The sequence below is a fragment of the Acomys minous genome (assembly GCF_964271855.1).
Source record: "Acomys minous genome assembly, chromosome: 15".
Lineage (NCBI taxonomy): Eukaryota > Metazoa > Chordata > Mammalia > Rodentia > Muridae > Acomys > Acomys minous.
The window spans coordinates 15,933,130-16,061,646 of NC_140497.1; the positions used below are offsets into that span (position 1 = coordinate 15,933,130).

The 128,517-nt window shown below is 46.7% G+C and overlaps 4 protein-coding genes across 9 annotated transcripts in view; 1 reads left to right on the forward strand and 3 right to left on the reverse strand.

Moving 5' to 3' along the window:
* The window catches only part of ADAM9 (ADAM metallopeptidase domain 9), a 71,389-nt gene extending 45,961 nt beyond the window's left edge, over positions 1-25,428 (reverse strand). Inside the window, exons 1-11 of the mRNA XM_084760646.1 lie at positions 25,078-25,428; positions 15,649-15,746; positions 13,866-13,924; positions 12,442-12,520; positions 8,324-8,400; positions 7,213-7,408; positions 5,942-6,007; positions 3,797-3,868; positions 2,620-2,789; positions 1,826-1,907; positions 839-972 (exon numbers count right to left, since the gene is read on the reverse strand). Of these exons, the coding sequence (XP_084616772.1) occupies positions 839-972; positions 1,826-1,907; positions 2,620-2,789; positions 3,797-3,868; positions 5,942-6,007; positions 7,213-7,408; positions 8,324-8,400; positions 12,442-12,520; positions 13,866-13,924; positions 15,649-15,746; positions 25,078-25,174 (1,130 nt within the window). The 5' untranslated portion in view covers positions 25,175-25,428. The remainder of the gene's footprint in view (positions 1-838; positions 973-1,825; positions 1,908-2,619; positions 2,790-3,796; positions 3,869-5,941; positions 6,008-7,212; positions 7,409-8,323; positions 8,401-12,441; positions 12,521-13,865; positions 13,925-15,648; positions 15,747-25,077) is intronic.
* A 230-nt stretch (positions 25,429-25,658) lies between these two features.
* Positions 25,659-31,686, forward strand: TM2D2 (TM2 domain containing 2). The gene is made up of 4 exons (XM_084760341.1): positions 25,659-25,988; positions 26,425-26,512; positions 28,357-28,472; positions 30,996-31,686. Exons 1-4 carry the CDS (start codon positions 25,765-25,767, stop codon positions 31,207-31,209), a joined length of 642 nt encoding a protein of 213 aa, XP_084616467.1. The 5' UTR covers positions 25,659-25,764; the 3' UTR covers positions 31,210-31,686.
* A 1,754-nt stretch (positions 31,687-33,440) lies between these two features.
* HTRA4 (HtrA serine peptidase 4) lies at positions 33,441-47,808 on the reverse strand. Its single transcript, XM_084760320.1, has 9 exons — positions 47,153-47,808; positions 46,766-46,865; positions 45,696-45,900; positions 42,449-42,643; positions 41,887-41,919; positions 39,588-39,702; positions 39,173-39,230; positions 38,702-38,797; positions 33,441-34,258 (listed from the first exon to the last, which is right to left on the reverse strand). Exons 1-9 carry the CDS (start codon positions 47,634-47,636, stop codon positions 34,093-34,095), a joined length of 1,452 nt encoding a protein of 483 aa, XP_084616446.1. The 5' UTR covers positions 47,637-47,808; the 3' UTR covers positions 33,441-34,092.
* A 135-nt stretch (positions 47,809-47,943) lies between these two features.
* PLEKHA2 (pleckstrin homology domain containing A2) lies at positions 47,944-106,367 on the reverse strand. 6 transcript variants are annotated; one of them, XM_084760333.1, is made up of 13 exons: positions 105,669-105,803; positions 94,228-94,325; positions 91,650-91,813; positions 78,853-78,909; positions 72,014-72,062; positions 69,958-70,055; positions 67,527-67,667; positions 66,840-66,986; positions 65,890-65,958; positions 65,503-65,573; positions 60,776-60,839; positions 52,304-52,381; positions 47,944-51,738 (listed from the first exon to the last, which is right to left on the reverse strand). In XM_084760333.1, exons 3-13 carry the CDS (start codon positions 91,788-91,790, stop codon positions 51,382-51,384), a joined length of 1,272 nt encoding a protein of 423 aa, XP_084616459.1. In that variant the 5' UTR covers positions 91,791-91,813; positions 94,228-94,325; positions 105,669-105,803; the 3' UTR covers positions 47,944-51,381. The 6 variants fall into 6 exon arrangements, with proteins under 6 accessions (XP_084616459.1, XP_084616456.1, XP_084616457.1 ...); XM_084760330.1 differs by lacking the exons at positions 94,228-94,325; positions 105,669-105,803 and adding an exon at positions 106,064-106,367; XM_084760331.1 differs by lacking the exon at positions 94,228-94,325 and having other exon boundaries at positions 105,669-105,807.
* Positions 106,368-128,517: the final 22,150 nt, after the last annotated feature.

Here is a 128,517-nt window from a genome sequence, read left to right on the forward strand (position 1 = left end):
CGGACAATCACGTTCTTCTAAGGTGAGGCAGTCAGTAGGCTGCTATGCTCCAGAGGCAACACTAGTCGGATTCCATGTATTTTTTTTTAAAGAGGAAAGGGATGATGGCATGAAGCTAGGAGGGAACTGTGTTGGGAGGGAGTGCTTAAAGAGTGAACAGTTATACACACACACACACACACACACACACACACACACACACACACACACACACACACACATCTCAGATGCTTACAGTCCCAGCACTAGGGAGGCAGAACTAGGAGAACGGCTGGTCTGAGCGAGGGTTCATCAGGCAGGTGCTCTCCGAGCCCTTCTGCCTACCCGAAAGCGCACTGACGCTAGCTAGAAGTTTGCTCGTGTTCTCGTATTCTTCTTGTCATTAGCTTCATTGCAGGAGAGTATACTAACAAATGGAACCTGCAAAGCTCTCTGGTATGACTTAATTAAAAAATGCATCTCTCACTGGTATATTTTAGAGAACAACAAACAAGGTTTCCTATTTTAAAAATACAGACATCAGACTTATGAAATGCTGCTCTGGGACCGGAGAGGTGAGGGAGCAGTTAGCAGAACTTGCTCTTCTTCTGGAAGACCCAGATTCAGTTTCCAGCACCTACACGGAGCAGCTCACAACTGTCTGTGACTCCAGCTCCAGGGGATCTGACGCCCTCTTCTGGCCTCCTGGGTTCCTACACACAAGTAATAATTCCCTATAGAGGCATACACACAGTCACACACACACACACACACACACACACACACACACACAGTAAATAAATAGGAGAAATACGGATCTACACAGTCATACTGAGGTAGAAAAGGCTCAGCTACTCACGATGCCCCTGAGTTCATGATGCAGCTCTTGGCTCCACAGAAACACTCTCTCCCGTCATCGTGGTTCATGCCAAGGTTATGTCCCAGCTCGTGAGCAACAATGGATGCGAATGTCTCCACGGTGATCTGCCCAAACTGAAAGGACACAGGAAGGTGCACTAGAAAGGGTTTTCTTGGTCAGGTTACTCTTTCGTCAAAGGCAATGTACCCACTACAAGGCTGACTTTATGGCGACCCAGCAGCATCCCGTGTCAGCCTTTCTGCATTTGTTCACTCATAGGAACCTGGAATGACTCGTGTGCTGATAATCCAGCATCAGCAGATCATGCCCTGGAGCTTATAAGAAAAACAAGCTGAGTTCTTTGAAATGGAGCCTGCTGCATCGTTCATTAAAAAATAATAATAATATCCTGGCTAATTTTGTTGTCGTTTTGACACACCTGGAAAGAGGGGCACTTCAACTGAAGAACTGCCTGGATCAGACATATATTCAATGTATTTCTTTCTATTAACAAATGTCATTGGATCTCAGAGGGCCAAACCCACTGCGGGCAGTCCCACCCCTTAGCAAGTGGTCCTGCATAAGAAAGCTATCCAAACATGAGCCAGAGAACAGGTACACATCACTCCTGTGTAGGTGCCGCTTCAAGCTCCTGCTCTGAGCTCTTGGCCTTACATCCCTAAGTGATGCAAATACATGCCAAATATATTTGTTGAACTGTAAGCCAAGTAAACCCTTTCCTCCCCTAAGTTCATTTTTGTCATGGTGTTTATCACAGAAACATAAAAGAAAACTGGAATAGATAACATATAATAAATATTAAAAACTTGACCTAGTCTCTAGGAAAGAACACAGATGCTATTCTTGCTGTGTCCTTCACGATGTACAAATACTGCTGTAAGGATCTGGGGGAAAAGTGCAGAGTCAGCAAGTGGTGGAGATGGTCCTAAAGCCTATATCCAAAATTGTACATAAGGAACAACATACCACATTAATCCCACCTGCGTGGCTCCGTGAACATACTGTTCCTACAAATGCCATTCCTGCAGTCCCACCAAAGCCTTTCTTCCTAAATGAAAATGCAAAATTATAAAATGTACTTGGAGGAAAGAGAAACTTATTGGTCCTATTTATTTAGGTAATCTTAACCACATTGACAAAACCTATAGACACCGGAAGAAAAGTGACAAAGATAAATAGCATTTTATCTAGTGAGCATGAAGTTAGTATTACAAATATAATCTTTTAAAATTTTTCATACAAATGATGCCTTTATGTACACAAGCCAAGATTGGGTATTTTCTTGGTGTTAATTATCTTCTGGTTAAAAATATTTCTAAAAATGTATTATATTTATTCATTCAACAAATGTTATTGAGAAGAGCAGCACAATAAATATATTCACAAGGGATTTCCTTCAATTTTGTAAAAAGAAATAAGCCCAGAATTTTATACCTAGCTAAGTAGTCAAAGATAGTTACAAAAACCTAAAAAGCAAAACTCAGAGCTCAAATTGAGATGACCTTTAAACTCTATGCTGATTATGTGAAAATGTTTTCAGCAAGAAACCAATTTTTTTCCCTCTCCATATAATCTTTCACAAAAAATAACTGTAAAATATGCTGTAACAAAGCAAGGAAAGCAGAAAGACATGGGGTGAAGACGAGGATGAGTCAGACACAAATGCTTCTACACATAAGAGAATACATCACTGCAACAAAATTAGCCAAAGTCATTGTTCTGATCATTTCACTCATATCGTTTTTTTTAAAGCTACTTACAAAACCAACTGAGCACTGTCATGTCTCCGACGTGGTATGAGAAACTTTTCCCGCCACTGTACGAAGTTGCCCAACACATCGCCAGCACCTCCAATTATATTGATCGGGTTTCTATCTGTCCAAATTTCTAGTCCAACTAGCACGATTCGAATGTTTAACATGATATACATCTAAAGAGAAAACAGAAATATTAAGAATGTAAGAAGAAATGGGGGTGGTGACTAGAACAGGGTGTCAAGTTCACACTGGCCTTGAATTTTCGGTGTTGCTAAGGATGACCTTGAACTCCTGACCTTCTGTTTCGGTCACCGAGTCCTAGGATTATAGATGCATGGTACCACATCCAGTGGAGTATAAATATTTATGAAGGAATGTAACCAATAAAATTAAAAACATAATTCCCTCCCCCAGAACGAAAATCTAAACTTCACCCACAAGGACAAAGAACTAAGATTCAAGCTACGTTTAATTCCCACTATAAAACCTGACAAATACAGGAAGTTAAAAGTTTTAAGTAAATTTCATTATAAAACTTTCCTTATTTGTAGTCTACTTATCACACTGCAGTGATCTGGATCTTGAATGTTGTTACTGGCCCGTGTGATAAAGGGGTTTTTTTTTCCTGTCTCAGAGTGACACTACAGAAAGATGATGGGACATTTAAACTTTGGAGACACACAGCAGCATTATTAAAAATACTATTCTTAGAGTCAGCTGCGGTGGCGCACACCTGTAATCCCAGCACTCAAGGAGGCAGAGGCAGGCGGATCTCTGTTAGTTCGAGGCCAGCCTGGTCTACAAAGTGAGTCCAAGACAGCCAAGGCTACACAGAGAAACCCTATCTCGGAAAAACCAAGGGAAAAAAAAAAACCAAACAAACAAACCACCTATTCTTTCCATTAAGAAAAGCAAAGGTTCTTTAATAAACATCAGAGCCCCTGCCCCACCCTCCCCACCCCAACCCCCACTCCCCATCTACTCTGAGGATAAGACAGATGCTGATATGAACGCTCCTGATCGTTTCAGAGTCTTCCTACATTTGTTTTCCTTTTAAACAATACTTTAAAAGTTACAGAACAAATATTTATCCATCTGATGGCCAGAGCTTAAAAACGACACATTGTGAACTCTGCTCTGAGGCTATGGGAGAGCAGCACGGAGAAGGAAAACAACTTACGCTGTCCAGGTAGTTTGCTAAGCGGATCATCTCTTCTCTCACAGCAGTCTGGTTTCCTCCCATCATGTCATACTGAAAAGATGCAAGAAAAACATGATCACAAAGCAGCGAAACAGGAAAGATGCCTGTAATCCCTACACTGAAAAGTCCAAGGACTTCTTCTGAACCAAAGCCGGGGGCATCTAGACACTTACCAGCATTTCAAATGGATGAGTTTCAGTGTGGTATTCTGAATTAGAAATGTCTCCCGTAGTCTGGGGCATTTGAACACTTGGTCCTCAGACAAAAGCACTATTTGGGGAGGTTGGGAGGTGGGGACTTTCTGGAGGAAGTATGTCACTGGGGACCAGCTTTGTAAGGAAAATCCTTCCCCTCCCGCCACTTCCAGTTGGCTCTCTGTGCTTTGAGCTCCTGGTTGAGATGTGAGCTCTCAGCCCTTAGCTCCAGCCACCATGCCTGCCACCTGCTGCCATGCTGTCCCCACCAACATGGATCTAACCCTCAGAAACCATAAGCCAAAATAAACTCCTTGTTCTGTAAGTTGCCTTAGTCAGGGTGCTTTATCACAGAAACAATGTAATTAATACACTAAGGGACATGCTTAAGTGATAAATAAATAATAATAATAATAAGGCACAATAATACAGAGATGCATTGAAGTCCTAGTTTTCTTCAAATGCATGTAAATTTAGAACAAATTTTCTTCTTAATGTTATTTTTACTGATTTTAATGCAAAGTACTCTGAACGCATAATCCTAAACAAAACACTTAGAAAAAAAGAAAGAAAAACTAGTAGATGTCCTAATTTTTTATTTCTCAGACTAATGACACCAACAATAAACTATTTCTAGCCCCTACTCTAAAGTAACAATGAGAGATTAGTCCAGAGCTCAGAAGTTATATGTGGTTAGAAAAAGAGATATATAGAAATTTGACTATGTTAAACCAAATATTTTATGCGCCCTTCTCTTATAGCTGGCTAAATTAGCATGTCTATTTTAATGTTATTTTAAACAGCCTACTTGCTAACAAAAAGAAAATCTTACAGAGCTTGTGACTTCACTCCATGACAAAGGTCTTAACAACAGAATCTGCGGTTGTATCTGCTCAGCAAGATCCTGCATTTAACAGAGCTTGGTGGAAATGGAGCCACTTTTATCCTGAACCATTTTTCTATATGAACATAACCCGTCTATCTGGAGGGAATAATAGAAAAAAAATACTTTCAGTCTCTACTTGTGCCACTCGTCCAAAACATTCTACACGATTTTCCTGGCGCGGCTGGAGCTAGCTGGGGTCACGCCGGCTCACCTTCCCTTGCGTGGCCTTCTACCAGCAGTGCACCTCTCGCTAACCAGGCCTTCTACCAACCTACATACAATATGGGTGGACTCTTGACACCAGGAAACATGATCTTCAAAATGTTCTCTATGGCTTACAGGAAAAGACCTGCTGATCAAATAGTTCCTATAAATAGTAAAAGTCACCCAGAACATTTCCAATAATCTATATGCTAAATTATTTAGGAGCCACATCAGAAACTGATGCTCCTGTAGTAGCTGAAAAGAAGGCAGCAGAACAAGTAGCTCGGTCTTGAAGAACAAATATAGAAAGTGCCCTGGTGTTGTCCTGTACCCTGAAAACATAAGTGCTTCTTCTAAGGCATGCCAGGACCCAGCCCTGGTCTCTAGAGCGAGGAACACATCCTCTGGAGCATCACAAATTAAAGCAACCTCATGTGGCCGCATCCGACTGTCCCGGTTTATAGCCACAGCCTGTTAAGGAATCTGAGAAGCTCTCAAGACCTGAGTGACTGGGTGCCAAATACAGCCTAAGACCGCCAGTACAAAGAACAGGGGTACGCTGCGCCATTCAGGGGTACAGAAGAAGCTAAGGGGGCTCCAGCGCACACCCGTGATTCCAGCACTCAGGAGACTCGGGAAGATTAGGAGCTCAAGACACAGCAGGACCCTGTCAATCAACCAATCAACCAACTGATCAATCAACCAATAAATATGCTATTTTTGTTTTGAAATTATCCCTTAAGTCAAGGTAACTATTTACCATGTTTTGTATTTCCTTCATAAGTTACTTCTCAACTGCTTTTTCATGAAAAGGGAAAAAAGCAAGTCAGCAATTCCTACCCTTTCCTTGTCTACAACGATGAACAGCTCCACGTAGCGGGTCTGCGGGAGCACAGCTCTTCTTCTCTGTAAAAACACAAGCGCCGGGAGAGCAGAAGTTTGTTAGGGGACCAGACACCTTCTGTTTGCGTAATGATCAGACCTAATCTACTCATTGATTTCACATCTGTAAAACATTATAAGTTGTTTCACTTAGGATACCTATGTCAACAAAACAAAAAGTGTTAGCTGTTATTTGTATTATCAAGAGAAGAGCTGTAAAGATAAAATCAGTTATCCATGTGTTTGAAGCAGTAGAATTGCTGGGGTTTTTTAAAACTAAAACACATAGACATACATCTTTTAATGGAAACTTGACTACAATGCTAATACAGAAAGAAAGACACCTGCTGAAACCCAAGAGAAAAGAATGGAGCAGGGTCACTGGTGTGAAAGCATGGCCTAGTTATCTCCTTTTTATAGAAATACATACAAAACAGGTTGAGCAAACACTTAACTGCTCAGTTAAAGAGTGTGGGCCAGGAAAGGTGATTAAGTAATGTCATGGTCAGGTGTCAGCTGATTTAAAATATGCCTTACGCCAGCCAGCACACGCCTCTTAATCTCAAAAAAAAACAAAACTGCCTCATCCAGCACGGGGCACCGTGTCACTCGTAGAGGAGGAGCCCTGTAGCTGGGTGAAGCTGACCCTGGAAACCTTAGCTGCCTAAGAGCCCCACACCCTGAGCTCTCCAGGTCACCCTTCTCAAGAAGCCTCAAAAGCAGGGCCCTGGGTGTCCTTGAATGCTATCCAAAGTATAATTTTCTTTTTTTCTTTCTCTTTTGTTTGTTTGTTTCTCAAGACAAGGTTTCTCTGTATAGCCTTGGCTGCTACTCACTTTGTAGACCAGGCTAGCCTCAAACTCACAGTGATCCACCTGCCTCTGCCTCTCCTAGAGCAAGGTATAATTATCTTAAATCCAACTATCTACCTCTCTCCCCCCCTCCACGCCACCTTCTCTCCTTCCCTCCCTCAGCCCTCTCTTTCCCCAACCTAGAGCTTGAAGCATCTAAGTATAGCGGCCCCTGCTGTCTGAGCCAGAGGGCAATGTCTACACAGAGACACCTAATAGGATTTCACTGCTTCAGATTCGAGCGCTCCTCCTGGTATGCAGAACCACATGATGCTCCCCTTCTCGTAGCCTGGTTCTGATGAATACCTGGCATGGAGCTGGGGAAAGACAGCAATCCCCGAGTTAGTGCCTGAGCCCCGAGAATGCTATGCTCCTTACCCGCAGCAGCTGAGTCACACTCGGATGCTCTTCCTCCTCACCCTCTGTGGCTCCACTCTCTGCATCCCTGTTAGAAACTCCACATCTCAGCGGTTCTTGGTGCACATCATCCATGGGGTAAAAGATGTGCTCAAAGCGAGAGCTATTGTGCAGAGGTTCAATCCCAAAGCTAGTGTTCTCGAAATGCAGCAATCCTCTAGACAGTGCGTGACACAAACCATTGTCAAGATACACGAGAAGGATCAGAAACTCAACCTAAGTCCTAGTTTCTAAGAAAGAAGCTATAGCTCACGAGAAAGAAAAGCACACAGGCTTTAGCGTCCAGCCAACATGAATGTCAACTTTGACCCTCCACTTACTTAGGTCCAACATGAGCAGTTGACAAGGAAGGCAGGCACCTAGTACCCAGCACCAGGATTTTACCCCACAATATGTTTTCTGCTAGCCCAGAGACTCTCAGCAGGCCATTTACCCTTTGCCTTGGTATACAATCTACATAGAATCGTTCTCATTACGTTATTTAATGCGCATAAGATACTGAGACTACGGCCTGGCACATAGCAACCATTTAGTAAGAGCTGTTTCTCAAGTGAGGACAATGGGAGACATCATTTATAGCTGATTTGAGATGAAACGTAGTATCTATTAGTTCAATAGATTGTGCAATCAACAAACCAGGACAGTTGCTACAGCCTACAACATCACTATAACTTCAACTGGCATGTGACAAGGACTTCTCTAAACCTTGTTTGCTTATCTGAATATGACAATAATAAAACCTTTTTCTGTCACTGTGAGATTTGCATGAAATAATACAGAAGATAATTTTACAAAGTGCTATAGGAATTTAAAATGCATTTTGTTTCAAAGAGCAAATTTTCTGTAATCTCAAAAAAAAAGAAAAGAAAAAAGAAATCCTATTGAGCATTACAAATGAGCAATTACTAAGATTTTTCTAAACAAATATTCCAAGAATATCTGAAGCCTAGGTGGAAAGATCTTTAGTAATCTCAGAGCAGAATTCAACTTTGTTAAGCACCAAATGATTCAACTTGGAATGCAGAGGAGAGGTAAAGGCAGAAAGTCAGAAAGAAAACAGGTAATACCTCACCTGAGTCCGAAGCAGGCGCTGACGGCAACCGCTGAATTGTGCACGCCCTCCACGTGGCCTCGATAGTGACAGTGACTCTAAAGGGGAAATGCACACGCTCTTCAACTACTGCTGCGCTGCTCAAAGCCATCACGAAGACACTGCAAAGCTAACCAAATTCCTGGGCTTGATAACCTGGGAAATACCACTGCCGTGCTCCGAGCTATCTGAAGACAGTCTGCTACCACCCAACAAGTACACAAACGCCAGGCAAGTTCCAAAGGTATCAGCTACAAACAGTCCCGCCCGCAGACCTTTCAAGCCAGAAACAGTGGCGTCTAACATCTGAAGTTACAGCCCAGAAAAGTCAACAGACAGTTGCTGTGTAAGGACCTTGGTGAGGGCTGAGAAGGCCCCACAGGGAGGAGGCCATTCTGCATAGGAGATGGCTGTCACATCTGCTAGGTTTCTTTTCCCCCAAAGGCACATTAGCTATACGAACATATATTTAGCCACCTCATAAAGTTTAAGTACCTTTTCCCTTAATCTGGGGCAAGAAATTAAGTAGCTAGAAATGCAAAAATCAGTGTCACTCAACAACAGCAAACTCCTGAGTACCATGAAAAGTTATCACTTGTAAGTAAGACAGCCCCAAAGCATATTAGAAAAGTCACAGCACAGGAATCCCTACTCTACCAGACATGACAATGCATACCAGGCCTGGTGAGTAAATAGGATGGCACCTGGCACTGACATCCGGGCCAACAAGCAAGTCTCTCAACAGACCAAAGTACTTATAGGGCTTCACCTCCAAGTGTATCTGAGCACACGGGGCCAAGATGCACTTTTAATAATAAATCCACTGAACAACACATGGAGAAGAGTAAAATTCGTATCATATATAGACAAATTCTCATGCATCAAAAAATCAAAATATAGAAACCAAAAGCATATAAAATGTTGAAGAAATGTGAATAAATGGATGAAGAGGAAAAACTTCCTGTTTATTATTCAAAACATAGACACACCACATATGGTGGTACAGCACAGTAATCCCTCAGGAGGCGGGAGGAACTAGAGGTCACGCCAACCTGGGCTACACAGTTAGACTCTGTAATAATAATAAAAAGAAGACTAGGTGCAATGACAGAAAAAAAACTAAAAACCTTTACTACATTAAAAAAAAAGTAAGCTTCTATATGAAAAGATAGAAATATAAGGCCCTCAAAAATGGCCAGAAGGAAATATTTGTAAGTTACATAACAAAGGGTCACTCTCCGTTCATATAAAGAGCTCTTAAATCAGCGGTTCTCAGCCTGTGGGTTGCCACCCCTTACGGGGTCAAACAACCCTTTTACACGGGTCATGTATCAGATAATCTGCATGGCAGGTATTTACAGTACTATTCATAACAGCAATTATGAAGTAGCAATGAAATAATTTTAGGTTGAGTCACCACAACCTGGGGAGCTGTATTAAAGGGTCACAGCATTGGGAATGTTGAGGACCACTGCCTCAAATACTAAGTAGAAAACTGGACAAAGGACAGAAGGTATACAGATGCTCATCCGTGCATGGAAACAAAGACTCCCCGAATCTACCCCAATACCCATAGAGAGAACACCATCACATGATGACCGCCATAGTAACAACTGATGTGGAGCAAATGCTGAATACTGGAACTGGTGAACAAAAATCTGAGTGTGGAGGGATTGACATAACTTGTCAGGTAAACTGTACAGGTAAAAATAGTAACTGTTTTCAGCAGGAACTTTCCAGAGGAGAAACCCGGAGGCAAATCCTTAACCAATTACTGACCCTGTTAACAATTAAGCAGCAGGACTCTGGGTGGAATATGTCACTGATAAGACACACTGCGGACCAGCAAAGCTGGCCAGGACCAACAGGTGACCCTGGAGTCTACAACCTGATGACATCTGTTTAATAACTTGCCTTTATGAAGGATTTCCACAGCACTCAATTTAGTTCTGCTATAGTTACCCTATCTATGGCCAGATCTGCCAAGACCCAATACCTTCAGGATTACCAAAATCTCATTAGCTGGAGATGCACGCGATGAAAACCTGCTGTCTGTCAACACACTTAGGCAGACTCTTGTCACAAACCCTCGCTCTGTTCCGTCCCACAGAGGAACATTAACAAACTGTCATCTGTCCCAAGGCCAAGCGGACTTTGTCCCAGGTCACTGCGTGCTCCCCAAGACTGTACAGTTCTCCCAAACATTGTTTCCCGCTCCATGGTGTTCCCGGGCTCTCCCACTCCTAGAGAATGCAGGGTATGCAAGCTTCCAGAGCACGTGAGCTAGCTGTAACCACAGGGATTTCCTTCCCTACTGTGGTCTTCCCCCTTTCATGTGTTAATAAATCTGTATTTGTTTTCTCCTGTTTAATCTCTGTCAGTTCATTCCAGCAAACTTTCAAAGAACGGAAAGTTTCTCTTCATTAGCATAGTTCTCGAAAACTCAACAAATCATACTTGTAAGTTTACAGAAATGATAAACTGCAAGGCTACTGGAAAGAAACGCCTGGTGTGCACCACATGAAAGCACACCAACTGAGGGAGCCCAGCCCAGAAAACAGCTTTATAAACTGCTTAATCTTAAGAAGTAGAATCTAGAGGAAAACATTTAAAGTTTGTAACTGTACATGTTAATTAATTGCATATTGTGGACACTGGCATGTCATTATGTTACGGGACAATCTAGCCACATGCAAAGAAATTGGGGTATCAAAGTTTTACTTTGTATTTCAAATCAATAGAAACACTTTTATTTACCTGAACAATATAAAATAACCAAGAAATAATTGAAATACTCCATGTTCATACCTGACATTTCAAACATCTATCAAAATACTACCATCCTATGAAACTTAAATCATTTTAGTTTCTTTACAATTAAAATCTATTGCTGCAATCTTAAGCACATAGTATTTCAGTAATAAATAGTTATATTTATTTATAAATTGCCAGACTATTCTTATAAACACTCCTCAAGTATTAATTTATCAAACATTCTAGTAACTCCAGGACGTCATAACTGCTATCCCCATGTTAAAGTGAAGACATCAAAGTACAAACAGGTCGATACAACTTCACCAAACAATAAACACAGAGCCAGAATCCAAGCTTAAACAGTTCCTGTATGGGAATGGAATTCTATAAAAAATAAGAGCTCCAGGGGCATCGACTGCGGTCTCGGGCTTGTTACCATAGCAATCTCTGGATGGATGAAAAGATAGGTTATCTTCTATCTGGTATATTTAATCTGTAAATTTGATCTCTTCTACAAGCTTCCTATTAAACAATGTGCACATATTTACTAAGATAAAGGAAGCAGATAGTGGACTTGAAATAGACAGGGTAAAGTCAGCATTTCCTTATGTTTTTGTATAGTGCACACTAAAGACTTAGCTTCCTGTTCATTTGAAGAATGCCCACAAAGTGCATTACTGACAGACATAATCCCAGCGAGGAAGGCAGCGCAAAGTTCAAGTGAAATAACACAGTCAATGGGAATAAAGACTACTCATTAAAACTACTGCAAAAGGAGAAAAATGTACAAGGCCAAATGGCTAACATTCCTCCTCCTGAGCAAAACTAGAAACGCTTTTGCTCCAAGAAGAAAAGACACTACAAGGCCAAGCTTGGCGTCTGCCGAGAATCCAGTGCAGCTCGGTCCCGAGAGTGTTGTGTTGCCTGATTCAGAGAGGACCACACCTCTTCAGGAATGTCAGAAAGGAAAAAAAAAAGTCAAAACATCAGAATACATGACAACAAGCAAATGTGATTTTGTTGGATGTGAAAAATGAATATTACTATTTTACATATTAATATTAAGATTAATATTTTACCAAAACAGTAAAACTTTCCATCTTTGAAACCTCATTTTCCCCCTCACATTAAGAACTGTCGTTAGAGAGACTTTTCAACACAGATCGTAGCTACTCAGCACAGGAGAGCTGTCCAGTCCAGATCAGCCTCCTCCAGCGCCATCATGTAAGGATGTGGAAGGTGTCCTGTAGGGCTGGCAACAGGACAGTCGGCCTGGGCACCTGACAGGAACACAATTTAGATACCAGTCTTAAATTCTGCAAAGTATCAAGAAGAAAATAAAGTACCTGTACATTGGGATGGCCAGAGAGCAGGGAGCCTTGCTCATCGTAGGTGTAAACTACAAAATCGTTAGGTAAAAGGTCTCTAGAAGAGGAATAAAACAAACCATTTAAATATATCAAGTATAAATATATCAAGTATATATTAGGGCGCAGCTCATAAAACATTATTCCCAGAAGCGAGGGGTAGAAATTATACTTTAAAAACTTTTTACCTGATCCATTTTTTACAAGCGTGACTGTAAAAATAAAAGCTAATAAACAGACTTGAGCCTGAAACACTAGCTGTGTAATGTAAAGCTAAAATTTGCCCTCTTGACATAAAATGCCAACTGGTAACAAAAGTAGTCTTAAATTTTTATACTATAACTCACAAGAAGAAAACAAATCAGGCTGTTTGAAACTGTCACGTGTACAAGAAAAGTAAGTATTTTATATTCTTTCTACAAAGTACTGCGTAAACAAGAAACATTCACTGCTTTAACCTACTTATGAGGACAAATGTCTGCTGTTGACTGTTAAAGAAAATGCTTCCTCCTCGTGCTGAGGGAACAGTGTGTAAACCAGGGCAAAGCAAGGTTCTCTCACACTGATCACAGTAGCTCGGAGGTGATCTCCAGGCCTTGTGGAAGACAGGGATGCAGGATGGATTGTGCCCAAGACCAACTCTCCCTCTGCTCAGAGATGGATAAACCAATGGCTTCCACCCAGTTTCATTGGTCACCCTGACTGACTTTAGCTATGTGACAATGTGGCACAGAAAGCCCCTGGTGAAATTGTGCCTCTGTTCCCTTGAATACAGGAAGGCTTTGGTGGCAAATCTGAAGGCAAAGCAGTCCTGTGACTAAGAAAAGACCCTGGAGTACTTGAACCTTTGCAACCCCTGAGTTTTCTTTGTCCCTGAGTCACTGTGTCTTTGTAAGGTCTTTTCTGAGAGAAGCTTACAGAATTGAGTCTTTCCATAAGCTGACCCATTGGGGCACTAGCAACTATGCATAGATATACATACACCCTACACACACACACACACACACACACACACACACACACACACCTCACATCCTTTACACACTCACACACACCCCATACCCTTTACACACTCACACATACCCTTCACACACACACACACACACACACACACTCACTCACACACCCTTCACTCTCCCTAAAGGTGACTTTGAAAAGAATTAAGCTATAGGTGCTTGGCTCCCGTCTGCACATCCCTCTTAGCAGTCAGAGCATGCCAGGCCCAGCACAAACTCTTGTGCACGTCTGCTGCAGGCCCACCACTGTGCAGCATGGTCAGCAAGAACTAAATCTGCTGATTCTGCGGCTCACAGTCTACTAATCAACATCAACCTAGAAAAAAAATCAATATACTATTGAGGAAAAAGCATAATTAAAAAGGCAAAATAAATGAAATCCCTTACATGTTTCTTTCCAAGTGAATAATATGCTGTTTTCCTTGAGCCTGGATGACGTAAGACACCTGAATACATAAAGAAGGGAAAAATCAATAATAAAATACCATGTTGTAACTTACTTTCCAGCACATCAAAATAAGCAAGAAAGTTTATCCTGAATTAAAACAACTTGGCACTGACTGTAGCTGTTTATAGACAGTATTCCTAAGTAATATTTATTCTATCCATCTGTGTCCCTTTTTAATACCTGATCACGGGTAATTGCCTACTCTTTTTAAATTTGTTTTAGATTTATTTTATTTTGCATGGCTCTCCCCAAACACCACGGCCAACAGAGTGTTAATATTCAAGAGGCAAAAACAAAATTCAGTTCAACTGACTCCATAGGCAGTGTTGGTTCAAACTTCCACTCCGACACCCAATAGTTTATTTCAGGCATGTTTCAGGACAGCACAGTTTCCTGGTGAGAATTAGCTCAGTCCCGCGCACACAATAAAGCTTAAGACATGACTACATCAAAATTCCTTATAAAGTGAAGTGCATGTGACGTCTTCCAGGAAGACAGGTTCTATAGATAGGACACATGTGTTACCTTAAGGGCCTATGGGAGGCTCTGGTATGGTGTCGTCATACAGAGAGCCAGGGTCCCCAGACTACAGTACCTTCCCTCCCAGCTATCTCTGCCACTGAGGAGACAAGCCTGCATGTCTAACAGTCATGGCTTCCCTACTGCTTATCTATGAGCACAAGGACTTCTGTGCCTCCTACATTAGTTTACATACATGCGAGTTTTGCCTGTATGTATGTATACGTACCGTGTGTGTGTGTGTGTGTGTGTGTGTGTGTGTGTGTGTGTGTGTTGCCCTTAGGATTCAGAACAGCTCATGTACAAATGGACCAACAGCTACATGGTTACCCCTGAACAACTGAAGACCTTTTCCTCCAATACAAAAATAGCACTCAAGTTCCTTATATTTAGGCAACTTATCTTATTTTTAGAATGGGCATATAAGGTATTTGATATTAAAACTCAATTTTGAGTAAATATTCCCAAGCACGGTATTTGACACACTATACTCAAATATTCTATCACAAATTAAGTAAAGCTTACTCTCATTGTCACCCTGAAGCACTGAGGCCACCGCAGGGCGGCAGCCAGAGTCTCAACTCAGCTACAGAATTCTACTTATTTCATTCTGTTGTGTTTTGAATTGGTCATTTTGACCTTAAGAATAAAGACACTAGCCGGGCATGGTGGCGCATTCGGGAAGCAGAGGCAGGCGGATCACTGTGAGTTCAAGGCTAGCCTGGTTTACAAAGCAAGTCTAGGACAGCCAAAATAACATAAAGAAACCCTGTCTCAAAAGATAGATAGATAGATAGATAGATAGATAGATAGATAGATAGATAGATAGATACTAAAACTCACTGTGCTATTTTTTTAAAGATTTATTTATTTACTATTATGTATACAGTGCTCTGCCTGCATGAACACCTGCAGGCCAGAAAAGGGCACCAGATCACATTATAGATGTTATGACCCACCATGCGGTTGCTAGGAATCGAACTCAGGACCTCTAGAAGAGCAGCCAGGGCTCTTAACCTCTGAGCCACCTCTCCAGCCCCACCGTGCTATTTTTTACAAGAATAATGTCCACTGGATACCAACACCATATGATAATGCACTAATAACTACTTAATCCCTAAACCAGCCACTGGCAGATATCACCTCTCATTAAGAACAGGCCTGGAATTTCATTACAGTCATGGTTCTCAAGAGATAACATACCTGCTCTGAATTGGGCCTCAGAGCTTCTCTTCTTTCTCTAGTTAATCTCCAAGGAGTTATAATTTCATAAGAAGAAAGATGTGCCGTCTGTTGAAGGTCTGCAGCAAAAAGAACAACAAATATAAACGAAGTGAGCCTACACGGTACCAAAATACTGGAAATGAAAACTGAGCATTCTGCTGGGCATAACGGGTAACATTTTTAATCCCAGCACACTTGGGAGGCAGAGGCAGGAGGATTTCTGTGAGTTCCAGGCCAGCCTGGTCCACATAGTGACTTCCAGAACTACATAATGAGACCCCCGTCTTTAAAAAAAACAAAAACAAAAGACTTTAAGTATTCAAATCACTGAAAAATAAATCACCTGACGCTCATGTGATTTTTTTTTAATTTTATATTAGTATTGTATTTTATAGTATTTTGCCTGCATACATGTCTGTGAATCATTTGCATGAATGGTACCCACAGAGGTCACAGAGGTCAGACAAGGATGTCAGGTCCACTGGAAGCAGAGCTACAGACAGTTGTGAACCACCATATGGGTGTTGGAAATCGAATCTGGGTCCTCTAGAACAGCAGCCAGTGCTCTTACCCAATGAGCCAAGTCACCAGCGCCTCATATGATTTTTATATACAATCTTAGGTAAGGCTGAGGGTGAAAATACTTCCTAAAAGAAAAATGCCAGTCTGTATCCGAACAGAGAGAGAAACAGAGAGTATGTGACAATTATTTTCAAACATTTTGTATCTGCATGCTCTAGCTGCTTTTTTTTTTTTAAATAAATCTTTTTATTTTAAAACCTTAGACCAGGAGACTGAGTACGAGGGCGTGCCGTGCTAGAGCTCAGCAGCATGTGCTCCTCTCTTCCTCCATCCTACGCATCCTGAAGCACACCCAAAGAGTGTGCTAAACGCTGGGTGGAGTTGACGAGAAGGAGATATTTTTACTATCTAATGGGTCAACTCTAATATATACTAACAAGTACCATCTGTCTCCCGTGACGTAACTACACCAGGGGTTCCGCAGAAGAAAATTTTACATACAAACTATTAACAGTTAATAACTGTAGTCATGCACCCTGAGATCCTAAAGCTGTCAGTAAAACTGAGTACCACCAGAACTGGAAGACGGGGCGAGACATGGTAGTACTCTAATCTCAGCACTTGGGAGGCAGGGACAGGCAGATCTCTGGGAGTTCAAGGCCAGCCATTGAGACATAGTAAGCTATAGCAAGACCCTATCTTTAAAAAAAAAAAAAAAAAAGTACAAACTGAACAATAAGCCATGTTGGAGTTGGATATAGTCCCTCAATAAGCCCAACACAAAACAGCTTTCTCTCCTAGTATCATTACTTTTGTTGTTGTTTTGTTTTGTTTTGTTTAGACAGGGTTTCTCTGTATAACCTTGGCTGTCCTGGGCTTGCCACCACACCCAGCAATAATTCTTTTTTGTTGCTGTCTCTACGGTCCTTGGTTGCTTTTGAATAATCTCACCATTACTCAAGATGACCTTGGGCTCATGACTCTCCCACCCTCTGTCTTCCACGTGTCCTGATTTCAGGAGCTCCCAGCCACACCGCAAGCTCAGTGAGGCCTTCCTTCTGTGACCATCTAAGCAGCTTTAGGGCTGAATGCTGAAGAAGGAGCTCAGGTGCCATGTTCTACTAAGCCACAAAAAGGGAAATTGGGAGTTTCTTACATTGAAAAAGCCTTGTGCCAGGCATGGTGGCGCACGCCTTTAATCCCAGCACTTGGGAGGCAGAGGCAGGTGGATCTCTGTGAGTTCGAGGCCAGCCTGGTCTACAGAGCAAGTCCAGGACAGCTAAGGCTACACACAGAGAAACCCTGTCTCGCAAAACAAAACAAACAAGCCTTGTAACCAAATGCAACAGACGGGACTGTTTGGACCCCTGTTCAAATGAATCAATTGAGAAAACTGAGCTAACCTGGGAAATGTAGACTCTGGGTAAATGTCTGACGAGCAATTATTATTATTTTATATTAGTACAGTGTAAGGCTTTGTGAGTTAGTGGGTCATGCTGAGTGTCCAGTGATAAGCTGTATAGATGTGTGATAACGGTACAGTGGACTTAGGAACAAAGGACACATACAGCGAGACTAACCCTGGATAACGCGTGCACAGGGGCTCATAACTTCTCTCTATCCTTATGTATGCTTAAAAACTGCTACCATAATATAACTAAGTGGTTACCTATGGATAAATAAAAAAAAAAAAACTAAAACTTTTTCTACGTATAATTCTAATTACAAAATACCACACTTGGGCTGGAAGGTGGTCCAGCTGGTGAAGATTTGCTGGCCAGCCGGCCAGGCTGAACTGATTCCTGGGACCCACATGACAGAAGGAGAGAACTGAGTCCCATCGGTCACACCCTGGCCTCCCCCGACCACACGCAAATACATGTAATTTGAAACGGAATGCTCTAGTTACATATGGCAAACTGTGACTCTAAAAACGTCATAAACATACAAATAGCATAAATTATGAGCCAACCCGTTGGACCCATGTTCCGCATCCCGCAGAGCCAAGAAGCGGTTAGCAGTGTACTTCCTACTGTGTGTGTCTGCGTTGTTTGAGCTATGCTACCTTTAGAGTTAAAAGAGCAGTGTTTCTTTTGTAAAACTAATGACTACCTGGCCCATGCTGTGCCTGATTGTCCGGCATCATCGCTGTCTTTCATCATTTCTAACTAGTTTGCCAGGTGCGAGAGACCAACCCTGGGAGTCACAGGGGCCAAGGCAAGGCTCTGCCAGTGAGCGGTCTTCACTACCTCACCTCTGCCCTCTTCACCTAGGCCCCACACACCCCCATTCTCCGAGGCCGCCTCACTCCCTCAGCTTTCCCACACACGGGTTCGGATGAGGTGCTGCATCTAACGTTTCTAAGTTGTCACTGTATTAAAAAACTGTAGCTCAGGCTTTCAAAGACACCAACAGGAAAACATAACATTTAATATAAACTGACAGTTTTCCAACTCTTCTCCATAAATCTCTTACATATTTTAACCACAATCAACTACCATCCAGATACTTTGTCAACTGGGAATCATGTCATTAAATAAATAAATAAATAAATAAATAAATAAATAAATCCTTTTGATACACAATTTACTGGGCAGAAATAATTCCCATAATCCTAAATGAACAGTTTGGAAGCTATTTCTTCACCTAAAATAAGCTTTCCAATGGCCTCCAGTCTTCTTGAATTCCTAAAATATAGGTTTAAACAGAATCTGAAAAGCCCCCTCCTACATCAGTAACCTACTTGTCCCACTGCTACAACAGTCACTCTGGGCATGTGGCAAGATAAACACAATAAATCCTGTGTGATCAAAAGTAAACCATAGCCAGGCATGGTGGCGCACGCCTTTAATCCCAGCACTCGGGAGGCAGAGGCAGGTGGATCACTGTGAGTTCGAGGCCAGCCTGGTCTACAAAGGGAGTCCAGGACAGTGAAGGCTACACAGAGAAACCCTGTCTTGGGGAAAAAAAAAAAAAGTAAATCATATCCCAGAAATATGTCAAGAAGTTGGGGGAATAGGATGGTAGGGGTGAATATGGGAGGAGCTGAAGGGGCACAAGTTCAAGGTCAGCCTCAGCCACAAAGCAAGTCTGAAGCCAGCTTGAGCTAGAGGCTGTATCTTTAAAAAAACATATAAAAATAAAAATGCAACTTCCTGATGTGACTCATTATTTCAAGGGAAAAGTCTTCAGTAACTCACTCCAGACAAGAACACATAGGTCAGTGTTACAGGAAGGGCTACACCACTTCACAAAGGGGGAAAAAAATGAAACACTTCAAAAAGACAAAATGTAAAGTTCTAATGGTCAGGCAGATATTTGGAGAGCTCGTGAGCCAAAGCAGGACATGTGACTGTATAAGGTCATATGCCTGCTGTTAGGCCAGGAAAAGAAACTAAGTGTTCTGCCTTCTAGGGAACCTTTTACCTTGATGGCTGCAGGGGATAAGAACTGGATACAAGGCAGGGCATAGTGATGCTCTCCATTAATCCCAGCACTCAGGAAGCAGAGGCAGGAGGAGCTCTGAGAGTTCAAGGTCAGCCTGGTCTACATAGAGGTTCCAGCACAGGCAAGGCTCCACAGTGAGAGAGAGAGAGAGAATGCTCACTGGTTACCACTTTAAAAGACTTTTCCTGTGTTTTGTAAACAAATGGCACAATCAGCTGTGGTTTTTAGTTTCTTTTTAAGGTTTCAAAATTATAGCACCCTCGAAGAATGAACCCTCTGCATCTAGAAATTGACACTGACATTCAAAAACCCAAGGATCCACCTTCCGAATCAAACTGAAGAGCAAAAAGCCATGTACAAAGACTCCGAAAGTCATTCCAACACAATACGCACTAACTACACAAGAATCCTCAGTCCTTTTTATTTTTATGTTTCCAAAATTCCTTTCTTATCTCTGGGTTTTTTCTCCCCCCTCCCCTTATCTACTGTTCATACCCTGCATGGATTTCTCTCTAATTCATGCTTCCTGTGGGAACCAAAACACCATTTCTCTCATTTTGCTATAAAGGAAATGCATTTAGCCTTCATAACAGTGACCCTGTGGACTGGAAAATCCTTCGTTGTGGGTCATCCTGTGCACTGCGGCGTCCCTGGCTTCTATTCTCCAAACGTCAGCAATGTTAGTGCTGACAATTGAACTGTCCTAAATGTCTACAGGTGTCGTATGCCAATGCCTCCAATTTAAAAAAAAAAAAAATCAACCTTCTTGGGTTTTTTTGGTTTTTTTCTTCTTCTATTTGATGGGGGGGGGGGGGAGGATGGTCACAATGGTGAGGTGGACCTGGGAGGACTGGGAAGTATATGATGTAAAATTCCCAAATAATCAATTTAAAATGTTATGTTTGGGAAGAAAAAAAATAAAACCAAAACACTGGGAATGCGAGGTATGGTGGTTTACACCTTTAATCCCAGCACTCAGGAGGCAGAAAGAGAGGAATCTCTGTGAGTTCAAGGCCAGCCTGGTCTATATAGCAAATTCCAGGACAGCCAAGGGGACACAGTCAAAGACAGTCTCAAAAGTTTTTTTAATTAAAATTAAAACACTAAATACCAGTAAAATGATACAGTTCACAATGAAAGTAAAAATCTTAAGAAACTGTGGGACATACGAACTTGGATATCAACCTGACAGAATAAGCATACCGTTAGAAACAAGGACACTAAAGGGACGTGAACTGAAGAAAAATCAAAGCTGAACCAGAAACTTAATCTGAGACTTAGTCTGTGAAAAAGGGTGTTGGCTGTTCTTTCCTCATGACTCTTTCCAAGGAAGTCTAAGCAACTGTGGTCGAGAGAAACAGCTTTAAAAGAATTCTACCTAATTGCAAGACAAACAGACGGGGAGCGCCCAACTGCCTCCAGCCTTTCTTCTCTCCTTCCTGCTTATTACCCAGACAAATAGCCACCTTCTCGTACTTTCACTGTAAAAGATAAGCCTCCGTATTCAGGCTGAGTGAGATAACCTGTTGTCTCAAGTACTCCCAAAGGGAAATGACTGTAATTAGGCCCTACCTGCCATTCCAAGCTGCACATCCTCACTCTAGTCACAGGACCAATCCCAAGTAAATGTCCTTTGGCGACTATCTCCTTCCAGCACAGTGTTGCCCTGCAGTGTTTGCTACTGTGTTCTATACTGATGTTACACTTCCTCAGACTTGTGCGTCCTTATTTACCTATCTTTAAAACAAGACAGGTACCTATTTAAAAAGAGACCGTTCGTCCTGAGTTACATATCATAGATCCTGCCTCCAAATAAGAAAACAAATGCTATTTTTGTCTGGAAGTAACCCCACTGGGAAAAACTCCAATCATTTAGAAAACGTAATGCTCTTAAGAATTTAAGTTCCTCCAGAAAGGAATTTAAATTGCTGAAACCAAGGCAGCTTGTTCCTACAAGGATACTGTAAACACTCAATAAAATGTATTCTCAGTCAACAGCCCCTGTGATCCTTACAGACACACATACAGAGAGAGAAAGAGAGAGAGAGAGAGAGAGAGAGAGAGAGAGAGAGAGAGAGAGAAGAAGAAGGAGGAGGAGGAGGAGGGAGAAACAGAGAGGGAGAGAGAGAGAGAGAGAGAGAGAGAGAGAGAGAGAGAGAGAGAGAGAAATCCTTAAAAATAGACCTGCCTTTTCAGCAATTAACACTTTTTCACAAATCTGCAGGACCCTCACACATTTTTATCAGCAACATCAAATTCCCCTCTCCAAGCTGGGATTGGAGATTTTAGGTCAAGAGTGTAATTGTGACTGTATCTGACGCTGGCACTTGGGTTAATACTGAGTGGGCTCTGCCTGCCTGGGGTTCTACAAAAGAATGCTAATGTGAGTTAAACTATGAAAAAAATCTCGTTACTAGAATAATGTAGCAAAGGAGAAAAAACATTTAGACCTGGAGTTTGCCCTACAATATAACATGTTTTTTAGTGATTTTTTTTAACTTACGAGATTTAGCAGTAAGATAAAAGTAACAAATCCAAACATAACAGCATAGTTTAAAACTGACCACTTTGTTTTGTTTAGTTTCCCAGACAGGGGTTCTCTGTGTGGCCCTGGCTATCCTTGGCTCACTCTGTAGACCAGGCTGGCCTGGAACTCAGTGATCCACCTGCCTCTGCCTCCCAAGTACTGGGATTAAAGGCATGCGCCACCATGCCCGGCTTAATCTGTTATTTCTAAAATACAAAATTAGCCTAGATGTTCGTCAACAGATGAAGAAACGGAGTACATATGCACAGTGGAATTCCACTCAGGCATCAAGAACAAACTGTCTCCTCAGAAGGAAAATGGGTAGCATTGGCAACTATAATGTTAACTGAAACAAACCAGATCCTGAAAAATAAACATGTTTTTTTCTCATAGGTGAGATCAAGATTAATATATATATATTCTATTACATATGTGCATATATATATCATATATAAGTGACATGAAAATCGAAGTGGGGACTATGAGAAGGAAGAACATAAGAAGATGATGAGATGAAGAAAGTACAACAATAAACATGCAGGAAGCAGTCATAATGAAACCCAGTATTCTATATACTACCTTTATAAATTAATTTTAAAAGCCGGGCGTGGTGGCGCACGCCTTTAATCCCAGCACTCGGGAGGCGGAGGCAGGCGGATAGCTGTGAGTTCGAGGCCAGCCTGGTCTACAAAGTGAGTCCAGGACAGCCAAGGCGACACAGAGAAACCCTATCTCGAAAAACCAAAAAGAAAAAAAATTAATTAGAACACCAGCGTTTCTAAAAGAAATTGCTTTTAGTCTACATATTGTATGTGCTACCTTATACATCTTTTTTTTTTTTTTTTTTTTTTTTTTTTTGGTTTTTCAAGACAGGGTTTTTCTCTGTGTAGCCTTGGCTGTCCTGGACTTACTTTGTAGACCAGGCTGGCCTCAAAATTCACAGCGATTCCCCTGCCTCTGCCTCCCGAGTGCTGGGAAGAGGTTTCAAACACATCTCATTTCTTTATATTTGCTGACCCCAGATTTTTTTTTTCTTTTAATTATTTGAATCCGCTACTCAAACATTATCCTGCATTTCCTCTTGAGCACAATGTTACAAACAACAGTTTAAAATCCTACTCAAACCAGCTTAGCTCCCAACATTACTAATGGATGGATGTTTCAGTTCATGTTTTAAACATCCTGTATTCCAAAAACCCAGCTGACTTTGGAAGATCGTTCACTTCGGGAAATTCGAGTTGACTCATTGCCCTCCTTGCCAACACCTCAGAACCTGGCGCCTGCTCTCCAGCCTCTCCCTCCGTCCTGGAGTCTAACTTCCATTATGTTGTCAGTGTTTTAACTGTCTGATTGCTGTATTCCTTTTTTTTTTTTTTTAATCTTCATTTCCTGAAGCAACCTACAGGGTAACTATGACTCCTTAGCTTGGCACAGAAGGTCTCCCGAATGGTACCAGCCTACCTTGGCTTTCTCTTCCATCCTCATCTTCACATGAGGAACCTAACCACATATTAACACCTTCATCTGTTCCTAACAAGTTATTTTCTTCCACACCCACTTATTCTTGCTGGGAGGGGGGGGGTGCAGGAAGCTTACTTTTATAATGGATTCCTGATCTCTAAGTTGAAATGTTCTCACTCATTTAACTCAGTTCAAAAATCACTTTCTTAAAAAAAAAAAAAAAAGACAAACAAAAAAACCTTCAACATCTCCCATTTATCTTAGTACACATGGTCACCCTTTTTGATCCTCCAGAAGCATCAGGGATGTGTTTACTTGGAGCCTGATCAATGCTGGACAGATTCTGAAGGTGGATATTCACGCCCAAGTGAGCAGCAGGCCCACACCAGCCACAATTGAAGACATAAAGATATTCCATTCATTTCTGTGCATATGTGTAATAATAATAATAAACATACACATGAGCTAAAAATACAGTTTGGTTTATATTGACAAAGGTAAGAAGTTAGAGATTACTAACACCAGATATCTTCATAGTGAACCATCTATAATAGCACAGGAAAGGTAATCGTCATCAGAGACGTTCTGGCGGCACCCTATTCAAAATTTTTCAGTATTTTGAACTCCAAGATCTCCACATAACAGGAAGCCAGCTTAGTTTAAAAAGAGAAAGCCTAAGACAACGAACAATGTAATTAGTTTCGTGAAGGTCAGCAATGCACTCAAATCTACACTCATCACCTTTGAAGGCAACAATTTTGTAAAGCCTTCCATTGTTCATCATTCCCGGCGCTAGTAGAGATAGATAACTCAACCATGCAAACAATAATTTAATACAAAAGATAAAGTAAATAACTTATTTCCAGAAGAAGAAAAAAAACTAGTGTGCTGATGGTGTGTTTCTACTCAGTTTCATCATCTCCGATATAAATATCTTACATATTTACGGGAAGTTTCACAATTCAAATGTACTACTGGTCGACAGTGATTCAATTCTTTCCAATAATCCCCTGGGTTAAACAGTGCAGAGATTCTTTGTCCGGATTTAGAAAGATTGAACAAGAGGCTCTAGAAATGTAGCATTTCGTTTGTTTGTTTATTTATTTATTTAAAAAAGTATTCTTACTACAACAAAAAACGGCCCAAGGAAAACCCGCCCTCTACTCCATCAGGATCCCTGTGGACCTGCTGGTGAGTAGGCTAAGACAACGAGCGTCAAACCTCAAATTCTGATAGACTTGAAGCAAAAGTTCTATCTCCCAACCCAGGGCCAGTGACAGCCACTCCATCCGCAAGCGCTAGCTGCAGCCTGGGAGCAGCGAGCGCACGGCCACCGCGCAGCCGGCCGCCGGGGTCCGGGTCAGCGCTGACAGGGGCGCCGGGAGCCCGGAGTCCGCCTCGCAGCCCGCACCACCGGGGACTCCCAGAGCATCGACCCCAACGACACCCACCTGGCCGTCCGGCATCGAGGACCGGGCCCAGCAGGCCACACGCCAGCAGCCACCTTAGTCGCAGAGAGGCGAGGGGCGAGAACGCGCGCGGACCCATAGCGAGGGCTTTTGCAGGTTCCGCTCAACGCGCGGCCGCCGCCTCCGCCCCTTCGGTCATCCTTGCAATCCCGCGGGGGCCCCCCAGGGCTGGCGGGGCGCGCGCCCACGGCGAGCACGCGCGCGGCACTGACGCAGCCCTCCCGCCCCACCTCGCTCGCTCCGGGCCGCCGGCGATCCCGCTGCCAGAGGCTGACGTAGGGAAAATGCAGTCCGCGGGGAGAGAATGGCCTACTCCACTGCCGCCGCTCTCCGCCCCGCCCCTAGACCCGCGCAGCCCGTCCGAGAGAGCGGAGGTGGGGCTGAGGGCGGGGCCAATAGAAGCCCCGCCCCTACGCCGCTCTTCCTCTCCGCCCCTCCTCGCTGCGAAGAGTGGAGGGTCGGCTGGAGGGCGGAGCTAAAAACCCGCCACGCCCTCCCTCTGGCCGCTTTGATTGGTCGTGGAGGCGGGCGGAGCGTCGGGCTGCGCACTGATTGGCTGGGTGGCGGCGGGCTGCGTGCCTACGCAGAGGCCTGACAGCGCGGGGCTCAGGTCGGCAGTGGCGGCCTGGCTTTGTTTTTAGGCCAGGTCTCTGGGACCGGCCAGGGAAGATGGTGCTGGGGGGCTGCCCTGTGAGTTACCTACTGCTGTGCGGCCAGGCGGCCTTGCTGCTGGGGAACCTGCTACTGCTGCACTGTGTCTCTCGGAGCCACTCCTTTAATGCCACGGCCGAACTGGATCTCACACCCTCAGGCGCCGCTCACCCAGAGGGTCCTGCGGCCCCGAACTTAGAATACAGGGACCCCAACTCTCCGGTCATCCTTTGCTCTTACCTGTAAGCTACCAGATCGTGGGGGCGGGCCTAGCGGGGATCGGGCCCGGGGTAGGTGGTGGTTGTGGGAAGGACAAGAAGGAAGGCTGCTTCCACTTGGGGGAGGTGATTCCTAGGACAGATGCTTCTCAACTCCCCAGCAGCAGAAAGCCTTGTATATTAGTGGTAGATGCTGGAAAGGAGTAGTGTAGGCTATAGAACCCTTCCACTTCCTGCACCCTTTCTCCTGCCTTGGTTACAAGATGAGTTCAAAGCCAGCCAGCCTGGGTAATTTATCTCAAAAATTAATTAATTGAAGGTCTGGAGATGTAGCTCAATGGTAGATAGCATCCTTAGCGCGTGCAGTTCCTAGTACAGAAGGAAGGAAAATAGTTAGGATCGCGTGCGTTCACGAAGCCAATTGGCTAAGGGGGCTGATGACGGTCTTACTGATTTGCAGACCCGACGAGTTTGTAGAGTGTGATGCCCCAGTGGATCACGTTGGAAATGCAACTGCATCCCAGGAGCTTGGTTATGGTTGTCTCAAGGTGAGATTTTTCTCTGTTGGTGCATGCACTCTTCTTCGTGGAAAACATAGCCAGGTGCTTGCTGTTACGGAAGAGCATAAGGGCATACAAAGAGACTTTTTTTTTTTTTTTACATCGCCATCCGTATAACTGCTGCTGGAAATTTCCAGCATGACCTAGGTTTTAGTGGCCAAGTAGCACATTTGCTTTCCTCAGGAACCAGCAACGTCTGTGCCCAAGCAAGCCGCCCGAGGTGCAAAGACCAAACTGTATTGCTTCCTTTGGTTGTTAAAACTAAAAAATTGAAGGCAAAATGTCAGCGGTCCTTTCAAGCCCTCTCTTCAAAGAGCAACAACACCACCAACAAAGGCCACGCAGGGGCTTTGTAAAGCTGACGCTGAATTGGGCTTTCTTGGTTACACAGGCACCTGGAGGGTGATAACAAGCTGGTCGCACCATTAGGATGTAGCTCGATTGTGTCGCTTATGTTTTTGTTTGAGGATAAAGCCTTCTAGAGAAGCCTTTGGTGGTGCCCCTCAGCCTGGAGAGAAGCCATTATTATCCTTAAAGTGTGTGTACCTATTTGGTCTCTTAAAACCCAATGAATTTTGGGTTGGCTTGGTTGGGTTGGGGTGGTGTTGTGGGGTGGGGGTGTTTGTTTGTGAGAAGGCCTCACTATATAGCCCAAGCTGACCTTAAATTCACGATCCCCCCCTGCTTGAGCCTCCTAGTGCTAGGATACAGGTTTGCTACACTGTGCCCAGCTCATACTTTAGGAATTCGTATACCAACTTTACACTGTGGACTTGCCACTATGATCTAATGTTGGGTTGAGTTATGAGAAAACATTGTTTTACTACCTCAGACACAAAGGAGTGGACATTATAATACCACAGTCAAGGGGACAGCTTTTAATTGAACTATGTATACAGAGATATTTTAAATACACTGAAATTTTGTTCAGTTGTAATTGCCAAAAGCTTGCCTAACATGACATAGAGAAAACTTAATTTCACCTACTTTAATTAAAAGCTGAATTTACCCTGTCATAAGATTCAAACTGTCCCTCAGCCAGCTGTCCTAAAGGACTGGCAGGGCTCGGGAAGTGTGGGAAGTGGGCCTCCCTGCTCTCCAGGCTCACTCTGAGGAACACAGGGGAAACAGTAGAAAAGCAGAAATGAGACAGAGGGAAACTGTGTGGCTCTGCTTTCTCCTCAGAAACTGAATTAAGCGAAGGGTAGGACTTTGGTTCTGAGTGGTTTTCCTAGAACTAAACTTCTACTAGGGATAGACACAGAAACCTATAACCATGAGTGACTTAAGTCCTCAGTCAGATAACAGTCTCAATTATTTTCTAATTTTGTTCGTTTATAGTAAATATACAGCAGATGTCGTGATATGCATTGGCATCTCAATTCCCGTTTTAAAGATGCTGCATTATGTACCTGTAATTACAAGATAGTGAAAGTGTTGTGTGTGTCTCCGCAGTTTGCTTTTGGTTTTGGTTTTGGTTTACTATGTATTAAGAAGCCAAGCCAGGCGTGGTGGCACACTTCTTTAATCCCAGTACTTAGGAGGCAGAGGCAGGTGGATCGCTGTGAGTCCAACCAAGGCCAGCCTGGTCTATAAAGTGAGTCCAGTACAGCCAAGGCTACACAGAAAAACCCTGTCTTGAAGAAGGAAAAAGAAGCCAGTCCTGAAGGAAAAAGTTGATTTAAAGCAGTGTACACTTAGGATGGTCTACTAAGTCACTTGAAGTCATCATTGAACTCCTCGCTTTTACCCAATCTTGCTAGAATTCTTAGAGTTCTGACGCAGCTCTCATTGGCGGGACATGAATGGTGTTTGTGTCATTTTCTCCACAGTTTGGGGGCCAGGCCTACAGTGACGTGGAACACACAGCAGTTCAGTGCAGAGCCCTGGAAGGAATTGAGTGTGCCGACCCCAGGACCTTCCTCCGAGAGAATAAGCCTTGTATAAAGTAAGCGTTACTTCGTTGTTGCACCGTGTGTGTGGTTGTACTGTGTGGTGCTGGAATCTGAACCCAGCACACATGCTAAACAAGTGCTCTGATAATGAACTACACCCCCAGCTTGTGCCTTTGAAAGGGGTAATGGATACTTGGCTAGAGGAACCCCCAGGGTGACTTTTTTCTTTGAAATATTAAAGACTGCATTGCTTCCTCCTGCATGTGGCCCACTGACTGAGGCAGTGGGATTGCAACAGCTAGGAGCAGAAGTTGTGGGTTCTGAGTCTTTTGGTCCACCCCTCATCCTCAGCTGCCAAGCACTGGGCCAAATGAGGTAGCTTCAAAACACCCAACCATCAACCATCCTGGGTACACAACCTTAGGACGCCTGGAACAATGTTTTGCAAAGAAATGTGAGGGTTCCTCGACTGAAATCGCCTGACCATAAATGAACGTGATGTAAATTCTACCAGCGGTGCAGAAGCTTCTTAGCCTGTTAGCGAATGAGAGAGGCCATGGTGACGTGTAGTGATGTCAGCAACTGCAGTTAAGTGAGGTTTCGCTGTTGGGTTTTTGTTGTTTTTGGTTTTTCAGCCTTGAAACATAAATGTTTCTGGTTAGGGAGAGACGGCCCACCCCAAGACTAGAAAAGTCTTAAGTGTTGTCAAGCATGTTCTTAACGTGCAGATTAGCATCCTGAGCCATCTGGTGGCAGTCCACCCGAGGAGAGTACGCCTTTGCTAACTTAATCATGCCACAGTCAGGTGTCGGGCCACTAGGGCACACACTGTAAGTACTTTAAAGCTGCTGAGGTATTCAAGTAGCCAGTCCTAAGTTGCTTACGGGTCTTGCCTTGGCTTTCCTGCAGAAGCCCCAGCCAAGTTGTGACGTAGACCTACCCCTTAGTCCTTCCTGCCTTCTGACCGCCATGTTCTCCCTCCTTCCCCTCTGGCCCAGGAGGGCAGTAGCCCTGCCCTCTAGGACCCACGAATGCAATGAGCTACTTGTCTGCCTCCCCCACACCTCCACACACCCACACCTCCACACACCCACACCTCCACACACCCACACCTCCACACACCCACACCTCCACACACCCACACACCCACACCTCCACACACCCACACACCCACACCTCCACACACCCACACACCCACACACCCACACCTCCACACACCCACACACCCACACACCCACACCTCCACACACCCACACCTCCACACACCCACACCTCCACACACCCACACCTCCACACACCCACACCTCCACACACCCACACACCCACACCTCCACACACCCACACCTCCACACACCCACACACCCACACCTCCACACACCCACACCTCCACACACCCACACATCCACACCTCCACACACCCACACACCCACACCTCCACACACCCACACCTCCACACACCCACACCTCCACACACCCACACACCCACACCTCCACACCTCCACACCTCCACACACCCACACCTCCACACCTCCACACCTCCACACACCCACACCTCCACACACCCACACCTCCACACACCCACACCTCCACACCTCCACACCTCCACACACCCACACCTCCACACCTCCACACCTCCACACACCCACACCTCCACACCTCCACACCTCCACACCTCCACACCTCCACACACCCACACCTCCACACACCCACACCTCCACACACCCACACCTCCACACACCCACACCTCCACACCTCCACACACCCACACCTCCACACACCCACACACCCACACCTCCACACACCCACACACCCACACCTCCACACACCCACACCTCCACACACCCACACCTCCACACATCCACACACCCACACCTCCACGCACCCACACATCCACACCCACACCTCCACGCACCCACACCTCCACACACCCACACCTCCACGCACCCACACCTCCACACACCCACACCTCCACACACCCACACATCCACACACCCACACCTCCACACCTCCACACCTCCACGCACCCACACCTCCACGCACCCACACCTCCACACACCCACACCTCCACACACCCACACACCCACACCTCCACACACCCACACACCCACACACCCACATCTCCACACACCCACACCTCCACACACCCACACACCCACACCTCCACACACCCACACCTCCACACACCCACACACCCACATCTCCACACACCCACACCTTCACACACCCACACACCCACACCTCCACACACCCACATCTCCACACACCCACACCTCCACACACCCACACCTCCACACACCCACACACCCACACACCCACACACCCACACACCCACATCTCCACACACCCACATCTCCACACACCCACACCTCCACACACCCACACCTCCACACACCCACACCTCCACACACCCACATCTCCGGGCTCCCTTATGTCTCCCCCGGTAGCCAAACCTGACTGAATGTATCAAGAGAGAATCCAGCCAGGACAGAGGCCTCTCCTGCGCCAGGGCCAGCCGCAGCTGCGCTGCCATTACAGTACACTCAGTTTTCATGTGCACGTCTCCCCGCCTCACCCAGGTACACCGGACACTACTTCATAACCACGCTCCTCTACTCCTTCTTCCTGGGATGTTTTGGCGTGGATCGCTTCTGTCTGGGACACACTGGGACAGCAGTGGGAAAGCTGCTGACACTCGGAGGACTCGGGATCTGGTGGTTTGTTGACCTCATTTTGCTCATCACTGGGGGGCTGATGCCCAGTGACGGCAGCAACTGGTGCACTGTCTACTAGACACTGCTGCCGTCCCGAGCCGCCAAGGAGGAGGAGTGCTGGGCCGCCACGCTCACTACCGCAAGCTCTGAGTCCCCCTCTGAACATCACCGTCCTCCTAGAAGGACAGACTGTATTTGCCAACCCAGATCTTCCCTTGCAAACCAGGAGTGGCAAGCCGTGTTGCGGGAGTCCAGCCATACTGTTCCTCGTGTACCAAATAGCAGAGATGGAAGACAGTGACTTCCACCCCACACATCGGTTTCCCTGCTGACTCTGGGTGGCTGGATCTTTGATCGTATTGGAGCAGGGAAACCCAACAGGATAAACCAAGTGTCTATCCACTCACAGCCTTCTGTGACCCTGAATCTTCACGCACAGATCGGAAGCTGCACTACTGAGCAATGTCCAGCCGATGCAGAAATGACCGTGGATTTTAATACACACCAAAATTCTGCATCTGTGAATTTAAACTGCAGAATAAAGTTTTAAAACCCAGCCTGCTGTGTGAGCATTTTGAGTGGAGAATGAAACTCAAAATTCGTTGTTGCCGACGGGTAAGCATTTAAAATGAAACACTTATAGTCCTAAATACGAAATGTGCCCCCAGCAGTCTCATGTCTGGGGGCTTCCTTAGAAAGTGACTGAGTTCTGAAGGCTCTCATCTGGTGCTGTCACTGGAAGGTGAGAAAGAGGAGGAACTAAGCATACTTGGAGGAAGGAGGTCACTGGGGAGCAGGTGGCCTTGAGTTGACATCTTTTCCCTGTCTCTCTCTTCATGTCCACTTTGAGATGAAAAGTCTAACTCACCACACACTCACACCATGATGTTCTGCCCGAGCCACAGCACCAGCCAACCAAAGAGTGAGCCTTTCAAAGCTGTGACCAAAATAAAGCTGCCACCTTTAAGTCTTTGCCGGGTACCTGGTCACAACAGTGCAAAGTCCAACGCGCAGCCAACCACCCCGTTAAACCTGACTGTGGATTGTTGTAATGCTCAGAGACAGTAAGTCCTTCATTCGAGTTACGTTTGAAAGCCAGCGATGGTAGGCACATATGAATCAGCAGAGTGTCCTACCTAAAATTAGTATTTTCCAATATATGAACCCCACATTACAGCAGCTGATCCAAAAAGACTGGTATATAGGCTAGTATATACTTCATTAACCCCAGCACCTGAGAGGCAGAGACCAACCTGGTCTACATAATGAGACCATGTTTTTCTAGATTTTACACAGGTAACTATAACACTTTCCTTCAAAATTAGGTGAGATAAAATGAGCCCCACACCCTTGGGGAAAAAATAAGAAAAACATGCTAACTTATGAGACAGTACTAGGGTCAGCTCAGGATGTTTCAGGGGAGTAAGGAGGAAACAGTCGGTCCACACAAACATGGCAGTTAAGCTTCTGCGTTCCCAAGTCACTGGGAAGAAAAGGAAAGGCTCTGAGTTATGAGCAGTTTTGCAATCTTAAGTCAGGAAGAACTATAAAATATAAATGCCGGGTCAGACCAGGCGGCCTGCGCTTCAGTTGGCCATGGATTCTAGAAACGGGATAGACCCACTCTGTATTCCTCTCCATAATAACTAACGTGAAGATGAGCAGTTGAGGCAAGTGAGTCCTGGAAACATAGCACCATGCCGTAAACCTCTTAAGGTTTCTGCCTCAGCATCCCGAACTAATACCACTGTTCTCGCATTCCTAAAGATGACCGCTGCAGAAGCTTTTTGAAAACTTCACTAACTTCAACCCTGCTTACAACAACAACTGGAATTCTCAATTCATAATCTGTACACACTAAGATAATATTTTTAGATGTGTCCTTGAAAATATACATGTCAGGCAGATGTTCGAGGCCAGCCTGGTCTACAAAGTGAGTCCAGGACAGCCAAGGCTACACAGAGAAACCCTGTCTCAAAAAAAGAAAGAAAGAAAGAAAGAAAAGAAAAAATATACACATCAAACTTCACATAGGCTTTAAGGAGCTCCAGGGGTGCCATATTTAAAAGGGGGAAAAAAATTTTTTTTTGGCAGGCTCAATGGTAAGCGCTTCCCTAAGGTGCACTGGTCCCTAGTTTGACCCCCAGTACCCTCCCAAGTCTGGAAGACAGTAACTAAAATTAAAATCTTACCCAAATTAAACTATTTAAGCCATGACTCAGCCTTACCACAGCTCACTATGGTAAATCCTTGCGTGTTTGTAAATACTACTAAAAAAAAAAAAGAACCTAAGTAAGAAGTACATCTGAAAATGGTTCGAAGAAAACTATTTTAATGGAAGAAGCTGTTCTCAGAAACACTGGAGGACCAAAATTGTTTCTACCGCTAAAACAATCATTTTGAGGGTACTATTCCTGTGTGGTAAGCTAATGTCATCAGTTTCTATCTGTCTTGTAGTTGACTTTTCTATCTACAAATGGTGACCTGAAATGTAATATAACCCAGGAATCCCAGTACACAGAGTAGTATCTTAAAATATGATTGCCTTTTTACTCCAGATTCAGGCTCTTAATATATGGTAGGTAGGTTATTTGCACATGTGTGTGGCATGTCAGTTTGTGACTATGGAGGTTACTAAAGTGTCCTGTCAAGATTTAACTAGGAATTGCCTGTTTTCGGTTGTTTACATGTCATTAGATTTCATCAGATCGCCATGGCTGTTTCTGCTGGCTTAGGATGGTTTTTTGCAGCAGAGGAGACCCTCAAACTCAAGATCCATGAGAAGTGTATGTGTGTGTGTGTGTGTGTGTGTGTGTGTGTGTGTGTGTGTATAAACGTGTGCTCATGCACTCAAAGCATCCATCTTTCTTGATATCCTAAGCCCCTGCCATCTCTGGCATGTCTTCGATACAGACCAGGTGATACAGCTGGTTTTGCGAGCCAGTTTCTCAAAGTACGGTGCTTAATTGATTATTTCAGGTGCGACAGTCAGAAACAAGGTTTGACTTCCTCGGAGCACAATGATGGAGAGAAAGTCACTGTCCTTAACAGCTTCGATGACATCAGTTGTGCTGGTGACAGGTTGCCCATTTATGCTGACGATTACATCATGGTCTCTCAACCCCGAGCTGAGAAAAAAAGAAAAGAAAAAGAAAAGATAATGAAGCCGGGAGTGGTGGCACACACCTGTAATCCCAGCACTCAGGAGGCAGAGGCAGGGGGATCGCTGTAAGTTCGAGGCCAGCCTCATCTACAGAGTGAGTTCCAGGACAGCCAGAGCTACACAGAGAAACCCTGTCTCAAAAACAAACAAACAAAACCCAAAAAAGATGATGAAAGCATAAGAAGAGTTCTTGCTCCATTTGGGGTCAGTCAGTCTGTCTGTCTGATCCACCACCACCACCTCCACCACCATGCACTGCCCTACTGTTTTGCTGACCATTAGAAATATCAACCAAGAAGGTGGGACTACCTGGAACCCTTCCAACTGCAAGGGCTGATGGAGGCTGTGCTGTGACACCAGCTAGGGGACGATGGTCCTCTGTGTTTCCTATAATACTAATATCCCATGAGAATTCTGGGGGGGGGGGGCGGCTGAGTCCCCTTGTGTGTTGAGTTCCACTTGGAATGGACTGTTTAGCTCCTAATTTCTTTGCCTCTTTTGCCTGTGTTAACCTCAAACATTACTAGAGCAATAGTACCAAGCCAGACAGTGTTTCCCCCACAGGAAGTTGTGCTCTGATGAGTCTGACTGCACAGCCCATCCCATGTTTCTGGAACTGGAGCGTGATGAGCTACTGCGTCTCCCAGATGCTAGGCTTCCAGTAAATCAAAAGCCACTCAGGCTGCCAAGTCCAGATGTTTACAGCTCTGACTCAAAGCTATAGTTCCATTCAGTCTTCAACACATCAACCTCGCATGGAATATAAATCCTAGAGCAGAGGTCCTCAGCCTTCCTAATGCTGTGACCTCCTCATGTTGTGGTGGCCCCCAACCATAGAATTTTTTTTTTTTTGAGACAGGTTTTCCCTGTGTAACAGCCCTGGCTGTCCTGGACACGCTTTGTAGACCAGGCTGGCCTCAATCTCACAATGATCCACCTACCTCTGCCTCCCGAGTGCTGGGATTAAAGGTGTACGCCACCATGCCCGGCCCATACAGTTATTTCTGTTGCTACTTCATAACTGTAATTTTGCTACTGTTATGAATCCTGACATAAATATGTGTGTTTTCCAGGCCTGAGGTGACCCCTGTGAAAGGCTTGTTCGCCTTCAAAGGAGTCAAGACCCACAGGTTGAGAAGTGCTGTTCTAGACACAAAATCCAGCTCCAAACACAAAGAGCAATAAACAGGGACAGGCTGGTAGTTTGTGTAAAGGTAAGAATGGGCTAAAAGAGGGGCGTCAAATTAAGTGATCCAGGAGATGCTATTTAAGGAAAATAGGGAGCTCAAGAAAAAGGTGACAGGGAGAGTGGATTACCAAGATATGTGGAGTGTGGAAAATGTGAGGGGCTTGGAGCACAGCTAAGTGGTAGAGGGTATGTTTAGCAGGTACCCACCCACCTGGTCCTTAGGTCAGTGGGCATCACCAGAGGTTGGGGCGTGGAAAAGTAACCCCGTGGGATAAGAAGAGAAGGAAGGATAAAGCTGCATGCAAGAAGTCCTTACGAACAAGGACAGTACCAAGCGGTGGTGGCACACACCTTTAATCCCAGCACTTGGGAGACAGAGGCAGGCGGATCTCTGTGAATTTGAGGCCAGCCTGCACTACAGAGTGAGTTTCAGGACAGCCAGAACTGTTATACAGAGAAGCCCTGTCTTGAAAAAAACAAAACAAAAAACAAAAAAAGAACAAGGACAGTAGAGGACGATGACTTGGACCGTGTGCAGAGAAAGAAGGTAACTCAGCAATCATGAGCAGGGAGATGGAGCAAGAAAGAAACCGTGCTGTGGCTTGGGGCCTACCATACACTGAATATGAGGAAGTTGGCTCATACAGGATAAGTGCCCTTTGCCCATGACTCACAACTTTCAAGAGACTAAAGCGGGATTTGATCCTGTGGCTTTCAGACTTGAAAAGTCATCTTCTTGCCACTGAGTCAACCCCGTCTCTTAGAATTGAGAGGAACTACAATATCAGGACTGTAGAGGAATTAAGCCAAGGTACATTTCACCTCTTTGACCTCTGTGTAACTTAACACAGCTGCTGCCCCGTAAAAACAAGGACTGTGTCATGAGACTCCTCAAACAACTGTAAAAACATGTTGGTGCCCAGGATATAATAAATGTTCCCTAAGTGCCAGCTGCTGTCGGGGTAATTATTAGCTGTTATTAAATACAAGCGAATGAAAGCCAGCAAGGATGGAGGTTGGGCTGGTGGAGACTTACGGCAGTACCGCCCCCATTAGTGTGTGTGTGTGTGTGTGTGCATCCTACCTGGGTATCCTGTTAAAGATTAAGACTCTCTTAGGGATGTAGGCTAGTGGTAGGGCAGGTGATTGGCACACACAAAGCCCTGGATATGAACCCCAGAGAGCAAGAAGTAGAGTTAAGGGGAGCTAGGGAGAGAGGAAGGGTAGAAAGGATAGGGTCAGGGGAGCGGGGAGATGGGGGGAGAGAGAGATTTCTCTGACACAGTTCACACAGCTAACCCCAGCACTTGGGAAGTTGAGACAGGAGAATCCAGAGCTCATGGCCAGCACTGAGACTGGCTACCGCTGATGCTGCCACTGACAGCACACCACGCTTTGAGGGACAACTTAAGGAGCTGAGCTCTCTGGCCTTGGATCAGAAGTTTATATAAGGAGTTGAAGGAGGAACAGGGTAGGGTAGGGATCCGGAGAGTCTAGAAAAGTTTAGGACGTGACAAATTTAGTATCCTGAGACATGACACTTAGCTGTGCTAAACTGCTGGTACCTGTGATTTCTCCCAGGTCTAAAAGAGTTGCCAACATCTCAACAGGTTGCTGAGCTCTTGAAAAACAGTGAGTAGTAATGAAGAAAGGGCAGAGCCCAGGAGAGTAACATTTGCAGAGCAAGCTGCCTCTTCCTGACTCTAAGTATTCTAACGCAAAGCTGAAAATGGCTTGCTAACCCTTCCAAGGAGCTGTCCCAGCATTTGATGTAGTAATACAGGTGCCATCCCAGGCAGTCCACACTGCCATTCACACCTCAGAGAAAAGGTGTCTGAGAAGACCTACTGTGCACTAAGACTTCTGACCTACTGTGCACTAAGACTTCTGACCTGCCGAATCCTTCCCATTTTTATTAACTGAAAATGACTGCACTGTTCCAATTACTTAATTATGTATCGTTAGTTAATAGTTATTAATAACTGGATAACTGGGACGTTGTGGCCCATGCCTATAATCCTGGCACTCAGGAGGCAGAAGCAAGAGGGTTACATGTTTCAGGCTAGCTTGGGCTACACAGTGAGGCCCCGTGTTTCAAAAATGCAGAGTTAAGATCTGGGAAAGGCTCAGAGGGAAAAGTGCTCACTACACAAGCACAAGGATAGTTTGAGTCCCCAGCACGCGTATTAGAAGGAGGGAAGGAAAGAAAGAAAGAAAGAAAGAAAGAAAGAAAGAAAGAAAGAAAGAAAGAAAGAAAGAAAGAAAGAAAAGAAAGGGAAAGCTGGATGTAGAGGCACATGCCCAAAATCCCAGCAAGCACTGGGAAGGTAAAGATAGTCAGATCCCCTGGAACTCTGGGAACAGCCAGCATAGTCCAATTGGTATGCTCCAGGTTCAGTGAGAAATCCCACTTCAAAACAAAAGGTGGGTAGTGGCTGAAGACGGCAACACACACACACCCGCACATACACACACATGCACACACACATGAAAGCATATACCAAATACTAAAATTAATACATAAGTCATTAATAACTTAATAACAAACTTAGCTATTACATAATAACTGATAATATTGAAGAAGTATATTTAGGGGCTGGTGTATAGCTTAGCTTACCTGCAAAAGGAAAGAGAAATGTGGTAATTCCTAGCAAAATTAATTTTAACTTAGGCTATAACCCAGAGCCCCTATTGACACTGTTCAATATAGAGGTGATATAAGCTGCTCTTTAGATTTTAGAGTAGCCACCTTTTTAAAAAATCAGATAAAGTAATCCTAATAGTGCATCTGATTTAGTGCACTAAATCTACCATTTTATCATTTTAACATCAAATAAATATTTTGAAGTTGTGAAAAATATTTTGCACTTTCCTATAGGCCTTTGAAATCCATCTAGTACATGCCCAATTTGTCCTTATGCTGTAATATCTCATCCAGTGCTATAACTAACACAGCATGTAACCCTTCTGAAAGCGAAAAGGGAAATAAGAAGATAGTTTAGACTGTTTCCGGTGCTTTTGGTGTTTTCACTGACATCAACTTAAACCAAACAAAATTTTAAATTGCGCTACTGAGTCACACTGGCCAGCTTTCAGGAGCTCGTACAGCATGTACAGGTCATGACCCTGACACTGGTACTCAAGTCTGACTGCTCCAAGCTTAGCATGGTGCACGCCTAGAAATAACTCAGGTGGCTGGGCAAAGCTCTCTCCGCTTACCTTGCGGCAGCCGTCCCTTGAATCACTTCGTAGACAAAAACTCCAGAGCTCACATCAGGGAAGTCTGGATCTTGCCTCTTCATTTCCTGAAGGAGGCTGGGAACAGTATGGAGGTTAGCAAACACAGTGATCCCTTGAGGCCTGAAAAAAAAGACTTGCCCCTCTCAGGAGGCACATAGCCTATCTCTTCCCCCATCTGCTCAGCTGGAGACTGGCAGGCACCCAAGCAAATCCCAGCCAGCCATTCACAAGCCATCCCTGCTGGGTGCTGTCCCCTCCTCTAGACCAAGGCTTTGTCTCTCTGGACATGATGGAGCCATCCAGAAAGAAAGATGTTGATACAGGCAGAGGGAGACACAGCCCTGCAGCACAGCCTGTGGTCCCCACACGGGTCCTCAGATGCTTCTGTTTCCTTGGTAACCCTACCAAGTGATGACTTGTACCTCTGAGACATAGTTACCCAATGCTTACTTCAGAGTGAGGGGCAACATTCGAATGCCCAGGTATTTCTTCTGCAAAGGAGCCTTGCCTGGAAAGGAAAACGGTAATGTAGGACTCTCGGCCCGATTTATTTCCTTTTGGCACAGCTTAAGAGACACCTAGATCCCAGAATCTCTTGTTAAAACAGCTGGCCGTGTATACCATCTGTTTCAGAGGACATCTGTGGCTGACACCGACACATCTACAGCCGGTGGGTTCATCTCTAAACGGTACAACATAAGCATTTCTGCTTTGTCTCATGCTGAGCTTTGTGCTTAGTCCCCCAACACAGATACCCAACCCCTGCTGTAGATCTTAGAGCCAGTGACTGAACACCATAAAGATGACATGCTCCAACAGGTGGCAGTCCACATGAAAATGGCCGAACCCTCCCACCTCGCTTTACCTTGCAGCTGGCGCTCGTGATAGTCGGCCAGGAACTGTCTGATCCGATCTGAGGGGATGGCAAAGGAGATCCCTGCAGTCACCTTCAGAGTGTTGATACCAATCACGTCACCATCCTATCAAGGAAGGGGACGCTCGGTGTTAAGTCATGGTGCTCAGCAAACCGAACCACACAGCAGTGGAACAGGCAGAGGAGAGTAAAACTAAGGTCTTATGACTAAAACAGGAGGGATGAGGGAAAATCTGCTTCTTCATTAGGAAGGAGCAGATGTCATCTTCAAGGGCACTTAGTGTGGCGAGGGAAGGGAGTGGCACTTTAGAAATATTAAAAGTTATACTTTCTTCATATTCAAAAATCAAGGTTGCTGTGGAGTGGTTTTTGGATTTTTTGGGTTTTGGGTTTGTTTGGGTTTTGGGGGGTTTTTGTTTGTTTGTTTGTTTTGTTGTTGTTGTTGCTTTTTGGGGGGGTTTGGTTTTTCGAGACAGGGTTTCTCTGTGTAGCCTTGGCTGTCCTGGCTTTGTAGACCAGGCTGGCCTTGAACTCACAGCAATCCAACTGCCTCTGCCTCCAAGTGCTGGAATTGAAGGCGTGAGCCACCATGCCTAGCATGGACTATGTTTTAATCTCCACCTCATTTTTATTTTAGTAAATCACGTTAATTTCTAAAGGTGATCTATAGTTTACTTTTTAAAAAAGATTTATTTATTATGTATTCCGTCTGCTTGTGTGCCTGCGCACCAGATGAGGGCACCAGGTCTCATCATAGATGGTTGTCAGCCACACTGGGAATCAGAACCTTTGGAAGAACAGCCAGTGCTCTTAACCTCTGAGCCATCTCTCCAGCCCAACAGTTTACATTTTGATACAAATAAGAGCAGAAGGTACCCAAGTGTCACATATGCCCAAAATCGTAGCACCTGAGAGGTAGAGGCAGGAAGATTAGGAGTTCAAGTTCATCCTTAGCTATATACTGAATTCCAAGCCAAATGGGACTGTATGAGGCCCTTCTCAAAAACTGGCCAAAAACCAAAAACCAGGGGCTAGAGAGATTGCTCAGAAATTAAGAGCATTGGCTACTCTTCTAAAAGTCGTGAGTTCAATTCCCAGCAACAACATGGCATCTTACAACCATCTATAATGTGATCTGATGCCCTCTTCTGGCATGCAGGTGTACATGCAGGCAGAACTCTGCATACATAATAAATAAATCTTAAACAAACAAACAAAGCCCACAAGAAGCATCTGCCTCTTCGTTACTTAATGGAAGCTAAAAATAAACATGGGAAAGTCAAAAGCTGTCGTGTTGTTGCTAATCAGCAATACTTCAGTAGGATTGTTAATTAGAAAACAGTTGACCTTCATGAACAAGGGCCAGCTAAGTTGGGTGCTATGGAAGTAAAAAACACTCTCCTGCCCTCTGCCATTCTTTAGCCACTGTTAGGTAACAAGAACGGTAGAAAAGACATTTCTGGTTGTACAGATGGCGACTCAGCAATTCTGGGGTGTGGCCTGAAATTCTGTCTTCCAGCCCTGTTCTGCGAACTTGTTGTCACTGGGAAGATGGGCACCAAAAACTTGCGAGCAGCGCTGAGCAGGAATCACTCTGTGGGCTGATGTTGGCTGAGTGCTTGTCCAGCATGTGCAAGGCCCTGGGTTCCATCCCAGGACTTGGGGGGGAGGGGGCACGGCACATTTGAGAAGGAAGTAAACACGCAAAGACTTCAGAGGCATGAGCCTAGGAGTACCATACCCATGCTGCTACATGTAGGTGAGCAAGCACAAGGCTCAGCATCACCAGTAGGGGCACTGGCTAAATTAATAATAAAATACACAGCAGAACAGTGGATTCTGGTTATGGCTGGCTTTTCTGTCATCTGTGGGCAGGCTGAAGGCTGAAAGCCCTGTTTCGTAATCAGCATTTTTAGATGAAGGATAGTTCATATGCAAAAGCAAGGGGTCCTCAAAGATGTACACAACATAGCACAGTTGGTCTTCTGGCATCAGTCTGAGATTAATCTCCTGGATGACTACCCAACAGCAACAGAAACACAGACGAGAGGGAAACTTTGAAGTAAGCTGCAGCCAGGATACTCACAGTGGGATGAGATCACACACACAACAGAAGGATTAAATCCATCACAGGCTCTAAAAATTTCCCTAGCCACTTACTAAAGACCCAGGAATAAAAGGCATCACTCCTCAATCTCTCCATGAGACTGCCATGAGTCTACATCGCAGATTTTGAAACATGTTTAAAGTTAGGAAGAAATATGAAACAGCAAAGAAAACGGCCACTTACCAAGTTCACCAGTGGCCCACCAGAATTCCCGTGCTAAAGACAAGTTGAGAAAGCCATCAGTTAGCAGATAGATACAGTTCTCCACATTTCTGTTTTGTTTTGTTTTGTTTTTCAAGACAGGGTTTCTCTGTGTAGCCTTGCTGTCCTGGACTCGCTTTGTAGACCAGGCTGGCCTCACACTCACTGTGACCCACCTGCCTCTGCCTCCTGAGTGCTGAGATTAAAGGTGTGTGCCACCACACCCGGCTCTCCACATCATTTATACATATTTTCTAGTGAGTTTTACTAGAGAAACCTGCCCTTTACCCTAAAGTCAGGGTGGGTACAGGGCAAAGCAAAAAGACCCCACTCTGTATCGCAGCAGCAACCTCTGTGACAAGCTCAGAGCGTGGGGGCCAGTTAAATCAAGCAACAGGGCATCCAGCCCTCCCTCAGGGATGACTTCTAAGAACTCTAAGAACTCTCAAAAAACCAAAGGGGAAAGAGATCACTCTAACGTTTCCTTCTCACTATATCCTGGCAGTTTCTTCTGGGCTGCAAACAGACTCCCAGAGTGACTCACGTTAATGATGGCGTCCGTCTGGATGTAGTCTATGTCTGAATCCTTCAGGCCCAGCTCTTTGCCGCCTCTCTGTGTGGTGCTAACAATCCCTGCAGTCACCGTGTTCTGCAGGGAAAACGGGCTGCCCAAAGCCACCACGAACTCTCCAGCCCGCAGGTCGGATGATCTCCCCAGCAGCAGTACAGGAAGGTCAGTCTTCACATGGGGGTCAGGAGCGGAAGAAGAGAAAGACAGCAGAGAACACAGTCACCCAATATCCATTGACAGCCCGCCCTGGTGGTGCATGCCTTTAATTCCAGCAGAGGCAGGTGGATTTCTGTGAGCTCAAGGCCAGCCTGGTCTACAAAGTGAGCCCAGGACAACAAGAGAAACCCTGTCCTGAAAAACCAAATGAAACCAAACCAAATGATAATAATAATAATAATTAATAATAAAAATTTTTATGGTTGAGGGTCACCACAACATGAGGAGCTGTATTAAAGGGTCACAGCATTAGGAAGGGTGAGGCTTAGAGGTGAAGAGAGTGCACTGCTCTTCCAGCAAAGACAAGTTTAGTTCCCAGCACCTATACTGAGCAGTTCATAACCACCTCTAACCCCAGCTGCAGGGAATACAACTTCCTCTTCTGGCCCCCATGGCACTTGCACTCACTCGCAGAAACACATACACAAATACACATGATTAAAAATTAAAAATAAATTTTAAAATCGAAGTTGCATAGCAGCTAATAATTAATTAATTAGTGAGCCGTGAAATGCCTGGCATTAGCAAGTCACTTAAGAGTCACCCCTGCTCAAACATTTACTGTCAGAGTGAAGTCACAAGCAGGATGGAGCTCACCCAGAATAGCCTTCTCAAACTGTACTGTGTCCATCTCTAGGAGCCTATCAAAGTGCAGACTCTGGTAGACCTGGGTGGGTCTGAGATCCAGGATTTCTAAGGAGCCCCCAGGTGCAGGCCACATCTCGTACAGCAAGCACCTCCAAGCACTCTCAACAGGGTTGGGGGCATTGCAAATGGTATACCCAAGAGTTACGCCTACTGAAGAAGGATTCATGGAATGGAAAATGGGGACAGGAGTGGCACTGCTAGACAATGCATAGAGATTGTGTTGATGTGTAACAGAAGAAAAACAAACAAACAAACAAACAAACAAAAGGACAGTGAAATCCCTTGGCCAAGACTTTCCATCGGGCTCTCAGCTACGGTTTCCTATTCCCCATGGCTGACCTTGGCTTTGGACTTGGCTTTCTTCTCATCCCTGCTGTCTGGAGGCAGTGACAGGTCAAAAAGACTGGAGCCAGGCTGAGTGGACCCTTGGATGGGACCACACTCAGAAGGCCCAATCAAGCTAGGGGTTGGGCAAGTATTGGAGGTGTGCCAGATCTCCCCATTACCCCTGGGGTAGGAGTTATGTGGAGTGTGACAGCTACTGTAGACCTCAGGTTAGAGGAATGGGCCTTATTGGCCCAAGTGGGCATCAAGACCTTGAAGTCTGAGAACCAGGCAGAAAGCAGAGCGGAGAGGAACTTGGGGTGGGGGTGGGGGGATCTCCCCTGAGCCTTGGGCTGCCTACTCAGGTGCCTCGAAGCTTGAGAAGGTGAAGCTGAAATTAAACTCTCCAAGAGACCCAAGACACGGAAGGCCCTGAAGAAAGAACTGGGTCAGGGCCAAGCTGCTAAAAACAGATGAGGAGAAGGCTGGGGTACACCCAGACTGATGTGGAGGCACCTGGCCATTCTCTTTTGGAAAGAATGTGTAGCCAGCCAGCCGTCGTCGGCCTCTTTGAAGTTCTGCAACTTGGTCTCCGAGTTGTGTGAGCTGTGACCCCCTGCTGCAGAGGTGGGCAGAGGAAACTGACAAAGACAAGAGCCTTCAGGAGAGAGGGAAACAGCGGAGGCCCTGGTAACAGGCTGGCAAGAAGGAAATCGATGAACGGCAAGAAGGAAATGGATGAACGGCAAGAAGGAAATCGATGAACATCAAGAACTGAATGGGAAGGGACCTGGAGGGTGTGTCCCTGCAGTTCTGGAAGTCGGGCCAGCTTCATGGCTGGAGGAGGGTGTGGTCCAGCCTGGCTCTGTAACCTGTGCCAGGAGGGCAAAGAATCAAGCATTGGCTGTCCCCAAAGGAAGGAGTATGAGGCTGCAGGGTCTCCTTTCTTTGGGGGGGCTAAGGGGGGGCTGTGTCCTTTCCTCTATACCAGTGGTCCTCAACCTTCCTATTGCTGCCACCTTTTAATACAGCTCCTCATGTTGTGATGAGCCCCTCCACCCCCCCACCCCCCCACCCCACCCCCCCACCAACCATAAAATCATTTTCATTGCTGCTTCGTAACTGTGATTTTGTTACCGGAATGAATCATAAATATAGGGCCGGAGAGATGGCCCAACCGTTAAAGGCTAGGCTCACGATCAAAATGAATCAAAAATGTAGATATCTGACATGTAGGATATCTGATATGTGACCCCAAAGGGGTCGAGACCCACAGGTTGAGAACAACAGCTGTGTAGTCCTGTTAGTATCAGAAGTGGTAAGAGCCCTGACTTTACTAGGGTCTGTACGGCCATCCCTTTTCATGAGGATGAGCTTTTCTTTCCCTCGACGTCTCTATTCTGGGTTCTCTTATATATTCCAACCGAGTCACCTGTTCTGCCCAAGGGTGGGGGTAGGGGTGAGGGTGGAGGTGGGGTAGAAGGAGGTATATTGTGAGGTATTTTTTCCTCCCGTGGAGTCTGTACCACTGAGGCTTCGAGGATTAAATTCTTCATTTACTGAGGAAAGGTTGGAAGCACAACAGGAAGGAGGCAGAAGTGTGGCGGGAGGTGGTTGAGGGACCAGCCTCTGAGACTCTAGGCCTTCATCTCCACATCACTCACCACTTTGTTCTTTTTAAAAAAAGAAGCCTGGAGGCCGGGCGGTGGTGGCGCACGCCTTTAATCCCAGCACTTGGGAGGTAGAGGCAAGCGGATTGCTGTGAGTTCGAGGCCAGCCTGGTCTACAAAGTGAGTCTAGGACAGCCAAGGCTACACAGAGAAACCCTGTCTCGAAAAACAAAAACAAACAAATAAACAAACAAACAAAGAAGCCTGGGATGGGGGAGGGGGTGGAAAAGTATACCCTCCATACAAAGGAAAGGTACGGTGAAGGAATATGAAGGAAAATATCAACAAATGAGCTGTGAACACCCCCATCCCTGCCTCTCCCCACAACGTGAAGTTTGCTGACTCAGCTCTCAGCTACTCACATTCGGCTCGATCTTAATCAGCGCAAGATCCAGTTTATGGTCGATGTCTTTGACAGTGGCTTGATACTGGGCCCCGCTCTGGAGTTCTACCTGGATCTTCTGCTGGTTGGTGAGGACGTGGGCATTGGTGACGATGAGCCCGTCCTCAGACACGATGAACCCAGAGCCACTGGAGGCAGGGATTTCTTTGTTGGTGAGGGGTGACCTGTGCCGGAACAAGACAACAGTATGATGAGTAGAGGGGCAGGAAAATGGAGGAATCCAGCCATTGTTTGCGAGTCGCAGGAAGCCTCGCGTTTAGGAGACGCCATCTCCGGGAGTTTTCTCAAGCACTTTCCCTTGCCCTGTCTACTTTCCACGTTCTTTCTGAGGCGCCTGTAGCACATCCTCGCCATCTTCTCTGAACACAACCGAGAGCTGGGTCCAGGAATACAGTTTCCTCCTTCAGACCTGGCGAGTGTGGCAATCTGTGTGTCATCTGCTGCAACGAGGCCAGACCTGGTGATAACACTGTGCCACACTGTCAAAATCGAGCTCTTACTTTCCACTACCAGCTGGCGTTGTGATGCAGAACAAATTGCTTTTGCTCTGGACCTGAGTTCCCTTGCATGCACCTGATGACTAAGGCTAAACAAGAGTGCCAAATGCTAACTGGCTCCTACGATCAGCCTTAAGTTTTGCTTGTGGAATATGAGGGAGAAAAAAACAAAACAAAACAAAAAAAAAACCAGCAGCCACCGACATGCACGGGTGGAGCTTGAATTTACAAGTCAGAAGAATCCTTGTGCTTGGCAGTTTTCTCTTTAGTGAAATAACTCTTAACAATTTTTGGAAGGTTTTTTTGTTTTTTGTTTTTTGTTTTGTTTTGTTTTGTTTTTTTGTTGTTGTTTTTTTTTTTTGACCAGGTGCTGGGCTGGAGCCAGAGGTCTCCGGCAGGCTTCGCACAAGCTCAACTGCCCAGCTACAACCCCAGCCAACTTTTTGAACCTGGGTTTCCTCACAGCGTTTTTCAATAGTTAGATAATGCTCAGCTATACTTTGGGGCAGTGGGCCCTCCCTGTGACCTTTACCTGCGGAATAGCTGCAAGTGAACCACAGATGGCGCCACTTTCTCCACCACCGCGGCGATAAAGTTGTACTTTCTCCGGAGCCACCCTGCCTTTGTGGTCCCTGTGAATCAACGGTCCACGATGAAGGGCAGTGGGAGCTTTCCTTCCTGGATTCAAGTGCCCATCTCAACATTGCCAGCATCTCCCCTCCCCCCTTCCTCTGCAGGTTCTCGAGACTAGGAGATGAAATGACCCCCCTTGTCATACTAGACGAAAGAATGGGAGAAAGGGAAACCCCGTGGCAACCAGTAAAGAGACCACATTAACCAGCCAAGACCACCAGGAACAACTACAACAGGTTGAATCCCTGGAGCTGGCGAAGGAGGGCCGACCCCGCGCCTCGCTCACCTGGGTCCCCGCAGCCACCCTTCTGCACCGGCACCGCCGGGAGCGCGCCCCGCAGGCGCGCTGCACGGTTCTCCTTCCGAAGAGAGCACAGGCTGCGGTAGGTGCGCCCGTCACTGCCGCACACAGCCAAGCCCTCCGCGCCCTCGGCACAGTCGCAGGTGCCCAGCCACGCGCCCCCCACGGGCTCCCGGGAGAACGGGGCGCCGCAGCGCAGCCCCGAGACGCACGGCCGACCACGCGCCCCGCCACACTCCTGGCCCTCGGCCGCGGCGCACACGCGGCAGCAGCCGCAGCGGTCGGGCACAGGCGCCGTGCCGGCCGAGCAGGTGGGCAGCGGCGGGCAGCGCGTGGGATCGCAGGCTTCGGGACAGGGCAAAGAGACTCTGGACCTCCTGGCCTCTGCCCAGGGAACAGGCACAGCTAGCAGCAGCAGCCACAGCAAGAGACACTGTGTTCGCACAGTCCACGGCGTCTGGGACATCATCTTGCTCACTGCCCTCTTCGATTGTACTTTTCCAGTTACTTCACTCTGGCCTCACAACTGGCCTGAAACGCGCAACACCTTTTTTTCCCTGGCCTGGACGCCGCCTCTGCCAGCCTCCAGACTTTATAAAGGCTCACTTCTGCACACACACACACATCACCCACCACCCATGCCACCCCAGGGCAAGAGCCACCCAACCCTAAGCCGTGAAGGGAGGGTCTACTCTTAAAAACAGTCACGGGGCAAGTGGGAAACGTGACCACCCACCCACGGCCACGAGATGTGACCAGGAAAACACACAACCAGATTTCATATTTCACATGATTTTATTACAAAACAAGCAACCAAACAGTTTTAGAAAATTACGTCTTGCTACATACCAATTAGGAGATCATACATCGTAAGAAGCTGGAGTTTCCATGCTCTAAGCTCAGTGCTTGCGGGAGGTGTTTCACAGCTCAAACACTGGCTCAAACGGGGCATGCCACACCTTCATAAACAGAGGGCCAAGGGGTCACGCTGTGTGTTTTTGCCAAATATTCACTTTTATTCAAAGCCTACCTAGTATGAGTGACTGTAATTGACTCTAGCAGGCAATAACACGCAGAGAGAATGGAGGACTGAGGAAAACAGATTTTAGAGGGGAAAAAAATCAGAATTAAAGAGGTGACATGGAAAGCTTAATTTTCAAAATGCTGCCATTTTGCTACCAAATGGCTGTTTATTTGGTTGACATTGAAAACAAACATCAAATCCACCACTCAACTACTGCTGTTATGTATTCAGACGGTCATTTTAGTCATTTAGTTTTAAAGGGGGAAACAAAACAAACAAACAAACAAAAAACAGTTTGCCTCCAGTAAAGTAAGACACTGGACCTTAAATCTTTCCCCAGGGGCTCAGCATTCTACTTGGAAGTAGAGGTGACACTCCACTGCTTTGAGACAAGGTCCCTCACAAGGCTATGGTCTTCCATAGCCTCATCACGGCTCACAGGATGTAAAAGGCACTCTATTTTTGCCAGCTCTCACCTGACCTTGGGTAAGCAAGTCCATGAAACCTTTCAAGAACAACGGGTGGTGAGTCCTTCAGCTCCAGAGAGCAAAGCTGTACGGAAGGACAAGCCCCCAGAGACTGCTTTTATTGCACAGAGACAATGCAGTGCCTTTTATAACCCAGAAATCCTTTCTGATGTATCCACATTCTGTCTAATCACAAACTCACCCTGCATCACACCCTATCCCCGCCCCCCAACAGGGTTCTATTTTATACATTGAAAGCAAAAGGTTTATGCACCATCTTTGGCTCCCATTAAAATACTGTGATATGCTTGAGGGGTGCCATATGCTTGTAATTCAAGCACTAGGGAGGCTGAGGCAGGAGGATTTACCAGTTCAAAGCTAGCATGGACTACATAGAAAGACTCCAGCAAAAACCAATGAGTTAAAATGGGGCTGGGTCGGGACTAATATAAAACTGGCGAGAAATATGGACAAAAAAAAAAAAAGAACTTCTGAAATAAAAATTGAGAATTTGAATGTTTGGGGCTTCACAGAGACAACTGTACTTTCTGAACACCAAAACTATACCAACAGTGTTGTAAGTTTACATAATATAAACTGCATTGTGTCTAATCCACACCATCTGAAGATACATACGGAAACCTATCAACTTTCAGTAATGACCAGTGGCTGCAGCAGTATGCAGCAGTAATAACCTAACAAACCGTTACTCCGGGAGGGACAGACAGATTTTGCAATTTAAATGCCAGAGGATGACATCATTTCCGTGAGTCAGGGCATGTCTAAAGGCTTTCAGGAGCTCCTCGCTTATTTTCATTAGTTCCTCATCTCACATCTGAGCATTTCAATGTTGAGCAGCCAAAGAACTTTCTGGAGAAAGATTTTAAGTTGAAACCAGAGACAAAAGGGCACTGGGATTTGAAGTAGGTTGTAGCCTTGATCACTCATAAATAAATAATTCCCCAAACCATAAAAACCAAAATACACAGAAGTTCTTTTTTTTGAAAATGGGGTTGCGGTGGGGAGGGTGAATAGAAAAAGAGAAAGAGACCCAGTGGTTTTGGTTTTTTAAATCAGGAACGCAAAGTCAAACTTAAGAGTCGGGGACAGCCCCCTCCCACTGAGCTCAGTCTTCAGTGTGGCACCAGACTCAGGGTGACAGTCACAGTAGAAAGAGCACATCACCTCTCACACTATGGACCTTTATGCCTGTTTCTGCTTTTACATTAACCATGGACACAAAGAGTAGTAACTGGCTTAAATAAGAATGCCTCCTAGTCTCTTAGCGCTACAAGCTTCTAATTAAAAATATAGTTAATTTATCCAGCTGATAAAAGAGCCAAGTCCTACCTCCCTGTAGGAAATAGCCGTAATTTTCTGGTAACACAGTTCACTTAAGGTTGATAAACAAATACCCACAAAAGCACTGGAAATGGTTTCTTGCCCAGTGGGAAAAGCCACACCCTAAATTTTGGGTGGAAATCTAATCTTCTAAAATACTTCTAGAACCTAGGAAATCCCTAGCCAGCAATTCATCCTCTGATTCAATTTCTTTACTCCCAGTCTCTAAGCCATCAAAAATATAGTCATCTTTGTGTCTCTCCACTGGGAGTACATAGGACCTTATCAGATGCTGGTTCCACCCACAGTGTGTGCGGTGGCTTCATTCAACAGGAGGCTTAAAGTATGCAAAGCAAGTTGGTCAGCAGGGTGCACGGTACACAAGCACTTAACATCAGACAAAAGTCGACCCCTTCTAAAAGAGCTGTGAGAAGAAGCCAAGATTCTCAGTGTCAAAGAAGAACCATCCTCCTGCCTGGAAAACATGGACCAAAGATGCTTGCTAGAATAAACAGTCATCCATCTCCTCATTACCTCATTTACATAAATGTAAGCCTCTGAGATAGAGGTGGCTCTAACACACACACACACACACACCACCACCACCGCCACCGCCACCGCCACCGACACTACTACTACACAGAAACCACACTACACACACATTCAACCTGGTTTCAAGAGAAGTGTCTGCTCTGGTCTCATCGCACTTAACACTGATAACCCCTTCCTCGGGGCCTGACACAGGAAACAGACTGGTGGCTCTGTCACCCAGGTCTGCAGAATTCGGGGTCACAGAGTGTCAAGAGGACAGTGTAATTCCCACAAGTGGCTATGGCAGTTTAATTAGCCCCCATGAGTCACAAGAAGTGCCCCCTGCTCCCCTGGGAAGTGCCTGGGTAGACATTCTTTACTCCCCAGATTCCTATGACACCCCTCAGATGGATCCCAGTCAAGATGTAACCTGAGTCTCCTACACCTGATGACCCCCAGATCTCAGCCAATAAACAGGTGTAGATCTCTTGTCCTGAGATCCTGTATGTAGACTGGAAACAAAACCAAGAAAAGAAAAGAAATTACAAGGAAAAAAGAAACTTAGTTTAGGGGTGAAACTAGACTTTAACCTCCTCCAGACAGGAAGTATTTAAACTAACCCCTCATTAGGAAACCTGGAGAAAGGGGAGAGGTGTCACTCAAGAGGTAATGGAGTATGCCTGTGGGTCTAACCTAGTAACTTTTCCCAATTAAATACATTGTGTCAATAATAATGAAAGCCAAGCTGGCTGAACAGGCCCCTCCACTGAGTGCCGTTAGCCTCTGTCCTCCACCATGGCAGAGAAAATGAGTCACAGCCCTGTCTCTCCTGCACACCATGGCACTGCATGTCACACATCAGAGGTCCGTATGTTTTCGTCATCAAGGTTGAACACAAATGGCTTCTCTTTGGCGTGCTGGGGCTCCGACCTGTGCCTGACTCGAGAGCTTGCCAGCACACCTGTAGCGTTGCTCTCCCCAGGCATGAATAAAGAGTCCTCCGGAGCAATCTCAGCTGACAGCAGCTTTTCCCCAGCCTGGGGGACAGGTGTCCAGGGTTGCCAGGAGGAGACCACAGAGGGGGCCTTACAGAGGGCTCTTTTCTCTTCTGCTTGTGGCCGTCTCCTTGACAAGATGGAGTTAGGCCCGCTTGCGAGACTGGAACTTCCGGGCCGAGTCAAAGAAATGGATCTAGAAAAGGATGGTTCCTAAAAGTGGAAAGAGAAGAAAAAGAGAAAGTAAGCTCTTTTCCTTACAATGTTTATCCCAAAGTCTCACGAAAAGCATCTACCCAGGATCACCAATTCACAGGGACACTTGGCTACAAAATTCAAGTAAGTTCGTGCAAGTCAGGGACAGATGCAGTCCTGGCTTCCCAGGATGCTAAGCCAGGAGGATGGCTTGGGCTATGACTCTGATGTACAGGGATAGTCTGGGCCACACAGCAAGACCCCTATTTCAAAAATAATACATACGTAATTAAAAAAAAAAAGGTACTAAGCAGAATTCACTCCACGTTTGCAGATCTGCTTGACCCTGGACTTGCAGGACACATCAGAAATTTCATGTCTCTGTCCAGGCCAACTTCATGTCAAGCCAAAAAGAGTTGGGGAAATGTACCGAAGCTAGCAGAAAGAGAAAAACAAGTGAGCCAGCCTACGGCTCAGCTGCATTCGAGGCCGGGCTGCCTGCCTACATAACCAAATAAAACATGGCCATTCAAAGATAATTTATCTTTAAGCTGACACTGTGCACAGGAAGGAAGTGACATACTCTAGGGTGGCACTTGAGGGCCTGGACAGCTGCTCCAATCTCCTGGATCCAGCTGTGCATGTCTTCAGGGCTGTCCGCCTGCAAAACATCCACAACACTTTACACACATTTTTGGCATGTGACTTCGGCTTCCACGTCCCGGGCTTAAGTTCACAAAACCACATCAGAGTTCAGAAGGATCTTGGAAACAGTGTAGTCCAGTGGCTTGCAGACTTCTGAGGACATCTTCTCCCTGCAAGCTCTCTCCTGACTCCCAGTAACTTAAACCGTTCAACATTAAGCTGCCCTGAAGAGGGAGAGAAGTGTGGGGTAGGGGGCAGCCCAATTTCCCATCTTCTGACTAACCCATCACTGAACCTGGAAAACACCAGAGCCACTCCAGACTCCTAGTTGTTACACCAAAGGAAAATGAAGCCCAGAATGCCACAGCCCCAGGTTTGAGGCTGGTCTTTTTTGTCCCCCACCCCCACCCCATAATTATCTGAACAGGAGACCCCTGCTTTAAATTCACCTAAAGCAAACTCCCTCTGCAGACCCTCCAAGGTGTGTGTGGCCATGTACACAGCACCTTTCTCAAAACACAAGCTCCTTGGGTCTGAAAATAAACCCTAGCCTTGGAGTGAGAATTTGACTGAGGAACACCATAGCAGAACTGAGTGAAGCATTTCTCCTGGAAATAACTTCTTAACGCCAGAAGGGGGCAGCAGTCTCTCCACGGAGGGAGGAGACAGAGGTGGCCTGGCTCCTGCAGGCAGAGCCCTGCCTCCCAGAGGTTGGAAGGAAGAGTGCAAGTGAACCCAGAGAGTTACAAAGGAAAGCAAGACTAAGCTGCTCTGTCCTAGCACCTTCTCCTAACTGTCCACCCAGAAACGGATCTTGATGTGCTGTGCAGGCAACTGTGCGACAAGCACCCAGCCCCTAAGGGCTCCATCTCCTCCCCTTGATTTTCCACACCCCCAAAAATCACTCCTCTTTGAATCCTACCAGGATAAAACAGGACCCCTTTTGGCTTTCATTGGGGTTTTGTTTCCATTGTGTTCACTCAAGGTTGCATTACTGTACCTTCCTATCACCCCGAAAACAAAGCCCCTCGGTTATCTGTGTGTGGCACATATCAACAAAGGCACAGGGTCAAAAAGAAGGACGAGGGCCCACGGAGCACACCTCTCACGCCTGCTGTCTTAGTTATGCTTGCTCGCCTTTGATTCTTTCTGGTTATTTGGCAATCTAGTAGCTTTCCAAGACAAAGAAGACAGATAGATCCCTGGTCCAGAGGGTAGCCAGGATTAGGTATCCAAACTTTTCCTGAGATCAGGATCAGAGACAGCATGTTCTCTAGATAGGCCCAAAGGAGAACTAAATAAGCTGTGAGGTTCTGCTGTTTGCATGTGCCAGGCAAGTGGCAGAACTACCTCTAGAACCAGTAGTGAGCCAAAAAATTTTAAAGAATCCAACAGGGTAACATATTTAGTGGAGAAATGCAGCCAGTCCCCGGGGCCCTCCATATTTTAGCACTGATTGCTATTTACTATTCTATGGTGAGAGAGAAGCAAATAACCCTGAAATTCTACCAGCATGGTCCAGCATGGTGACACACGCCTTTAATCTCTCAGCACTCAGGAGGCAACGGCAGGTGGATTCCAGACTAGCCTCATCTATACAGGGATTTCTAGGCTAACCAGGGCTACAGTGGTAAGACTGTCTCCAAACACAACACATTTCACTGCTATGGATTTATTCAATGCCCTCATCCTGAGACACTTTTCTCCAAATGACATATAAAAAGAATCACAGGCTTGGCCGGACTCAGTGACAGAGGACTTGCCTAGCATCTGCAGCACTCTGGGTTCTAGAGCCAGAAGCGCGTCAAAATTTAAAAAGAATCAAACAGGATAACATTATTTGGTGGTTATTTTGATTTTACCCAAAAAAGCAAATATTGTAATTGATACCATATGAAGTAAAAGTATATTTTATAAAGTAACTTCAGTAGTTTTTTGTTTGGTTGGTTGGTTTTTTGGTTTTTTTGAGACAGGGTTTCTCTATGTAGCCTTGCTTGTCCTGGACTCACTTTGTAGAGCAGGCTGGCCTCGAACTCAGAGATCCACCTGCCTCTGCCTCCCGAGTACTGGGATGAAAGGTATGCACCACCACACCCAACATAACTTCAGTAGTTTTAACCATTGTTTTACGTTTTCATCTCAAAGTACTTTTTATGGGGGGGGGGGCAGGTGTGCTAGAGAGAGCTCAGTGGGCAAGAAAGAGTGCTGCCATGCAAGCAAGAGGACCTGAGTTTGATTCTTCAGCATCTGTATACAACCTGAGCATCTACGTATACCTCTCAGTGCCCACATGGTGGCTCACGTCTGTCTGTCACTCCAGTTACCTTTACCCAACACCCTCATCTACTCTCCATGGGCACCAGGCATGCACATGGTACACAGGCATACATGCAGGCAACATGCCCATATATACCAATAAAATTATCTTAAGAGAAAGGCATCAACATCCAATAGAAAAAGAAAAGACATTGACATCCTCCTTTGTGGCCTCTGCATACACAGCACAGGCACATGCTCCGCGTACACATGAACACATACAACACACATATACAGCCATTTTTAAATATTCTTCAAATAGGAAAGCAAGCATTGCAGTTGATTCCATACAAGAAAGAAATATTTCAGAGCTAAGGTCCACCCAGCCTAAGCGGCTTGGGAAACCAAGAAGTGCCCACCCCTGAGCGACTAGAAGGGGAAATGCCACACGCGCCTTCCTCGCTTCCTGCCTTGCTCTTATGTGCATTCTGCTCTCTGTCCTTGATGGCAGTTTATAAGAAGAGAGGGACGAAGTTTTGAAATGAATCCATTCAACCTGTGGCTTTACTGCAGTCCAGTGAGCGTCTTTCTGAGCGTCAGTTATGAGTCCGGCGACACACACACACACACACACACACACACACACACACACACACCACATGCAGTGAGTCATGGCGGACATCAACGAAAGACATCCAGTCTCCAGAAGCCCCTTCTTCCTTTGATTCCCAACGTCTTCCCTTCCCAGTGAGCCAATTCCATCTTTAGGTACAGCCCCACCATGGATGGTTGTATAAATTGTGCATTACCTAGTTCCAGGGCCTTGGTTCTGAACCTTCCTGTTGCTGCAAGCCTTTAATGCACTTCTTCATATTGTGGTGAACCCCAACCAAAAAAAATCATTTTCCTTGTTACTTCATAACTGTAATGTTGCTATTGCTATGAATTGTAATATAAATATCTGATATTTCCAATGGTCTTAGGTGAGCCCTGGGAAAGGGTCACTTGACGACCAAAGGGATCACAGCCCACAAGTTGAGAACCCCTGCTCTAGGTGGTACCCTTCACCTTAGAGTCTCAGTTATGAAGTAACTATCCAAGAGTTCTGGCTCAGCTCACTGCAACTCCCGTGTCCCTGTTCTCTACACTGTTGTCCTGGCCCAGCAACCCAGTCCTGACAAATGATCTGAAGTAATTTCATCAGAGTTCTCACATCTAGCCACAAGCCCTCCTGTTGATAAACTGCCAATATCCCAGGCCTAACATGTATCTGCTCTGTATCCCAAGGGTCAAAGGTTGAATTCTGTTTGGGGAGTGCTGGAGGTTGACACCAGGACTTTCCACATTCCAGGCAAGTGCTAAGCCAACGAGCTATATCCTAGCTCTGAAATCTCATCTTGAACCCTTGCCCAGAACTTAGATATGTCTACTTGCCTACACGGCCACTTCAGCACCATTTCTACCCTCTTGATGCCTGATTACTACCTGTCTGGTCACCATGATCCATTGTCCAACATACCCAGTCTCCATAAGTTGGTCAAAGGCAGATTTTTCTGGTTGTGGCTATATCCAGTACACTGTTTCCTTTACACTGTATCCTTACCACAGCAGCTTTTTTGTTTTTTTGTTTTTTGTTTGTTTGTTTGTTTGTTTGTTTTTGCTTTTTCCAGACATGGTTTTTCTGTGTAGCCTTGGCTGTCCTGGACTCCCTTTGTAGACCAGGGCTGGCCTCAAACTCAGTGATTCACTTGACTCTGCCTCCCTGAGTCCTGGGATTACAGGCGTGCACCACCATGCCAAGCTTTACATAGCAGTTTTTAACCTATGGGTCACCACCACTTTGGGGGGATCACATATCAGATATCCTACATATCAGATACTGACATTGCGATTCATAACATTAGCAAAATTACAGTTATGAAGCAGCAACAAAATAGCTTTATGGTTGGGGGTCACCACAACATGAGAAACTGTATTAAAGGGTTGTAGCATTAGGTTCTGGTTTAGGTTCTGGGCCTGGCCATTCTGAACACAAGCAAGTCTTACTTGAGTAAGTTCCTCTCAATTGGTTCCATAACTACTGGGCTCATGGTCCTGAATGGATCATCTACCTTTGAAGTTTCTATCTCCTCATGAACAGACGGGAGATGAGGCACCAATTACGGGGAATTAAGTAATATACCGCCAGCTAGCTACTGGTCACCAGTGCCCCTGAACAACAACAGCTGCTTTTCCTGCGTTGTGAAGAGTGCTACACTGTCAGAGACCACAAAGTGCAGGTGGAACCTAAGCCAAAGCATCTAATACCCACGTCATCTACTCCAGCCACGCCCCTTCTCTGCCCACAGAGCTCTTTTCTCTGCCCCACCCTGCTTTCTGACTTCACACTCCTAATTCCTAAGGATGAACAGAAGGCTCATGTAGACCTACTACACATGACCAAGGGAGCAGGTCAGAAAGTCACTTGAGCACAGTGGATCAAACCTCTGGCCTTGCAGAACAAACTGTGTGTGGAACAGAGTTCTACCACCTTCCCCATGTGATGTGGTTATTTTTCTTTATTTTTTAAAAGTTATTTATTTATTATGTATTCAGTGCTCTGACTTCATGTACACCTGCACACCAGAAGAGGGCACCAGATCACATTATAGATGGTTGTGAGCCACCATGTGGTTGCTGGGAATTGAACTCAGTGCCTCTGGAAGAGCAGCCAGTGCCCTTAACCTCTGAGCCATCTCTACAGCCTGTGGTTATTTTCTTAAAAAAAAAAAAAAAAAGACTGACATAGAAACTGTGAATGTAACTTGTTTAGATGCAGGTGTTTTGCAGACTTCATATAAAAATGAGTCAGTGGTGTTGAGGAAACGTTTCTTTTTGCTAACAATCAATATTGAGCTCTTTAAGCAAAACAGAGTTCTAGAAAAACTCACCCCTGTTCATGAGCTCAACATCCTTCCATACTCAAAGACTTTGCTGATGATATGAATAAATGTGACTTTAGAAATGTTACATAAGCCAGGTGTGTTGGTGCATGCCTTTAATCCCAGCACCCGGGATGCAGAGGCAGGTGGATCTCTGTGAGTTCAAGGCCAGCCTGGTCTACAAAGTGATTCCAGGATAGCCAAGGCTACACAGAGAAACCCTGTCTTGGAAAAAACAAAGTTAGATAATAACATATTCCAACATCTCATGGATCTGCACAGCTTGGTGAAGTGGTATTTTCCAAACGATGAGTATAAGGTATAGTTAAAGGCATCTACTCAAATGGTAGTCAGTGGATCTTAGCCACGAATATGTATTGATAAGGCTCCAGATTCCACACTGCACCTAAATATGAAGAAATCATTATTCTTCAAGTTCTGGTAAGGAACAAAAAAGAAATAATTGAAATTATCTGAAAGGACATAATAAAATAATCCTTTCGAGCTGGGTGCAGTGGTGTGCACCTTTAATCCCAGCACTTGGAAGGTAGAGGCAGGCAGATCTCTGTGAGTTCAAGGCCAGTCTGGTCTACTGATCAAGTTCCAGGACAGCCAGGGCTGTTACACAGAGAAACCCTGTCTCAGAGAAAAAAGGAAAAAAAAAAAAAGGCCATCAAAAATCATTTTGTCCAAATACTTCTTTGGATAAGGCCAGATTTTCAAATTCCTCAAAGGAACGCAAGGACACAGACAGCATGCTGAAGCCAGAATGAAATTTCTGTTGTCGTCTGTGAGCCAGCCATTAAAGAGATTCACAGAAACAGAAAACAATACGATTCTTGCTATTTTTAGAAGAACAGTTACTTTCATAAGACGGTTTGTTAATTGGTCATAAGTGTATAGTTGTAGCTTCTAAGAGAATCAACAAATGCGTTCGCTGGCTTTTCACCCATCCTGCTCCAACGCGCCGTTCTCTTTGATCCGTGTGCTGCACATGGATTCGACCTTCACCCATTTAATGCACTCACTGTCCTTCATTCTTGGGAATTTAAGGAGCAGAAGGGAAGGAGTAGAGAAATGGTCAGGACTCCGGGAAATGCCGGTCCCGTTAGATGATGCAAGGTCTTCTGAACATTTTCGATTGAGCCTCCTGCCTCCCACATCACTACCCTCTGAGCATCAGTCACCCGGACAAGCATTATGTAGTCATTAACATGCCAAACACCATCTAGGCAAAGCTCGGCACAAGGCGTACCTTGGACGTTCCACAGATGCAGTGCTAACCCCTGTGTCATGGTTTGAATGAGAAATGTCCCCCATAGGCGCATGTGTTTGAACATTTGATCCCTGGGATCAAGCAGCCTTCAAGGCTGTTAGAAGGGCCAGGCTTGAGTTTTTCATCTCCACTTTACACATAGGGAAAAACGAGGCTCTGAATAATAAATAAGCTGTTATTAGTGCTTTTTTTTTTTTTGCTTTATATTGTTTCTTATTGCTCTCGTCTTACCTGGACTCCACCCATATCTGTGCAGCCTCCCTTGTAGCTCTATTCTTCTTCCCCGGGCTTTTGTCATGGGCTGTCCTCTTGCTTGGCCCCTCACCCCATGAGTCCTTTGGTCACCCCTTTCTGCTTCTTTTCTCCCCTTGGGACCACAACAGACAGTTCCCACTCTAATGGTGGCTCCAGTGGTTTTGTTTTTTCTTTCTTTTAAATTATTATTATTATTATTATTATTATTATTATTATTATTATTATTATTATTATTTAGGCAGTGCTCCGCCTGCATGTACACCTGCCGAAGAGGGCATTAGATCTCATTATAGATGGTTGTGAGCCACCATGTGCTTGCCCGGAACTGAACTCAGGACCTGTGGAAGAGCAGTCAGTGCTCTTAACCACAGAGCCATCTCTCCAGTCCCCTGGTTTTGCTTTGTCAATTCCCTCATCGGGTAGCTTGTTTTACTCCGGGTGCATATGGATTCTTCCCCTCCCGCCACTCATGAGGGGATTTTCTGGTCTCCTTGGAGTTAGTTCACCTTGTGTGTGCTGAGGGCTAGTCTTTGTGAAGATCTAGGCCATTTCTCCACCATTGCAGTATTACACAGGGTAACTACACCACCCAGCAGACCTCACTGTACCCCATGTGCCAAATGTGTGGTTTCAGCTGCCTGATTACTTAGCCTCAAGATTAGCTCTGTTTAACTCCGTGACCCCAACCTCAGACCATGCCTAGACCCCTTGACCATACTCCACAAATACCGACTTCAAGAGCCAGACGCTTGCATTCAAGTACAGGTTAGGCCTTGCATCTAAATGACAGGGGCACTGGAGGAAACTAGATTTAAAAGCAAGATGGTGCTCTCCATGTTCCAGTCCGCTCTGCAGCCTCCCCTCTGCCATCTCCTCCTGGACAGTGTGCGCATCCTGGTGAGTACAGCCCAAGCCCACCGACACGGCTGCTGGTGTAAAGCGAAAAGCAACAAAGACACAAGACCTACTTCTCAAAAATAAAAATGGGAGAGAGGCCTCATGCTCTTGTGGGAGGGATTTGGTGGGGGAAAAGAGAAGGCAGTGCGATGCCTCCAAAACTCTGCTTGGAAAGACGGTGCATTTTAATGCTCAGAATCCCACATCAGCCTCGCTCAGCATAATCATTCTGTGTGCTCCTGGGCAGCCCAGGCTGAGGACTTGGCCCTGGATTTCTTCTCCCTGCTTGGAAATCCGCCTAGCTAGCTGCTGTGACTTCATAGGGATTGGGAGCGCTCCAGATCTGGGGGCTGGGGAGCTCCTGGTAAGTGAACTGACAGAGCCCCAAAACAATGGCTTTCTCTGTGCAGCTGCCTGTGCACCTGTGCCCGCACAGGGCCCTCTGTGCTTCTGTCTTTCTGCACACAGTAATGTCCATACATAGGCAGGACTTATAAATACCCTCCAGAGCAGAAGCGAAACCGCCAAGCAGTTCTCCTTTTTTTCTGCTTAGCTGGAGTCCTGCAGCCGACTGCAGCTGCTACAGAGGCACGGTTGATTGACCCTGCTGGTAGGCATTCTTGAGTAGGGAAACTTCTGGCTAGCATTCCCCCTTAGAAGGGAAGGGGACACTGACTGACTAAGGGACTAAATTGGCCACTGAGAGAGAAGCAAAAGAGAAGAGAAAGCAACGGATGGGGTAAGGGTGGGGGGCATCCACCCATGGTCACAGAGATGGAACCCTGGTCTTGAGGTGAGCATTTACCTGTACGTAGAATGTCCTGGAGGCAGTTATGATCTCAAACAGGTTGTCCCTCATTAAGAGATCACTAGGCAGGGAGAGAAAGAGAGAGAGACAGGATTATACTAGGCATTGTGGGTGCTTCCCCTCCCCCATTATTTCCTACGGTTTTCCCAATCACCTACTAATGCAACTCAAGACATTCTCCACCCTGTAGATAAGGAAGTGGGAGACTGTAAATGCTGTGTCTGTCCACAGACATGAACCCGTTGAGTCCAGACATGCCTCCTCTAAGGGAGCTAACGCCATTTCTATATCACGCCTCCCCACAGGCAGCAGCCCCACCCACAGCTCTGAGTTCCTGCTCTTGGCCTCACCCCACCCCCACCCCGCGCTGGCCCAGGGGACAAGGAGCTAAGAGAAGAAACAGAAATTGAGAGTAGCCAATTTTAAGATTTGCATCCCGGGAAACCGCTCAACATCCTTAGCCTTCGGAGAAACACAAATTCAAATTATTTTTGAGGTTTCATCTCACCCCAGTCAGAATGACACACAGCAAAAAGGATAACAAGTGCTAGCAAAGATGGGGAGGGGGGGGGGGACGGGAGAGGAGCCCTCACTCCCTAATGGGAGGGGTGCAAACTGGAGCAGTCACTATGGAAATCAGTCTGAAGTTTCCTCAAGAAAAAACAAATAAAACTACCATATGAGCCGGGCGTAGTGGCGCACACCTTTAATCCCAGCACTCGGGAGGCAGAGGCAGGTGGATCTCTGTGAGTTCGAGGCCAGCCTGGTCTACAAAGCGAGTCCAGGACAGCCAAGGCTACACAGAGAAACCCTGTCTCAAAAAACCAAAAAAAAAAAAAAAAAAAAGAAAAAAAGAAAAAAGAAAAAGAAAAAAAACCCTACCATATGGCCCAAGTATACTACTCCTGACATATTCCTCAAGGAGTCTGCATCCTACCATGGAGACGCCTATGCATCCCTGGCCGATTACTGCTCTTCTCACAATTGCAAGGACATCCACCTTGACGTCCATCAGCAGACGAATGATGTACAGACACAACAGGGATTTGTTTAGTGTAAAGAAAAATAAAGGGGCTGGATAGATAACTCGGCATTTAAGAGTACTTCCTGCTCTCCCAGAGGACCTGAATTCAGTTCCCAGCACCCATATAAGGGGGTCCACAACCTCCTGTAACTCCAGTCCCAGGGGCTCTGACATGCTCCTCTGGCCTCCGAAGGTAGGTGCCTGCACATATGCAGAACACATTCACACAGATAGTCTGCATATACATAAATAATAAAAAACGCCAGACGGTGGTGGCGCACGCCTTTAATCCCAGCACTCGGAAGGCAGAGGCAGGCAGATCACTGAGTTCAAAGCCAGCCTGGTCTACAGAATGAGTTTCAAGACAGCCAAGGCTACACAGAGAAGCCCTGTCTCCAAAAACAAAAAATAAATAAGTAACTGCAATAATAAATAGAAATAATTTTAAAAAGAAAAAAAATCATGAAATTCACAGAAAGAATAGACAGAACTGGAAAGTACTGTATTAAGCAAAGTAACTGAGTCTGTTTTCTCTCACACGTGGACTCCAGGCTTCAGTTTTTCCACACATGTCAATAGATAGGTGAGAGTAAGTGACAGGTCATGAAAGTAGAAAGGACCACGAGGGCTGTCGAGCTGATAAAGTGGACAAAGGAACGTGGTAACTACCACCAAGTCTGACACGGCAGAAGGAGGGAACCACTGCCCACAAGTTGTCCTCCGGCCTCACACGCGCACATGTGTGCATGCATCCACACATACAAATAATAAGTCAATAAGCAAATAATGTGCAGACAGCATTAAGAAAAGGGCACCAGAGAGGCTGTAAGAGGGGGTGCTGAGCGGGAATGGCTGTGGGTGAAGGGACCAGCACGGGGAAGGGAGGAAAGAAGGGCAGGGGGTGAGGAGCAACAAAACCCAAGTACGTTTGAAAACGGCATAATGAAGCCTATTCCTTTGTATGCTTGGGTAAAATAAATTTAAAAACTAGTTTCCTTCATTGGGGAAAAAAAAATCTGATCTGTTCCTGGGGCTAGGGTGTAGCTCAACATCAAACAAACAAACAAACAAAAAATACTAAGCTTCGTAGGGAGGGGGAAGATCACAGAGAGACCAGGAATTCGATGGCGGTCCATCGTGGAAAGGGAATGTGGGAGGGACTGAGGGGGAAGGGGAAGGGAGAAGTGCTGTAACCAAGTTATAGTCTCGAAAAGAAGAACAAGCTTCAAACTGGGTGTGGGTTTGGGAAGAGAAATCCTGACTCCTGCAAAGCAGAAGGCAAGAAGTGGTGCTGACGCAAACTGGAATTGGCTGAAGTCGTTTTCTATCTTCAAGGCCTGCTGTGTGCATCCAGTCGCTACGGGGACCATATGAGGAGTAAAGACCTAATTGCTACCAGGAAAAGCATCTGAGGAGGTAAGACCAGATGCAGGTAAGACGACATTCCGTGCTAACAGAGAGAGAGAGCCTTGGGCCAGGAAGGGCTGGTCCCAGGCAGAAATGTCTTCTAAAATGACAACACAGAAGTGACATGGCCAGTGATGTGCCCTCCAGGTGGAAGAAGAATGCATTTAAGACTAGATAGGGTACACAGACCTGACCCAAACACCATTGAGAGAAAATGTCTTTGGGACATGTACTATAAATGTCAGTCCTTGAGTGTGGAATGAAAACAAAAAGATGCTTATTGAGCTGGTCCATAAAGCCATCCAAGGCAGCTCCAACAACACAGACCACTTGAAATACATCCTGCCAACTATTATCCCTACTCCCTGAGCTTCTAAGTAGGGACAGCTCTGGTCCGGCTTGTGCTGAATAGTCTTCTGTCAACTTGACACAAGCTAAAGTCATCTGACAGGAGGGCACCTCAATTGAGAAAATGCCTCCTTAAGACTGGACTGTAGGCAAGCCTGTAAGGCATTTTATTAATTAGTGATTGATGCGGGAGAGCCCAACCCATTGTGGTGCTGCCACCCAGGGGCAGGTGGTGCTAGGTTGTGTAAGAAAATAGCCTGAGCAAGCCAAGATAAATAACCCAGTGAGCAGAACTGCTCCATGGGCTCTGCCTGAGCTCCTACCTCCAGACTCCTGGTCTGAGTTCCTGCCCTGACTCCCTTCAGTGGTGAACAGTGACATGCAAAGTACAAGCCAGATGACCCTTTCTTCCCCAACTTGCTTTTTGGTCATGGTGTTTTTAAGCAGCAATAGAAACCCTAACATAGGGTGAAATGTTTTAACCTTTTAGATTATTCATGCAAATGCAGTTAAGCCCCCACGGTCCACTGAGCAGGTGAAATCAAGCAACCCACTGCCCAGGCTCTCAGTTCCATCCAAGTCAACAGCAACCATTACTTGCAGCTGTCCTGAATTCCCCCAAATGTCTCAGAGAGGCTACCCCACCTAACAAGAGCTGAGGCCACGAAGCCACAACCTTCCCTGTGGACTTCACCTCCCTGACTCAAGTTCAGTGTGACTCATGCAGAGGTAGAGGTAGGGCCAGTTTTCAAGATGCAGACTGAACCCTACCCTACCTCTCCAAGCTGCCCTAGTGTGTCCACGTAGCCTCGTATCTACACAGGCTCTCCAGGGTCAGGAGCAATTGGGCATCTCTCATGGCCCAGTCACGCTCTCTGGAGCCATACTTGGGGTAATCTCTATCTATAGGTACTTTCATGAATTACACATTATCCCCCCCGGGGGTGGGGGCAACCTTGTTCTATACCCTACAACTGCTATTTGAAACACTTAGTATGGCATTTTCCCCTGCTTCCCTGGGGTCACACAGTATATGTGTTTATGTAGGGCTGTGCCATGCTTTTGCAGGAGAGCAAAATGCCATCCCTTTATGACCTACAGGAAGGAGAGATGCAAATACATGGTCTGGACAGACTTCAGACTCATGGCCAAAATGATAGGCCTGGAGTCTATTAAGGGTCACTCTCACAAGCGGCTGCCTTTGGGGATGCGGATGGGACACTCTGTTGTCAAGCCCTGAATCATCCCATGCTCTCAGAAGGCATCTTTCCTAGTGGAAAGAGGAACAAATTAAACATAACTTGTTCTGCCTGCCAAGTGGTAGTAACATAGGGATGCTGTGAATCACCCACCGCCTGTTAATGGGACATCAAGAACAGAGGAGGAAAGGCCTAGGACGTTCAGACAATAGCAAGTGTGAAGCCAGTGTGAAGCCTAGGCCTCCATCTGAGCCCCACTGTCCTTGGGACCAAGGACCTGACCGTACAGCTTGAGAGACACCTACTCTCTGCTGCCACCAGAAGTTTCCACATAGGCTTGTCTTGGGAGGAAGAGTAGGGAAGAGGGCAGTTTGTCCAGTGTGTTCGCAACGGTCCATCAGTTAGGATGCACTAAGTCAGTGGTCCTCAGCCTTCCTCATGCTGCGACCCTCTAATACAGTTCCTTACATTGTGGTGACCCACCCACCTCCACCATAAGACTATTTTGATCGCTACTTTGTAACTGTTATTTTGCTACTGTTACCAACTGGAATGTAAATATCTGTGTCTCAGGCCATCCCTGTGAAAGGGCCAATAGGACCCCCCAGGGGGTCTTGACCCACAGGTTGAGAACCAGTGCTCTATAGTGAAGACTCTTCAACAGAGCCTCAGAAAGATGAACAAATGGGGATTTAAAGGGGGATGAACAGAGGCTCTGCTTAAAATGAATAAGAAGAGGCAGTTACCCAGACTTGACCAGACACTCGTGGGTCTTGAGAACATCCTTGAGCAGTATAGTGCGTAGGGGCTCTCTATCCTGGTGGGAAGAACGGAAGATGGGCGAGTGAGGCTATGCGCATGCCCAGTGTGACCCACACCAGTTCACCAACACCCCTCTCTGAGTATTAGCTAAAAACAACCCGATTTCAAAATCATCACTAGGGGGTGAAGAAAAATCTATGCAGCAGCTGCCCTGTGGCTCCACTCCCACGGCAGCTCACTGCATGGAGGCCGGCAGCAGACAGAGACAAGACAAGGGGGAGTGTCTTGGAAGTCTGCGGGAGCCTGGCTTCCACCCATGCACGCTCTCCATTTCTGAGACCTCTCAGGAGGACCACGTACCTACTACGTACCTGCTCGCACTTGAAGTAGCAGATGGTAAAGTCATCGAGGACAAAGAAGCGCCGTTTCCAACTCTTCCGCTGAAATGCAAAATAAAGAGCCAAACATCACGGATAGATCTCCACCACCAGGACTGGCACTGTCACAATAAATGCCCAGGGACCCAGCACAACGGAAGCCAGCTTCCTATCTTTACCAGGGACAAATAACAGGAATAGCGGGAAGTGTGGGGCCTGTGAAAGGCCCTGGCCTTCATCTGAACCCCATCTTCCCAGAGACCAAGCACCTAACTCTCACACCTGAGAAGCCCCTGGCTGTCACTCTCTGCTGCCACCAGAAGTTACTACTGTGCCAGCTGAGAAAATGCCTTCAATAGAAAGAGACTGTAAGCAAGCCTGCAGGACATTTTCTTAATTAGTGGTTGATGGGGGAGGGCCCAGCCCATTGTGGGTGGGGCCATCCATGAGCTGGTGGTCCGGGGTTCTCTAAGAAAGCAGGCTGAGCAAACCATGGGGAGCAAGCCAGTAAACAGCACCCCTCCATGGCCTCTGCGTCCATCGGCTGCTGCCTCTAGGTTCCTGCCCTGTTTGAGTTCTCGGCTTCCCTCAGTGACGGAACGAGATCTGGAAGTATAAGCCAAATAAACTCTTTCCTCCCCGACTTGCTTTTTGGTCCTGGTGGTTTACTGCAACAATAGAAACCCTAAGGAAACTACATTGACTACATCGGCCCATCTTCTTAGGAGTGGGGAAATGGGAGGAGGGAAATCGTCCCCATCAGTTCAAGTGCTGTGAGGCTTCTTCATATCAGGGGCTCCTTTTCGGGGAGGGGGGGCACTACTGGCTAGTTCCCAGTAGCAGTTAGCATAAAGGGGTACAACTCCTCCTCCTGTCCTCCTCTGCTACACCCATGCCCACTGGCACCCAGGAGTCATTAGAGCCCCAGAGTAGCAGGCACTCACCACGTTCCCTTGCTTCACACAGTAGCCACTCTTAATGAGGGGAGGCCCCGTGGGGGGACGGCAGCCCGATGAGGGGATGTAGCTCTGAGACCTTCGCAGGAAGGCATGAGACCCCAGCTCACCCCCCTCCTGCCCGTCCCCGCCATTCTGCAAGGAAACAGAGGCACTGTTAGTAGTAGCCCAGTCACTCCTCTGTGCAGCCCCGGCTCCTCCCAGCCTTCCCACCACCACCTTGAGCCTTGTTGATATAAACATCAGCTAAAGAAATAAGGACTGACTTAGCTCCCATCCCAGCACTGCTCCGCTGGGTGCTTTCACAAAGAAACTGGCTACAGAGACCCAGAAGAGGAGACCGACGACACAGAACAGAAGAAGGCACAAGCACCCAAGTGGAAAGAGGGACTGCAGACTTGTGTCTGGCCTCACTGCCCGCCTTGCCCCCAGGTCCTTTAAGTCTAAGAAGTGTTCATTGCTTGCGCATCTTAAGCAGAAACACACAGGCCACACATCCTGAAGATGTCATGGCCTCAACTTCTACATTGCCGCTGACCACATCCACCCTGCACTGTATTTTCCTGGGCACCCTCTTCACTAGCTCCCCACCCCCAATCCCGTTCCTATGGGCTGCTGGCCCTCCCAGCACAGTAGACATGTCTTTACTGCCCCCAGCTGCCCACACAATAGCACCTGGCTGATGGGTGTGTGCACCACCACTCCCCCAATGATCTCAGTCTTATAGGCCACTTGCGGCTTCTTCTCCAGGGTGGGAGGAGCTGCTAAGTTTTTGAGAACTTCCGTAGCCAAGGGTAGGGACCCAGCCTTGGGTACCTAGGAAGAACAGGCATATGGTCAGCAAGAAATGGAAAGTTTAGGAGGAGAGCAGAACCACAGACAGGATGTGGGAGAAAAGAAAAACTAACTTACTAAACTATGGTAAAGGTGCTCTCTTCTCCTCCCAGCTCCTTCATGGATATCTATACCCAAATATTAGGAACTCAGCCAGTAACCTCCCATACACACACATGCATAGATGCATCCATACACACATATAGACACACACACATACACAGATATACAGATACACACACATACACACAAAAACACACATACATGCATACATACACATAACACAGACACATTCATGCATAGACATACACATGCACATACATACACACACATAGATACACACACATGCAGATACACACACATATATACACACACACCTATATAGGCATACACACATATACACACATATGCATAACACACAGACAACACACACATACACATAACAAACACATACATAGATGCCTACATATACGTATATACATATATGTGCACACACACATATGCATAATATACATATACATAACAAATATACACATACAAATAACACACACATATCAAACTAATTGCATACCTAGAGGAAGAGCTAACTCTTGTTAGAAAGCAAAAAACAAAGTATTTAAGACTGAACAAAACATCCTCAGCAAATCTAGAAGTCAGAAAAATGTGCAGGATATGGTAGAATATATACATATATACATATATACATACATACATATGTCCCCTGCCACTGCCTCTCTAAATCCAGAAATCCACCGTTCTCCTCTCTGTCAGGTGGCCTGACATGTAGGCGGTCCACATCATGGCCCAATCAGTAGCAAGGAGAGATTCAGCTACGCACTGCGCCCTCTTAGCTCAGGCATGATTGTCTCAATTTTATACATAAGGTAAACACAAACCTCCAAAGTGTGTCCTCCACTCCTAGGATGCTAACTCTCACTACCTCCTCAGTCTACCCTCACTAATTTCCTGTGGGTGTCTGAGGTAGCCTGCCATACTACCTCACAGAGACAGCACACAGCAAGGTAGGTCCACCAGCCTTACCTCATCATCTCTATGTGCAGGTTTATCAAGGTTTACCAGAATAGTCAGTGGCTGGCACACTTACATGGCTAAATTTTACCCTGCTTGGGTTCAGCAATGCAGGTGCTGGGTAGATATATAGACCTCATCTCCTAACATTCATGGGAAACCTGAAGTTTCTGGAAGAACAATTTGCCCCAGAGATGAGCATTTTTTATTCAAAGTTATGAAAAGACCAGCATTTCTGACTGTTCTATACCGTGGTAGACTGGACTCCACCTGTCTTAGTGAGTTTTATTTCACCGTGGTTCTTTTTTTCCTCCAAAGCACTTTTTGCTATAGTTACTAAGTGCTCTCCATGTTAGAGGCTTGGTCCCCAGCCTGTGGCACTATTGGGAAACAGTGGAACTTTCCAGAGATGGGCAGAGTGGGGAGAGTTAGGTCACTGGGCATGTGCCCTTTATAGGGATATTGGCCCGGCTCCTTCTTGCTTTATTCTTCACTTCCCAACCACTGGGGGATGAGCAGGTTTCCCACATCACATGCCCCACCTTGATCTTGTGCCTCACCACAGGCTCAAAGCAGCAGGGATAAACCCCCATGAACTACAAGAAGAAAAAAAAAACTAATGATGTGTAATTAACCCTCCCTTCTTATAACTTGATTATTTCAGGCATGTTGTCACAGTGCTGGAAAGCTAATATATTTTTCCTCCCTTCTAACTCTTCTTTTCACTTAAAAAAAAAAAAGATTTCTAGGGAATAGGAAATAAATTCTTCATTAGCCAAGTCCAGGAAAAGAAGAGTACTTCACACAAACCATGAACAAGTTTCCAAGTTAGCAAAGCTTTTATACAGAGGACTTTTCCAGACTAAACTAAGAAGAATATCCCCCAAGCTAGGAAAAAATAGATCTAAGTTCCTTCTCATAAGCTCCGCCACCTTGTTCTCCTCATTGTCAGCAATCGTTTTTCCATCACTACAACACTGAATCAGCATCCCAATTACCCGGACCACGGCTGATAGGAGCCCTCCCAGGAAGCACAAAGGGGACACTCCATAAACTTCCCCTTGAAATCGATTCAAACTCAAACGCTCACAGTAACACCTAGTTGTCCGCCAGTGGACAAAAGGACATTAGAGAGAGCCAGGTCTGCACAGGCTCTGGTGCAAGGACCTGCTGCTGCCTTCTAGGTTCTGTGCCTTCCCCATTGAGGTCAAAAGCTGGAACACACCACAGAAAGTATACATACAGTGATCTTGCTGGCTTGGTTCAAGGCTTCTACCCAGTCCTTCAGATCTTTCTGGTCATTGGCTTGAAGAAAATATCTCTGAGACAGGGCGTTGATAACTGTAAAAGCAACACGAGAGGAGAGAGAAGGCAACTGGGTCAGAATTTATGCATCACAAGAACCCATGAAGTGGGGGCTGGAGAGATGGCTCAGCGGTCAGGAGCACTGGCTGCTGCTCTTCCAAAGGACCAAGGTTCAATTTCCCAGCACCCACATGGCAGCTCACAACTGTCTCTAACTCCAAGATCTGCCCTCTCATAGATATACATGCAGACAAAACACCAATGCACATAAAATAAAAATAAATAAATAAATTATTATTATTTTTTTTTAGAAAGAAAAGAACCCATGAAGTTAGGGCGTGTGTGGTGACAATACCCACGAAGGCCATTTAGAAGATCAAGAAACTGCCCGTGGTGTTAAATCACTTGCATATTCAGAAGAGGCAGACCACAGCAATTCACCCTTTCTCTCATCTTTAAAAGTGGGGATTTTCTCATCAGTTCACCACAGTGACATTACCAGTGGCCTCAATGTGCTATTGGCAGTCACAGAGCTACTCATCTGCCACCCGTGAGACACTCGAAGGCCAGGCTTGCCAGTGTGTTTAGCTGGGAGCCTAATGCCTGTTGGACCAGCACAATCTTGTCTTCTCTATGCCTGGGAAACTGAACAACACTTGCTTAAGATCAGGTCTGTGACTTTGGCCTCATTTTCAACCTGTTCCTCCTTCTGAGCATTTCCTTAGTCAAAAGCTTACCTCTGAATTATCATCACCATCACCACCACCACCACCACCATCATCATCAATACATCTTTAGGTGAGCTGACCACAAAATTTAAGAGTGATTTCTGAACTTGTCAGTGATATTTGGAAGAAACAGAAAAAAAGAGAGAGAGCCAGTCTGAAGTTGGGAAAAGGGGGTTAGTTTATCCCTCTAGCGTAAGTCTGAAGTCAAGAAGCCATTGCAGAGAAGACAACGAATTCACTGCCTCATCCATAGACCCAACACTTATTGAGTTCCTGTTACAGACCAGCAACCATTTTATGTGTTGAGAATGCGATGTGAAAATGTGACGAAGCAGGAAGTGGCTCTGTCTCCCTGGAGCCCATGTTCAGAGCCTCCCTGGAGACAGAAATGCCTCAGCATTGGCTCCTAGTGAGGGCTAACAATTCGTTGGACCACTGATAGAGGGGCTTGAGACAATGATGGGATGGCTGTGCTTACCACGCCACCAACCCCACCCCCCAACTGCCATTCATTTGGCAACCTTGAGACCCTCAATATTCCTTCCTTTGTTATTATCCTTTTTTCTTTTTTAAAGATTTATTTATTATTTATACAGTATTCTGCCCCCATGTGTGCCTGTCTACCACAAGAAGGAACCAGATCTCATTACAAATGGTTGTGAGCCACCATGTGGTTGCTGGGAAGTGAACTCAGGACCTTTGGAAGAGCAGCCGGTGCTCTTAACCTCTGAGCCATCTCTCCAGCCCTCGTTTTTCATTCTTTCCTGCTTATTCCCACCTCCCTCGGGCCTCCTCATTGCCTGAGCACATCACTGCTCAACTGTACAGTGAAGGCTCCCAGAAACTTCTACTAGATAGATGTTTTCTATCCACCTTGTGGCGTCAAGAAAACAGAACGACAGCCACAAATGATAGCTCAGCCTGTAACCCCAGCACATAGGAGTCTGCGTGCAGCAGAGGCAACATTCCAGGCCAGCTTGGGCATGGGGGGGGTGGGGGGGGGAGAAGAAAAGAGAAGGAAGGAGGAAAAGAAAGAAGGGCAGAAGGCAGACAGCCAACAGAAGCCAGCCTGGCTCAAACACTGCCGGTCTCTGTGTGCCTGGTCGCAAATTATTAATAATCTTTGCAGTGGTATCTATCACTTGGTACCCAGAGTGTCACTGCTCTCTGAGCCACTCGTGCACACGGGATACAGTTCACGTGGGATCACAGGGCTGTATTCCATGGAAAAGAAGCTGTCACAAGTCTGTGAAGAAAAGGACTTACCGAAGCAGAACGGAGTTTTGGGTTTTTGCTTTGGGGTAGCTACGCTCACCTGTATCAAATAAAGACAAAAAGAGAAGGGAACGTGTTTCTATCAGTGTGGAAAATGTTTACTTTGAAACTATTGTGTTCATAAAAAGAGCATATCAAACATATGTACATTTGAAGACCAGTAATTGAGAGTCTTGCCTAGGTCCCTTAAAAAATTGGCATTAATCAGCGCTACTCCTTAGACCAGCGCTTCTCAGTCTTCCTAATATTGGAACTTTTTATTTTTTGGTTTTCAAGACAGGTTTTCTCTGTGTAGCCTTGGCTGTTCTGGACGCGCTCTGTAGACCAGGCTGGCCATCACGCCTGGCCAATGTTGTTACCTCTTAATATGAATCCTCGTGCTATGGCGACCCCCAAACCGTTGAATTATTTTGTTTCTACCCCATAACGGTAATTTTTGCTACCATTATGAATCTTAATATCTGATATGCAGGATGGTTTTACGTGACCCCCTCTGAAAGGGTCCTTTTACTCCCAAAGGGGTCATGACCCAAGGTTGAGAACCAGTGTCTCAGGTGCTCACTACACCCCCCCCCCTTCCATGATAGAACCTCCACCATCCAAGTAACTGGTATCTTGATGCCCGTGCTGATTTTTGCCTCTGCGGGAACACTTAACAAGTCACTGGGCCTGGAAAAGACTCCCTCTGAGCCACAAGATCCAGCAAAGTCCCATTTCGTTCCAGCAGGTTTCTACTATGCTGTCAAGAACCAGCCCCTTTCCCTAAACAGTCTTCCAACAGAAGGCACTTTGGGCATGTAAACTCCAGCCAAAGCGGAAACGGACACAGCAGCCACTCCTGCATTTGGATATGCCGTCCGAAGGCCTGGCTTTCTATGCTGGCCATGGACACAGGGACTTTCCAGCAGCCCAGAAAGCGGCTGACAGAATGACTGAGCTAGCCTGGGTATATTCAAGAGCAGGGCCTGCCAAGATAGGAAGCTGGTGTACGTCACCGAGCTTTGTAATCCTAGTCCTCACATGGGCATCAGTGAATTATCTGCACAGGAACCCACAGCATTCAGCCTCATGTGCCATCACAGCCTACAAAGATTTGATGATTAACCACCAAGTGGTCCAGCCACACCAGAGAGAGCATTCCACGCATCCCACTCACTAGGATGCCTACGTGTGGCCCCCCCCCCCACAGAACCCAGCCACACATAGTCGCAATCCTGCCCTGGACACTGTACCCTTTCTTGTCTCAGTCTCCTTTCTCGCCTTCCTGGCTCTTCTTGTTCCTCTCTCAGGACTCTGGGACTCAGAATGAGAAGCAGGGATTAGAGTCTTGAGGTGAAAGTGATATTTCTTTGAGGCTCACAGTTGCTAAGATCTAACGATGGCTGGCACACTGGTCTCTAGGTTCTTGCTCTTGACCCTAAAGTCTTCCTAGAGACCCTCCCTGATTTAATTTAACCAAAATTGGCATCGCCCCAAATACTCTACCAGTATTTATAGGCGGCACCTTATGAAATACCAAAAAAGTAGAGGCTGGTTTTGGAATCAGTCTCAAATCACAGGTGTGTGATCTCCATTCCATGTTCCTATGGAGTTAGCACAAGCCCTGGACATGACAGCACAAGCAAGGGACCTGGCTACACTGCCATATAGAATCTGCTCACGAAGGAGAGACTATTGTGACAGCAAGGCAGTGTGTATCTGTAAGCCCAGCACTTGGGAGGCTGAGGCAAAAGGGTCTTGACTTCCAAGGCCATCCTAGGCTACACGGTAAGTTTCAGGCTAGCCTAGATTTACATGGGTGGACCCCATCTTAAAACAAATCACATCACACATGTACACACAATAATAATAATCATCATCTATTAATATATTAATTGATATAATTGCATTATATAATTATTTGTTATATTGTTATCAATTATAATTATAGCATGTAGCTATATTAACATGATATAATTGCTTTATATATTATTATTTTATTAATAATGGTTATTATTGTGATTATTTAAAATAGGACCTGAAAAAACTGCCTAACTTCCAACATTAAAAAAACCAAAACCACATGCATGGCATTTCCAATGTTAGTAATTAAATGCCTACATAACATTACATCAACTTCAACAACATGTATTTAAAACATTCAAGATGTTACATGACTCCTGTTTCTGATGGTACAAAGATGAAGGACTGCATGTGCTGATGACCTTCCTACTATCAGAATTCCAAGGCTGCACAGAGTATCACCAAGGGAGGGAGAGACAGATAATATGTAGGGGTGTGTGTGTGTGTGTGTGTGTGTGTGTGTGTGTGTGTGTGTGTGTGTGTTTTCAATCTACTGTACTGATGAGGGAACCCTGAAGTGAGGTGGAGACCATGTGGCCTAAGAAGGTTCTGAAAACCATGAAGGGGAGCCCACAAATCTGAGCTCAGACAGGCAACCACATTAGTCATGTCTGTGTGCCTCACAGGTAGCATTTAGAAAGCTGGTGGTGCTGGGCCTTCGCCACCTTGTTTTCCTGGGTTTTGGTTCAAAGCAGTTGCTCCTGATCTGCAGCCACTCATTTCCTGGCTGTGACCCTCAGCGTCTGGGTTCCCAGGCAGCCTCCTGTCACCTGCCTGTGCTGCGCTGGGTTCCTGCATTAACCCTGAGTGTCACAGAGCTGCTGTATCCCGGCCTTAAAAACCACCTGCCTCCCAGCTCCCCTCTCATCCAGCTGGCAATTTTGGTGGCATTGAAAAGCTTGGTCCCAGAGATCCTCTCTACCTTGTCTGAAGCATCACTCTTCCTTGGAGAGACTCATATTTATAACCAACTGGAGAGAGCTCCACTACAGGGATTACAAATGATCATGCTCTCTGCATCAATTAGTCAGCCTGGGAAACTGCAGCTCACGCATTTAGTGTGAGAACTGGAGCTTCCAAAAGCAATTGGTGGCTTTCTGCTTGTTTGTCTCTGTGTACGCACTTTATAGGCAGGAGGTCCACATACATGTGCATTTACAGTATGCCCCAGCCTCGTGGCTTAGCATGGAGGTATTGGGCAAAGTAACTCGTTGCCTAACCAAAGGGATTGGTCAAGTTCTGTCCTGACTAGCTGTGGACTAGGGTGGAGTGAGTGCCTCCACAGATTGGCTCCTCCTTCAGTAATGCCAGTGTGGAAAGGCAAACACTCTTCTCACAGACACAGGGAAGCAAGAGAGGAAATTTAATTAGTCAAACCTGTGGCTACATCCACAGAGAAGGGCTGTTGCAGAACTCTGACTTTGGCCTCTGTCTCTGACAGCCTGTCCCCAGAAGCATGACCCGCCTCCTCCCCCCTCCCCCCCTCCCCCCGCCCCCCATCCCCTGGCCATCCTCCTGCCACCTGTTGGTGACAGTGTCAGGCTGCAGCAGCCACCTTCAAAGGCAGGAAGAGAACAGAGGGCCTGCAGGAAGCAGTGTGGCCACAGGTGGGTGAGGACATCCAACAGTCTGACTCAAGGTGAGGGAACCCAGGCACAAACATCCTCACAGCACACGGTGGCCACAACTGAGTCACTGCCCAACAGTGGTTGACTGTCAGGTCCTGTGAGCATGCCAGGAACAAGAGGGGGTTGGGATGTGAAGGAAAGCGTGTCTAAGGGGCCCCCCATGAAGTGATGCAGAAGTGCCACTTGGCACCTGGACCATCTGAGGAGCTTATCAGATCAAATACCGACCTCAGAGGCATACAGGTATGGGGGGGTGGGGTGGGGTGGGGTACAAAATGTGAGGGCCAGCCACACCCTGTGTGCCATCGGCCAGAAGTGGAGCTGGGGCCTCTCTGGCACAAGGAACAAGAACCCAAGAACCGAACAAAATCTTAGAGAGCTGAAAGCCCCTGCTCTGGTGTGTGAGGAGACCCTGTCCCTCAAGGGGGCACGAAGCAATAAAGTAAGAAGCCACCAACACAATCGTCAGAGGCCTTCCATGTTACTACATCCGTGAGCATATTTATCTGGAAATTGAGTCAGTGCTCTTCACTGAGCTCTACAGAGCAATGCTTCTCAACCTTCCTCATGCCGCGACCCTTTAATATAGTTAGCTCCCCATGTTGTGGTGATCCCCAACCATAAATTTATTTTCATTGCTTTTTCTTTTTCTTTTCTTTTTTCTTTTTATTTATTTATTTATCTATTTTTTGGAGACAGGGTCTCTCTGTGTAGCCTTGGCTGTCCTGGACTCACTTTGTAGACCAGGCTGGCCTAAAACTCACAGCAATCCACCTGCCTCCGTCTCCCAAGTGCTGGGATTAAAGGTGTGCATCACCACACCCAGCTTCATTGCTTTTTCATAACTGTAATTTTGCTACTGTTATGGATCATAATGTAAACATCTGTATTTTCCAATAGTCTTAAGTGAGCCCTGTGAAAGTGTCGTTCAATCACTGCCCCCCCCCCCCACCAACATGGGATCTCAACCTACAGTTAGAGAACTGCCAGTCACGGGTATTCATGCCCCTCCTACACCCCACACAGTTAATAACCCGCATTTTAGGAGGACACGTTATCTTTCAGAAACCCTCACAAGATAGGTCTAGCCAGGGCAGGACTCAGAATGGAAAAGGAGGGCTACAGTGCAAAGGTAGTACCATAGGCCAGGTTCGGCTACTTTCTAATTTGTCCAAAGACTGGTTCTGCTGCCCGTGATGCCCTGGAAACAGAGACTTCCATCTCTGCATTGCCTTTCTGGAAGATTCCTCCCACCCCTCCACCCGAGGCCAGCCCCATCTTCCCCGTAATAGCCTTCAGGAGATGAGGGACAAAACATGCTAAGCCATCTGACACTGTGCAAATGCTTGGCCCCGGGAGTGACCTAAGGCTGACATAAAAACAAGGGCTCAGGAAGCCAGCACCACCAGGACCTGCTGGCTTTGTGTTCTGGGTCAGGTGACGTTGAGGTACTCAGCAATCGGGTGACCTAACCCAGTGGCAGTTGTAGGTTTTTCATAAGCCCGTGCAGGCTTGCCTGTTCCAGGAAGGATGGAAAGTCAGGTCGTCCCTTTCTAAATGAGGCAGCCAGAGAGGCAGCAGGTACTGAAATTCTCCACTGAGCCGCACTTAGAAATCATGATTCAGCAGAGGACTTAAATTCACTCCTTCCCTGGCCAAAAAAAAAAGTCTTCCCAAACCCTCACACAGGAGATGGTTTCAGTTTTCATTTTTAACCGCGTTCTCTGTTCCCCCTCCCTCCCAATTCTTTCTGGAGAAATGACCTAATGGGCTTACAGGAGAAGAGAAGAAAAGGCCTCTATGGAGGTGGGGGTGGGGGAGGGGGCTGTCCTGAGTTGCCCTGGCTTAGGGGCTTGGGGAGGCTGCCACATTTCTTATCAAAAGGCATGCACAAATTGCCTACAGCTGTGCTAGCAAAACTGCACTTTTAACCGCTCTTCTCCCCTCGAGGGCCACCATCTCCTCCTCTCTAATCAGCTCGGCCACTGCCCAGCAGCCTCTGCCTGCGCACTGGCATGGATCTGCCAGGTTCTGTCTGCAGCTGGCAGGCCTGGGATTAAGCCTGTCCATCCAGCCGAAGGTGGCCACTCCTCTCAAAACATCTTTTAACCTGTATCTTTCAAGCATCTTCGGTGGAAGCTTCTCCCAGATCTCCTTAGGTCTGTTACCAGGCGGAGCTGATAGCTACTTAGCTCAACTCTTAGCTCCTAGGTCCTTCAAGTCGCTAGGGTGGGAAAGGCTGGGGCCAGGGGTGGGGGTGGGGGACAGGGGGAGAGAAAGCAGCGACCCCTATGAGGACAGGAGTGAGGGACTGGACTTCTGCAGCTTTGGAGCTGGCTGGGTGCCACCTGGCTCTCCTCCTGCTTTCTGAAGAGGATCTAAATCCCCTGGCTTTTTTTTTTTTCCAATCAGGGCTGTATCATGGGTCAGCAGCAGTGGCTGCCCCGGGGAGGGGCTGCTAAAAGCAGCTGAATTCAGCAGCAGTTATTTCTGAGCATCACTGACTGGCCCTGCCCCCAGGTCTCAGAGGACAGGAGTTTCTCTTGCCCCTACATGAAGGCTGGAGGAGGGCACAGACTGCCCAGGGGGCCTGCCATGCTCCCCAGAAGGTACCCAGATGTTGAATGTGGTCCTGGCATATCTTAGGGTCTCTTCTAGGGGTGTTCCCAGCCCTCCCTTCACTAGGATTCTATCTGGAGAACTGGTAAAATTCCAGGGGCCTGAGCTATATCTGAGCGGCTGCTCATTAACTGTACACTTTGAGAGAATCCTTTACTGGATCAGGGTCATTGTCCCTGTGTCCTTTTGTCCCAGTTTAAAAAAAAAAAAGAGGTTACACCCTACATGATGCTTATTTGGGATGTGAAATGCCTCCCAAAGGCCAGTGGTAACAGCTTTTAGGAGGTGGGGCTACATGGGAGGTCCCTAAGTAATTAGGGATACCCTTAGGAGAGATTATAGGGGCCCAGTCCCTCTATAACTCACTTCCTAGTCATGATGTAAGAAGCCATACCCCCCTTCCTCTGTCTGACATAATATGCTGCCCCCAAAATCATGGCTAAGACCTCAAACACAGTGACCCAACGTAAACCTTTTCTCTTCATAGAGTATCTCGAATAGTCCTATAGATCTGGAGAGAAGACTAGCTGGCACATCCAAAGAGTAAGAGACTGTGGCCCCCTCCCTGCTGCCAACCACCACCACCACCACGAGACAGCAGACCTTCTATAGGCAATGCCTGGCAAAGAGAATCATGGTAATGAATGGGAATGCTCCCAAAGGCTCATACCTCTTCCTCTTGCTTAGACATTAAGCCTGCTTCCAGAAAATGGTTTTCCCAGCATCCCAAACCAACATTACCTTCGAGATGTAAGTCAGCTGCAAAGATCCAACAGCTCCTGCCCCAACTGCCAGGTTCTGAAAGACAAAGGTGTTTTCTTAAGATGTATGCTGTGTGAGGCGCCCCCAGCAGCAGTAAGAGATAGACTAGTGTGCCACTGCAGCCTCAGGCAAGTCACCTTGCTCACCAACAAGGCACTGGTGATAATTCTGGGGTGGCTGGGGTGTGGGGGTTGGGGGAAAGACCCCTTGCCTTCTTAGGGTGACTTAATCTAGGGCAGTGGTTTGACCCGTGCGCTCCACCATTTGACTGTGAAGTCTCTTCACTGACCCCCAGTTTCCCCCACTGCCTTTATTTAAACCAAAATGACTGAGATTTCAGGATTTTTTTTTTTCCTTTCCTTTTTTGGGCATGGGAGTTAGTAGAAGATTATTGTGGTCCATTTGCCTCAATAAGAGGCAAATGGTGGTGATAAGATTACAGGTATTTGTCACTACTACTGGGCCCTTAAAATTTTTACATAAAAACGAGAAGTCCTGAGGACTGGACCCAAGTCTAAAGACAGCATTCCATTTATACAGAGACTTCCTGGAGACCATAATGTTAGACAACGATTTTAGGCCCCTTGTGCTCTGACTGCACCATACCGCATGAGGTTAGGCACAGAATATTCTAAGTTATCACATTGGCGTCCAGAAAGTGGTAGATTTGGGATCTTTGCAGATTTTCAGATTTCAGCCCCACCCTCATGACACCATGACCAGGTAGAGTTAACAGAGGGAAGCCTCTCACTGTGGAATTTCCCTGGAACCCAGCGATACTCTGTGAATGTGGCCAATGACATCTTTTCTGCATGACTGCTCTGATCTGGTTGGCTTTGTCCTATTTGTGTCACTTCAATATTCATTCCAGAACATATAGGATGCAAACTCAGATGAAACAGATTTTTTTAAATGTGCTTGTGAGCTTTTCAGGACTATAATACATGCCAAATGAAATTGTTTGAACATGAAAATAAAAACCACTAAGAAAAATAATGCAGCAAAATTGGCTGAAGACTTCCTGCAGTGGGGGACGCCGGCCTACCATGCACAATACCCTCTCTTCCATCCCAGAACTGCAAAACACAATACAGAAACAAACAAACAAAAGCCAGCTAGGAGCTCCAAATATTAGGTCAGCAATATTCTACCATGATAGCCGCTTTCTGGCTTCCAGATTTCTGTTGAGAGACAATGCACCAAGGTAGTGACCGACATTAGAAATCACACCAATGAAGTTCCCGACAAAGTCTGAAAACCCATTCCCCTATAGCCAGAGAGTCTGTCTGTGAACCCACCCCCATAGCCTGAGAGTCCATTGAGACCCCACCCCCATAGTCTGAGAGTCCATTGAGACCCCACCCCCATAGTCTGAGAGTCCATTGAGACCCCACCCCCATAGTCTGAGAGTCCATTGAGACCCCACCCCCATAGTCTGAGAGTCCATGAAGACCCCACCCCCATAGTCTGAGAGTCCATTGAGACCCCACCCCCATAGTCTGAGAGTCCATGAAGACCCCACCCCCATAGTCTGAGAGTCCATGAAGACCCCACCCCCATAGTCTGAGAGTCCATTGAGACCCCACCCCCATAGTCTGAGAGTCCATTGAGACCCCACCCCCATAGTCTGAGTCCATGAAGACCCCACCCCCGTAGCCTGAGAGTCCATGGAGACCCCACCCCTATAACCTGAACCTGCAACTCCAAAACTAACACCATTATCCTCCAAGAAAATATTGGAAGCCCCCACTACATAAGGCTATCTCAAAGCAATGAAAGGAACAAAATCTTGGATAAGAAAGGTTAGTAAAAGAGTGCCTTAAGATTTAAATGTCTTAGCTGGAGAGGTGGCACCGGGATAAGAGCACTTGCTGCTCTTGTAGAGGCCCCAGTTTAATTCCTAGCTCCTACATGGTGTATAACTCCAGTTCCAGGGCCTCTGATGCTCTCTTGTGGTTTCACAGGCACCAGATACATGTGGTGCACAGATACACATGCAGGCAAAATATTATATACATAAAATAAAATAATAATAATTTTTTTCATTAAAAGATTAAAAAAATAAAAAAGAAATGTCTTAGGTTGGAGAAGAGCACTTTAGCCCGTTATCTAAATTTGACATACATCTCCAAAGTAAATTCAGTGTGTCAAATTGCCTGTTTCTAAGAAAAGGGACAGGAATTAACCCAGCCATTTAAAAGAACCCTGGCTCTCACTGAAAGGCCTTTTAAAAAAAAAGATTCCATTGCCACATTTTACACATGAAATATTAATTCTGGAAAATGCCCTTGAGGCCTAAGAGTACAGTTTTAGTGGCAGAGCATATATGAGGCCTTGGCTATCACTCCAAGTTCTGTAAAAAAATAAATAGATAAATAAATAAATAAATAAATAAATAAATAAATAAATAAAAGCTACCCTTGAGTGCTCAGATTAGCACTTACTTATGAACCATCTAAACTTTATATGATTTCTGGAGAAAAAAAAATTTTTTTAAGGAAATCTCTAGTGTGTTTAGAAAGATAGGCACCTGCCATTCCCAGATGGAAATCCAAAGGGAGCCATTGCTGTACAAAAGGAGGGACAGAAAATGCCTAAGGGGCCAGGAACGACTGGGCAAAGACTCGGCTCTGCTGGGTGGCAGAGGCAAGCCCGTGTCTCTGTAGTGACTCCGCTATGGCCAAGAGTTCCAGGGACACACAGAGCCAAAGGTTTCCAGCTCCTCCAGAAGCAGCAGCCTGCTGTAACTGCAGAAGCCTGAGCCACTTCATTCCAACTGTAGTGTTAACACAACTGGCTGAAGTCAAGACCTTCCCTATAAACTCCAGATGCCAAACTGTGCCAGACGGTGGTCGGGAGAATGACGTGAAAACGGGCTGAGCACAGCACAGGACAGCCAGGGGCCCCTCAACCAAGTTAATTACAAGATGCAAACACCAAGGTCCGGGGCTGCCCTTAAATAACTGCTCTCCTCGCCCGAAACCACATCTCAGAAGCCTCGAGAGCCCCATCTTGAATTATGAGTGGAGTGGGATGGAGAATAACTTGGACTCTAAACCACACATAATGACAGGGGCAGATCGGATTTCAAGGAGGTCAGCGTTCTGCTCCAGCCTCTTAAGCCTCCTCCCACTCACAGAAAGGTGCTGCTGCCCGGGGGAGGGGAGCGGAAATCTCCCATCATTCCACCCTCTCTGCTCTAAGGCACAGAAAAAAACGCTCTCTCTCCATCCCAGGAAAACATGACAAATGCCTGAAAAGCTGTTTACCCACCCAAGGGGAAATGGGTGACACTAAGGGAAACAACATGGAGACTCCTGAGCCTTCATCCAAAATGAAACTCTCCGTGTTCGCTTCAATTACTGGATCTAGAGGCTTAATGGCAACAGCTTGTTGTCATGAGGTCATGGTTGTCATTGGCAACAACTCACTATCATGGTGGCACACAGACAGTCCCAGACAGACACTTCCTCATCAAACAAGGTTGCACAAAAAGGCCTGAGCAGCCAGGTGGCATGGCGAGAAGGCCAGGAGTCACAGCCTAGAGATCACCAGGTGCCAGCGCTGGGTGTCGGAGCAGCATGCAGCATTGTGTCCTGAACCGGAAGGATTCACTCGGGACTTTCCCAAAGCCTTCACAGACTCCAGCCAGCTACAAGCTCCTGTCTCTAGACTCACGGACAGATCCTAGACTTTGGGGCAGACGCAAACCCATGGAGAACTTGCTTGAAAAAAGTTCTGGCTCGAGTTTTACCTTCAGACTGGACAGTCCAAATCAAGAGGGATGGGTTAGAAGACACACACACACGCACACACGCACATCTCAAAACAATCTCCGAGGTCCCTAAACGGACGCAAGTTTAAGAAGGGCTGATGGGCGGGACAAAACCTAAGCCCTGGATTCTGTGTATTTTTTCCACGAGTCAAGTCTCTTCCTACTACACTAACCACACTCTACCCTTACGTGATGGGGAACATGAAGATGAAGGCATCTCATGACGCTCGGTGTCTGTAGTCCCAGCACCAGGAGGCAAGGCAGAGGCAGGATGCTATTACAGCCCTGAGCAGATATGGCCCGCACACAGCACGGATAGTAAAATGCACTTTATTTACCTAATATTCTGGTGCTAGGGATTGAGGCTAGCTCTTTCACAGAGGCCCAGCACATAACTTGACTCTCACACTTTTAAATGAGGCAGTACCCGGGGAGGTTTAATTGACACATAATAATCATATAGCATGGGGTACAGCGTGACAATTCAACACAAGCACACAGTTATAATGCTCCGATCAAGCTGTCTCTGGCGGTTCGGGTGAGTGAGAATGGCTGCCGTAGACGCATATGCTTGACTACGTGGTTCCCAGGGTAGGTGCATGTGAACTAACAGGAGGACTTTAAAAAGACTCCACCAATGCCTTGTATTTTGCTCAAGGCCTCTTCAGCCAGCAAAAACCCCAAAAGACTGGGGAGTATGCGCCTTGCTCTCTTCCATGACCGAGCAAGGTGCTGACCACCCACAAAGCTGGTGCTTCTACCTTAAGTCCTTCCGTAGAAACAGCAGCACCCCTTGCTGAAATAGAGAGCTTTACTCCGTTTCCTACTTCCTAGCAGGAGCAACAAAGAGCACAGAGACAGCCAGAAGATCCAACTAAAGACTCAGAAGTTGCCAGGATGTCCACCCTTGCAAGCACCAGGGACACCTCTTCACCTACCATGATCCCTGCGTGGCTTCCTTCTGCAGAGAAGCCCTGGGAAAACAGAGCTGGTCACCCCAGCTGCAACCTGGCACTTAAGCAGAGCACAGTGCTGGGGTGGGGCAGAACAAGAGACAGATAAGGCTGCACATGCTGCTAAGTGCTCTCCGGTGCTGCTTTACAATCCCATTTCTCAGATACAGAAGCCAAGGATCCAGTAGGTGAGGCAATTGGCCCAAGGTCAGACAGATGGCAAGTCAGGCTAGAATTCAAACCTAGCCCTTCCAGATTGCCAGATCCACTGTGGCACTTTCCTTTATGCCAGGCCACCTCCCCTGAGACAATTATCTAAGAGTTGATTATCAATGAAAGGTAAATACAAGAGCAGGAGGCGCACGGCTACACCGAGCAAGGCCTTAGAGAGTTGCCCAAGTTGGGCAGGGCAGGAACTAGTCCAACTGGCTCTTGAGTGCCAAGCTCCAAAAGACTAGGAGTTGAGGGGTAGGAAGGGGAAAGGAAGGGTGCCCAGTCAGCAGCCAAGAGCCCAGCAGGCCCTGCCGCCAGCAGGAGAAGACTATGCATAGGAATCTCATGCCTAGAGCGTGAGCCCATAGCTTGTGAGCTGAGGCAACAGCTTCGGCACCGAAGCCAAGACCGCACTGGCTCACAAAGAAGCACCTGTGGGCAGGATGGCAAAAGAGTAGGCTGTCCAGACCTGCATTCCATAGCCCTCCTGGCACGAGAGAGCAACTAAATAGAACTGAGCTTTCCCAGACACCAGCTACCCTGGGCAGTCCTTCACCTCCACCCTGTAGATTCACTTCCTGTTAAAAACTTGTTGGGCCACATGATGGCCCGTGGCTGCTTCCCCTGGTTCCCAATATGTGTCTTAACTTTGGCCTCTGTGAGCAGTCAACGTCCTAAGATGCGGCACTGGTTTAACACTCTGGTACTGGAGTCTCTGGTCCTGGCTGACTACACTAGCACCTTCTTAGACAGGACGAGGCTCTTGTGTGTTAAGTCTCATGGCTTCCATATCCCCTGCATCCCTCTTCCAATCTGGTCCCCAGCCTGGACTTCATAGATGTCTGGATACAGGTGCATCTGAGGCTACCAGTAGCGCGAATGGTTCTTAGATGCCCTCATCCCTTTCTCTAACCCAGCTCCCTCATTGAGTCTGCGTCCAGCTCAATGGCATTTCCCCTTCCCCTTCTCATCGTCTCTCCTCCCATCTTCTGCATCTCTCTCAGTGGCTCCAGATAGGAAACATTTTGTTATAAATACACAAAATTTATTGGTTTTTCTTTTAAAGATACAGCTAGGTATACAAATTATACCTGGGGGAAAATGTGATTTTTAAACAAAGAAAAAATAACTACAATGATTGGGAGTGGTGACGCAGGCCTTTAATCACAGCCTTCTAGAGGCAGAGGCAGGTGGATCACTGTGAGGTCTACAAAGTGAGTCCAGGACAGCCAGGGCTGTTACACAGAGAAAGTGTCTTGCTGTCTTGGGGGGTGGGGTGGAGGAGGATGAGGGAGCTACAATGTATACTGTTTAAAAGCTGAGATGAAGCAATGTGGCATTATCCTATTGTGACTTCCAGTCACTTATGTGTCATTCTTTTAAAAACAGGGTTTCCGCTGTGTTAGCCTTGGCTGTCCTGGACTCACTTTGTAGACCAAGCTAGCCTTGAACTCACAGCGATCCTCCTGCCTCTGCCTACCAAGTGCTAGAATTATAGGTGTGCACCATCACACCCAGCCTTTATCTGTCATTTAAGGATTGGGAAAATGCAACATAGGAATGTTAGAGAATAAGTCTTTAGCCCCTACAGTCTCCTAACAGGGACAGCTCTCCTAGCCTGTAACTAATGACATACAAAAGAATTTTATTAGCCCAAAGAAACTAAGAGAAGTAACTCCAAAAGCAATCACCAGACAGCCACAAAACAGCTAGCTGCTCAAAGTTAGTTAATACTTATTAAGCCCTCCTACTTCCCTGGCTCCAAAACATTACAGAAGTCTCAAGGCACCCATGAAGATACTACATAACAGTTTCGTTTGTTTGTCCATTTGGGTATTTTGTTTTTGTTTTTGTTTTTGTTTTGTTTTTCGAGACAGGGTTTCTCTGTGTAGCCTTGGACATCCTGATCTTGCTTTGTAGACCAGGCTGGCCTTGAACTCACAGAGAAGAGATCCACCTGCCTCTGTCTCTCAAGTGCTGGGATTAAAGGTGTGTGCCACCACTGTCTGGCTTAACATGGTCATTGTTATCACATTTCTTTTTTTAAATTTGTCTGACATAACTAGCATAGTCATCTATATCACCCTGTCCTCTTTCATAAGAGAACAACTCACTCTGCCTCCCTAGGGTCATCATCATTTATTGATAATCCTGTGGTTATCAATTTGAATTATATAGGGAGATGTGTGATGCTAAGTATTATTTGATTAATTTGAACTTTAATCAAGGTATGAGCACATAATTTAAAAGTCTGGTTTTTGGCTAAATTTGGTAACCTGAGTTCCGTCCCTTGAACCTACAATCGCCTTCTGGCCTCCTCATGTACACAGTGACATGTGCACTGTCATGTACCACATACATAATGTATAAATGTATTTTAAATGCTAAATTGCTGGCCAGGAGGTGGTGGCGCACGCCTTTAATCCCAGCACTTGGGAGGCAGAGGCAGGTGGCTCTCTAGGAGTTCAAGGTCAGCCTGGACTACAAAGAGAATTCCAGGATAGCCAGAGCTGTTACACAGAGAAACCCTGTCTCAAAAAACAAAACAAACCAAAAAAAGCTAAAGATGATTACTGCAATAACAAAAGAATTGCTAGTTTGCTTGACATTGCCAGCACACTGACTTTTATACTAGCCAATTCGGTGGCCTAATCAATATCACTGGTACTCTCCACTTGGCAGGGTCATTTCAGCCCTCAAGTTTCATCCTCAGTTTAGTATCACCAATATCTGTGATGGAAACCTTAACTCCTCACCTCACGCTGATTCGAATGCCTGCCATTCAAAGCTGCACCTGGTCCATGCCGTGTTCCAACCCCTCTCCCCAGGGCTCCCTGCACATCCCACTACCAGATGCTGTGGCTAGCCTCCCAGGTCCTCTCCACGCTGCTTGGGAGACTGCCATGGGTCTCTAGAAACCATTCTGGCTACAGTTGTAGAGTTGTGGTCATTGTAGTCAGCAGCACAGATATATATGGGCCTAGTTCTTCCGGACAATTCTAGAGCTTAACTCACCCAGAGCTCCCACAAGGCCAGACTAAGCCTACTGACTTCCACTCAAGAACACAGCCCTTTGGGGCTTCCTCCTATCCTGGTCAGACTTCCCCATCACTTCCAGGAGGCCTTGCAGAAACATCATCTCTTTAGTGAAGAACTTGTCTACAAATCCTTGTCTGGGACCTTGGCTACTCATCATAAGCACATCTTCTGGGGGCCCAAACCTAAGGCAACCCTTTAGCTAAGTGACCCATATGCCCTCCCTCCTATATGTCCCCAGCAATGGCTGCTGTTTCCCTTCCCTTCCTCAGCTTTGATTAGGTCAAAGTGCCACAACAGTTAAATGAGACTTTGCACGTAAAACCATGTGCAAACAAATGCTCTGCAAATCTGAACAATGTATAGCAGCAATCCGCCTAATGTCACCCAGCCTCCACAGCCTGGCCCCAGTTGGGTGTGGTGGCATATGCCCATAGTTCCAAACCTCAGGAGATGGAAGCAAGAAGTTTGTCAGTTCAAGTCCAGCCTGGACAACATAGGAAGATACTGTCTTTTAAAAAGTCTTAAGAAAATTAAAAGATGATACCTTAGAGCCACCTCTCCTGTGAAGAGATGGCTCCCAAGCCTCTCTACCCCGAGTCTATGTGACCATCTATCTATCTACCTGCAGTGGACGGTGGTGTCTATGAAGCCCAGAGTCTGTCTTGCTCGCCATGGTGCCTCAGCACTTAGGTAGGCATCTAACTCATTGGACGACTTTAGTAACATGTTGGATGATGTCACTAAGCCTCACACTAGAAAGAATATGCTTAAAACACCAATCTGAGCAGAGCTGAGCAGAGGAGCCAAGATTGCAGCCTCGATCTCTTGCCTGCCAAACCTAAGAACATTCCACATGAGACTCCACCTCTTGGTACTCAGTGTTCCTCAACAGGCAGCAGAAATGGGAAACTACAGTCCCTTCTCCTCCAACCAAAACCCTGGCATCTGGGCACTGGCACCAGCAATGGATGGTGGGATGTCCTGTCATGATGGCTGAGATGACAGCTTTTAGATGTTATGCACGCCATCTCTATTTCCCCAACTCGAAGCTCCCTAGAGGCAGAGACATTGTTGAATTCACCTTCTCCACCATCGGCAGGAGCTAGGACTGTCAGAAGCGGAGAAAGAGAACAGAAGTGAAGAATACAAGGATCCAGCTTCACACACACACACAAACACACACACACACACACACACACACACACACACACACACCCTACAGGAAACAGAGATTGAGGTTAGTGGTGACAGCAACGGAAGTTACAGTGGCAGAGACAGGAGCATCACCAGCACCAAATACTCAGAGATTCAAACAGACGATGATCAGACACCTGGGTTCCGAAAAGTCTTCAATAATGCTTGCTATTTAGTATTATACTATATTAAGAACCCTTTTCCTTATAAAAGAAAGCCACTCAATGACCCAAGCACAGTCCTCCAAGTGGCCCTCCACAAGAATAGGCCAACATTTTACAGGGAGCCCTGAGATGTAGCTTATACACTGTAGCTCATGTTAAACGCATAAGCTCTGCCCTCTGTAACTTGGAGGCTATGTCCTCCATTTCTCTTTCTTTGTTTGTTTTTGTTTTTGTTTTTGTTTTTGTTTTGAGACAGGGTTTCTCTGTGTAACTGAGCCCTGGCTGTCCTGGACTCTCTTTGTAGACCAGGCTAGCTTCGAACTCACAGCAATCCACCTGCCTCTGCCTCCCAAGTGCTGGGATTAAAGGCATGCGCCACCACCGCTCAGCTTCACTTCTCTTTCTTAACCAGAAACTTCATTTACAAGCTTTTCTTCATCTCAAATCCATCCCAACATAACTGTCTTATTCTGAGCAGCAGTGGCAGGCGTGCGGAAGTCTGATTGACAGACTAATAGCCCTGGTTTCTGCCAATACCTTTTTATTTAACACTGGGCAGACTACATCTGCTCCAGCCACCTCCCTCACTTTCAGAATGAGGAGGGCAGGAACATCTTCCCTGCCTATACATTTCCACCAGAGGGAAACAAAAGCTCAGCGCGTTGCACACGACATGGTCATTATTGTTCACAAATGTCACTACACACTCTCCCAAAATACCATTCTCAACTCTGGAAAGGCTGCTTGGCCATGGACATGACTAATAACTAACACAAGAGGTGATGATGTAAAATGTTTTGACCCTCGCTACTGAACTCTGCCACTTCCTAGGACAATGTCCACTGCCCAAGGCTTGGGCTGTAAGTTCATGTTGGTAACTCAAACAGGAAGAATTACAGCCTGGGAGCCCTATAGCAAAGAGGAAAGGAAGGTGCCCTGGGCGGGGTGGACACTGGCGCAGAAGCAGTCCCGAGAGCCAGGAAAGCAGCCAGGCAAGGTTCCAGGCCCACAAGACAATCAAGTCAGAGGGTGGGTTCCAATACGGGGAATCCCCAAGTGAAGACCCAAGATGAAAACATCATGGTCATGATTGACAGCACAACTCTCTGTGGCTCAGGGTATGAGCAAAGGTCCAGCCCTCAGTTGGGTGGATGGCTCAGTGGGTAAAGCACTTGCTGCACAAGCCTGAAGACCAAAGTTCAGATGCCCTGCCCCTGTGTAAATGTGCATAGAGGCTGTCTACAATCCAAGTACCCTGGAGGCAGATGGGGGTTCTCCAAGGCAAGTAAACTAGTCAGTCTAGCAAAAATGATTGAGCTCTGGGTTCAAGCAAGGTAGAGGGCAGTCGAGGAAAAGTGCCATCAACCTCTGGCCTCCAAACTCAGGTGTCTCTCTCTCTCTCTCTCTCTCTCTCTCTCTCTCTCTCTCTCTCTCTCTCTCTCTCTCTCTCTCTCTCACACACACACACACACACACACACACACACACACACACGGCATAAGTAAACACATATACCTAAGTAAAAGAAAGGCAGGTTGGTTGATAGGTACAAACAGGGCCTGGCAGTAGCTGGGCAGCACTCCCTCAAGAAAGTGAGTCTTAGTTCAGGACAGCACAAATACAGAGGACAGTGTGAGGAAAGTAAATCCGGACACAAATCCTCAGGAAAGTAACAAGAAAGCCAGAAGGCAGACCAAGACCGAGGATGGTGGGAGGCAAGAGAGGGTCCAGCAGCCTCCATACAAAAGACAGAGGCCAAGTGTTTAGCACTAAGAGAAAAGTCAGCAACTGCCTTATCAGGATGGGGGGGGCGGTGAAACATGGGTGCAGCTGACAGAGGGATCGGTTCTTCCTGGAGCAGGCAGTCCACAGCACATGACTCTGCGTGTATTCTGCATCTATGTTTCCACTCAGCTCTCAAACCCACAACACAAACACTGAAGACCCCCCCCAGAGGCTGTGTGTGAATAATGCCCAGAAGCTTCACATGGCTTTTCCTACCTCACAGCTTTCTAAAAAACAAAACCAAAAAAACATTAGCTTTGTTAGCATTCATAGGGAGGGGTGTACACATGTGTGCATGTGTGTCCATGCAGAGTCCAAATTCCAGCTTCTCTCCTTCCATCCTGTGGGTCCTGAGGAATTAAACTCAGGGCACAGGCTTAGCAACAAGCGCCTTCATCCATTGAGCCATCTGGTCAACCCTCCGCCTCACATCTTAAAGCACACATCTAAACCCCAACATTGAGACTATTCTCCTCAGCCTTTGAGGAGACCCAAATCCCACTCCCAGCATTCATGTCTGTCCATACACAGCCACGGCGGTGACCTTGCCGCTCAGGGACCAGGCCATTCTTCACAGCCTCACTGCCACAAAATTGTCATGGATCAGTTAGAAGGACATGGCAACATTCTGTGGAAAATGAAAAAGCTCCAGGTTCCCAAAGAACAACTGTTTCGAGTCGCCCAACCTCTGCTTCTGCCAAGGCATACCAATAAAATTTAAGTGGTCAGGACAGCTGTGGTGGTGTATAGCTTTGATACCAGCACTTGGGAGGCAGGGGCAGGCAAATCCCTGTGAGTTCGAGGCCAGCCTGGTCTACAAAGTGATCCAGGACAGTCAAGGCTACACAGAGAAACCATGTCTCTAAAAATAAATAAATAAATACATAAATAAATTTTTTAAAAATTTGGTTCCCCGTTTTTGTGCCTGGCCTCCACGAGCTATTAAAGTTAGTCATTTTGCCTTGCCAAGGGGTAGACTGCAATGTCCAGGGCTCAGTTTTCTCCTCTGTGGCATGAAGAAGCAATACCAGGTGACCTGGAAGGTCACTGCCAACCCAAGACTCCATGACTTCCTGATTCGGGACAGCAAAGAAGTCCAATATTGTCCAGCTCAGAGAACCAGATCACATTCTCAGCTGGGGAGGGGCCCCAGACTGGAAGAGCAGGAGCAGTCACTGGGCCACAGCCCTGACACGCGAGAAGAAATGAGTGATATCTGGGAGAGACTGCCTGACTGACTTTTGTCAAGTGTGGAATTCCTGTGTGTGAGAAAAGCACAGCTCTCAGGCTAAGAGACTCTGCTTCCCCAGATCTGCTCTGCTCTCAACTTTCCTCTCCCTCTCCGCCCCAACCCCCCACCCCCCACCCCCTGTCCCAGTCTAACACACCCTACTCTGTGTTAAATCAAGATTCTTGCACCTCCTAAGCACACATACTCCTGAGCTATTCCCCAACATTGGAGGAAGTTCTCTTCATGGGTGTGTATGTCTGTGTCAGTGGGGGGGGGGGGGGCAGAATGTTCTCACTTCTTATCAGAGACCCAATATGCTTCAGATGTGAAGCCCTTGAGAGAAACCCAACCCCTGCACTCCTCCCAGCTGTGACAGACAGTGGGGCAGACACCCCATCCCCTTCCCAGCTGGCTTCTCTCACCTGGGGGTTGTCCATATACCAGAGCAGGCAGTTGGCCTGGGTGTCCAGGATAAAGTACCTCCGAAGGAATTTGCCGCTGGTCTCATTGTCTTCGATATCCAGAAACCCACAGATTCGGTTCTGCCGGTCCACATAAGGCATTCCTGGGCCCTGCTCACATCACCCTGCACAACAGAGGTGAGAGACTGGTGAGCAGAAGGGCAAAGCAGGCTCCGTCCAAATGAGCCTCACCGGTCCCTGGCTTGACTCACCTCTGTGACATGCTGAGCTCCTTGCCACCAGCTTCCTTCCCTGGGTACCAAATGTCTACCCCACTGGGACCCTGGAAACTTCTATCAACTCTGAACAGTCATCAGAACCCATCAGAATCGACTCAGCTAGTTCCACAAGGCCCTACTGTGTGCTGAGCATAGTGCCCTTAGAGGATATAAGGTTGGTTATGCAAGAGCCTGTGTGTGTGCATCACGAGCCTCAATTTAGTCAGCATTCTTTCTGTGCCATCGCTAATTACCTCTTAATCTGTCTGCACCCCAGCTTCTGCACGTGTGACGTGGGACTAACCATGGTGCCACACCTCATGGACTTCTCGCTGTGAGTTAAGTTGAAAGGCGTCGTGCGAGAGGCACTTCCTGGGCATTGGTTACTACTTTGCACAAAGCCTCAGGAAGTGAATGGTAACTCGTTTTGCACATGGAGACGCACTTTCAAGAAAGATACCTCAACAAAACTCAGCCAGGAATGTAGGCATAGAGGAGCTACAGTGCCCAGGCATTAAAGGCTACTGTGACAGATTTCCCAGAGAAGGAGAAAGGCCTAAAACATCCCTGATCTTGTACTTCTAGCCTCCAGATGGTTAAGAAGATAACTTTCCATTGTTTAAGCTCTCAGGCTGTGGTACTTTGCCATGACAACCTGAGCTGATTCCCACAGCTACCGAATGCCTACAAATCTGATTTGCAGATCAGCAAAATTGCATCCCTGGACTCTGCTCATATCACCACACAGGGTGTGGGGGGAGGGGCCGGTGAGGAAGAGGACGAAGCAGGCTTTATCTCAGGACCTGGCTAAGCCTTACCTGGCTTGATTCATCTCAGTCCCATGCAAGCCCCAAGCCCCAAGGCACCTTCCCTGACTCCAGAACCCCGGGGCCTCTGGCAATGTGAAAATAGTCACATGTCCTGGCCACTTCATCTCTCCAGAATGTACTCTGAAAGCCTACAGGAAAGGGCTAGCATCCCAAAAGCCCCAGAGGAGAGAAACAGACAAGACACCCAGTCTGGACTCATGCACTGTGAAGAAATAGGATAGAAGCCCCCACAGGGCTACAAAGCGCCATTATTGCCTTCAGACATCCAGCCAGTGAGCCCTGGCCGCCCACTTCAACAGAGCAGGACTCACAACGGCCCCAGCCAGCGAGGCCCTGCAGCCAAGCTAAAGTGTGAGGTGGCTGACAACGGAGCCCTATGACCCAACACTGACTCAGAGAAAATAGCTTTCCAGGCCCAGAGGAGACAAGTCCCAAGAAGCAAGGGGCCACGTTTCCAGGTCAGGCTTGCTCTAAGAGTGATGGTTAGTGGGGTGAGGTGTTCTCGCCCGCTCCAGTGAGCCTGGTATACTGAGAGGGTACACCAAGAAACAAGGCCATATACACACATGCGTGCATATGCAGATACCAGCGAACCCCATGGTTCAGGCATGTGCTGGCCAGATTCCCAAGAGGGACAGAGGCTGCGGACATCCGGAGGTCTCATGGCAAGGATCAGAAAAATAGACAAACAGCCAAGATAGAACAACCCAGCATAGCTAAAAAGGAAGTAGAAGAGGAGGTGGGAAAGGGATCAAAAGTAGGAAGAAGAGGTTTTGAAAAGGAAGCTAACTGTGTAGCAGAAGTGGGGGCCATGGAGGGGTGGAGGAGGGGCGCTCTGCACAAAGTGACATCACCTGCTTCAGAAGTGTTACCCCAGCTCCGGTCTCAAAGTGGAGCAAGTCTGAGTTCAGAGAAAAGAAAAAGCCGAGTGTTAGGAGATTCTCTTCAGGAGTCGCCCCAGGACACACTGGATTATGGGTAGAAGGGCAGAGAGGCTGTGAATGCTGGGAAAGTATGTGGCCTGTTCAAGGAGCAGGGGCCTTGCTTGAGTAGAAAGACCAAGCCACCGAACATGGAAAAGTACGGAACCTTCAAGTGAGGACAGGGAAGACACCAACCCACCCACTCACCCACAGACATTACGTGTGGTCCCTAGATACCAACATAGCTCGGGAAGCAGAAACTCCAGAAATCGATGGGCTTCAGCTTCTCCAGTGAAGTTTCTCCCGACTCCCACCTGGTCCCACTGCGCAGCCCTGGCTCTCCTAAAGCAGCCCAGGCTGCCCTCTAACTCTTGGTGACACTCCTCCTGCCTCAGCCCCTAGTGCTAGGATTACATGTCTGTGCCACCATAACCAACAGCTATCCAGTGTAACTTCGAAGAGAACCCGGGAGAACAAAGCTAGCTGGCTCGGGGCCAGCTGGGCAGCGCAGTGTCCACCCACAAACGCTGGCTTTCGAAGTTCCCGTTTTTCAGCCAGCAGGATTTACCAGAGCCTGCTTCTCCGGGAGATGGGCTTCTTCCAGAAAGCCTCGGCTGTTGAGGGACTGCGCGTGCGCACGGCTCCACAGTGTGGGACTTCCATGAACTAGAAGGAAAGACGTGAAGAGGAACCATGCACACAAATCCAGACTGAACTCTGTGTGTGTGTGTGTGTGTGTGTGTGTGTGTGTGTGTGTCTGTGTGTGTCCACGCATACACACGCGTGGTTTTAGAACATTAATTTATTGATTGCAGTATAATTTGCTTAATCATCTCTCTAGCACTAAACAGCTAAGTCTAGAGCAAGCTCTTTGCTACTATAAATAATACCAGAACTTTATATTGTATGCATTTTTTTCTTTGGCATGGAAAAGAGCATTCGTTAAAAATAGCAATATTGGGAATAGAGAGAAGGTCTTTGGTTAAGAGCGCTTGCTGCTCTTGCGTTCCAGCACCAACATGGCAGTTGGTGGGCACCAGGCTCCACACAGTGCGTACATACATGCAGGCAAAACACATTTTAGTACACATAAAGTAAAATCAAATACGTCTTTTTAAAGTAATTTATTTAATTTTATTTTATATGCATTGGTGTGAGGGCAAGGGTGTCAGATCCCTTGGAACTGGAATGACAGACAGTTGTGAGCTGCCATGTGGGTACCTGGGAATTGAACAGGGCAGATAGTGCTTTTAATCACTGAGCCATCTCTCCAGCCCCACAAATATATCTTTTTAGGGCAATGTGGTTAGAATGTATACTATAGGATCACTCATCACTATTGAGATCTATTATAAAATTACTGTCTAAAAATATTTGTTGCAACTAATAAAATTAATTCATTCTTATCATCACTAGACTTTTTTTTTTTTTTAGACAGAATGTCACTGTGTAGCCTTGGCTGAGATGGAATTCACTATGAAAACCATGCTGTTCAGCTCACAGAGACTCTTCCATGCCTTTGCTGGGATTTGAAGGCCTATACAACCATGTCTGGATATATATATATATTCCATGCATTAAAGTTCTTACTACTTTAAAACTATTCCTAGTTTGAAATGTGCAGTGATGACTGGTGAGGGTGAATGTTCAAATTCATTTCTTAGTTGATGTATTTTAAACTTTTAACTAACTTGCCCCCGCCTCCACCACCCCCGGCCCCCCAACCTCCACCCACCCCTCTGTCTCAGCCTCCAGAGCAGCAGGCTTCCCTAAAAGGGAGGTTTTGTGATGCCCCCCGATGTCCTGGGTGGAATTTATGTTGTAAGCATTCCTATAAATGAGAATAAGTTATATATCTCATTAGGAGGAAATATGGCTCACGCCTTTAATCCAAGGAGTTGTGGGGCAGAGGCAGGCAGATCGCTGTAAATTCAAAGCCAGCCTGGTTTATGTAGTGAGCTCTAGGTAAACCACAGCTACATAGTGAGACCCTGATTTTAAAAAATAAAAATAAAAAACTGAAAAGTGAAACTTAGGAAAGTGAGTTGCCTGGGCCTACCTAATAGGCAGCATCAGGAAGTGGACTAACCGCCATTCAGCTGGAAGTCCTGACCAGGACTGGCAATGAGAAAAACTCACATAGTCCTAGGCTGCCCATTCTATCCTGTAATGAGAGACCCTCCCAGGCTCCTACCCCCAAATGGCTGTTCAACCCCTGGATATGCAAACCCAGAAACTGGGAACTTTATTAGACCTGTAGCCTAATAGAGACAGCTGCAACAGAGCCTTAAGAAAGTAGGCCACACCCCAGGTGGGAGCCAGAGGCACCAGGACAGCTCCTTGGGTGGGTGGGGAAATGGAGGACCTAGGATTCTTATACACCCGGGACCTTTCTGCAAAGCAGTTTGGCAGGATGTAACAAGACAGCTAAAAATGTTCCTGCCCTTTGACCCAGTATTTCTACTTTTAGGATTCTATCCAAATAAACAGACAGGAGTAGAAAGATGAAAACTGCAATCGAACTTATAACAACAACAACAACAAAAGTTGAAAATGACCCAAACAGCCCAATGATCAAGCAGTAATTCAACTTGGAGACACTCAACTATATTAAAAATATTGTATAACTGTTAAACAAGCAAACATTGCCTTCAAGTAATTTCTTCTGGTGTGTGTGTGTGTGTGTGTGTGTGTGTGTGTGTTGTGTGTGTGTGTGTGTGTGTGTCCTATGTTAATGTGAGGTGTTGTTTTCAATTGCTTTCTACCTTAACTTTTGAGATGGGGTCTCACTGAACCTCCAGCTAGAGTAGCTGGTCACTGAGAAGCTAGGATCTGCCTGTCTACACACACACACACACACACACACACACACACACACACACACTCACACCTACGCACACACACATACACTCTCACATGCATACACACACTCACACACACATGCACACACACACACACACATTCACACCTACGCGCACACACATACACTCTCACATGCATACACACACTCACACACACATGCACACACAGAGCAAGCTGGGATTACAGACACACACCTCCACACCTGGCTATCATATATAGGCTCAGGATTTGAAGTCACGTTTGCACAGTAAGCTCCTTAGCAACTGGGCCATCTCCCCAGCCCTGTTATCAAGTAATTTCTAATGATTTAGAAACCCACCGTATAGAGTTTTTCACATATAAAAAAAAAAAACACTGCATAATGTGACCTCAGTGGTATGAATATCATTCTTATTCCTGTATGCAGATTTCTTTAAAAGCAAGGTTTATAGTCACCAAAATATTAGTAGTTATATCCCAGTACATAGAGGGACCTTATTTATATATAGCTGTCTATATGTTCTGTAGTAAATATGTGCTCGTCTATTTATTAGAAGAGGAAGTTAGTTGGTTCCATGGCGACTCCCGCCAGCAGGGCTTGAGTTTCTCAAGTAGTCCATAAACACAGCCTCTGCTGAGATGCAGCTCCCTTGCAACTTGTTGGTGGTCTAATAAATCCGTGTCTTAATCACCCAACGCCAGATGCCAGTGTAAGGCTAGGCTTCCTCCACCCTTTTGGGGTTTCTTGTTTCTTACTGCCAGGGAATCTTAGAGGCTAGTCCTCCTGCTGTTTTGTTCTTTAGTCATCCGAAGATGGTCCCCGTCCTCAGCTCTAACAAACACTAAGGACTATGTCTTTGCTACAATATCCAGTGTATACGTGACAGTTCTTCTGATGAACGGAACTGGGAGTCCTCGGAAGAGCTCCTAGGGAAGTCAGGTAAGTGGTGGCTCACAAATGCAATCCCAGCACTTGGGAGCTGAGACAGGAGGATTGCCATGAGATCCAGGGTCAAACTGGGCTTGACTCAAAGCAGCAAAAGTATCCAAAAGCCACCCAAAACGCAATGACTTTCCCTTGTTACAACTTGGGAAAGAACAGCCAGGCGTGGTGGCACATGCCTTTGATCCCAGCACTCGGGAGGCAGAGGCAGGCTGTGAGTTCAAGGCCAGCCTGGTCTACAGAGAGAGTCCAGGACAGCCAAGGCTAAACAGAGAAAACCTGTCTCGAAAAACAACAACAACAAAATTAAATAAAATTTAAAAAAACTCAACTTGGGAGAGAGCTGGGAGACAGCTTAGACAGTATAGTCCCTATGGAACAAGCACACGGACCTGAGTTCAAACTCCTCAACCTAAAATGCCGGGTGTAATGGTGTGAGCCTCTAGTCCCAGCAACAGTGACACGGTGCAGGCACATCCCTGAGGCTCCCTAACCCAGTTAGTGTGCTGCAGTGAGATCCAGTGAGAGACCCAGCCTCAGAACAGAGGGTGGAGCTGGGAAGGTATCTCGGTGGGTACAGCACTTGCTCTGTCACCATGAGGACCTCAGTTTGGATCCCAGCACCCATGGAGACCTTGTGTGGAAGTTTCCACACATCTGCAACCCAAGCGCTGAGGTTGGAGACAGACAAGCAGATACTGGGGACTTACTGGCCGGCCAGTTTAGCTGAGGCAGTGAGCTCCAGCTCCAGAGCTCAAAAAAATTAGGTGGAGAACAATAGAGGAAGAAACCCATTGTGGACTTCTGGCACCCAGACAAACATGCTAGTAACAAAACATAAAAATGAACACACACCCCAAACAACAAAATAAATAAAGACCCAAGATAGATGGCTCCTGACCAGGTTGACCTCTGGTCTATACACACACCCATGCAACATGAAACACATATGATAACACATATGCAACACCACACATGCAACACAGATGTAACACAATGCAACACCACATGTGACACACACCCATACCATACACAAGCAATACATACATGGAGCAAACACAAACAACACACACAACATACACACACACAACACATACACATATGCAACACACACGCAACATGCACACACTTGGGACATGGGGTGGAGTTGACACATGGGTAAAGGTTGAAGGAATGCTCACTTGGTAACCATGCTCTTCTCACAAGTGGTGAGTACTTGAGTTCGGTATTCCCATAAAAATCTACCCGGCCCTTTCCAAGGTTTCAACAAGAAAAAATGACTGTTCTCCTGGTGGCATGTTGCTGTTATGAGAACCAGATAAAAATCTGGGTGTGGTGGTACTCGCTTGTAATCACAACTCTGGTGAAGTGAAGACAGGAAGCCGTCTATACACTCACTAGGCAGGCATACTTAGCAAACTTCTAGGCCAGTGAGAGACCCTGTCTCAAAAACAAGAGGGAAGGCACCTGGAAAATGTTGATGCCTAAGATTGTTCTCCTACCACCATACATGCACTCACATACATGTATCAACATCACATACACACACACACACACATACACACACACTAACAATAATAATAATAATAATAATAATAAAAAATGATCTCCCCAGACATAGTAGTACATGCCTATCATCCCAGTACTTGGAAGTGGAGGCTGGAAGACCAAGGTCATCCTCAGCTACATAGTAAGTTTGAGGTTAGCCTGGGCTATATGAGGTCAAGTCTCAAAAAAATATAAAACTAACTAGGTGTGATATGTGTACTTGTACTCTTATCTACTAGGGAGACTGAGGCTTGAAATGCAGAAGTTTGGGGCCAACTTGGCTAGCATATGTATTTATTTATTATTTTATTAGTAATAATAATGCATTAATTAATTAGAATCAATTAATTTTAAAATCAAACAAACAGGGGCTGGAGAGATTACTCGGTGGCTAAGAACACTTGTTTCTCTTACAGATGATTTGGTTACCAGCACTGACATGGTGTGGTGGTTTGAACGGGAACCCATAGACTCATGGGTTTAAATGCTTGACCCATAGGAAGTGGCACTGTTAGGAGGTGTGGCCTTATTGGAGAAGGTGTGGCCTTGTTGGGGGAAGTGTGTTACCATGGGAACAGACTTTGAGGTGGCATATGCTATGCGCAGGCTATGCCCAGTGTGGCTCACAATCTCCTTCTGCTGCCTGCAGATCCAGATGTAGACCTCTCAGCTCCTTCTCCAGCACCATGTTTGCCTGCGTGTCACCATGTTTCCTGCCCTGATGATATTGGACTAAACCTCTGAAACTGTAAGCTAGTTAAATGTTTTCCTACATAAGAGTTGCCTTGGTCGTGATGGTGTCTCTTCATAGCAACAGAAAGCCTAAGACACGTGGCCACTCACAAACATCCATAACCCTAGTTCCAGGGAATCCCAGAGGCACACATATGATATACATACATGCACACAAAACATTAATATGTATAAATAAATAAATATAAAAATATTTGATTAAATATTCAGCTGAACAAGTAAAAGAAAAGATGGACAGACAATTCAATATTTTAAATAAAATCTTTCAGGGGGCTAGGGTTGTTGTTCAGTTGGTAGAGTGCCTGCCTAGGATGCAGCCTTACCACCACAGGAACTGGGCATGGCGGAGCATACTTGTAATCCCAGCACTCAGGAGGTGAGGCAGGAAGATCAGGAAATCAACGTCATGCTCTAATATATATTGAGTTTGAGGCCAGCCTGGGCTACATGAGGCATTGTCTCAAAAGAAACAAAAACTATTATTAGATTTGTTAGATGATGCAAGTTGCAGTTTGCGCGCGCGCGCGCGCGCACACACACACACACACACACACACACACACACACACACACTTCCCTATAGCAAGGAGATAAAGCCTCTCTCAGACACTATAGTGTGTGGGTTACCTCTTTTTGTATTGTTGGTCAATAATGCCCCATAGGCCCTTAAACATTACAGGCTATTGCCGATGTTCTTTGTTAATCCTCCAGAACTTGATGGTTCAACCCTATTTCTAAAAATAGCATGTATTTGAGTCATAGAAATCAAGCTGGTACCGACCTGGAAGCTTCAATCCTACAGGCCAGCTCTCATAGTGCCAGAAGGTTCTACTTATGTTAGAAGAAAGGTATTCGACAATCTTACTCGGCTGCGAACCTTACTAACCATAATAATGACTGACCCAGTAAGATACCCCACTAGTCTAACAGTGGCGTGGATGCTGTCGGAATAAGCACAACTTTCTGGCTGGATTTAAAGCTTGCCACACAAGACATAAGTCATGCCTGATACTGTTAACCTGACCCAAAAACTCATGATTGGTTAGGTCATAGGCCCCAGGGGAGAAACGAATATTCTGCTAAATGGACACCGTATTAAACTATTTTCCCCCTCCCAAGTTCCTGTCTGTATGCCAACAGGTTGGAGCATCTCTTGACTCCGATTAGATAAGCCTCTTTTTGCAGTGGCAATGAATACAGAGACTCACAACTGTTCAACAAGCAAAGACTAAAACACGAGAGTGCTCAGTTCTAAATGACACATCTATATTACACCCCCTCTCCCCACGGCGACTGTCATGGAGGTGAGGCAGAAAAGACTGGTGTAGTAGACATTCGCCTTGAAACATTATTCACTGGACATGGTAATACCACGGTAGGCATGAACTCACCGTGGCCGTGAGTGCACACACAAGATCAAGCCAGCTGAAATCCCAGCTCTGACCCGGGAGGGCTTCTGGAATCCTGCTCCTGACTGAGAAGCTGCTGATGACTTCTAGGGGAAAGAGAGTAACTTTTCTGTGGGGATTCATTCCCTGAAAGGCTAAGCCGTGTTCCAGAAGTGGGCTCTACATTCATGCACATGCATGCAGCACTAAGCGGATTCAGTGTGTGTATGGGGGTGGGGTGGGGGGAGGGGGGGAGACAGGGATGAAGTTAGGGGAGATGGAATTGAAAGGGAACAAGAGAACAGATGTGATCAAAACACATAAGCACGAATAAAATTCTCAAAAGAAGAAGGAGAAGAAGAAAAAGAAAAGAAAAGAAAGCCATGGTTTGGGTCGGAGTGTAGCTCAGTTGTAGATTGCTTGCCTAGCATGTACATAGCCCACACACCCCCCCCATAAAGAGAGGGGAAATGCAGGCATTTGCCAGTATCAGCGCCTTGATTCTTGGGGTTAGTTAAGGTAGTTTGCAATATGAGAGATTCATCTGCTAGATTATTCTGATGTGTGTACAGTCAATAGAATAGAAAGCAGTAACAGAAATCATGCCTTAAGTGGTATTGTCCACCTTCCAAAAGAAATCTACAAAATAATATACTATAATACCAGTTCAAAAAACTATTTATTTGGAGCTGGAGAGACAGCTCAGCAGTTAGGAGTGTTTGAGGCTCTTTCAGAAAACCAGAGTTTGATTCTCAGCTCACAACCACCTGTAACTCCTGCGACAGGGGATCAACTGCCTCTTCTGTCCTCCTTGGGCATGTACACCCATGGGCACACGCACACACACACACACACACACACACACACACACACTTAAATTTTTTAATAAGAAAATGCATTTAAGATTCTTTTTAATTCATATTTAGAGAATCTCCTTCATGTCAGTCCCTGTTGATAAGACAGAAACTTTCTAGAATTATGAATTGAGATGATGCTTCTGGGTTTGTCCTGCCTCATTGCTCTCCGAGAGCAGAAGATGGAGAGGCAGACGCTGACCTGAATCTGCTAAACTCACAAGATAGGAAATGACCTCAGAGGTCTCAGACAGGGCCTGGGTGTGGAGGCAAGAACAGCAGCAGGGTTCACGCCTGCTCCGTGTGCAGAGTACGCACAGATCTGCAAAGCCCCGACAAGGCTGACGGCCCTGGGAAAACAAGAGCACCAGTACACAGCACGGCCACTTCCGAGCTCATCGCCTAACCTAACCAAAGAGCAGAGCCTGGAAAGTGTGGGGGCAGAGTTCCCAGAACCCGGCTACAGTATCCCTGCGTTTTGCAGCGGTCACAAGAGCAAATTCCAAACTGTGGATGGAGGAGGAATAACACTGAAGAGAAGGGAATGTACCAAGTCCTGTGTCCCCAGCGGAAGCCCGGGTGAGGAATGCAAACATCTTCAGGAATGGGGAGGTTCAGAAAGAGTGCCGCCACTCTGACCCTGAAACAGCCAGAACTCCTCTAGATCCCAGGGTTTGGGGGAGTGGAGGAGGAAGACACATAGTCAAGAGGAAAAGTTTAAAGAAGAATAATATTGGACAGAAGACAAAAGAAGGCCAAAACAAAACAAAACAAAAACCAATGGGCTGTTTTAATCCTTCTGAGGGCTCTCCTCTTATCTGCATTGGGAGAAAATGCAGTTGGAGGGGCCCGCAGGCAAGAAAGAAAGGCCTGGCTCATCAGATCACCTTCCTAGAAAGGTCATAGAGCAGGCTGGGATATAAATAGCCCTGAGAAGGTGAGCTCCGTGGTGTTCAGGGCCTGAAAGCCCCCCACTCAGGAGACACGAAGCAGCAGGCTCACTGTGGGGGCTTCCTCCTGGCAGTTGCTGGGGGACTGCATAAGAGAAGGAAGCACGGTTGCTTTTCCTCTCTGCTGCCCTTCTGCAAAGTGTGCAGCAAGGCCTAGGTGTGTCTGTTTAGACCCTGTCTCTAGATTTAGGGAAGGAAGAAGGGCTGGGTGTGGCAAGCAGATAAGCAGGTGACAATGATCAATATGTGCATTTTCAAACTTCTGGGGAAAAAAAATGACCACAAAAAGAAAAAAAAAAAAAGAGTAGGCTGACTTCTGTTACCCACCCACATCTCAAAGGAACTCAAAGGAAGCTTCTGGAGAACCTGGGTCCAAATGGCTGAGCTCTTCTGAACCCATTTCCTCATTTGCAATAGAGGTAACTGCTCTGAGGAGTAAATGAATAATGTTTGCCGCTAACCAGTAAACGCCAGGCAAATGCTGTTGTTTAAACTCCTGTGCTAAGTGGGAAAGCTGAGGTTCCGGGAGTCAAGATTTGGATCAAAGGTCTTCCAAATACAAGCTCCAAAAGGATAGTGGCCCTCTTCCTTAGTGGCTCCATCTTCCCATGTCATCCCAGTCTCTCTTGGTAATGGGTTTCTGCTAAGCAGGGCTGGGGGGAGGGCTGGGGCGGGGGCGGGGGTGGGGGGGGTGTTCTCCTCACAGGCTGTCACACTGTAATGTTCTGCTTCCTTCCTTTCCAAAGCCTAGCAGATTAGATTGCCGAGTCCTCTCTTGCTCCCCAAGACAGATCAGAAAGTGAAAGTACGGCTACCCAAACTACTCATGGTGGTTAGAACTCACAAGGAGCGGCCCTGTACCGAGCCCTTTGGAGGGGACAGAATAAAGACTGCCTCCTTGCTTTCTGGGACCCAGAAGCAATAGTGGCCTATACTGTGGTCTACGTCAAGTTGAATCTGAAGTCATCCAGCCTGCAAAAGGGACAGTGGCCAACTGTGCACCTGTACCACCCCGACAGGACAGGAAGTCAAAGAAGTGTCAGTGGGTTGCTCACATGGCTAAGCTCCTGCTGCTTTGTCTGTCTAGTGTTCTAGCACTTTCAGTAAACACCCAGACACCTGGGAGGAAGGCAGGACCGCTCTCCTGGGGCTTGACTGAACAGCTAATACTTGTCTCCCTCCCCCCACTCCCTCTGGGGCTGGAGGGGAGGGGAGGCTGGGGGGGGTGCGGTGTGAAAGGCTTGCAAGGAGCTCTCTATCCTTGAGCTCGGCTGCCCCTTTCCCACATTTGCAGATTCGCTTCATCAGCAACCAACAATCAAACCCTGTGTGTGTTCAGGATTGATTTTTGTCCACGTCCCGTCCCCCCTTCCACCCCACCCCCACCCCCCTCCATAAAACACCAAGCTATGAATAGATAAGCGTTCAGTTCACCGTGATGACATGAGGGAGGTTGCAGGCCCTACTTCCTTACACAGAAGGCAGCAAGCACTAATGCAGTCAGCCCTCCTCCAAACACCAGGCAGTTCCCAAATCAACCTCTAGAAATGTGCCAGCTGTGAGGTGGGCAAAGCTCACACCGTCAGCCAGCTGAAATTCCACTAAGGTCCCACAATCTATTGAAAAAAAGAAGTCTTCAAATACAGCCTAAAGACAACGGCTAGAGGAAACCCTAGTGACCCAGCTCGAGGCCCCTGCTCTCGGCTACAGCATTCATTCATTTGCTCAACAGACCTTACTCTTGCTAGAACTCTGGCACAGGCTGCACGTAAGGGAAGCTAAGCTCTGCCAGCTTCCGCTTGGACTTCAAAACCCCTCTTCTGGCTTCTCCAAACACCAGGGGCTTCAGCCCGGTGTTCTAGGCACTCTGCATGGCAGGGCCCTCCACTAATCTAACGGCTCTCTAAAGATGGGGCTGAGCCGTTGCTTATTTGTGCGTTCTTAATTACCCCAACAAGTCGCTAGCTACAACCGAGTTGAAGATAGAACGTCTATCCTTCTAGCGTCTTTGGCTTAGCTGTTGCTGAAAGCTTTGTATTTCCCCCACCCCCAACACACACAGACACACTCACACCCCTGAGGGGGACGGACAGGCAACAAAGAAAGATGTCAACTAATCAAAGACATTAAGAACACTTACACAGTTTGGAACTTCGGCCCTCACTGCAATGCTCCCAGGAGCTACAACTGGTTCGATCTCTCCCTGCTCCTCCTCTAGTATTTATGCTCCTCTAAAAACCTCCTAATTGATTCCAAACGGGGACTTAAGTTACAAACGGTTACAAACGGAAGATGCTCAAGGAAGGAAGGAAGGAAGCCTTTAAGGTGAAAGACTCGGGGCAGGGCTGCCCCGGGCAGAAGGTGAACACCGGCGCCCCGGTCATTCCCTGACACTTTTTTTTTTCTTCCCACACGACCTGGCTCCATACCTCCTCTCTTATTTTCTTTTCCTTTTACATTTTAACTGCATAGTCTCGGTGGCTGAGCACAACAGGGAAGCGCGGACACTGAAGAGGACAGAAAGCAAGCTACCCCCCTGGAAAGGGTTACCTAACCTGGCACCGACCTGCGTTTTCCAAGTCACCTCTATTGCCAGGAATCCCAGAAGCCCATGGCGGGACCAGACGAAAGGAGGAGTCTCCCTGGGGTAGCATTCTAGGCCCGCCAAGTTAAAAAGGAGTGAGAAGGAGAAGGAAGAGGCTCCAGCACCCAACTCGTGCCCGAGGGACTTGCCTGGGACGTTCTCTGCGCTCCTCCCCTACCCGCTGCCCGGGCAGTCCTTGCGGGGCTACTACCCCAGCTTTAGAACCACGGAGAAGTTTCGACCGCTGCAAACGTGAGAAAATGCAGCTCCGCAGGACACCGCCCCCACACGCCCCACCCCACAGCCCGACCCCTGGCGGCGGCGACCTTGGTCATCCGGGAGGCGCCAGTACTCTGGAGGAGGGGCTGCCTTTGGCGCTTTCCTGGGTGCTAGGGTGGTAGCCTAAATCAGGCTACCTCCGGTCGCCGGCCACCACCGGGACTGGCACCACCAAGCCCGTTCCCCGCTCCCCTCGCCCCCCTTACCCCCATCCCAGGCTGCCGCGCCCTGGCCCTTGCACCGCGCGCCTCTCGGTCAGACTCACCGCGCTGTGTGCAGCTAGGGTCGCATCGGGTCCCAGGGCTCTGCGCCTCCGGGCTGAGGCTCCCGGCTTGTCTTAGGAGCACTTCTCCCCTACCCTCAGCTGTCCTTCACGGCTGTCTCTCGACTCTTTTTTCCGGGTTAATTACGTTTCGCATTAAAGCAAAACCCAGCCCCGGATGTGAGTACAATGCTCCGCGGGCCTCAGGGGGAAGAGAGGGGTGCGGAGACCTCGCGGGGACAGCGGCGGGGTAGGTGTGGGGGGGGGGGCGATGTGGCCGGGCCGCAGCAGGTGTCCGCGCTGGGGTGTGCTACAGGCGCTTCCTGAACCTACTTCTCCGTAGGGTGCAGCTAGCCCAACCTTCAGCTGCCCTGCCCGGAGCGCGAGGGGGCGTTAGGTTTAGGGGTGGCGATAGGAGTACATCGTCCCAGCGGTTTGTAGTGCACCCCAGTAGCCCAGCGAGCCGCCAGAGCTCTAACCCAGGCGGCCTTGCCCTTCTCCGAGCAAGGAGAATAGTGGGAAACAGAGCCTGGTTTGGCCTTGGGTGACCAGACAGTACTCCTGCTCCCTGGCCCCAAAGCTACACAGCAATCCATAGGTGTTAATACTGTGCTGATGTGGAAACCGAGACTCCAAGACGTTAGGTAACTTGCTTCTGGGTCCCCAGTCAGTAGAGGGCAGGTCTGTCCGGTCTGACACAGGCGTCCCTCATGGGGACAGAGACATTTAAATATAAGTAAAGCCAGACAGACAACATCCGAAACCTAAATATAGTGGATTCTCCCAGGGACTAAGCACCAAGAGATGCACTATCTGGTGTGTGTGTGTGTGTGTGTGTGTGTGTGTGTGTGTGTGTGTGTGTGTGTTGATGTCCAGCCCTCGTGTCCAAGGAATCCTCAGAGGGAACAGCGTGAGATTCCAGGCCTGGATTCGGGAGTGGGGAGAGCATAGGGGCAAAAGCAGCAGGGTAGCAAAAGCTGCCCCCCCCCCCCAGGGCCACAGCCAGGTGAGCCGGCAAGAAGTCTGGATGGCCTGCAGCACACGCCCCGAAAACTCCAGTGATGAAACCGCAGGCGCTTCCTCTTCTACTCTGATTGCCAAAGCGAAAATAAGCCGCCCAGTTCGCTCAGGTGTGAAAAAAAGACGTTTGCTTTAGAACATTTTGCTCTGAATGAGGAAGGAAAAGACACAAGGACGGGGCGGGGGGTGGGGGGAGGCTCATTTCCCTTGAAATAAACATCAACGTCAATTTTGCGGGTTCGTGGAGGTCTGTTGCCCTGCACTGGGCTTCAGGCAGCACTACTCCAAGCTGGGTAAATCCAAGCCGGCTCAAATCCCTTAGGCAGCTGGTGATGGGTGACCCCACTCAGTGTCTCCATTTCTACAACTGGGTCAGTGAGTCAATTCTTGCAGTGTTTCTTTCCAACATAAAATTAATATATATATATACACACATATACATATTTTTTTTAACGAGATGGTCTTTTTTTTTAAGCTTTTAAAGAGAGATGGTCTTTTTTTTTAAACCGTCTAACAGCATAATTATCGGGCGGGGTGAGGGGGTGCTGCGCAGAATTTGTGCTGGAAACCATCATCTCCAGTCGGATTCGCTAAATGAGTGCTGCCCGAAAATCCCACTGGGACCATAGCTTAGCAGCAGTGCCTTGCGAGTATCAAATTTCATGGTAAGGTTCCTATTAAAACCCATAAAACTGCTCCTACGGGGCCTGCCTGACTCACCCAGTCACGGACCCACAAATATTTTCTGAGCACTACTGTATTGGCTGCCTGGGAGGCAGAGAAGCCAACGGCCTTCAATTTCCTCCACTGACACGGTGGGAGAATGAGCCCTTCTGGACGGCAGGGGAATGTGCCGTCAACAGTCCAGAGAGCCGGAAGAGCAGAGATTTTCAGGCACTGTGGGCTTGGAATGAGCCGAAGTACAAGTTAGGTCAGCTTTACTTCCTGGGTGAGAGCAAAAATGGATGCTGAGGAAAGGGCGTACTTCACTAGTAGCCCCATCACTGTCACCTCCTACCGTCCTACTGTGACCCGTAGGGACTAGATGACAATTTCTGCACTGGATCCGCTTCTATCATCTTGGCTGCCCATGCTTCTCAGAGGACCCCTCCTCCTCCAACAAGCGCCCTGGAGCAGGGCTTCAACTAAACTAGTTGTAGTCTGTCCATCTGTCTCTGTCTAGCTGTCTCTCTCAAAAGGTACATATATCCTAGAAATCACACCATTTTAAAGTGTGCCTGAGGTGACATTCAGTGGTCGCCTCTGTACAGTTCCACGCCATTTCCAGCCGCTCCTCTCTTCTTCCAGCCTTGAGTAATCATTAACTCGCTTTCCATCACACCTCCATATTTGGGACGTTTCACCTGACAGCGACTTTTGTGCCTAGCCTCTCATACGTTTGGCACTTCTTGATTAAACTAAACTCATCTTGAACTGTTTTCATTGTCTGACTTCTTGCATTGAGTCTTGCCTGGAGGAAGAGGAACATCAAAGAAGACATTTTTTGTTGTTGTTGTTGTTGTTGTTGTTTTGTTTTGGTACTGGTTTTCAATGTAAACTGTTTCAGTCACCTAACTGGATTGGAGCAGCATAACGTTCCACAACTCGCTTAAGATTTTGCAGCTAGTTAGTGGTTTCACTTGGCTCCAGAATTCAAGGCGTAACTACTCCTGGAATCTTACAACAGAGGAACCTGCCCTGAAAAATGGGCCTATCTCGTCAGGACCTAGGAATCTCAGCAGCCCTTTGTCTGACACAGCTAATGGCTGGTGAATAAGGAAGCAAATGGCACTGAGTGGAGAGTCAGTGCTCCCTCCAGGGAACTGTACTATTCTCTGTCCTCAGAGGTCCCTGTTATAAAGGTTTTGAGCTGCAGCTGGGGTCACTTGATGAGGCTGAAGTCAATTTACTGGGTCCTCTCCAAAACAGTGAGTTTTGCAGAGAGATAAGCGGCAGATCAGGTGGATCGATGTGAGTTTGAAGCCAGCCTGGTCTACAAAGCAAGTCCAGGACAGCCAAGGCTACACAGAGAAACCCTGTCTCAGAAAAAACAGCCAACCAACCAACCAAAAAACAAACAAAAAACCTGCTTTGGGGCCACATAGTATGCCTCCAAGATTCAGTGACCATTTTTCTAGGTAATTGTTACTTGTTTAAATAGCAGAGTGCCATAAAGTATTGCACCATCCTGTTCTAGGATTTACTCAAACTCGTATTGTCCTACTCAGCTTTGGGGCCAATTGTCATCATTTTTCTTCCCTTATAATTCTATTTTCTTCTTTTCTAGTCACTTACTGCTAATTGCTTTATATATAGTCTCCAGTCCAAGTCTTACAATGACACTGAGTGCCAGGAACCCTTATTTCCCTATTTTGTGTTGAGGGATGACTGCTCCTGTGCAAAGACGAAGCCTGGGTACAGAGCCCAGCCCCCACCCCACCTGATGCCAGGGTCTGGCCTCCTTCCCCTGAGCTACACTGACATGGGATGGGCCTTACAAAGGGCTCAGGACAGAAAGCAAGACCCCTCCCCTCAGTTCTAATCATTATACGTCCATTTCACCTACAAGAGCATGTTGAAGGGCATGTTCAAAGGAAGTTATGGCTGCATAAATGCCAAGATATTTGCATATACAAATATACATATTCACTGCAGCATTGTTCACCCGTGGTGAGAATTGGAAACCATTTAAGGGGTAGGACAGGTCCACAGAGGCCTGTCCAAGGAAGAATATAGTTGGGTTGGGAGCGTAATTCAGTGGTATAGCATATGCTACGCAAGGATTGGGAAGGCCAGGGTTCAGTTCAGAGGGACAAAGGAGGAGACAGAGGAAAGGAGGGAGGGAGGGAGGAAGGGAGGGAGGGAGGGAGCAGAGACGGGAGAAGAAGAAATTCTATTAAAATAAAAAGCATTACAAAGCTGTAAACGCTGTATATAATACAAAAAATAAGTGTGAATGATTTATTCTGATTTTGGGGAGGGTTTTTTTTTGTTTTTTGAGTTTTTTGTTTTGTTTTGTTTTGCTTTTTCGAAACAGGGTCTCTCTGTGTAGCCTTGGCTGTCCTGGACTCGCTTTGTAGACCAGGCTGTCCTCGAACTCACAGCGATCCACCTGCCTCTGCCTCCTGAGTGCTGGGATTAAAGGCATGCGCCACCAGGCCTGGCTGCTAATTCTGAATTCTTAATCACAGTTCTTTTCAGGCAAGCAGACAGGCAATGGTGGATTTCACACCCAAGATATATATTCTGCAGTGTGTTCGTCTATATATCACCACAGTGTGCACACATGTGTGTGCAAGAGTGTGTGTGTGAGTGCTTATGGTAACCCCTGAGTATCTTGCTCACTCTCCACTTCCGGTGCATTCAGGCAGTGCCTCTCTTTGCATCCTGAGTTTGCTGATTCAGCTAGTTAAATAAACATGTTTCCCCTGGGAATCCCCTGTCTCTGCTTCCTAAGTGCTGGGTTCATTGTTAGGTCATGGTGGCTACCAGCTCTTCCAGGTGGGCCTGCACATCCAAACCCTAGTCCTCAGGCATGTGCCTCAAGCACCGCATCTCCCAGCTATCTTCCTAGCGCAACGTTTATTTTATTTTTTTAAAAAGGGGGGGGGGGTATTTAGTTATCAAAGACCAATTATTATTTAAGTTTTAATAAACTCTGAAACTGAAGAGATGGCTCAGTGGTTAAGAGCGCTAGCTGTTTTTCCAGAGGACTGGGGTTCAATTCCCAGGACCCACATGGCAGCTCACAACTGTCTGTAACCCCATTTCCAGAGGATCCAAAACCCTCACACAGACTTATAGATAGGGAAAAACATTAACACATATACAATTTTTAAAAGTTATAACTAAGTTTTAATGCAATTGAAAAGTTATATGAGGTAGAAAATCACATTGCCATCCTGGGGGGGCGGGGTGGCACCCTGTTGAGTAGGGAGGGACCGTGATGGGTAAGGAAGAGTTGGAATAACAGACAGAGACACCCAAGGATGGAGACAGATGTGGGGAGATGATCCAGCTGTGGATACTAAGGAGACAGGACCTCGAAGGATGATGTGTGCAAAGGTGAAAAGGGGAATTTGGAATAAAAAAAAAATGACCAAGTGCAGAGTGAAGAGATGACTCCTTTGGTAAAGTGCTTGCAAGTAGGAGGGCCCAAGCTTCTAAAACTGGACATAACAGTTGCGGGCCTATAATCCCAGTGCTGGCGCTGGGGCTGCAGAAGCAGGAGGATCTCTGAGCCTCGCTGGCTATACAGTCTAGCTAAATCTGTAAAACCCATGTTCATTCAATAAGAGACCCTTTAAAGAAAAAAAATAGGTGCAAAGTGATTGCGGAAGACACTTGACATCCACCTGTGGACTCGACACACAAATGTTCTCCCTCCCTCCCTCCCTCCCTCCTTTCCCCCCCTCCCTCCTTTCCCCCCCCCTCTCTCTTTTTCTCTCTCTCTCACACACACACACACACACAGTGATCAAAGACAATGTATCAGTACACAAGTATACAAGCTCTGGTCGGGGAGTACAGCAGACCAGTTCAGAGGAAGCACAGGAACACGTTAGCTACTTTTATGGTTCTTGTCAGAAAATGCCTAACAAAAGCAGCTTAAGGAAGCAAGAAAGAGGGGCTGGCTCACAAAGAGGACAGTCCCTTGCAGTAGGAAAGTCACGGTAGCAGAGAGGGGTGAATGTTCACTCCCAGTTCACCTTCTTTTCTCTGTTCAGCCTGGGACCACAGGCCCTGGCATGGTGCCACCCATATTTAGACTATTTAGACTCGGTCTTTTCACCTCAACTAACCCAATCTAGAATGTCCCTCACATACAGGCCCAGACATTTGTTACCATGGTGACGCACAAGATCCCATCTTGTGGGCAAGTGTTAACCCTCACACAGGTGCAAGGAGGAGTTTGCCGGGAACAGCGGGGAGACAGGGAGCTCCAGAGTCCTGCCAGTGCTGAGCCAAGGCTTCTTCAGCCACGGAGGTTCCCAAGCCAAGAAGGGCACACTCAGAAAGAAACAGGGAACAATCCCATAGCAGATGATCATTGAGTAACAGGACTTCATCAGCAGAGCTGCGAGGATTTGTCTCTCTGTCACTACTTAATTGAGCAGCCAAGGGACTGGCTACTTTCCTAGTCCTGGCACTCTGGTACCATTTCTAGGCACCAGTGGCCTCCTGCTGAAGATGGTAGGGGCAGGTGGGCAGCAAAGCACTTACCCAGCATGCTCCAGGCCCCAAGTTCCATCCTCCCAGCCCCACACAAAATAAACAAAAACCGGTGCTGTGTCTTTGTAGTAAAATATTTGCATTTCATTCTGCAATTTCTCTACAAAGAGACAGCAATTTACACTTAAGAAATAATGGACTGCCAGCCTGGTCTACAAAGCAAGTCCAGGACAGCGAAGATGACATAGAGAAACCCTTGGACATATGCTTAGTATCTCAATAGTCCACACATTATGTACCCAATTTCATGAAGATAAACTTGTAAGTAGGCTCAATTATTTTTATATATTTGGTTTTTTTTTTTGTTTCCATAGAATATGCTTTGATCATATTCTTTCCCCTCGCCCAACTCCTCCAAATTCCCATGTCACTATCCATCCAGTTTCCTGTTCTTTCTCCCTCTCTCAAATAAAAAGCAAAAACTGAAAATCAAAATCAAACAAACAAAAAACAGTAACAACAACAAAAAGCACACACACAAAAAGAAAATCGTGAAGTCCGTTTTGTGTTGCCCTTGAAGGGTGGTGGACCTACCCAATGTCACTTCACTGGGGCTTGGTGGCCACTTCCCCTTCTCCATTGGATTTTTTTTTTTTTTTTGAGGTAGGATTTCTGTGTAACCGCCCTGGCTGTTCTGGACTCACTTTGTAGACCAGGCTAGCCTCAAACTCAGAGATCTGCCTGCCTCTGCCTCCCGAGTGCTGGAATTAAAGGTGTGTGCCACCATGCCTGGCTCTCTGTTGGATTTTGTCTGGCAAGAATGTGGATGTGGTAATATGAATAAATTAATAAACTATATTTTTTTTAAAAAAAGAATGTGGATGTGGAGCCGGGCAGTGGTGGCGCACGCCTTTAATCCCAGCACTTGGGAGGCATAGGCAGGCGGATCTCTGTAAGTTCGAGGACAGCCTGGTCTACAATGTGAGTCCAGGACAGCCAAGGTTACACAAAGAGACTCTGTCTTGAAAAAAAAAAAAAAAAAAAGACTGTGGGTGTGAATCTCAGACTCACACAGCCAGTCATGCTCTGAGCCATCAGCTCTGAAGCACAGGTCAACAGTCCTAGCCCAGCGGCCAGCACTATCTTAGCTCTCAGAGACTTGAGAGCAGGGAAAAAAAAAAAAAGAGAGAGAGAGAGGGAAGTGGAAGAAACATCGGAAATTTCTGTTTATAACCCAAGGGAAACTGCAGTAAGGAACAGGAATAAAGTCAGATTGAGGAAGATTAAAACTTTTGTGAGCTCCTGGAAGTTTATCCATAATATCAAATGTAAAATATAAACAGGATGTGTGTATATACACACACCCACATGTGCACATACATGCGTGCATAAATCAGAATTATTTCCTACTAATGAAGTTTGGGGACACGGCTGTCCTGAAACTGAGTGTTTGTTGATTCCTGCCCGCGCAGGTCCTTCCATGAGTCAGCTTGGTGTCTGCCCTGTGCTGCTAGGATCCCAAGTCCCCGGTGACCCTGATGGAGCTTCCGGGAGGAGCCAGGCCTTCTCGTTCACAGAGAGGACCCAAGGAGCTGCCTTATCTTCCGGCCGACTAGTTTTAGCACTGTGTTTGACGTGACCTTTCAGATTCCGTTCTCTTCGTTCTCTTCACATTCTCCGCACTGGGGCCACATGGGGAAGGGAGGCTACTAGTAAATCCGTGCGGATGACATGACCCACACAGTCAGTGAGGCCCAACTCATTCCGGGAGATGCCCGGTTCTCAGTACAACACACAGACGCTAAGAAGGTCAAGAGAGGCGGGGGGGGGGGGGGGGGGGGCGCACAGGGGGTTAAAGCGGGGGGGGGGGGGGAGGGCAGGGGAGGGGGGGAGCAGGATAAGTTGGATTCAGTGACATTTATCCTTACATCATTTTAAGAGGAAACAACCCTTCTGTGCCCTGAAGAAATTCATATAGCATTTTATTCTCATTATGAGGTGGGGCCAAACAGACATTTAAGAATTGACTTGGGGCCAGGCGTGGTGGCGCAGGCCTTTATTCCCAGCTCTTGGGAGGCAGAGGCAGGTGGATCTCTGTGAGTTCGAGGCCAGTCTGATCTACAGTGTGAGTCCAGGACAGCCAAGGCTACACAGAGAAACCCTGTCTCGAACTACCCGCCCCAAGGAAGGAAAAAAAAAAAATAAGAAGAATTGACTTGGGCAGCAAGATGGCTCCGCTGGTAAAGGCACTAACCACTGAGCATAACCACCTGGGGTTGAGCTCAGAACCTATGGTAGAAAGAAAGAACCAGTTTCCACAAGCTGTCCTCAGACTTCCACATACACACCATGGCGCCCGTTCCTCTCCCCAGTAGATAAATAAATATAAAACTAATCAACTTCGTAATTAAAAAAAAAAAAAACAGACAGGGCTAAGGGATCTGCCCTCAAGCAGGCCTCAGGCAGGCCTGGATTCATCTCATACTAGGACCATAGACATAGGCTCTTTTGTCAGTCTGGAAGCCTGCAGCTTCCCCTGAGCCCTCTTGGCCCCAGGTGCCCTGCATGGAGTTGAACAGGCACTAGGACCCAGGAACAAACCTTTACTCACCAATTACTCAGCTTTGTGCAACCATTTATAGCAGCAAACAGACTAAAGCAGTCAAGGTACGAAGTCCAGAAGACACCAGGCACTTGCCTTAAACCCAGCACTCAGGAGGTAGAGGCAGATGGAGCTCTGTGAGTTCCAGGCCAGCCAACCAGGCCTACACAGCAAGACCCTGTGCACCAGAAATAGTAAAAACAAGATGCAAAGTGCTAATACTTGCCCAGGTGTCTGCTCTCCTCTAAGCCTTTGGGCATACAGGGAGAGAGGTGCTTAATAATGTCCAATTCACAGGGAATTACCTAAAAATGTTACTATCAATTATCTGGGTGTTGGCTTTAATGGCCAGTTTTTTGTTTTGTTTTTTAGTCTTTATTTGGGAGGTAATTTTCTTAGCTTTTCTTAATAAGCATAAATTCTTTTTTGTTGTTGTTGTTGTTTTGTTTTGTTTTTTTGAGACAGGGCTTCTCTGTGTAACAGCTCTGGCTGTCCCAGACTCACTTTGTAGACCAGGCTGGCCTTGAACTCAGAGATCTGGCTGCCTCTGACTCCAGAGTACTGGGATTAAAGGCTTGTACCACCACGCCCAGCTTGCGTAAATTCTTTTATGTAAGATTTCTAAATATTTTGTGGTTTTGCTTTTGTTTTTCAAGACAGGGTTTCTCTGTATAACAGCTCTGGCTGTCCTGGAGCTCACTCTGTAGACCAGGCTGACCTTGAACTCACATAGATCTGCCTCCCAAGTGCTGGGATTAAAGACATGCACTACCACTGCTCAGCTCAGATTTCTAAATATTTTATATTTTTATGTGTCTGAGTGTTTTGCCTACACATATGTAAGTGAGATAGCAACACATCGCCTGGAACTGAGTTACAGATGGTTGTGAGCATCAAGTTGGGTGCTGGGAACTGAACCTAGGTCCTCTGCAAGAGTGGCAAGTGCTTTAGCACTGAGCCGTATCTCCAGGCCCACATGTATTCCTTTATAGTTGGAAGATAAATTGTGATTTTTTTTTTTTTTTTTTTTTTTGGTTTGATTGGTTTGGTTTTTTTCAAGACAAAATTTCTAGGTGTAGCCCTGGCTGTTGTGAACTCAGAGTGAGCTGCCTGCCTCTGTGCTGGGATTAAAGGCATGCACATTCACCCAGCGTCCCTCCTGCAGAACCCACAGCTCTTTCTCCCATGCAAGTCTGTTCCTGTGGCCTCTTCTATTTGTTCTGGGCCACCCTTGTCTTTGGGCATTAGGAGAAGAGCTGGGCATGGTGATGCATCTTGGGAGGTAAAGACAAGAAAATCAGGAGGTCACGGGCATCCTCAGGTACACAGTACATTTAAGAACAGCGTGGACCACATGAGATTTCACACACACACACACACACACACACACACACACACACACACACACTCCTCCAAAGTCCAGCGTGTTTACTGCAAGTACGCAGTCATCTTCTCATCGGGTCTTCAGTAGTTTCCTGTTATTAAACCTTCAAGGTCCTTCTGCCTTCCCATTCCTGGCGTGGAAAACCTTGCTCCCTCGTAAACTGTGGGAGCAGTCATCGATAAGCCACTGAGGACCACCAGTCTGGAGATCAGGTTTCCTGTAAAGCCTGAGCAAAGGCTGCCCTTTCTTTAGAGTTTGGCACTATGCACATGAACGGACACCCAAGCAGGGTGCCCTAAAGCCAGGGCAAAGTGCCAGGTAAGGGGGCTTGAGATTTATTTTCCTTTTCCCTCCCTCTGTCCCTCCATACCTCCCTCGTCAATACAGTTTAACTTTATTATTTCTACAGTTCTAAGTGTCATGGGGAAGAAAAGACATTTTACAAATGTGAATCAACGGGTGCCATGGTGCACGCCTTTAATCCCAGCACTTCGGAGGCAGAGGCAGGTGGATCTCTATGAGTTCAAGGACAGCCTGGTCTACAAAGTGAGTCCAGGACAGCCAGGGCTACATAAAGAAACCCTGTCTTGAAAAACGAAAAACCAAACCAAAACAAAAAATCAAGTGTGAATCATTGGACTCCTCATGACTCTTCTCCTTCACGTGAGCACCCTCTTTTGCTGGAATAAGCAGAAGAATGTCAGATCCTTCTAACCCACCCTGTGACTGTGGTTCTCAAGATCTGCCCAGACTGGCTGAGGCAGCTGCTTGGAAGCTTTAGAAATACCTATTGGATTTCTACTTATTGTATGGTGTCATCAGTTATTTCATTAGCATTTCAACTGCAAAAGATGATGTGTTTCACTTTGGCATTCCCGGACATCACCTGACGTGAACTCATGGTGTTCATGACCCACTTGTGCTCTTTTCGTCCAGTCCTGATGAAACCCACCTCATGTGTACTGGGTCGGAACTGGTGTCTGAACAACCCAGGTGTAGTTTGAGAGCCCCGCTTCCCCACAGTGTCACAGTTTCCAAGAAGCTGCATGTGAGCCTGGTGTGGTAGTGGTGGCACAAGCCTGTAATCCCAGCACTCAGGAGGCAGAGGTGGGCAGATCTCTGTGCGTTCAAAGCCAGCCTGATCTACAAAGTGAGTCCCAGACAGCCAAGGCTACACAGAGAAACCCTGTCTCAAAAAACCAAAAGAAAGCAGGGGAGGAGGAGAAAGGAAGAGGAGGAGGGAGGAGGAGGGAGGAGGAGGGAGGAGGAGGAGGAGGAGGAGGAGGAAGAAGAAGAAGAAGAAGAAGAAGAAGAAGAAGAAGAAGAAGAAGAAGAAGAAGAAGAAGAAGAAGAAGAAGAAGAAAAGCAGCTACATGTGGAGTGACTGTGTCATTGGGATCAGAGGTTTGTTTTCTACTCCTTTTGGTGTACTGAGGCAAGTTTTTTTTTGGTTTGTTTTTTTTGTTTGTTTGTTTGTTTGTTTGTTTTTGAGACAAGGTTTCTCTGTGTGGCCTTGGATGTCCTGGACTCGCTTTGTAGACCAGGTTGGCCTCGAACTCACAGTGATCCACCTGCCTCTGCCTCCCAAGTGCTGGGGAGGCAAGCTTTTATTATGAAACCCAGATTAGTCTTGGAGTCCTGTTTCTGTTCCAGCCCCAAGCATTGGGAATTACAGGCGAAGACCACCTCAGCCTGCTTTGGTTTTGCTTTTGAGAAAGAGAAAGAGAGAGAGAGAGAGAGAGAGAGAGAGAGAGAGAGAGAGAGAGAGACGGGTAAGCCTGGTCACTGTTGCCACCAAGCCATTTAGACTTGAAACTATTGCAATTATCATTAAAAAATAAAAAATAAAAACGCACCTAGCAAACGTTTTTAGTGATGGAGCATGCACTCTGCATATCCTAAGCAGGAGGAGGGAGGTGAACAGGAGAAGTTGCTTTAGCTACTGGGGGAGCCACTGCCATAGTCATCGTGGCCATCACCACGAAAGGCAGTTTTTAATGTTACCAACAGTTACCTATAAGGATCTATGACCTCCTAAATATATACAATTAATGTGTGTACACTGAAAACAAAGATAGTAGTGGTACATGACCATAATCCCAGTAACTGAGGGGTCTGAGGCAGGAGGATAAAGTGCTAGATTCTAGACTGAGCTACCCGCCCATACCACCAACCTTAGACAAACAGCAATGACGTTCACACAGAGAACCCGCAGGGCTCTCTGGAGGACTCGTTTTGTGAGTCATAAAGCTTCTGGCCACACATGACTTACTGCCTAGTCAAGACTCGAACAGAGAACAATCACAGCCACCCGGTGTTACAGAATCAGAGACAACATCTTCATCGGGGTAAGTAGGCCTTGAAGAGTCTAGAATTTTCCTTCAGGACCAGGTGTAGTGGGGGGGGGGGGGAGAGAAGAGGTGTGTGTATGTGTGTGATAGAGACAGAGACAGACCCTATGTCTCCCCTAGAGCTTTGCTCTCCCTCATTCAAGGCCCTGAATTTTCCTTCCTTTATTCATCTCCTCATGGCTAGAGAGGGTTTATAAGGTCACCCCACTACCATTTCTCTTCTCTCCTAACCTAACAATTTCCCAACCTGCTTTTCTGAGAACCCCGCCCCAAAGGGATGATCAAGTCTATCAGACTCAAATAAAGCCAAAGAGTCCCGGCGGAGACCCCCATGACTGACATGCCCCACCTTCAGTGGATTGCACATCATCAGGAAAGCAGAGGCATATATGGCTGCCCCTGGAGTCCGCTGAGGATTTCATACCTTGTAGTGCTCAGTCACTCAGACTTTGGCCTCCTGGGTTTGTCGCATGCAGCCGGGAACAGGGGCCACGAACTGACACATCCTCCCTCCTCCCTCCTCCCTCCTCCCTCTCACAAGGAGATCTTGAGAGTACGGTAACTGCTGCATGAGCAGATGACAGTAGGGGAAAGAGGAGCCCTGTGCTATAAACACAGACACAGCCCTACTCACTCCTCAGCCGCCCAGACCATCAGCGCCAGCAGCCTCAGGCCAAGGGTTAGCACAGTCACAAGGTTAGCCACAGCCACTGTCCCGGTCATAAATACTCCTGGAGTCATAGACAAGGAAGCAAGGCAGGCTGGGATAGGGGTTCAGAAAAGAAAGAAAATAAATAAAAGGAAAATGGGGAGAAAGCTGCGAGGGCTAGCTAGCTAGCTTCAAGCGTCCACCATGGAATATTTTACACTTTTTTTTTAAACTAATTTTCTCTACAAGTGAAAAGCCCATGGAAGGAATGAAGAAAGGAGGGCAGAAGGATGGTTCTCTTTCTCTCACACACACACAACCCCAAAAACCAAACCACCTCTTTTTAAAGGAGGTTCTAGTGCTTAGCCTGATCCTTAGCACATAGCTCACCCACCAATTCTTCGCTAAAAGAAATGCAGAGCTGGCACCACCGAAGCTTCTGAATCTCTTGTCTTAGACTATTATCTGCCACAGCGCACCTCCGGTGAATGGGAAGTGACAACAGGACCCCTACATCCACACAGGCAGGAGATGGCTTGGCTGCTGACGTCCTTGTAAGTGTGGACCAATAAAGCCATGGGGGTGATTTGTTGGAGGGGCCCTGTCTGTGGGTGAGGGGGCTCTGGGGAGCCCTCCTGTTGGGCGTGTACCCTTTGGGTGCTGCAGGCTTCTGAAAACAAAAGGAGCTACGATGGAGACGTGCAGAGCTCAGCGTGGGAGCAAGTTGCCTAACAGAGCTGTGCCTAAATAAAGGCCACCATGTGCCGGTGACTGTGCCACAGAGCTGATAATCTGTATTTTCACCAGACAGAGGGAGGACAGGGGTGGATAGATTCTGCTGTCACACACCAGGGACAACTTCCAGAAGAGCTTGGATGAATCACTGGGTACCCATGCGCACTCACAACAATTTAAATATGGGTGCTGGGGGTGGTCAGGTGTCAGCTCACAAAAGCTGGAACGTTTGGTACAGAGTTGTTGGACCCCATATATTAAATCTTGTCCTCTATTGCAGATTTTTAAAAAGTATTTATTTCTGCTTATGCTTGTGCATGTGTGTGTGTGTGTGTGTGTGTGTGTGTGTGTGTGAAGGCATACATAAAGGTCAGAGGACAACCGTGGGCGTTGCTCCTTGTCTTCTACCTCGTCCTGAGGCAGGGTCTCTCTGTGTAAGCCACAGTGCTGTGTACTCCAGGCTGGCTGGCCTGTGAGCTTCCTGGAGATGCTCCCATGGCCACCTCCCATCTTGCCTCAGGAGGTGCTGAGAGAGATGCGTGCTACCACTTCCATTTTTGCCTGCGTTCCAGGCATCATAACTCAGGTTGTCAGGCTTGTGGGAGAAATGTTTCACCTGCCAAGCCATCTCCTCAGCTTATTTATTACAGATTCTTTTGGTCCCTTCTATATGCGACTTACAGTGACTTTCCTAAAGATGTGCTATTACTAATTCTAAAAGAAGCAAAAAACAAACAAACCAAACAAACCCACCACCTCCCCAAATTAAAAAACACTCATTAGTTTAGGGGTGTGTTTTATGTAAGTAGCTAATGGGGAAAAACAAAAGCCAGGTCAGCTAATTGGATATGGCCACAAGTGTAACTAACATCAGATCTGCTATCACATCAAATTGGGAATTTGCAGGTCCTCTAAATGCCCAGGTATTGATTGCTTGGTCCAACTGTTGCACTATTTGGAGTTAGTAGAACCTTTGGGAGATAGAGCTGCAGAGGTTCATGAGATTTGGGGGGGGGTTGTTTTTGTTTTTTCGAGACAGGGTTTCTCTGTGTAGCCTTGGCTGTCCTAGACTCACTTTGTAGACCAGGCTGGCCTTGGACTCACAGCGATCCTCCTGCCTCTGCCTCCGGAGTGCTGGGATGAAAGGTGTGTGCCACCATGCCCGGCTCTGTTTTACTTTTTAAAAACCAAGCCTTTTGGCTCCAGATTGTAGAATGAATTTGGGTTTATAGCTATTATTCAGAGCAAAGATTTGGAGCTCAGCCCTCCCACACTGCCTGCTCATTTGGCACCTGTTTTAGAGGCGGGGTATGGCAGTAGGAGGACAGTTGATTTGACACTCAGGGCCAATTCTAACTTGCATCTGTAGGGAAGAACTGTGTGGAGCACTGAGGAGGCCCTAAGGTGTTTGATTCCAGCACCAAAACAGAGAACCTCACACCGAAGAACCGAGCCACCCGGGCAAGGTGAGGAATCAAACTTCCCTAGTCTTTGGAGACACAGATTCCAACTCTTTAAGAAAGAGTAGGCAAATAGGAATAGAACACCTCCCTCCCCTGACTTCCACCCCACCCCACCCCCACATCCCCACCCCAGACCCCCATCCTTAAAAGACTCCAGGTCCATGGCTATTTGCACACAGCCATATGGGCTGATTGATCATGGGAGGCTGGAGCTTCAGGAGGCTGGACTCCATATGATGTGGGACCTAATCCATATTAAATATCTTACTGTGATCTAAACTCCATCAGCTAATCAAGCCACAGACGTTTTAATGCCCTGTTCTGAAGACATTTGTCTTTTTGTGTCAAGCTAGGTTAATAGCTAAGAAATAAATGTATAGACATGAACCTGGTGGCTCAGACCTATAATCCCAGCTACTGGGGAGGATGAGGCAGGAGGATTTCAAGTTCAAGGCTAATGCAGGTGCTACAAAGGGCTAGAGGTACAGCCCAGTGGAGGGCGGGGCCTCTTGTAAGAGACCATAGATATCAGAGATTCCTCCGGCAGCAGCCCAGTAGAAAGGCTCTGCTCCCTGGTATAGTCTCTACAGTTTAGCAAACATGGATGTCTCTCCACTTCTCCAAGTCAGTTTTCCTCCCTCTCCTCTCAGAGCAGCCGCTGAGCGGGCAGAATGAGCGAGCGGGCATCCCCCTCCACTTCCACCTCAGAGAGGGAAGGCTCAGCATCTGGCAATCGCTCTCAGATTGTCTGAGTTCATCTTCATTTGTGACCCTGCCTTCATTTGTGATAAGCAGACACAGTATTGGCCTTCGATATCAATGTTGAAAGACTTCGGGAAAAGTCTACAATGCTTGCTGCCTGCTATTGGCTGATCAGATCAGCCAGGACCTGATCACAGACGTTTGGCTGATCCTCTCGTCATGTCTTACACATCGATGTGCCAGTTGATCGATTAAGTTCTTCTGTGTGCTCTTTCTCGAATATTAGGAACACATTATTTTCTTCTCTTCCTTCCTTTCACAAAGTCATCATAGTCCTGCTATTGGCCACCACTAATATATGGGATTTTTTAAATATAATAATTACCCAGAGTTAAAATAAATAAATAAATAAATAAAATAATAATAATTACCCAGAGTTATGGGACTCAGTGTGGAAATCTGATGCTTTTGTACACATGTAAAATGAGCAGTCAAGATAATCAGCATTTACACTTCTTTTAAAAATTAAAAAAATAATAATAATAAATAAAAATTTTTTATTGTATTATTTTTTTTTCCATACAGGGTTTCTCTGCTCAGCCCTGGCTGTTCTGCAGCTTGCTCTGTTGATCGGGCTCTGAAGACATCTTTCTGCAGTGAAGTATCCCAATCTCTGTGCCAAGCAGAGGGAAGTAAATATAAGGAGGAGGGTCGCGCAGGGGCACACAGTGAAGCTGCTGTCCAGGCCGAAGGGCAATACTGTACATCTGCCTGTGTACAATGTACACTGTAAGACGCCAGCAGGGCATGGTCCTCTTAGGCATCAGAAGAGATTCTAGGGAGATGAGCTGGCATTTGACCTTTGCCTTGAAAAATGAAAGGCTTTGCCTTGGTGGCCAGGAAGAATCCCTAGACCTAAAAAAGATGCAACACCCCAGAAGTCTTGGTGGAGCAGGCTGGGTCACCTGGAAGGTGCATGAGAAAAACAACAGAGGCATGGGGTAAGGATCTTTGGGCCAGGCAAAGCGATCCCATAGTGTGTAGGTAAATGACTGTAGCTGGGTTTTTGTTTTACCCCGCCCCCACCCCAGACACAGCATTAGGCTGTTGCCTTAGGAAAATCAGGCTGTTGGCCACGTGGAAGAAGGATTGCAGGGGCAGGAACAAGCACAGGGAGATGTGTCATCCTCCTTAAAACCTTCCAAGAGCTTAAAGGAAAATCCAGTGACACAGCACTTGCCTAGCATGCCTGCGTCCCGGGCTCCTTAGCGCCACAGAGCCAGGAAACAAATAAAAAGAGAAACCTCCAATTTCTCTTCGTCTCTCTGGAACACTTTCTCCATGCCAGTGCTCACACCCTGGGACTTTTGTCAGTCTCACAAGGGCAGCAGGCCCCAGGACCTTTGCGCTGGCTGCTGCTCTTGGTTGCAGCTCACCCTTGGCCTTCTGCTCTGACCCTTCTTTGCCTGAAACGGTTCTCCAGCCTCAGCTGCAGGCTCACCTTCTCAGAGAGGCCAGTCCTCCCCCTCACCGGCCGACATAGCGAATGTGAGATTCGTTCATGCCTTCATTATTTTTTCCCCCTCAAGTGTGATTCATGGGTGGGAGGTCATCTGTAGCTTATCCCGCAGTGTGTCCCTAAGCCCTAGATGAGGGCATGAAGGGATAATGAGAGCTTGAAATAACAGAGGGAGGTGGGAGGAGGGGAGGAGACACACAGCAGAGAGGCTCCGCATTGCCTGGTGCCTTGCAGGGTGTGGGTGGTGAGAGAGGAGGAGGGAGAGAGATGTGTGTGTCTCTTGCTTGGGCAGCTGGCCGCCTCTGTACAAAATAAGGAACACAGGAGAGCTGGGTTTATTGGGGTCTAGCTAGGGGACATCAGTATCAGGTATCTTAAGTTGGGAGCATTCCAAAGTGGTAGATATGAGAGAGTATGCTGGACAGTTTGACACAAGCTAAAGTCACCTGAAAGGAAGGAATCACAATTAAGAAAATGCCTCCATAAGATCCAGCTGTTGGGTATTTTTTTTTATGCCTCCATAAGATCCAGCTGTTGGGTTTAAAAAAAAAAAAACTGGTGATTGGTGGGCGCGGGCTCATCCCATTGTGGGTGGTGCCATCCCCTGGGTTGGTGGTCCTGAGTGCTATAAGAAAGCAGGCTGAGCAAGGCAGTAAGCAGCACGCCTCCATGGCCTCAGCATCAGCTCTTGCCCCACTTCAGTGATGACTATGATACAAAAGTAGAAGCCAAATAAACCCTTTCCTCCTCAAGTTGCTTTGTTTCAATCGCAGCAACAGTAACCCTAACTAAGACAGGCTGGGTACCAGGATAGCGGGATATTGCTGTGATAGACCTGACTGAGTTGTTTTCAGGAGGATTGTGGAAGGATTTGGGAGCTTCGGGCTAGAAAAGCCACTGAGAATTCGAAGCTTATGAGCTGTCTGGTAGGAGCTTGGAAGATGAGAATGTTAAGAGCAGTGCAGACCATGGCGGCCTGGCTCATGAAGTTTCAGAGGGAAGGGTTGAGAGTCACTGAAAGACTTATTGGGTCTGTTTGCTATTTTAAGTTGAAAAATCTGTGGTTCTGCTTAGCTGGGGCTGAAGACTCAGCTGTGATTAACAAGAGACTGGAACCAGTGAAGTAAAACCTGTGCTTGACTGGGACAATTGATGCTGGTCAGCTGGAGCTGAGAAATTAGTAAAGATCAAGAAAAGACCAGCAAGCCGGGTAGTTGGTGGCACACACCTTTCATCCCAGCACTCGGGAGGCAGAGGCTGGTGGATCTCCGAGTTCGAGGCCAGCCTGGTCTATAAAGCAAGTTCCAGGACAGCCAGAGATATACAGAGAAACCCTGCCTCATCAAGATTGTACCTTGCGCTTGCATCTTCACTTAGTAATGTGTAAGAGTCACCCAGGTGGTACTGGTTTTGAAGGCACGCAGGGGACATGGAGAGCAGCTGGGGCTTGGCCCTGTGAGGTAGGGCTGGAGTTCCTGAAGAGAACCCAGGAAAGGCTACTCGTGGAAATACAGCCCTGTTGCCCAAGACCCCAGCATTTTGGAGATCTCAGTGCCATACGATGACCGACAAGAACAGTAGCAGAAGTGGAGTAGGCCTGCCAGAGTTTGAAGACAGTCTGTGTGTGCTGCAGAGGATGGAGCTGGAGAGAGTGAGCCAAATGCTTTGGAGGAGTGCGGAAGACAGTAAGTGAATCCTAGCTATTATTGATCATTGGCTGACTTAAACTGTCAGAGTTTGGTTTTGCTTTGATGTGCTTGTGACTGTTCCCTGACCTCTTCTCTCTTGAAGTTAGGAAGTACTTAACTTTCCTTTTCTTTTTCTTTTTCTTTTTCTTTTTTACAAGAGCCCACAATTGAGAGACCGAGTTTTAAAAGAGATTTTAGATTTTAAAAGAGATTCAATTTTAAAGTGTTTGTTTATTTATTTATTTATTTATTTTTGGTTTTTCGAGACATTTTTTTCTCTGGGTTACCTTGTCTGTCCTGGACTCACTCTGTAGAGGCTGGCTTCGAACTCACAGAGATCCGCCTGCCTCTGCCTCCCGAGTGTTAGGATTAAAGGCGTGTGCCACCATGCCCGGCCCTAAAGTGTTTAAATTTATAAGGACTGTGGGACTTTTTAAGTTTGTTTTTAAAAAATTATTTTATTTATTTATTTATTTATTTATTTATTGGCGTAGTTTTTTAGACAAGGCTTCTCTGTGTAATAGTTCTGGATGTTCTAAGACTCTCTTTGTAGACCAGACTGGCCTCGAACTCACATTCATCTGCCTGTCTCTGCCTCCAGAGTGCTGGGATTAAAGGTGTGCACCACCACGCCCAGCCTAAGTTTGTAAAACGCTTTTTTTGTGCTGTTGATAATGTGTGATCTTGGAGATGAACAAGGAAGGAAAGGTGATAGTTTAACAGTGACGTGTTTGCCTGTCAAGTTGACAGCGGGTCAGTTGTGCTTGATGATTTCATGTCAACTCGACAGAGGCTGAAGTCATCTGTGTGGAAGGAACCTCAATTAAGACAATGCTTTCAATAAGACCAGGCTGTAGGCAAGCTTGTAGGGCATCTTCTTAGTTAGTGATTGTTGAGGAGGGCCCAGCCCATTGAGGGTGGGGCCATCTGTGTGGGTGTGGGTGTGGGTGGTCCTGGGTTCCAGAAGAAAGCAGGCTGAGCAAGCCATGAGGAGCAAGCCAGTAAGCAGCATCCCTCCATGGCCTCTGCATCAGCTCCTGCCTCTAGGTTCCTGCCCTGCTTGAGTTCTTGTCCTGACTTCATTCAATGATGAACTATGGTTTAGAAGAGGAAGCCAAATAAACCCTCTCCTCCCCACGTTGCTTTGGTCATGGTGTTTCATCACAGCAGTCTGGCTTAGAAGACTTCTGAAAGTGGTCAGCCAGAGGCCACAGGGAGGAAAGAAGTGATGTCTCTCCATGCCCATGGTTGGGACTGGACCTCTGGAGTGGCCTGTCTGGTTTTTTAAGGTTTTGTTGTTGTTGTTGTTGTTGTTGTTGTTGTTGTTGTTGTCGTTTTTGTGTGTGTGTTTGTGTGTTTTGATAGCTTTCCCAGTCACGGCTTGTGTGTGCAGGAGCCCCCAAAGAGTAGTAACTAAGACAGAGTTTGCAGAGGCCTGACAGCACTTCCCCCTTGCCTGGCCTCTGTCAGGAAAACTAAAGCCCAGCCCTGGGGCCCAGGAAGGGAGTAAGTGCCTGACAGCTGCTCACCTTGGGGCCTGGGGCAGGGAGCTCCTCAGAACAGTGTGTGCTGGAGAGCCAGCAGCCAAGCCTTTCTAAACACACAGGGGTCTGCTCAGATGACTGCTCCCTGCTAGAGCACTGTCCACTCAGTCCACAGGCCATCAGGGATGCCCCCTGTGTGGGTGACGAAGAGGATGTATTTTCAATATCAATTGATTAAATTTATTTATGAAGAAAGGAGAATAGAAATTATAGTGATAAGCTTTAAAAATATCAACATTGGCATTTTTTTTCCTTCAGAGTTCCTTTTTCTTCCATGGACTTTATAAGATTTGTTAAAATCATATACAGTCTCAAGCTACACACATGCATTTCAAGGACTCCTTCAGTCCTCATTTCCAGTTGAGATCTTATCTCCAAATTTTGGGGTGCTGGGTATAAATTTCCAGATGGAAATCATTAGTCGGGCTCTAATACATATACATTTTTTTTCTCTCTCCTACACTTCCTACCCTAGTCCTCAGAAAGAGTTCTAGCATAAAAATATCTGAAAATGTCAAGTATGTTGGCCCACGCCTTTAATCCCAGCACTTGGAAGGCAGAGGCAGGTGGATGTCTGTGAGTCTGAGGCCAGCCTGGTCTACAAAGGGAGTTTCCAGGACAGGCAGGGCTCTGTTCCACAGAGAAACCCTGTCTCAAAAAATAAAAAAATAAAAAACTTAGTTATGTGTATATGTGTGCATTTGGGTGTGTGTAGAAGCCAATGGGCAGAGCCCATTTTGAGCTGCCTGACATAGGAGTGATGGTGGTTTGGAAGAGCAGCACATGAATTAGTGCATGAACCAGCTGAGGGTCCCTTCATCCCATTGGCTGAGCTTGGATGAGAGGCTGAGTGAGGTCTGCCTGGCAGCGGCAAACAAATCTCGCGCTTTGTGGGGGTGGTCCTGGGCGCCTCCACAGCCCTGGGCATGCAGTGTTTCAGTCAGGTTTTGTACTTGTATTCTCTTGTGTGCCATCCCCAGATGACCCACAGCTGCCCCTTCCAGTTTTCTTTCAAATGTCGCCTTCTCGATGGGACGTTTTTCTTTTCTTTTCTTTTCTTTTTTCTTTCTTTCTTTTTTTTTTTTTCTTTTTTTCTTTTCTATAGTGTGTCATGATGCAGCTCAGGCTGGCTCAATCTTGCGATCCTCCTATTTTAACCTCCTGAGTGGTGGTGGGTACTGGCTACCCTTCTAACGCTTCTCCTTTTCTCCCTATTTCCTGCTATATTTTTCCATTTTAGCTCTGAATGTTTTCTGATATTCCATAGACGTTGCGTCAGCTTTTCGTTCCTATCATAAACGACCAGAGGGTATCAACGTACGAAGAGCAAAGGGTCCATTTTTTTCCCACCCACCCCAACCCCAGGAGATTTCTAAGCGTGATCTGTGTCTCTCCCTGTTGCTTTCAGGCACATATGGCAGAGGCAGGGTGTGGTAAATCAAAAACTCATGGCCCAGACCTGAGAGGAAAAGAAGGAAAGAACCCAGGGTCCCAGCATGACCCTGGTGGCTTACAATCTCCCTTCCTGGGTCTCACCACCACTGTCCAGCCATGTTAGGCTATTTTAGTTGATTTCTGGGTGTGAATACACGGTCTCTGTCTCTCTGTCTGTGTGTCTCAGTGCCTAT

Bases quoted from the DNA above. Each gene is read 5' to 3' on its own strand.
- TM2D2 (XM_084760341.1), top strand. From the start codon at position 25,765: ATGGTGCTGGGGGGCTGCCCTGTGAGTTACCTACTGCTGTGCGGCCAG. The intron at 25,989-26,424 runs GTAAGCTACCAG...ACTGATTTGCAG, and splicing joins GTCATCCTTTGCTCTTACCT to ACCCGACGAGTTTGTAGAGT. The intron at 28,473-30,995 runs GTAAGCGTTACT...CGCCTCACCCAG, and splicing joins GAGAATAAGCCTTGTATAAA to GTACACCGGACACTACTTCA.
- HTRA4 (XM_084760320.1), bottom strand. From the start codon at position 47,636: ATGATGTCCCAGACGCCGTGGACTGTGCGAACACAGTGTCTCTTGCTG. The intron at 41,920-42,448 runs GTGAGTCACTCT...ACTTGTCTTTAG, and splicing joins AGACGGACGCCATCATTAAC to CACGGGAATTCTGGTGGGCC. The intron at 34,259-38,701 runs GTAAGCGGAGAG...TTTTTTTCTCAG, and splicing joins CAAGGGACGGCTGCCGCAAG to CTCGGGGTTGAGAGACCATG.
- PLEKHA2 (XM_084760330.1), bottom strand. From the start codon at position 91,790: ATGCCTTATGTGGACCGGCAGAACCGAATCTGTGGGTTTCTGGATATC. The intron at 70,056-72,013 runs GTAAGTCCTTTT...TTGCTTTTACAG, and splicing joins CAAAACTCCGTTCTGCTTCG to TTATCAACGCCCTGTCTCAG. The intron at 67,668-69,957 runs GTATGTATACTT...TGTTCTTCCTAG, and splicing joins ACCAAGCCAGCAAGATCACT to GTACCCAAGGCTGGGTCCCT.